Source organism: Cyprinus carpio, chromosome B22 (assembly GCF_018340385.1).
Source record: "Cyprinus carpio isolate SPL01 chromosome B22, ASM1834038v1, whole genome shotgun sequence".
In the NCBI taxonomy this organism is placed as follows: domain Eukaryota; kingdom Metazoa; phylum Chordata; class Actinopteri; order Cypriniformes; family Cyprinidae; genus Cyprinus; species Cyprinus carpio.
Window position 1 is genome coordinate 9,207,058 of NC_056618.1, and position 144,179 is coordinate 9,351,236.

General features: G+C 36.1%; 1 protein-coding gene and 4 long non-coding RNA genes across 13 annotated transcripts; 1 reads left to right on the forward strand and 4 right to left on the reverse strand.

Moving 5' to 3' along the window:
- The first annotated feature begins 10,017 nt into the window (after window positions 1-10,017).
- Window positions 10,018-86,875, forward strand: LOC109052499 (protein NLRC5-like). Of its 9 annotated transcripts, XM_042749985.1 has the most exons (39): window positions 10,018-10,176; window positions 10,565-10,670; window positions 15,600-15,708; window positions 35,148-35,256; window positions 35,722-35,778; window positions 36,078-36,182; window positions 36,616-36,720; window positions 36,889-36,961; window positions 37,078-37,279; window positions 38,351-40,181; window positions 41,482-41,652; window positions 45,145-45,318; window positions 46,121-46,291; window positions 47,134-47,304; window positions 47,701-47,874; window positions 48,367-48,540; window positions 48,690-48,860; window positions 57,296-57,469; window positions 62,196-62,369; window positions 62,520-62,690; window positions 65,055-65,228; window positions 67,889-68,062; window positions 68,230-68,400; window positions 69,768-69,941; window positions 70,151-70,321; window positions 70,564-70,737; window positions 71,110-71,283; window positions 75,065-75,238; window positions 75,332-75,502; window positions 77,038-77,211; window positions 77,724-77,897; window positions 79,240-79,413; window positions 79,950-80,126; window positions 80,217-80,390; window positions 80,875-81,048; window positions 84,206-84,379; window positions 85,158-85,319; window positions 85,592-85,932; window positions 86,268-86,875. In XM_042749985.1, exons 4-39 carry the CDS (start codon window positions 35,183-35,185, stop codon window positions 86,336-86,338), a joined length of 7,524 nt encoding a protein of 2,507 aa, XP_042605919.1. In that variant the 5' UTR covers window positions 10,018-10,176; window positions 10,565-10,670; window positions 15,600-15,708; window positions 35,148-35,182; the 3' UTR covers window positions 86,339-86,875. The 9 variants fall into 9 exon arrangements, with proteins under 9 accessions (XP_042605919.1, XP_042605923.1, XP_042605922.1 ...); XM_042749989.1 differs by lacking the exon at window positions 36,616-36,720 and having other exon boundaries at window positions 10,027-10,176; window positions 10,504-10,670; XM_042749988.1 differs by lacking the exon at window positions 35,722-35,778 and having other exon boundaries at window positions 10,028-10,176; window positions 10,504-10,670.
- Window positions 86,876-90,239: 3,364 nt separating this feature from the next.
- Window positions 90,240-91,511, reverse strand: LOC122141811. The gene is made up of 2 exons (XR_006158124.1): window positions 91,442-91,511; window positions 90,240-91,270 (listed from the first exon to the last, which is right to left on the reverse strand). It is a non-coding gene; the product is annotated as an uncharacterized LOC122141811 (long non-coding RNA).
- Window positions 91,512-99,055: 7,544 nt separating this feature from the next.
- Window positions 99,056-99,608, reverse strand: LOC109112602. Its single transcript, XR_002021622.2, has 3 exons — window positions 99,548-99,608; window positions 99,331-99,429; window positions 99,056-99,185 (listed from the first exon to the last, which is right to left on the reverse strand). It is a non-coding gene; the product is annotated as an uncharacterized LOC109112602 (long non-coding RNA).
- A 21,931-nt stretch (window positions 99,609-121,539) lies between these two features.
- On the reverse strand, window positions 121,540-121,998 carry LOC109110769. The gene is made up of 3 exons (XR_002021283.2): window positions 121,937-121,998; window positions 121,720-121,818; window positions 121,540-121,583 (listed from the first exon to the last, which is right to left on the reverse strand). It is a non-coding gene; the product is annotated as an uncharacterized LOC109110769 (long non-coding RNA).
- Window positions 121,999-138,296: 16,298 nt separating this feature from the next.
- LOC109052494 lies at window positions 138,297-139,159 on the reverse strand. Its single transcript, XR_006158123.1, has 3 exons — window positions 139,098-139,159; window positions 138,884-138,982; window positions 138,297-138,745 (listed from the first exon to the last, which is right to left on the reverse strand). It is a non-coding gene; the product is annotated as an uncharacterized LOC109052494 (long non-coding RNA).
- Window positions 139,160-144,179: the final 5,020 nt, after the last annotated feature.

A 144,179-nucleotide genomic window follows, 5' to 3' on the forward strand; every position in this document is an offset into this window, starting at 1 on the left:
ACTCACAATCTGGAGATAATGAAGCGTTTTTTTTAATGTACTCGCGGTGACGTTGCTTTTACTCGACCATGGTGAGATCTCAATCGTTACAATCTCTATTCCATCGATTTCTGTGCCCTATAGGCCTATGCATCAGGCGCTGTATGGTGGACTAGGTTTGTTGGGATAACGGTTAGCCTAACACTGTCACAGAAATCGATGTTCAGTGAAACACATTTTATCAATAAAAAAACCCCCATGCTCTCGCAGTTGAAACGAGACCAGATCAGTTTAATTTGCGTGAAAATGGTGCCATTTTACATTGGTCATATGACGAAACAAGGAACTTAAGTTGACATTTCATATCATTGCAAAAACTGATTCAATTTAACTTAGAGGTAATGTAAGTCGCATTGGTTAAAAGCTTCTGCCAAATTCATAAAATGTAGACCTATAGGCCTATGTTTCCTACGCGCGAGATTAAGGACTAAAACGTATCAAAACTCGTCACTGGTGTAAACAAATTATGTTATGCATTTTTGTGGGTGCTAGTCATCTTTATATTATTTATTATGAATTTATTCTAAAAATGTAGATGAATTGAATGTTCAAAAAATATGTTTAGGGAAAGGGGGGTGCAAATATGAATATGTAGGCTAGATTTTGTGTTGCGTAAGATCATTCATGAAACTTAAGTATGTTTGTCTGAAAAGCAAATGTGTAAATTGATGTTAATCTGCTGTTTGTTTGCATGTGTGGCATTATGAACCCAGTCATATTTCTCTGATCACAATCTTTATGGTCTGTACACAAATACTATTACAGCACTGCTGTATATATATATATATATATATATATATATATATATATATATATATATTGTTTTTTTTTCTTCAGGTGTGTCTGGTATCAGTGTGCCATTGATTGAGGGAGATTTAGTCACTCTACACACTGGGGTTGAAACAAAGTACCAAGAGGATATTAAATGGTATTTCAGAGGTGTTCTCATTACTCAAATCAGTGGAGATCTCAGTTATATCTGTACAGATGTTCAGTGTAATGAAGGTACTGAGAGATTCAAAGACAGACTGAAGCTGGACAATCAGACTGGATCTCTGACCATCATGAACATCACAAACACAGACTCTGAAGATTATAAACTACAAATCATCATCAGCAGCAGCAGCAGTGAAAAGATCTTCAGTGTTTCTGTCACTGGTGAGTTATTTAATGAGTGTTTATATAAAATGCATGTTTAAAATACAAAATCCTCCAGCTGTTTGTGTTTCAGATGTTCCTGCTGCTCAACAAAAAAAAATTAATAACATAGAATCTTAAACACAAAATAATCACTGAAATCAAAGGAGAACACCCATTTGATTTGATCACATGGTATTTTAAGAACACTCTTATCGCTGAAATCACTGGAGATCAGAGTAAGATCTGTACAGATGATAAGTGTGAAGAGAGATTCAGAGACAGAGACTGAAGCTGGATCATCAGACTGGATCACACAACAGAAACAAAAACCACAGACACTATAAACTACAAACCACAAACAAGCAAAAAGCAAATAGATTCAGCATCTCATAAAAACATTCAGTGTTACTGTCACTGGTGAGTAAATTACTGAGTCATTAAATGCATTTATGCATGAATTAAAAAAAAACAAAACAAACAAACAAAAAAAAAAACCTAACATGTATGTGTTGGGTTTGGGACCGTTGAATGTTTTGAGTCAATATCACTTTGACTAATGTTATTAACATGCAAAATGCATAATATCATCTAGTTTTCCTATGAGTAATGCTGCTTTCTGTTGAGCTGAATGTGCTGTTTTAACTGCCGTTGCTAGAAAGCACCATTAATCAGTTAAAATCAATGTCATACAACTGATGAACAAAGTAGAAACTGAACATGTGGCCAGGTATGGTGTTCCATACTCAGAAATTGTGCTTTGCGTGTAACCCATCCAAGTGCACCAACACACACACACACACCATGAAAATTTGCTGCTCACACACAGAGCAGTAAATATCAGTTAAAGACATTGGTAAATATTGGATTTATGATCATTCACTCTCTAATAATAATGTCTGTCTTTATCTGTTCCAGATCCAGGTCTGTATTCAGCTGCTGTAGCAGGAATTGTTTTTGGTGTTCTGATGGCTGCTGTAGCTGCTGGTGTGTTTTACTATCACCGCAGGAGCCATACACCAGTACCACAAGAATGTAAGTAGTATTACCTATACCTGATTTAACAAGATGCTTATTAGATTTACTGTGCAAAAAAAGAATATATTTTTATATTAGTATTATTATAATTCTAATACTGTTTTTTTTATTTTCGACTGAAACAAGAACGTACACTGTAAGTAGTCATCCATCTATCTTGTATTTAATTTTTAACAGCACAGAAGCAAAAAGAACAGTGGGGCAATGTCAAAACAGTCAAAAACAAATAACTCCTAAATAAATGGAATAACAATTAATATAACAGCACAAAGTGCAACCTTTGTCACAGAGCATTGATGACTAAATCTCAGTTTTGTTTTTGATTTTGGCCAGCGGTTATGGAAACATGAATGTTCCTTTCCTTAATGTGGTGCACTGTCACCCTTTCTATGTAACATCCAAATCAGTCAGTTCAGCTAATGCGACTGTTGTATAGGCTACAGTCTCTATGGCGTTCTTGCACAATACTAAAATTGTATTTGCCTATTACTGACTTTTTTAAACTCACTGTTGTTTGTTGACAGTGAAGCTGCTCTGAAATAATAGGTTACGGGGTTGGGGAGCATTTTGGTGCTACAGCGCATCTCATCTTCATTCGCCAGTTCTTGCATTGAGATGTTACTCCCATTCTTCCTCCAAGACAATTTCTCGAACACATCTGGGGGTTCATTTGGTCACACGTGGTTTGCAATATGATCAGCTGTCCTCCTGACTCGCTGTAGCTCTGTCTTGGGTGTCTTACATTACAGACAGTTCTGTTTATTGCTTTGGCCACATCTGCAATCCTCATGCCTTCTGCAGCAGGTCTATGGCATCTTCACATAGCTGATCAGACAGAGACCCAGAGCATCTTTACACTGGTGTTTTTCGCAGTCGATAGAAAGGTCTCTTTAGTGCTCCAAGTTATTGGAACTCTGACATTAATTTTCTTCTCTGTAAAATGTTATTTTCTTAAGAACCGTTTCACAAATGCATGCAATAATTGTTTGTGTTCATTGAACAAGTTTGAAAAAACATTGTTTAAACACTTTTCAATAAAGATCTTTAAAGCTTAATGATTATCTAAAAAAAAAAAAAAAACAGTGAAAAGGTACTTTTATTTTTGCTGAGTATTTAATTTATTTTGTGTAACTTAAACATCAGAACTCCTTGTTCATTTGACCTTTTGTGACTGTGTTTTTTCTTACAGGAGGATGATGATGGTAACTCACTGCCTGAGCCTTAACATTCATTTGAGGTAGATGGGATGTCCTTAAACTGTTTACTCACAAAGTGATCTGAAGATTTCAGTAGTCAGTACCAATACCAGTACAATTGTCACACATATAGCATACCAATTTAAATGACGTACTTTAAAAATAAAAATAGATTAAATGGTAACATTTAGCATTAAACGGTATATGAGAAATAATGTAAGCAACATGGTAAGAGCATTAGAACAGATCAAATCTGCTAAAGTGATTGAGATGAAAACAGAACAGTTTCATGTCTTTTGCACTACAAGATGTATTAATGCACTGATCTGATTTGACATATCAGTCATTATGTCCAGCCTGTTAATATCTGCACTGATAATTATTTTTTAAACAGGTTGCCCAAACATTCCCCCCAAACTGCGAAATTTTCGTAATAAAAATATAACAAACTTACCAACAGATAAAACAAACCACAAATTTGTGTTTCGTTTCCCATTACATCAAGTTACAATAATATAAGAAGAAAAAGATATGATACTTTTTTGTACTTAATTAAAAATAATAATAATAATAATATTCTACCATTGGCATCAGAAAAGCTCAATTCAAAAAGAAAGCAACTTTATCAGCTGAGAGTTAGATGAAGCAAGCTTGACTAATGTGACTGGACACTAGCTGGAGCTAACACTGTGATTGATTATGTAGCTTTTGTTTATTATTTTACGACTAACATTAACCCTTAATCATCAATCCTTTATACAGGAAAAAACCAGCTTTGAATAGCATAGCTTTTTATATGTACACTAGCCTACACCAGACCTAAACCAGCTTAAACTCTTGTGCATCAATTTAAATTATAGCTGGAAGCAGCAGTTATTGGGGTTCAAGGTCTTTAAGGCCTTTAAATCAATGCATAATAAAGTATTCTGTTTTCTTTAGCAAGCATGTAAACACTTCATCATAGAGAGAAAAGAACATTCACAGCCAACATAGGCAGTTAACTAAGGAAATGTATGTTTTTTTGTTTTTTTTTAACAGTTATTGAGGTTGAGCCAATAATATAGAACTAGTTAGTGAAAGTTGGCTTTTGAAAATAATCTCCAATATTTGATGAACGATTCGATTGACAGCAGCGATCTTAGAGGCAAAGTTGCTCAGAATGAAGAGTTCTGCCACGTGGTCGAAAGTCGTAGGTGTCTGTGAAAAAAAAAAATCCTGTGATGTACAATCCTTTACACAATTCGAGAAACTCGAAGGCTGATGACGGCTTTTCATGATGCAGTAAAATTTTCAAAGGCAGTCTTGGCACCTTGGACAAAGACACTGCATGCCAGTTTTCAAGTCAATTAAAACTAAGGTTAAAGCACCACCAAGTGGCCAGCTGCAGAACAGAATGCGCTCTTACATATCTGTGCAGAGTTTGGTGAAAATATCTCATCAGTCAAGACTTATAGCCATTTTAGTAAAAGTGGCTTCACCCACTTTGAACGTTTTGGTGGCCCTTATCGACCATGAATAGAAATGTAAACTTTATATATATATATAATGATATATATATATATATATATATATATATATATATATATATAATGATTGACAGTCGGACTACAGAGAATTTTTCTGCACCAGTTTGTTTCCGATTGGGCCAAAAACCTCAGACTAGTTCTCCAAAGTAGTTCTTTCAAAAAATTGTACAATCAAATCAGAGACCTGTTTCGTCTGTCTTGAGTCAAGGTAACAAATTTGTGTACCTAGTGTAAAATAGATCTATTAAAGGAGACATATTATGCCCCTTTTTACAATATGTAATATAAGATGTCCTTATAAAATGTCTGTCAAGTTTCAGCTCAAAATACTCCACAGATCATTTATTATAACATTTTGAAAATGCCTATTTTGAGTGGAAGCAGACACTAGCACTTAAAAAGTTGGTGAAACACTTTTATTAGAGAGTCTTTATTATGCTTGTAATTGGATGCATATGATACAGGCTATTTTAAATAACGTTACATTGGCATTAAACCTTTCAAATACTTAATGTGTTGTTTGTCTGGAGGAATGTTACAGCACAATTTCTATATGTTTGTGTGTAATTACTATAATAGCTCTAAAAAAAATTGTTTTAAGTCTTTATATATTTGGTAGATATTTCTTTATATTCATCAGACAACATCTGTGACATTTTATGATATGCTGATTAGTTGTTTTGTTGTTGTTGTTTTTGCATGGTAGACAAATGACAAAACAGGGTCCCGTTCTTTGTACATCGCTAACTCAGTTAGCTGGATTTGATTATTGATTATTTGACATTATCTTGGATTGGTTAGTTTCTTTGAAGCTGACCCTGGAGTTGCTGTCGTAGCAACAGGTCCGTAAGCTTAAACCTGCTCGGGAGCAGGCTTATTTCATGTAAACAGGATTAGATTGCATCTTTTTAAGTAGAACTGATACTTAAAATCTGTCCGCTATGACCGCTACTTTATTAGTAGAGTATCCTACTGATATAGGGACAATAATTTTAAATAATAATCATTTAAAAAATGAATTTAAAGATAATATAATAATGTTGTGTAGTCTTTAATACTATAGACAGCCAGTTTTACTCACTGAAAGATTTATTCATCTGAAAATAATTACATCACAATTGTATTAATGAGTCTTACACACAGATAATGTAGAGTCGTGCATTAATTTGAGTGATGACAGCTATTATGGGAGTGGCTTGATGGAGTGCAGGAGATACAGATAACATGATCTTGAACCTTAAGAAACTTTAATGAATGTTGTCACGTAGCAAATCTGTTCAAATATAAAATTACATTTGAAATATGAATTGCTAATAACTAAATTGAAATCAAAATGTAAAGCCTGTACAAGTCGTGAATATAAATAATTGGGAATCATGTCAAAAAAAAAAAACACACAACATCATCAATCAATTATAACATTTATGTAGTTTGTTCTCTTGTCTGTTTCTTTATAAAAGTCCAGAAATGTATCATGTTTTTCGTCAGGTGTCTTTTTTAATTATATGATGTCATTACATGGCTGTCTTGCCGCCAGCCAATAACTGCGTTGCTGATCGTGGTTTCGAGTATCCATACATAGCCCCCTTTAAACCAACCCATGAACACGCAATTATCTCAGATAACTCAATCGAGCCATACTAATCATCAACAACAGGTCCTTTCGAAGAACCAAATTAGCCAGATCCTGATTAGCGCGATGATATCATCTAGGATGTGACATTAAGCGATGTATGAAGAACGGACCCCAGGTTTTCATGTAATCTTTTTCAATTCTGTTGTGTTCAGCTGTGATTGTCTAGTTTGTTGTTTTGACTGGTTTGCTCTTGTTGTTGTGTCTATCATTTGGTGCTCATTTTCTTTTATCTTCTGTTAATTTTACGTCAGGGAAAAAGTGCCTTGAAGTAAAACCCCACTACACAATCTTTTCTGAAACACAAAACATCCAAGATCTTTGTATGTTTATGTGATAAGCATTATTAAAAACAAGGTCAACTCTATGGAAGATTTTTTTTATTATTTATTAATTATTATTATAACATTTCCTTTCATTACATGATTATTTATATGCTTTTGAATAATAAATGACCCTAACACTTTTGGCAAAGTTACTGTGTGTTGAATAGGAGGAAACAAATAAAGATAGCTGTCTGAAAACATTTAAATAAACCTAATGACTTGATTTGCTGAATTATCACACATGAAGAACCAATCATATTAAACAATACTGTATGTCACCTATTCTAATTTGTTGAGATGGGTGGGTGGGTTTTTGTTAAATGTGAGCCAAAATCATCACAATTAAAAGAACCAAAGACTTAAACTACTTCAGTCTGTGTGCACTGAATTTATTTAACATACAAGTTTCACAATTTGAGTTGAATTACTGAAATAAATGAACTTTTCCACCACATTCTAATTTATCGAGATGCATCTGTATATAATAGATCATGTCACCTTTGTCATGCACTTACTTAACTGTTGTATGCTTTTTGTTGGGTGGGATTTTCTCTGAAACTGGTCTGAGATACTTCTGGTCATGATTAAATCATTTCAAAGGTATTGTCTGGAGTCTGTCTGGTTATTGGTTATCTTCCCTTGTAATGCCTTGCAATGAGAAGTGTTTCTAAACCTGTTGTCCAACAAAAGAGAACATTATTGCATGTTTTTACTTAACAAAAGTTGCATTTTAGAAATAACTCCCTTCTGTAATCTGCAGAAATATATATTCTATACTGCAAAAAGGGCAATGGATCATAAATATACTGCTTAATTATTAAAAAATACCCAAGTTGGTTTTAATAACACAGATGAATTATATTGTCACAGTTGAGTGTTTATTGTCTTGATGTTTCATCATTCAAAAACGTTTCAATCTTTTTACTCTCTTACAGCAATAGCTGGATGCCTTTGTCCATATTATGGGTTTCCTGGAGTGCCATTTCTATTACTTTCAATTACCACGCATATGAGGGTTTTTCAGTTATGAATGAAACATGCTCCGTATGCAATAGAACATCTGTTAGTGAAGTTTCCAGTAATATCAGCTGTCCTAGTTACAAAATATCAATAATGTACCTAGTACATGCAATTTTTCTCCGTAAGCTCAATAAAATCAGTTCATGCATTAAGACTCCACAAGCACAAGAACAAACCAGAACAAAACTAACATGTGAAACATTATTTTTTTCTTCCAGTAGTTCAGTGTCTGATCAAATAACTATTCACTAAAACACAGCAGAGTGGTTAATGTTGTGTGAATCCTCCCACCACAGAGTTTGATCCTTCTAGCTCATACAATTCATTTGCATATACTGTTAGTCTTTGGACCCTTAAGATTTGAAGTGTTCTTATTATGTGATAAAGTATTTGTCTGTGTTAAATGGCTAAAAGAAAATTTAGACATTAGATAGATGCTGATAACATGTTTCTAGCATGATTAGCATGTTTTAACATGATTGGCCTGTCACTAGCATATTGCTAGCATGATTAGCAAATAACTAGCATGTTGCTAGCATGATTAGCATACTACTACCATGTTGCTAGCATGATTAACTTGCATTCAGAAGCTAGTAGCATTCAGAAATTTTAGTCTCATAAGAATAATAATAATAAGAAGCTTAAATTAGCAGATCAGTAGGTTGAGTTTCTCAAGCCAACCTAATAAGAATAATAATAATCACTATAAGTTTAAGTAGCATTTCAGTAAGTTGGCTTTCTCAAGCCAACTTAACGAGAAGCCTAAAAAGCAGATCAATATGTTGGGTTTCTCAAGCCAAAATTATACGATAGACCTATTTTACAAAACGGAGCACTGCAAAAATATTTTTTTAGCCCCAGTCTGCCCCGAATAATTTTATGCATGGCAAAGATAAAAAATTTTTAAAAATTCCAATTTGTTATTAGTTTTATTCAGCTTCACTGGAAAGAAGTATTTAGATTGTAGCCTGTATGGCTGTGCTGAGATATGAGCAAAACATAAAAGTACTTATATCGATCAGGGTGTGTGTGGCCAGACACTTCTATTATGGCACTTTTTAAGAAGAAGAGAATCTGTACAAATGCAATAGGATTTGGGTTTGGTGCTCAGACCTGGGAAGGCGACAAGAGTTGGAATGCAGTTCCATTGTGGAATAATGAATGTGGAATAGCTATTAGAAACAGGAACAGAGCATTTAGGAAAATAAAAACATCTCACTCAGATCTAGATCTAAATAACAGAAAGAAAGCACAAGCTCCAGTCAAGCACCTTTTGAATTGAAAAGAGAAGTTAGTGGAGAGAATTCTGAAATACTATGAAAAAGAGCCATTGCTAGGGCAAAGAAGACTATATGATCTGACTGTTGAACTCAGAACTGTGAAACTGACCTCAGCTGGTAAAAATTAGTTATTGGTTCTGGATATGACTAGTCTATAATATTGTACAGCATTGTAAAAATATATAATATAGACAAATAGAGAATAAATCTTTCTTCCTTCCTTCCTTTCTTTCTGCTCGCTGACAATACTTACATCAAAAAGACTCCCATAATTTTGTAACATCAGCATTTTTGCGCCTTTAAGCACTCTATCAAACTTAAATGACGTAAAAGAAACTGAAAGTGTTCGGAGCGGAGATTCCATTTAATGGCCAGAAGACGTAATGGGGATAGATAGATAGATAGATAGATAGATAGATAGATAGATAGATAGATAGATAGATAGATAGATAGATAGATAGATAGATAGATAGATAGATAGATAGATAGATAGATTATAGATAGGTAGATAGACATCTCATACTTGAGAGCGCCTTTATAAACCTATCAGGATAATGCAATTCAGAGGCACCCAAACATCCCAGTGTTGCAAATCTCATACTTGAGAGCGCCTTTATAAACCTTAACGTCTAGCATTTCAATACAAGCATTTTATGCAACATGGAAAATGTTTAACCCACGTGGCAAGTTACAAAAATAAGGCCAGCCTTGCAGGAAAACCACAGACTTGCGCAACAGTCCCTTAAAGGATGTACTGGTGCCATGTGACGAGTCGTAAAGGCAAGAAACCATTCTGCACATGCTTCGTTACTGGTGCTCATGACCCTTGTACTAGTAAATTTTTTCAATTAATTGTTAGTTAATCCTTTTATAAATGCATTAAGTTTTTATATATATATATATAAAATATCTAGTTTTAATTTAGTCTGTTGTTTTATGATTCAAAATCGAAACCATTCTTTCCAACGGAAGTTAGGCAGGGTAAGTGAACCCAAGCGCTCGGTCAATGATGCTTTTATGTCTTTGTGTAAAAATTAATGTAACAAAAATCAGCTATGATTAAATAGAATGTTTAAGTTCACCTAACACAATAGCCTACATTTATTCAAATACTCAACTATTGTGGACGCATTTGAAATTAGTAGCCTAGAATAAATTGTGAGCATGAGGTCATGATTAAATGATGTATGCAAAAGGACTATGGTTCTTTGGTTCATGAGTAAATGTGAGTGTAATTTCGTGTGAAAATGCAATACAGAAAGTTTAGTTTGATACCAACTCACCATTCATCAATATATTCACCTGCAGTTACACGGTAGAGATTGGGTTCGGATGGCTCCTCTCAAACACGTGCATTGCTGTTGTCCAGGTTGTGCTAACTTGTATTGAGCTGTTTGGAATGGCTGTTCAGCTGCAGTAGGCCTATGTCAGAGGAGCGTGGAAAGGACTCACTGCAGAAGAGTGAGAGAACAAAGGTAAGAGTGACTCTGTTTTCAGATAATCATTTTAAACACTACTGGAGTTTCAAAACTGCAGCCCATTTACTGTAGGCATATTATTCAATATAAAAGCTTTAGAATTGTGTTTCTCAAACTCAGTGTTAGCATTAATCAACATGCACAACTTTGTGGCAGCATCAGCAGAAATCAGCTCAGTAAAAGTAAGATTTTGTGTTGGTTTATAAGCAGTGGTGGTTCTGGCTTGTCTGGTGCCCTGAGCGAACCACCCCTTCTGCAACCTCAAAATGAAATGAATTTTATATAAATTTAGCAAGATGAGTGATAGCTGCAGATACTGTAAAGGGTGAAATTATCTCCATGTGAGAACAAAACGTCAGGAACTCTCACAAACAGATGCCATGCAACAAAACAATAAAACTAATCTGGAGAAGAGATCTCCAAAAAGAGCAGACAACACCACCCCCCTTGCTCATTTATGACCCCCTTCTCCCCCCTGCCCTCTCTGCCTCTCCTTCTCATGCTTTTCCCCCAAAAGGTTTCACTCAAAGTTCAGTAAGAATATGTATATTCCACTTGTCATGTATCTTGTAAATCTGTTGTTTTCCCCCTTCATGTTTAGTATCATTCTAAAGGTCAATGTGCGATTGGTAAAATGGTCTCGATTTCACAGTAGTCACTTTCTTTGTTTCTTGTCTGAGTATATAAGTGATGTGACAAAACACTTCAGCGGGATTCTGTAGTCAGAAAACCCAAACGCAGTGTGTGAGAGTCTCTGGAACTTTGCACTAGAACTCTCGCTGCTGTGTGTGTCTCTCTGCTGTCAGGTATGCGTTTCTTTTTATTTTGAAATGTGTAATTGTGTTAAACACATTATGTTCTGTGAGCATTATAAATGTTCACACTTTATGGTTTGTGTACTACATGTGCACATAGACTAGATAAGTTTATTCTAAAATGATTGCTTTGCTCTAAGTGTTCTTTGAAATACTAATGAAATGCTATGCATTCTAAACCATATGTCTTGTGTAAAATTAGAATAACGGTAACATTGGAATTATTCAGTAATTTAAAGTTACATGTGTGACAATGCTGAGTTTGTTTTCCTCCTACGTGGAACACTTGGCGGTTTCCCATATAGCTGCAGTGATCCATGTACAGGAGCATAGAACTGCCTTGTTGCTACAATGTGATTCACAATTGCATTATCTTTTCAGAATTGGCATCTAGTTTTTTAATGATATAAGTAGCATGAGACATTACCTGGCAAATAAAATGTTTTATTTGTTTTATCCTGAACTCTCCTGAAATCATTATGACTAGTAAATTGTGAGGAGGCTCATGAATGATAGGAGCAGTAGGCACGTCACCGGAGACCTTCTGATTTCTGTCTATCACTGATGTTATCAAGTTGTATGGGAAATTGGGAGACCTGCTCTTGGGCCTAAACAAGACTCAAATGAGAAATTAGGTCCCCAATGAACAAATAATTGAAAGTATGGGATTTCCAGATTAATCAAATATCGAAAATTAATAAACAATTGATATTTGTGATCAGCTTTTGATTAGAAAAACAGTCTAAATTTAATGATCACTTAAAATTAGGGTCAGACTGAACACGGAGTTAAACTGAAATAGAAACTAAAAGTGAACTTTGCAGAAGCGCAAGTAAAAGACTGAACAAGGGAAGCATAAAAGGGCATTAAACCTTCAACCAGGCTGCTGTCCTTTGCTTTTGGGCCGGTGGGTGGATCCTTACTATGGTTGACTTACCGAAGTCAACAGCATTTACAGTAGATTCATTTACACAGACAGTTTAATAAAACTGAAATATAGCATGAATGCATTCACACCACAGAATTACAACAGCATAAATAATGTTATGAGCCTAGTATTTTAAATCAGTTTTTAATATAGAAATGAAATGTTGGGAAAAATGCAACGATGGGCAACCTTTAAATAAGAAATTAAGTCATTCATTCAAGTGATTCGTTCAGATGGCTGATTCATTCAAGAATGAAGCAAGTTCCTATCTTTAAAGGGGTCAAATGACACAATTTTATGTTTCCCTGTAAGGTCTGTTTTGGGTTTTGTTTCTTGTTCATTGTTTTCATGTCTTTTATTTTGTAGTTTGATTTATGCTGTTTGTGTCATGCTTCCCTTGCCCTCATGTATCTCTGACTTGTGTATGTGTCATGTTCTCATTGGTTATTGTCTTGTCATGTGATTATCAGTTCTGTTTGCCCATTGGTTGCTTTAGTCATGTGTCTTGATTCCCATTTTCTTGTCATTTTAACCTCACCCTCATCTACAATAAAACAAACCATGTCTTTACCATTGTCTCTTGTCGTGTATTAATGTTGTAACCTGCTGTTGGTGAGTCTAGTCTGTTTCTGTCAAGTCTGATTCATGCCTCGTGTCAAGTCAACTATACTAAGTCTTTGTTTCTTGTTTGGATTATGTTTGGATGTTTTGGATCTCTCTGTAAATAAACTGCCCTTGGGTTCTCACTACGCTCACCTTCAGTGGACTATCTTTACATTCCCTTTGTCTTTGGAATGTTATAAGCTGTTCCTGCATAATAAGATCCGTAAAGCCGCAATGATTAAAGTCTCAAAAAGAGATATTCTTTCTTAAAGTTAAGATTCATCCACGCCTTTCTAAAATTACTAATTTAAACACGCCCCCACAAATGTACGTCACTGTTTTGGAAGATTTGCATAACATTGCCCAAATGTATAAGCAAAGAAAGATGGCGTAAATTTTATTCTTGTTGTAGTATTGTTGCCACTGCCATGGAAGCTGATATTCCAAATATAGTAAGGGGCGTAACATTTCCGTCACACACTTGTGGTATTTGGCCAATCACATCACACTGGATATCTGGCCAATCAGAGCATGTTGCTTTTCAGTGCTTTTAAGAACAATGAGCTTTGTAAAAATCAACGCATTTCAGAAAGGTGGGGCAGAGAGAAGAAACAGTAATGTACAGTATGTGGAAAATAATGTGTGTTTTTTTTTTTAAACCTTATACCGCGTAAACACATTGCATTACACAAAATAATGTTATTTTTAGCAATGTCATATGACCCCTTTAAAAAAGGTTACTAAATCATTGACTCACCTACTGTAATTAATTCAAAAACGCTGAATCATTCAGTAATGAAACACTACATTGTTTTGCTCCAAGATGTATGTGATCTTTGTTTGGAACTATTTTCATTAACAAAAACTGGAGCAAAAACAGTAATATTGTGTCTAAAAATTCACTTAATGTTAACTAATTGTTTGAACTGTTGTATAAAATCAATTTCAAATTTGCAGTCGTATTGGTTTTCAGGTAAAACTGCACTCTCTTGGTCATGTCATGTTGCTATATCATATGTTATAAATATAAAAATGAATCTGAGTGAGAAAGTACTTCTCCAAGTGCACATTCTGAATCCTGACCAGGTTAAATGACCCACACTGTATTGATGTTCCATGCATATGAGTGGTAAAAACACAATAGCCTATTCCATTTATTTTTTTCTGTTGCAGGCAAAGCTTCACAGTCTTATACCACTTCCTGGTCAGTATTTTGTTTGGTAGGGGTAGTTTTAATTTATATGCTGCTTAAAGTTTGATGACTGGGTTAGCTTACACGTGCATAAGCAATGCCTGTATCAGGAGATTTCTTACTCTTTCAGAGTATGTGTAATAGCGCCCCCTAGCATATAACAGTGAAAACACGGATGACTGGAAAATTCCAATACTTTATTCCAATACCAGAGGCTGTAGTTCTGTGACTGCCTTTTCAGGACTCTGGGTTTTGTGACAGCATCACCTAGCCAATTCTACTCCAGCAGAGGAAATCTGAATTAAACCTGAAACAAAGAGATGCCAAGACACAGTTCTAGCATTGCAAACTCGATATCAAAGCCTGATCATTATCATAATAAAATACAGTCCGCCAAACATGGGAAAAACCACACTGCTCAATTTAAATAGTCCATAGTATCATCTGTACCATTCAGCTTGACAACAATACTGCCGTGATGTTGTGCCAAGACCTCTTTTTTTTTTTTTTTTTTTTTACATAAAAAAAAATAATACAAATAAATCATATAATAAATCATAGTTTGGGATCCAAATTCATAGTGAATATGGAAACATTTGGATTCATGCCATATGAGAGAGGCAATGTGAGCCCAACATTGGTTTCTGTTTCATTTAAAATGAGTTTGATTTGATGTCATTTATATAGTTGGATATATTTGAAACCCTTTCACATGTGAATTTAAAATATTCTAGCTGACCCCCCCAGCAATGTTTCCTCTATTGTTTTTTTCTTGCTGAGCAAAATTTTTATCTATTGGGCGGACATTTCTGCCACCTGAGCAAAAACATTCTATAAACGAGACCTGTACAGCACACAAAGTGTGTAACTTTAATGTGTGATTTATTATTGATTTGACCATTGATGTACTTTGACTAAATGATGTACATTTTAGGTTACCGGAGAAAACATTTTTGTACAGTATAATACAACGCTGGTCAAAAACGTTTGGGATCAGTTTTTTTTAGACATGTTTCTTACGCTCATCAGGGCTGTATGATTTCTGAAGGATCATGTTACACTGAAGACTGGAGTAATGATGCTGTAAATTCAGTGTAAATATGAAACAATGATCAAATGACACACAAATTATTCAAAGACCAATAAAAATATATATATATATATATATATATATATATATATGACTGTAAAAAGATAGCAAACTGGGTTCAGTTTTCCCACTCAAAATTTTAAGCACAGTGTAAATGACTATTCTCTAATGACCTTATATTTTGAGCCACATGTCAGGCTACTTGATTATTCTGCATATACTGTATATTTGTTTGTAATCAACTTTAACGTATATAACTGCTATGTTATTAATCTCAGTATAATATCATCATCTCCAGGTCATAGTGAGCAGCTGACTGTATACAAAAACCCGATGTTTAGCTGCAGTATGTCAGAGGAGCAAGGAAAAGACTCTCCGTCTGAGTTGGGTCTCTCTGACAAACAGAGGTAAGTTTGTTTATTTATTTACTTACATATTATTTATTTTTTCATTCATTCATTTAAATACTTTTAAACTATACATGGTAAACAGGGCTTTATGGACAGTACTTAATAATTAACTAACTAACAGAGTGCTTTTGGTACTATGAATAAATCATTTTATCTGTGCAGTTAACTGATTGAGGCATCAGATGCTACAAATGACTAAAAGTATGGATTTATAAATCTTCAAAAGGTAGCCAGTAGATGATAAACATTTTAAAAATATACTGGTTCTTCCAAGCTTTATAAACGTATTAGCTGTTTATTCTTTTTTTCTGTTTCAGTTGTGTTTGATTAATTAATTTATTTATTACCTTTATAAATATCTACTTTTGGGTTGATTAAATTTGCATGTGGCCTTCCCTTTTATGTAACTCTGCCCTGAACCATTGGATTTGTAACTGTACTCAGCTTAACTTTACTCCTCTCCAACTTAAGATAGAAACAAGCTCAAGGGGCAAAGTAGTTGTAATGCTTTTCATTGGAGCCCTCTTGTGGGCAAAAAGGCTTTTTTCTTCTTCTTCTTCTTCTTGTTTTTGTATGTTTGGGCAACAGGAATAACTAACCAATAATAACCTTTGATTTTTTTGAGAAATGCAACATTTTTATTGTATTTTTATTGATTTATTGTATTTTTATTTGTTTTCATTTCTTCATGTAATTTTTTTCACCTTTATTTATTTATTTTTTACATTTAGGCTATATGTTTTGAATTTATTGTTTGTTTGTTTGTTTGTTTGTGGAGTAATATTTCTATAGCCATGACATTAATAAAGAATGATGCTTATTGCAATCAATGCTGCGGAGACTGGATGCTCTCGGGTTTTTTTTTTTTTTTTTGTCCCGCTCAAAGTATTTCCTCTGCACCTTAGCTCTCCCTTTCTGAACAAATGTGTTAAAAGTAATTTGGCCAGAGTCGATTTAATTTAATGTAATGCGCGTATTTTATTTCCACAAGTCTACTCTCACATTACTCATGTTATATTATATGTAGTCGTAAAGAGAAAACTTATTTTATGTTTATCTTGTTTTATTGTTTTATTGTTTTATAAACTAAATCCAGACTCATTAAAATGATAAAATCCAGACAGAGGGTTATGCAATGCTATATACTAAAGCGATAAAATCACAACTAGATTAAAAAGTTGTCAAGACAAATTTTAGGTTGGCTTGAGAAAGCCTAGCCTGAAAGTTTAAAGCAGCTGTAAAAGCCTGAAGTTTGAAAATTTAGATAGATTAGATAGATGCTGATAACATGTTTCTAGCATGATTATCATGATTTTAACATGATTGGCCTGTTACTAGCATATTGCTGGCATGATTAGCAAGTATCTAGCATGTTGCTAGCAAGATTAGCATGTTGCTAACATTATTAGCATACTACTACCATGTTGCTAGCATGATTACCAAGTAACTTCCGTTCAGAAGCTAGTAGCATTCAGAAATTTTAGTCTCATAAGAATAATAATAAGAAGAAGCTTAAATAGCAGATTTCTCAAGCCAGCCTAATAATAATAATAATACTAATAATACTAATAATAATCACTATAAGTTTAAGTAGCATTTCAGTAAGATGGCTTTCTCAAGCCAACTTAATATGAAGCTTAAATAGCAGATCAGTAGGTTGGTTTTCTCAAGCCAATCTAATTATACAATAGGCCTATTTTACAAACGGAGCACTGTGAAGCACAAACAAATGGAATTTACCTTGTGACTTGTGTGCTGAGACTGCAATACTGTGAGGAGCACTGTTTTGTGAAGTAAACGCATGCATGTTTTCGCATTGATTTCTCAATGATAGTGGAGATGTGGCACTGTGCATCGATTTGGAGGGCATCTGACTTCAGTTGGACAGGTTTGAAAATTCCACTCAGCAGCTCTGCTCTCTGTATGTAGGCCTGTGCATTTAGACCTTTTGTGGTGATGGTTTTCACTAGCTGGAGGAGGTTGTTGAAGTCCTTACCACAAACAATATTTTCAAAGGTAACACTATCGTTGTTTACAAGCAGAGGAACACACACGCATGCATCGTTGTACTCACCATAATGGCGCCTAGAAGACGTGGAGGAGAAGAACTGTTGAAAAAGTCGTTTATTTTGTTTTCTTTGCGCACAAGGTATAATCATAAAATTACAGTTGAAGCACTGATGTCACGTGTCAGAAAGTCCTCGATTTCATCAAAAATAACTTAATGTGGTTTCCAAATATGGAAAAAGGTCTTACAGGTTTGGAACGGACTAGTAGTGGAAAAAAAGGAGGTTTAAGAAAAAGCTCAGAATGGTGGAATAATTTTATGCATGGCAAAAAAAAAAAAACAACTTTTAGTTATTAGTTTTATTCAGCTTGACTCAGAGGAAAAACTTATATCGATCAGGGTGTGTGTATGGCTGTGCTGAGATATGAGCAAAACATAAAAGTACTTATATCGATCAGGGTGTGTGTGGCCAGACACTTCTATTATGGCACTTTTTAAGAAGAAGAGAATCTTTACAAATACAATAGGATTTGGGTTTGGTGCTCAGACCTGGGAAGGCGACAAGAGTTGGAATTCAGTTCCATTGTGGAATAATGAATGTGGAATAGCTGTTAGAAACAGGAACAGAGAATTTAGGAAAATAAAAACATCTCACTCAGATCTAGATCTAAATAACAGAAAGAAAGCACAAGCTCCAGTCAAGAACCTTTAGATTTGATAAGTGAAGTTAGTGGAGAGAATTCTGAAATACTATGAGAAACTTTGAACATAAAAGAGCCATTGCTAGGGCAAAGAAGACTATATGATCTGACTGCTGATGCTCAGAACTGTGACACTGACCTCAGCTGGTGAAAATGAGTTATTGGTTCCATATATGACTAGTCTATAATATTGTACAAAATTGTAAAAATATATAATATAGACAAATAGAGAATAAATCTTTCTTCCTTCTTTCCTTTCTTTCTGCTTGCTAACAATACTTACATCAAAAAGACTGTAACATCTGCATTTATGCGCCTTTAAGCACTCTATCAAACATAAACGACGTAAAAGAAACTGAAAGTGTTGCAGACAAGCAGAGATTCCATTTAATGGCCAGAAGACGTAAATAGAAAAAAAAAAAAAAAAAAAAAAAAAAAAAAAAAAAAAAAAAAAAAAAAAACAGATAGACGGATAGATAGATAGATAGATAGATAGATAGATAGATAGATAGATATACAGTACAGATAGATAGATAGATAGATAGATAGATAGATAGATATACAAACAAACATAATCATCAGGATAATTGATAATTCAGAGGCACCCAAACATCCCAGTCTTGCAAATCTCATACCTGAGAGCGCCTTCAAAAACCTTAACATCTAGCATTTCAATACAAGCATTTTATGCAATATGAGAAACGTTTAACCCACGTGACCAGTTTCAAAGTAGGCCAGCCCCACAGGAAAACCACAGACTTGCGCAGCAGTCTCTTAAAGGATGTACTAGTGCCATGTGACGAGTCGTAAAGGCTAGAAACCATTCTGCACGCGCTTCGTTACTGGTGCTCACGACCCTTGTACTAGTACATTTTTAATTAATTGTTAGTTAATCCTTTTATAAATGCATTAGGTTTTTTTTTGTTTGTTTTTTTTTATATAAAGTCTCTCGTTTTAATTTAGGCTGTTGTTTTATGATGCAAAATCGAAAGCATTCTTTCCAACGGAAGTTAGGCAGGGTAAGTGAACCCAAGCGCTCGGTCAATGATGCTTTTATGTCTTTGTGTGAAAATTAATTTAACAAATATCAGCTATGATTAAATAGAATGTTTCAGTTCACTTAACACAATAGCCTACATTTATTCAAATAGTCAACTATTGTGGGCGCATTTGAAATTTGTAGCCTAGAACAAATTGTGAGCATGAGGTCATGATTGAATGATGTATGCAAAAGGACTATGGTTCTTTGGTCATGAGTAAACGTGAGTGTAATTTTGTTTACTGTAGGCAGATTGTTCATTATAAAAGCTTTAGAATTTTATTTCTCAAACTCACTGTCATCATTAATCAACATGCACAAATTTGTGGCAGCTCAGTAAAAGTCAGATTTTGTGTTGGTTCATAAGCAGTGGCGGTTCTAGCTTGTCTGGTGCCCTGGACGAACCACCCCTTCTGCAACCTCAAAATGAAATTATTTTTACATAAATTTAGCAAAATGAGTGATATCTGCAGATACTGTAAGGGGTGAAATTATCTCCTTGTGAAAACAAAACGTCAGGAACTCTCACAAACAGATGCCATGCAACAAAACAATAAAACTAATCTGGAGAAGAGATCTCCAAAAAGAGCAAACAACACCACCCCCCTTGCTCATTTATGACCCCATTTATCACACACGATTGCTTTGCTGTAAGTTTTCTTTGAAATACTTAGGTAAAAGGTTGTAGATGCTATGCATTCTAGACCATGTGTCGTGTAAAATTAGAATAACTGTAACATTGGAATTATTCAGTAATTTAAAGTTACATGTGTGACAATGCTGAGTTTGTTTTCCTCCTACGTGGAACACTTGGCGGTTTCCCAATATTATCTTTCAGAATTTGGCCATCTAGTTTTTGTAATGATATAAGTAGCATGAGGACATTACTGGCAATAAAATGTTTTAATATGTTTTATCCTGACACTCTCCTGAAATCATTATTGACTAGTAAATTGTGAGGAGGCTCATGAATGATAGGAGCAGTAGGCACGTCACCGGAGACCTTCTGATTTCTGTCTATCACTGATGTTATCAAGTTGTATGGGAAATTGGGGAGAGACTGCTCTTGCGGCCTTATAAACACAGACTCAAATGAGACATTAAGGTCCGTAAATGAACAAATAATTGAAAGTATGGGATTTCCAGATTATCAAATATCGAAATAATAAACAATTGATATTTTTGATCAAGCTTTTGATTAGAAAAAAAACAGTCTAAATTTAATGATCACTTAAAAATTAGGGTCAGATCAGGACGAACACGGAGTTAAAATGAAATAGAGAAACTAAAAAGTGAACTTTGCAGAAGAAGCGCAAGAACAAGACTGACACAAGGAAGCAGCATAAAAGGGCATATTAATTAAACCTTCAACCAGGGCTGCTTGTCCTTTGCTTTTGGGCCGGTGGGTGGATCCTTACTATGGTTCGATCTTACGAAGTCAACTGCACTATGTGGTGTGTACGTAGCTATTCATTTACCACAGGACAGTGTTAAGAAAAATGAACCCCTCGTATCAAGCATGAATGCTATTCACACACAGAATTACCAACAGCATAAATATGTTATGCGTCGGATTCTAGTATGGTTTTAAATAAGTTTTTAATATAGAACTGAAATTGTTGGGAAAAAAAACACAAAAAAACAAAATCAACGATGGGCACCCTTTAAATAAGAAATTTATTAATTCATTTCAAGTGATTTCTTCCGATGGCTGATTCATTCAAGATTGAAGCAAGTTCTATCTTTTAACGGAGGGTCCAAACATGACACAATTTTCTGTTTCCCGTAGGGTCTGTTTGGGGTCTTATGTTCTTCCCTGCATGTTGGTTTCATGTCTGTTTATTTTTTGTTGCGTCTTGTTGTGATTTTTGTGCTTGGACTGGTTCATTTTGCTACTTGCTCCTTTTAGCTCCATCTGTATCTCTTGACTTGTGTCATTTTGGTGGTCATGCTTCTCTCATTTGTGCTTTCTTTTCTTTCCCCCGTCATTTGTGATTATTCTATGTTCTGCATTGCCCAAGTCTGTGTTTGCCTAGTGCATTGTGTCTTTTGTTCCATTGCGTGTGTCTTGTCATGTGACCTCTATATTTGTCTGGTTTAGTTTCTAAAGCTAGCACATGTCTTTCACGACATATTTGTTCCGTGTTGTCTGTTGTTTACGTAATTGTGTGTTGCCAGTGCTTGTGCTCTCGCGTTCTATGTCTCGCACTTTCGTGTGCTTTCACGTTACGTGGGATTCATGCCTCGTCATATGTTCCATAGTTAGTATGCCGTCAAATGTGTTTCCAGGCTCTGTTTGGATTATGCTTGGGATCGCCGCACGCTGCGCTTCTACGTCTGCCTATTATATACCATACCACTGTCACTATATGTTGCAGCGCTATACTCAGCACCCCCACGATCGATGCTCACGCGCGCCATCCACAGCCACGCCTTGGACTATCTACCTCTGACCATCCGTCGCCCTGCTCACTCGCATCCTTTTGCGCCACCACGTTGTATTACCACACGCTTGTTACCGTGACCCTAATAAACACTGCCGCCAGTGCACAAGTAAAGACGAGCATGCATTTTCCTGACGCTCCCTCACAGCATTCTTCACGACCTTGCACTAACACCTGTCCTCTTTACTCCCGCTACTCTGCGCCTTGACACTACCATTGTACTCACCCCACTACGGACGCATCCCCACGCCACTCTTCTTTCATTTCCGTTATCAGATCTTTCTTCGCTCCTCCAAAACATGTCCCACTGTATAAGCAAGAAGAAAGATGGCGTAAATTTTATTCTTGCTGTAGTATTGTTGCCACCGCCAACTGGCCATGGAAGCTGATATTCCCACAAAAAAATATAGTAAGGGGCCCGTAACATTTCCGTCAACACTTGTGGTATTGGCCAATCACATCACCACTGGATCTCTGGCCAATCAGAGGCATGTTGCTTTTCAGTGCTTTTAAGAACAATGAAGCTTTGTAAAAAATCAAACGCATTTCAGAAAGGGGGGCAGCTGAGTAAGAAACAGTAATGTACAGTATTTGTGGAAAATAATGTGTGTGTGGTTTTTTTTAACCCCTTATACCGCGGTAACACATTGCATTACACAAAACATAATGTGATTTTTAACAATGTTCATATTGACCCCTTTAAAAACGCGTTAATAAATCCATTGACTCACCTACGTAATTAATTCAAAAACGCTGATGCCCATTCAGTAATGAAACACACACTACAGTGATTTTGCCCGAAGCATGTATGTTGATCTTTGTTTGGAACTGAGATTTTCATTCTACCCAAAAACTGGAGCAAAAACAGTGATATTGTGTCTAAAAGTCACTTCATGTTAAACTACATTGTTCTGAACTGTTGTATTAAAAATCAATTTCCAAATTTGCAGTCGTATTGGTTTTCAGGTAAAACTGCACCCTCTGGTCCTGTCATGTTGCTATATCATATGTAGGTAAATATAAAAATGTAAATCTGAGGTGAGAAAGTACTTCTCCAAGTGCCCACATTCTGAATCCTGACCAGGTTAAATGACCCACACCGGTATTGATGTTCCATGAAATTTATGAGTGGTAAAAACACAATAGCCTATTCATTTATTTTTTTCTGTTGCAGGCAAAGCATCACAGTCTTATACCCTTCTGGGTCAGTGTTTCTTGGTAGGCGGTAGTTTTAATTTTATATGCTGCGTTAAGTTTGATGACTGGGGTTAGCTTTACACGTGCATGCAGAAGCAATGCCTGTATCAGGAGGATTTCTCTGTCTCTTTCAGATTATGTGTAATAGCGCCCCCTGAGCATTATAACAGTGAAATACACGGATGGGACTGGAAAATTCCAATAAATTATTCCAATTACCAGAGGCTGTAGTTCTGTGACTGCCTTTTCAGGACTCGAGACATGGTTTTGTGACAGCATCCCCTAGCCAATTCAACTCCAGCAGAGGACATCTGAATAATTAAACCTGAAACAAAGACGATTGCCAAAGGACACAGTTCTAGCATTTGCAAACTCGATATCTCAAAAGCCTGATCATTATCATAATAAAAATACAGTCCGCCAAAACATGGGGTAAAACCAACTGCCTCAGTTTAAATAGTTCATAGTATAATCTTACCAGTCAGCGTGACAACCATACTGCACCGTTGATGTTGTGCCAAGACCTTTTTTTTTTTTTTTTTTTTTACATAAAAACTCATATACAAATAAATCATATAACTAAATTATAGTTTGGGAATCCAAATTCATATGTTGAATATGGAAAACAATTGGGATTCATCATGCCATATTATGAGAGAGGCACTGTGAGCCCAACATTTGGTTTATGTTAATTTAAATGAGTTTGATTGAATGTCATTATATAGTGGAATATTGAAACCCTTTCACATGTGAATTTTAAATATTCTGATGACACCCCCCCCCCCCCCCCCTCCCGCCCCCCCCCCCACCCCCCCCCCCCCCCCCCCCCCCCCCCCCCCCACCCCCCCCCCCAGCAAGGTTGTGGGGGCCTCTATGTTGTTTTCTTGCTGAGCAAAACCTCCCTCACCTTTTTGATCTTTTGGTGGCGGACATTTCTGCCACCTGAGCAAAAACATTCTATAAATAGACCTGTACAGCACACAAAGGGGGTAACTTTAAGGTGTGATTTATTATGATTGACCATGATGTTACTTTGGATCTAAATTGAATGGAAATTTTAGGTTTACCGGAGGAGAGAAAACACTTTCTATCTTTTGTTGTATCAGTTCATAATACAACGTCATGGTCAAAAACGTTTGGGACTCAGTTGTCTTTGACCCCCCCCACTCCCCCCATAGTCTGTCCTTACGCCTTAATGCGCATCAGGGACCCTTCTGATAATGATTTCTGAAGGATCACTTTGTTACACTGAACGACTGGTAGTAAATGCAGCTTTATATTCAGTGCTAAATATAAAACGAATGATCAAATGACACACAAATTATTCAAAGACCAATAAAAAATAGATCTCTAGGACTGTTAAAAAAGATAGCAAACGGGGTTTCAGTGTTTGCTTCCCACATCAAAATTTTAGAGCACAGTGTAAATGGAATATTCTCTAATGACCTTATATTTTGAGCCACATGGTTCAGGGCTGCTTGATTATTCTGTCATCTTACTGTATATTTGTTTGTAATCAAACCTTTAATTTATAGAACTGTCTAGGTTTATTAATCTCAGTATAATATCATCATCTCATTTCATAGTGAGCAGCTGACCTTGTATACAAAAACCCGATGTTTTATCTGGCAGCTAATTCAGAGGAGTCAAGGAGAAAGACTCTCGTTGAGGTACTGAGGTGTCTCTCTGACAAACAGAGGTAACGTTTGTTTATTTATTTACTAACATATTTATTTATTTTTTCAATTTCATTCTCTTAAATACGTTTAAAACTATACAATGGTAAAACAGGGCTTTATTGACAGTCAAACTCTTAATAATCTACCTAACTAACATAGTTGCTTGTTTACTATGATAATAAAATCAATTTTTATCTGTTGCAGGGATTACCTGAGTTGAGTGCCACTTAGCAGCTGAAAACAAATGACTAAAATGTAGGAATTTCATAAATCTTTACAAGGTATCCGTAGGTGAGATGACTGAAACAGTTTTAGAATCTTGACAAAAGCAAATCAGTAGCCCGTTGCCAAACTGATACAAAGTTATTCATATCCCTCAGCAGGGATTTTTATTAAAATGTTTTGGTGGGCCTGGGTAATATACACAGTAGTAGAGTATTGTAGCATTCATCAAATAGTTGCCTAAATGTAGTGTATGCCTAGAGAATAAATATTACTATTTTATTTTTTAATCTACAAGTGTGTCTAAAAAGTGTCCTACCACAAGTTTAATGATATGTGTGCCAGTTCTTCTCGTGTCTTGCTGGCCTGTGCCAACCGCCATTGAGCAAAAAAACTCACCTACCAAAATCGGTATTTTTCATGTGAGGTTTTACAATATCAGCGTTATAGCTTTATTTGTCCCCGAATCTGCGTAATATGGTAATACCTGTAGTACCTTTACTCATTGAATAAAACTTAAAAAAACTTTAAAATGAGCTGCCCAATCAATATGTTTGGTGATCAGTTATTCCCCTCATTTTGGAGTTTTCTTTCAGTACGTAAACATCTACTCAGGCAATCACGTAACGGATTACATCACAACTTCCATCATGGAAAAAATAAAGATTAAACATTTTTACATGATCCTGACATACCTCCTCTGTTTTTAGAGTTTTTGATCCCTTCGTCTTTCTGCCTCTTTTATGTCATTAGTGTCGGATCGGGCTCACTTTGTATCCAGCTCTGCGTGTCTGTGAAAGTGACCATTCAATACGGGTGAACCACTGACGATCAAGTGAGCAAAAAAAACAACCCTCTCCCCGGAAGGGTATTTAAAGTGGTTCAGACATTTCTTGTGCGTGTGTTTTCATCTCCTAGACTTGGGAGCGCTCATGTGTGCATCGCCGCTATAAGGTTTATGTCGAGTGAAGTAAAAACGGGGCCAGTTGTCCTTGCTGATGACACCACAGACGGCCTCTCTTGGGGGGGACCGTCCATCTCTAAAAAAGGACGCATTTATTCCCTCTTTCTTCTTTCTGCTCTTATGTCATTAGTGTCAGATCAGGCCACCTTGTATCCAGCTCTGTGTCTGTGAAGAGTGACCAGTCTCAGACGTGAACCACTGTGGACTTCAGTGACAAAAAAACACCATCTCCCGGAAGGTATTCAAGTGTTTCAGATTTTGGTCACACAGACTGTGGTTTTATCAGTGAATACCTTATTATGAAACCTCTTTTTAAAAAGATTTTTTTTTTTATCGCCTCTTTTCTCTTGCTCTTTATGTCATTAGTGTCAGATCAGGCTCCACTTGTATCCAGCTCTGTGTTCTGTGAAGAGTGACCATTCAAGACTGAACCACCTGAACTTCATGACAAAAAAACACCATCTGCCGGAAGGTCTTTCAAGTGTTTCAGATTTTTGGTCACACAGACTGTGTTTATCAGTGAATACTTTATTTGTAAACCCTCTTTTTTTGATCAAAGATTTAGTCCCCTCTTTTTCTGCGCTTCGTGAGGTCATTAGTGTCGAGATCAGCTCACTTTGTAATCGCAGCTCTGTGGTCTGTGAAGAGTGACCAGTTCAAGACGGGTGAACCACTGAACTATCTAGTGACAAAAAAAACAGACCATTATGGATGCCGGCACAAGGTCTGTTCAAGTGTTTTTCGGATTTTTTGGTCACACAGACCATGTGTTTTATCATGTTGAATAGTCATTATGAAACCTTTTTTTTGGTTCAAATATTTCTATAAACTCTGAAATGTTTGTCAAGGTATATTTCTGTAAATATTTTACCTGGACAATGCAGTATTTTGTTCTATTTATACCGAACATTAGATTCAGACTTCCAGGACGCAACAGGAACTCATATAAAATTGTCAAAAGACAATCCTCTTAGGTAGCTTCCAGGTAAGAAAAGTGTTTTAATGTTATAAATCATGTTCTTGAACACCGAACATTTAAGTTAGGAAATAGCTTTGACAAAATATGGTTGTACAATAGAGGTTGGAAATTCAGGTCTTTGTTTGTCAGGAGCTTGAGAGCAAAATACATCAATTTCCTGAAGAAACGAGCTTAGAAAAGTTTAGGAAAATTTACAAAAAGACAACACACAAGGACAGACTTTGTGAAGGACGTTTACAATGAGAATTAAATGTAGTATCAAAGAAGCAGCTCTTGATCTAACACTCTAAAACTTCCTGGAGGGGAACATGAAGCATAATTATGCTGCGTGACCCTCTCAGAAGGGTAATAGAACGGCTCCCTGACCATCCTAGTCATACTATGTATTTTCACTTATACGGTCTCATAAACTGGGCGACCAAAATGGTCATATTTAGTGATCATTATTTTTTTTTCCTGCCTGTGTAACCTAAATTGTTGTCCACTGCAACTGCCCACTCCTAAGTGCCTCTCCTTGCTGCCAGTTTCCTGTTGCATATTTAGAAACATCAAACGGCCAAACAAAACAAAAGCGTTAAAAAAAAACACTGCGCATTCCGCCTGCGCAGTGGTGACTGTTTATCAATTCAGGCAAAAAAAATGAGCCTCCGCGCATACAAAGCTTGTCCTAGCTCAGAACAGGTGGTTCCGCGGGAACCAATGTTGAGCACCACCCATGTTACTGCACAGTGCTGCAGATCCATTTAGAGAACTTTGAATTTTGGCAAAAAAAAATGAATAAGGTTCTAGCGAGATCTAGTTGAGAAGCATTTCAAATTACCTGCACAAACTTCACCTGTTATAAAACATATCAAACAGCGCGGACAGGAGCAAACCATAAGTAGTTTAGGGCTTACTATTACCATTGGTTGTTGTGGCTAGAAATCGGTGATGTTATTACATTTTAATTTCATTGTTGCGTATGCACCTTTGAAAGAGAAAGGGCCTGACTTTGATGTATCAATGACTTTCAATTATTTTCAACACTTTAATGATCTAAAAACTGATGTTAAAAATGTTACTTGTTTGTCACAACACTTATTTAAAAATTTAAAAGACCATAAATTAACTGAACCAGTAAAAGTTTGGCACTTTTTGTGTATGCAAGTGACGACAGTCACAAAGTGCCCTTGAAAAACACAAAATTAGATTTGGCCGTTTAAACAGGTTTCAATTTTGTATCCCTTCCTTTCCCGTCTCGGTTTAGTGCTTACTGTTCAAATTGTGCATTGAAATAAGCTTAATATTATTAGAACGCACTCATTTATTTAATAACAGAGTAATTTTATGATTAAATTATCTTTTTAAATCTGTCCTCTGTTGCCACCGTTGTGTAGAACTTTGCACTGGTTTCACTGCTCCAATTTTATTCTGTATACCTTCTTATGAATGTCTACATTAAAATTGGACTGAAATTTTTTTTTCTGTGTTTAGATGATCGACAGTTTCATTCATCAGCTAAACATGTAGCCTACAAGAAGAGTATCAATGCTTGTTTGAATGTAAATTGCAAAGCAAGGAGACGTCTACACTTTCTAAAAAACTCTACACAGATCTCTATATCACTCAGGGTTTTTAGAATCACCGTTCATATTGAACATGAGGTAATCACGAGAAATTGAAGGTTCTTTTTCTCTAGGCGTCACTGAATCACAAGTATACCTATTTTGAATGCAACACAGATGTTATGAAGCACCTGAACAAGACAAGCAGATCAAACTGTACCTGACAAAAGGAGTATGCTGGGGCATCGGTGAAAATCTCCTCTGTGCGAAGTTTATTCTGGATTTGGCTGAAGGAAAAGTCAAATCAAGCATATCATTTTAATTTTCCTCTTCCATTCAGAGAGATGAACCTAAGGAGAAGAAACACTAATTTTAATGGACACTTCTAACTCAGTTTTTTTCCTGAAGACCAAAGACTTAACCTTACACAAGAGAAATAAATTTCAGTCCGTTTCATCCTTGAATGGCTGACGAATTTGTCTTCACTCTAAACCTTTGGTGGTAAATGTGACATGGGTTTGATATAATTATCACCATCCTCTCTGGATGTTCCTCCTGCGACGAACCTTGTCAAGGGCAATCTGCTTCTGCTGCCTGCTCTCATTCGGGATCACCAACAAGCACCGCAGCTGCCGAAGATTCCTCTGACTGTATTGACCCGCTGACATGAGATACAGGATTCAGTGATTTACAAAAGGTGGAGTACTGTCAAGAAAAAGATTCCACAATGAGAATCAGGCCAAAGACATTATTGATCATGTTAAAAATCCGAAGAGTCTATTTAATTCATGTTCCATCCTCAGTCTTCTCTGGAGTTCAGCGACTGTTTTTCAAACATTTTTAGAGATGAAAATAATCACTGATCTGACAAACAATGAGGCTTTGTGACTCCTCCAAAACACTGCAGGAATCAAACTTGAAGAACACTCCCAAAACTCTGACACAAATGTCACGACACTTCTCCGCTTCAGATCCAGCAGAGCAGGACAAAAGTATGATGAAGAATACACATCATATGTTTCCTGGATAACGATGGGCCGTCCTTTTATTGGGTAAACTGGCATTTCAACAGCTGGAAAACACAACTCTATCTTCAGACACGATCTGGGAAGCCTGTTGTATTGATGCCTCAACAGCTCAGTGTAAATTCATCATGTGTACCCATTCTTTAACGGCGGACAGGGGAATCAATTGTGATACCATGTACTGTTTTTGTTCACATTGAAGCATTCAAGAGTTTTTTGTCGCGGCAGGGCCCTTTATGCACATCTGTTTCTAGACAAAAACAACACAAGTGTATTTGCCTCAAGACTCTACAGAACAGGAAAACAACACATGAAGCCATGAATTGATTTGCTCAGACCGCTGCAGAGTGGACAGGGCACTTGGAGTGTACTGGACACTGACCTTTTCCTTCGTTTCCTTCTCGCTCGTCACCACTCCAGTCCAATCGACGACTCTTACGAGGACTGTGACACGACAAGACTGCAATGACCAAGCTACAAAAATCGTTCGAGTACTCAAGCAGAATTAGAAGATAATCTGCGTCCAGAGAGTCCCATATCTGTTTTAACTGTCCTGAATTAATGAACGACAAACTCTGGTTAAAGAAATTCAGAACATCTTAGCAAGGAAGCTCGCATCTGGTGACCTTTCTCCTGCCTCAGTGGTCTGCTGTGGCTTGTTGGTTGTTGACATCAGAGGAGGAGCTGGAGGAGTTTGAACTTCAGAAATTCAGAAATCAAGAGTGGTCCCTCATTAGACTATCACAGTCATCAGAACCTCAAACAGAGTCTCTTAAGCAGTGTTTAAATAATTTTATCATGGTGTTTGCTTTACTTTGAAACGAAGTTATTTGAACAAGTTTCAAATTGAAACAGTTTGTAATTCGAAACAGTGTTGCGGTGTTGTCTTCATTGCTCTATGAGTGATTATTTTTACATACTTTAAAATTTTTTTCTTATATCCTTATCTTTTCTTCTTTATTTAGATCAGGATAATTTAAGTGTAAAGCTAATCTTATGTCTTGTTTTTATTCAATTTATTTAATTTAATGTTAGTATGTAGGTGTTAGTCATATCTTTTGACTAACAATGCCATTTACGGTTTGTCTATTTTAAAAGTCATCTGAATTGTTTTTTAGTTTTAGTCGAATTTTAAAATTCAACGAAAATATTAATAAACTTTAGTATGGGTAATCTACAGTAGACTAAATATGAATCCAACTCAATCTTATATTCCTGGAGAAAACCTGTTCTAATTATGATAATATAACATATGCTAATAGAAACAGATGTACTGTGTGGGCACATGTATTTATTTATCTTAAAACGAAATAAAAACAATTCTCACATAAGAAACATGACATGTTCTCCTTTTGAAGCAAGACCAATGGTTGTATATGCATTTTTTATAAAAAAAATAATAAAAATACATACAACATTCATCATTCTTTGTTAAGGCTAGTCAAAATGATTCGTCAAGGCAGTGAGTGATTTTCATACCTCGCCTTTTCGTTGTTTAATTACCATTAATTACAACAGATACCACCAATATTTTAAGCTGTTGTCCCTTTAAATCTGAATGCACCCAGACCATTTCCTGATGCCAGTCCAATTTTCACCAGCTGTTTTTTGGATTCACTTAAACATAACCAAGTGTGTTTCGTTCATACTCCCCAAAACTGACAAACTGACATCTTTTTGTGTAGATTTGGCCAGTTCAAGTGCAATAGATGCAAAGAAATGAGAAAGTTATTCATTACTCGTGCACTTGTGCGTTCTTGTGTTTGGCGCTCAGAAATTCGAGACAAAATTGAGTCTCTATCGGCTCGTTCACACTTTCAAAGCTCTTTATCACTATGTCTGTCTCTACGCCCGGACCTTTGACATTTTTTTAATGGTTAATTGAGATGTTCCATAAGTGTAAGCAAACTGTTTCTCACCAGGTAGATCTGCATTACATTTCTGACTGGATCCTTCCTATACTCGTCCCTCCAGACATTGTTATATTGTTGTTTCTTCATTCTGAAATTGTCCATATAGTTTCAATCATATGTTTATCATCAGAGTTTATGTTGAAAATGGATTGTAATACTTATCCTCCTAATTCTGTGACATGATTTATTTCCCTTGCAGACTAAATGATTGTTAACCTAACCAGACAAAAGCTGTCCAGCTCTTGCTACCTACACTTTCTTGGACCAGATCCATCTGAAGAGCTTGACATCCACAATAATAATCTGCAGTTCAGGGTGAAGGAAATCTTGTATTGGACTGACGACGTTAAGTGTGAATTGGAGATACTGAGGTAAGTTGTGAGGCAACAGATGTTTTAGAGGTAAGTTTTACCTCTTTACCATATTGATATTATATTATTTTGGATATAACTAATAACACGCTTAAATTCCTGTTTTTAACCGTTTTCTTTAAAGGAAATAGGGGCCAGTGTGCAAATCCTGGATTTAATATATATAGTATATATATATATTTAATATATATATATATATATATAGATATATATAATAATATATATCTATATATCTATATTTCTTTTTTAATTTGCCTGATTGAACTTTTATTTATCAAGTTGTTTGAAACGCACATTTTCTAAATTAAGCTACCAGCAACCACTAATCAATGATTAAAGTATCCATTAAAACTAGACCACCACATTACAAACCAGACTTGATCAAAAGTCATATGCGTCAGAATGGCATGCACATCGTCTTGATCTAGTAATATACAACTTTCTGTTGCCTACAGTAGGAAATGGCACTTAGCACATTTTGAGCGGATTTCTTGTGAGCAGGACTGCATCAACTCTCTATGGAAGAATTAAGATGGGGACATAATGAGGGGACTTGCACATTCATTGTTACACTTTTTGTCACAAACTTCACCCAATGAGTGCAAACTCTGAATTTGCATGAAATGGACAGCTTGATGAGAAACACAAAACTGACTGAAATTCTTTTTTAAGTATTTGTTTTTGACATTGTTAGACTTAAATCGAAGAATTAAAATTGTATTTGGAATGCCTGTATGTGATATATGAGTTACAGTAAACTGTGAAAGGGATTATAGTTATGGACATGTCCCACACTAGAATCTACATAGATCAGAGATGGGGCTGATTTATCTTTAATTGTAATTTTAATCTTTAGTGATTTAATCATTAGGTTGCCGTCCTAGATCAGTTCTGACTTGGTGTTGAGTCCAGAGCATATCAGTTTAGAGCGAGTTAATGCTTCTGCAAAGGGAAAGTGAAATCTGGTAATCGCCATTTGCTCTTTGAGCGGTCTCTTACATTTGCATGGAACCACGCTTGTGGAACTCTGTTTTCCTCTAAATACTAAGCCTGATTTCTATGTTTCTGCAGCTGCACAAACCTATACCAAATCCTGCCATTATGGATTTAATAATTAGTGCGTTGAAGGCATTTCATCAAATCTTTCTCCAATATAGTGTAACCTCATGATGACCTGATAGACCCTCTGTCATGGATAGTATATATACTTACTGTTCCTGTTGAGAGCATCTGGGCACAGTCCAATTAATGCTTCTGACTAATATACACATAATCTTTCATGTAATGAGAATTAATAGGTGTTTAAAGTTGACCTAAACAAACTTTTTTTTTTTTTTTTTTGCAGCAGCAGCATTTGAAATGCTGCAAAATGCCATACCTTGATGTGGCTCATTCGGTGCTCCTGCTTTCCTTGTATGAAAACTCTGAGCATGCATGCCCTGCCTTGGGCTAAGCCCACACAGAGGCTGTGCTCACAGAACGTGCGGTTCTCATTGCATTCAATTCCTCATCACTTTCTTTGTAGATCACAACCCCGCCCCTTGTGCGCCCCAGTTTTTTTCTTCCTCTCAGGAAGAAAAACATAGGGTTATGGCAAGCAGGTGGCAAGTAGCCAGCGAGCCCCCACCCAATCTCACAGCAATCTTTACATATTTTACGAGATGGCTATAATTCTACAATCGAGACTATGACTCGCTCGTACAATTCATAACTATTTTTTGCAAAATTCATATTAATTATGTAGTAATGACCTACTCCCCCCCCCCTAAATGTAACTCATCGCTGGGCTCTAGACAATCATTCAAAAACTAGTGCGGTCGTACAAGTTTCGTCCAAATTAGCACACCTCTTAAAATGTGTAACAAATGGCCATGGATCCATTAGGCCCCCTTCAGAGACTGCTCCATTCTTTATCCTGAAGTCACAACGGATCGTCTACATGTGGCGCGCACATCTCAGCCTGCATCCACTTTTCAGTCTCGGTCGGCTTCCCTCATTCTGTATGGCACCTGAGAGAAGGGGTTATGAGAAAGCCCCTCCCGCGCGAAGAGGCATGCCATCTTTGCATTCCAGCCCCGGGATTGACTGGTGATTTGCTGTCCACATTTTGAGCCCTGCAGAGTGACATTGGCCGAGCCAATCCACGTCATGATGACTGGAAAATTCCAATACTTTATTTCCAATACCAGAGGCTGTAGTTCTGTGACTGCCTTTCAGGACTCTGGGTTTTGTGACAGCATCACCTAGCCAATTCTACTCCAGCAGAGGAAATCTGAATTAAACCTGAAACACAAAGAGATGCTAAGACACAGTTCTAGCATTGCAAACTCGATATCAAAGCCTGATCATTATCATAATAAAATACAGTCAGCCAAACATGGGAAAAACCACACTGCTCAATTTAAATAGTCCATAGTATAATCTGTACCATTCAGCTTGACAACAATACTGCCGTGATGTTGTGCCAAGACCTTTTTTTTTTTTTTTTTTTTACATAAAAAATCATATACAAATAAATCATATAATAAATTATAGTTTGGGATCCAAATTCATAGTGAATATGGAAACATTTGGATTCATGCCATATGAGAGAGGCAATGTGAGCCCAACATTGGTTTCTGTTTCATTTAAAATGAGTTTGATTTGATGTCATTTATATAGTTGGATATATTTGAAACCCTTTTCACATGTGAATTTAAAATATTCTAGCTGACCCCCCCCCCAGCATGTTTCCTCTATTGTGGTTTTTTTCTTGCTGAGCAAAATTTTTATCTATTGGGTGGACATTTCTGCCACCTGAGCAAAAACATTCTATAAACTAGACCTGTACAGCACACAAAGTGTGTAACTTTAATGTGTGATTTATTATTGATTTGACCATTGATGTACTTTAACTAAATGATGTACATTTTTAGGTTACCGGAGAAAACATTTTTGTACAGTATAATACAACGCTGGTCAAAAACGTTTGGGATCAGTTTTTTTTTTAGACATGTTTCTTACGCTCATCAGGGCTGTATGATTTCTGAAGGATCATGTTACACTGAAGACTGGAGTAATGATGCTGTAAATTCAGTGTAAATATGAAGCAATGATCAAATGACAAACAAATTATTCAAAGACCAATAAAAAAAATATATATATGACTGTAAAAAGATAGCAAACTGGGTTCAGTTTTCCCACTCAAAATTTTAAGCACAGTGTAAATGACTATTCTCTAATGACCTTATATTTTGAGCCACATGTCAGGCTTCTTGATTATTCTGCATATACTGTATAATTGTTTGTAATCAATTTTAATGTATATAACTGCTATGTTATTAATCTCAGTATAATATCATCATCTCCAGGTCATAGTGAGCAGCTGACTGTATACAAAAACCCAATGTTTAGCTGCAGTATGTCAGAGGAGCGAGGAAAAGACTCTCCGTCTGAGATGGGTCTCTCTGACAAACAGAGGTAAGTTTGTTTATTTATTTACTAACATATTATTTATTTTTTCATTCATTCATTTAAATACTTTTAAACTATACATGGTAAACAGGGCTTTATGGACAGTCAAACTTAATAATTAACTAACTAACAGAGTGCTTTTGGTACTATGAATAAATCATTTTATCGGTGCAGTTAACTGATTGAGGCATTAGATACTACAAATGACTAAAAGTATGGATTTATAAATCTTCAAAAGGTAGCCAGTAGATGATAAACATTTTAAATCTGAAAAGCAAAGTAACCATTTACAAACTTATACAAGTTATTCATTCCCTCAGCAGGGATTTTTATTAAATTTTTTGGCCTGGGTAATATAACAGTAGAGATATTGTAGCATTAAAGTGCTAAAGTAGTGTTGTAAAAATATACTATTTTTATTTTTAAATTACAATGTGTTAAAAAGTGTCTAAATTTATGATACGTGTCCAGCTCTGTGTCTGGTGGCATGCCAAACTCCAGTGAGAAAAAAACGTCACCTACCAAAAGGTATTTCATGTGTTTTACAATATAGCGTTATAGCTTTATTTGTCCACAGCGGTAATATGTAATACTGTAGAACTTTACTGAAGAAAACTTAAAATAAATGACTGACCACAATATTTGGTGATCATTATTCACCTCATTTTGGAGTTTCTTTCAGTAAAACATCTACTCAGGCAATCACTAAGAGGCATACATGCAGATTCATCATGGAAAAAATAAAGATTAAACATTTTTAAATGATGCTGAAATACCTCCTCTGTTTTAGAGTTTTATCCCTCTCTTTCTGCTCTTTATGTCATTAGTGTCGGATCAGGCTCACTTGTATCCAGCTCTGTGTCTGTGAAGAGTGACCATTCAAGACGTGAACCACTGGACTTCAGTGACAAAAAAACACCATCTCCCGGAAGGTATTTCAAGTGTTTCAGATTTTTGGTCACACAGACTGTGTTTATCAGTGAATACTTATTATGAAACCTCTTTTTAAAAAATGTCATTAGTTAGATCAGGCCACTCCAGCTCTGTTCTTCTGACTCAAAAAAAACACCATTTAGATGTCACAGACTAGTGTCAGATACATTATGAAACTCACTTTAAAAAAGATATCCAGCTTTTTCTGCTGTTTCTGTGAAAGAGTGTCACCACTTGTATCCAGCTCTGTGACGAAGAGTGACCACACGTGAACCACTGAACTTCAGTGACAAAAAAACACCATCTGCCGGAAGGTATTTCAAGTGTTTCAGATTTTTGGTCACACAGACTGTGTTTATCAGTGAATACTTATTATGAAACCTCTTTTTTAAAAAAGATTTATCCCTCTTTTTCTGCTCTTTATGTCATTAGTGTCAGATCAGGCTCACTTGTATCCAGCTCTGTGTCTGTGAAGAGTGACCATTCAAGACGTGAACCACTGAACTTCAGTGACAAAAAAACACCATATGCCGGAAGGTATTTCAAGTGTTTCGGATTTTTGGTCACACAGACTATGTTTATCAGTGAATACTTATTATGAAACCTTTTTTTTAGGTCAAATATTTCTATAAACTCTGAAATGTTTGTCAGGGTATTTCTGTAATATTTTACCTGGAAATGCAGTATTTTGTTCTATTTATACAGAACATTAGATTCAGACTTCCAGACTCACAGGAACCATAAGAATTTCAAAGACAATCTCTTAGGTATCTTCCAGGTAAGAAAAGTGTTTAATGTTTATAAATATGTTATTGAACACCGAAATTTAATTTAGAAATAGCTTTGACAAAATATGGGTGTACAATAAGGTTGAAATTCAGTCTTTTTTTGCAGGAGCTTGAGAGCAAAATAATCAATTTCCTGAAGAACGAGCTTGAAAAGTTTAGGAAAATATTACAAAAAGACAACACACAAGGGACAGACTTTGTGAAGGACTTTAATGAGAATAAATGTAGTATCAAAGAAGCAGCTCTTGATCTCACACTCTACTTCCTGAGGGAAATGAAGCAAGATTATGCTGCTGACACTCTAGAAGGTAAGAGACTCCTGACCATCTGTCATACAGTATTGTCACTTATAAGGTCTCCAAACTGCGACCAAATGGTCATATTTTGTGATAATTTTTTTTCTGCCTGTGTAACTAAATTTTGTCCACTGCACTGCCCAACTCCTAAGTTCTGCCATTTCTGTTGCATATTAGAAACATCAAACGGCAAACAAAACAAAAGCGTAAAAAACACTACTCATTTCAGCTGCGCAACGTTGACTGTTTATCAATTCAGACCAAAAAATGAGCACAGCGCATACAAACTGGTCCTAGCTCAGAACAGGTTTACTCGGGAACCAATGTTGAGCGACACCAATGTTACTGCACAGTGCTGCAAGATCCAGTGAGAAGCATTTGAATTTTGGCGAAAAAAATTAATAAGGTTTGCTGCGAGATCTAGTGAGAAGCATTCAAATTCTGCACAAAATTCACTGTTATAAACAGATCAAACAGCGCTGACAGAGAAAACCAGAAGTAGTTAGGCTGACTATTACCATGGTGTTGTGGCAGAAATTGTTGAATGTTATTACATATTTAATTCCATTGTTTGTATGACCTTTTGAAAGAGAAAGGGCCTTGACTTTGATGTATCAATGACTTTCAAGTATTTCACACTTTAAAGATCTAAAACTGATGTTAAAAATGTTACTTTGTAGTAAACAAACACTTATTTAAAATTTAAAAAGACAATAAATTACTATAACCAGTAAAAGTTTTGCACTTTTTGTGTATGAAGTAAGAAAAGTCACAAAGTGCCTTGAAAAACACAAAATTAGATTTTGCACGTTTTAACAGGTGTCAATTTTGTATACTTCCCTACTCAGGTTTAGTGCTTTACTGTCAAATGTGCATTGAAATAAGCATGTAATATTATTAGCAACAGCACTCATTTATGTAAAACATTAGTAATTTTATGATTAAATTATCTTTTAAATCTGTCTCTTGTGCCACCTTGTGTAGAACTTGGCACTGGTTTCACTGCTCTCAAATTTTATTCTGTAAACCTGCTTATGAATGTCTTAAAGAAAATGGACTGAATTTTTTTTTTTCTGTGTTTAGATGATCTCATTTTCATTCATCAGCTAAAATGTAGCCTAAAGAAGAAGTATCAATGCGTGTTTGAAGGAATTGCAAAGCAAGGAGACTCTACACTTCTAAAAAACATCTACACAGATCTCTATATCACTCAGGGTTGTAGAGAACAGGTCAATATTGAACATGAGGTAAGACAGATTGAAGTTACTTCCAGGCGTCATGAATCACAAGAGATACCAGTTGAATGCACAAAGATGTTTGAAGCACCTGAACAAGACAAGCAGATCAGAACTGTACTGACAAAAGGAGTTGCTGGCATCGGAAAATCAGTCTCTGTGCAGAAGTTTATTCTGGATTGGGCTGAAGGAAAAGAAAATCAAGATATCAGTTTTATGTTTCCTCTTCCATTCAGAGAGATGAACCTAAAGGAGAAAGAAAAACTAAGTTTAATGGACCTTATAACTCAGTTTTTTCCTGAGACAAAAGGACTTAACCTTACAAGAAGAAATAAATTTAAAGTCCTTTTCATCCTTGATGGACTGGACGAATGTCGTCTTCCTCTAAACTTTGGTGGTAATGTGACATGGGTTGATATATTATCACCATCCTCTCTGGATGTTCTCCTGACGAACCTTGTCAAGGGCAATCTGCTTCCTTCTGCTCTCATCTGGATCACCACCAGACCAGCAGCTGCCAGTAAGATTCCTCTTGACTGTATCGACCGGCTGACAGAGATACGAGGATTCAGTGATATACAAAAGGTGGAGTACTTCAAAAAAAGATTCACAGATGAGAATCAGGCCAAAGAAATTATTGATCATGTTAAAAAATCCAAGAGTCTATTTATCATGTGCCACATCCCAGTCTTCTGCTGGATTTCAGCGACTGTTTTTCAGAACATTTTAGAGGAGAAAAGATCAAATGATCTGACAAACAATGAGGCTTGTGACTCCTCCAAAACACTGCAGGAATCAAACATTGAAGACACTCCCAAAACTCTGACACAAATGTACACACACTTTCTCCGCTTTCAGATCCAGCAGAGCAGACAAAAGTATGATGAAGAATACACATCAGATGTTTCCTGGGATAAAGATGCCGTCCTTTTATTGGGGAAACTGGCATTTCAACAGCTGGAAAAAAACAACCTGATCTTCTATGACACAGATCTGGAAGCCTGTGGTATTGATGCCTCTAAAGCATCAGTGTATTCAGGCATGTGTACCCAGATCTTTAAGGAGGAAAGGGGAATCATTGTTGATACCATGTACTGTTTTGTTCACTTGAGCATTCAAGAGTTTGTCGCAGCCCTTTATGCACATCTGTTTCTAGACAAAAACAACACAAGTGTATTTGCTCAAGACTCTACAGAACAGGAAAACAAAAATGAAGCCATGATTGATTTGCTCAAGACTGCAGTGGACAAGGCACTTGAGAGTGATACTGGACATCTGGACCTTTTCCTTCGTTTCCTTCTCGCTCTGTCACTCCAGTCCAATCGACGACTCTTACGAGGACTGTTGACACAACAAGACTGCAATGACCAAGACTACAAGGAAATAGTTCAGTACATCAAGCAGAAATTAGAAGATAATCTGTCTCCAGAGAGATCCATTAATCTGTTTTACTGTCTGAATGAACTGAACGACCAAACTCTGGTGAAAGAAATTCAGAACCATCTTAGCAAAGGAAGTCTCTCATCTGGTGACCTTTCTCCTGCTCAGTGGTCTGCTTTGGCTTTTGTGTTGTTGACATCAGAGGAGGAGCTGGAGGAGTTTGAACTTCAGAAATTCAAGAAATCAGATGAGTGTCTCATTAGACTATCATCAGTCATCAGAACCTCCAAAAGAGCTCTGTAAGTGTTTAATACATTTTATCATGTTTTGCTTTAATTTGAAAAAGTTAGTTGAAACAGTTTCAAATTGGAAACAGTTTTAATTCGAAACAGTTGCGGTTGTCTTCATTGCTCTATGGTGATTATTTTACATACTTTACATTTTTCTTATATCCTTATCTTTTCTTCTTTATTTATGATTACAGGATAATTTAAGTGTAAAGCTAATTATGTATTGTTTTTATTCATTTATTTAATTTATGTAGTATGTAGTTTTAGTCATAGTCTTTTGACTACAATGCCATTTAGTTTGTCATATTTTAGTCATCTGAATTGTTTTAGTTTTAGTCTAGTTTTATTCAACTAAAATATTATAAGACTTTAGTAGTGTAAATCTACAGTAGACTAAATCTGAATCCAACTCAATATATATTCCTGGAGAAAACCTGTTCTAATTAATGATAATATAACATTATGCAATATAGAAACAGATTTAACTGGTGTGGCACATGTATTTATTTATCTTAAAACGAAATAAAAGCAATTCTCATAAAGAAACATGAACATGGTCTTCTTTTGAAGGAAAGACCAATGGTTGTATATGCATTTTTTATTAAAAAAAGAAATAAAAATACATACAACATTCATCATTCTTTGTTAAGGCTAGTAAAATGATTCAGTCAAGGCAGTGAGTGATTTTCCCTCTGCCTTTTGTTGTTTAATTAACATTAATTACACAGATAACACCAATAATTTAGCTGTTGTCCCTTTAAATCTGAATGCACAGATCCATTTCACTGATGCACATTCCAATATTTCACCAGCTGTTTGGATTCACTTAAGACATAACCAAGTGTGTTTACGTTAATACTCAACAAAACTGACAAACTGACATCTTTTTGTGTATATTTGCCAGTTCAAGTGCAATAAGATGCAAAAGAGAAATTAATTCATTACTCGTGCACTTGTGCCTTCTGTGTTTGCGCTCAGAAATCTAGACAAAATTGAATTCTCTATCGGCTCGTCACACTTCAAATTTATCATATGTCTGCTCTTACGCCCAGACCTTGACATTTTTAATGTTAAATGAGATGTTCCACAAGTGTATGCAAACTTGTGTCTCACCAGGTAGATCAGTGCATTACAGTTCTGACTGGATCTCTTCCTAAATCGTCCCTCCATGACATTGTTATATTGTTTTTATTCATTCATGAAATTGTCAATATATTTTCATCATATGTTTATCATACAGAGTTGTATGTTGAAAAATGTATTGTATACTTTCCTCCTAATTCTGTGACATGATTTATTTCCCTTGCAGACTAAATGATTGTAACTTAACAGACAAAAGCTGTCCAGCTCTTGCTACACTTCTTGGATCAGATACCAGTCTGAAAGAGCTGAACATAAACAATAATAATCTGCAGGATTCAGGAGTGAAGGAAATCTGTAGTGGACTGAAGACGTTAAAGTGTGAATTGGAGATACTGAGGTAAGTTGTGAGGCAACAGATGTTTAGGTATTTTTACTCTTTAAAATATATGATAATTTATTATTTGGATATAACTAAATACACAAGATGAATTTCCTGTTTTACCATTTCCTTTAAGAAATATGGGCAGTGTGCAAATCCTGGATTTATATATATATATATATATATATATATATATATATATATATATATATATATATCGAATATATATATATATATATTATTTTTTTTATTTGCCTGATTGAACTTTAATTATCAAGGTGTTGAAAAGCACATTTTCTAAATTTAAGCTAACAATGATTAAAGATCCATTAAAACTAGACCACACATTACAAACCAGACTTGATCAAAAGTATAATGCTCAGAATGGCATTAGAACAGGCTTGATCTAGTAAGGATACATACTTTCAATGTTGCTACAGGTATGAAATGGGCAATTAGCAACATTTTGAGCTGATTTCTTGTGGAGCAGGACTGCATCAACTCTCTATGTGAAGAATTAAGATGGGGACATAAGAGGGGACTTGCACATCATTGTACACTTTTGTCACAAACTTCACCAAATGAGTGCAAACTCATGAATGTGCAATGAAATGACAGCTTGATGAGAAGCACAAAAACGGACTGAAATCTTTTTAAGTATTTGTTATTTGACATTGTTAGACTTAAATCTAAGACTTAAAATCGTATTTGGAATGCTTGTAATTGTGATTATGAGTACAGTAACTGTAAAGGGATTATAGTTATTGGACATGTCAACACTAGAATCTACATATATAGAGATGGGGCTGATTTTCTTTATTGTAATTTATCGTTTAGTGATTTAATCATTAGTTGCAGTCCTAGATCAGTTCTGACTTGGTGTTGAGTCAGAATTCAGATCAGTGTGTTAGAGCTAGTTAATCTTCTGCAAAAAGGAAAGTGAAATCTGGTAATCGCCATTGCCCTTTTGAGCGGTCTATTACATTGCATGGAACCACGCTTGGGGGAACTCTGTTTTCCTCTAAATACTAAAGCCTGATTTGCTAATGTTTCTGCAGCTGCACAAACCTATAGCCAAAATCTGCCAAATTAGGTGGATTTATAAGTAGGCGTTGAATGCAATTTCATCAAAATCTTTCTCCAATTATAGTGTAACCTCATGATGACCTGATATGACCTCTGTCATGGATAGTATATGATACATTACTGTTCCTGTTGAGAGCATCTGAGGCACAGTCAGAATGTAAATGCTTCTGACTAAAGATACACATAATCTTTCACTATCCGACGAGACTTTTAGAGCATATTTTGCCTGAAAGAGCGTTTTTTTTTTTTTTTTTTTTTTTGCAGCAGCAGCATTTGCTGCAAAATGCCATACCTTGGATGTGGCTCATGCAGGGTGCTCCTGCATTCCTTGTATGAAAACTCTGAGCATGCTGCCTGCTTGGGCAAGCCCACACAGAGGCTGTGCTCACAGAGACGTGCGGTTCTCATTGCATTCTCATCACTTTCTTTGTAGATCACAACCCCGCCCCTTGTGCTCCCCAGTTTTTTCTTCCTCTCAGGAAGAAAAACATAGGAGTTATGGGGCAAAGCAGGTGGCAAGTAGCCAGCGAGCCCCCAACCCGATCTCACAGCAATCTGTACATATTTTACGAGATGGCTAATTCATACAAATTCGTAGACTATGACATCGCTCGTACAAATTCATACGATTTTTGCAAAATTCATATTAATTTGTAGGAATGACCTACTCCCCACCCCTAAATGTACTCATCGCTGGGCTCTAGACAAATCATACAAAAAACTAGTGAGGTCGTCCAAATTCGTCCAAATTAGACACCTCGTAAAATGTGTACAAATTGGCCATGAGATAGCATTAAGGCCCCCATCAGAGACCTGCTCCATTCTTTCCTGGAAGTTCACACTGATCTTTCTACATTGTGGCGCGCACATTCTCAGCCTGCATCCACTTTTCAGTCTCGGCTTCCCTCACTTCTGTAATGGCACTGAGCAGAAGGGGTATGAGAAGCCCCTCCCCTCGAAGAGGCCATGCATCTTTGCATTCCACGGCCCCGGGATGGACTGGTGATGCTGTCCACAATTTCTGAGCCCTGCAGAGTGACATTGGCCATAGCCAATCCACGTCATGAATTTCTTTAATGACTGGCTAGTAGGGTGACCACCTGGCTATAGATCTGTTGCAGGACAGTAGATGTGATTTTGCGGGACACGTGTGAGCCAGATATATTTAATATTGTTATGCTATGCAAATACTGATTTACATCTGATTCATTTTTCTGCTGGTAGATGCCCACTCTCCATAAGGTTGTGCTTCTAGCAACATCAAATTCAGGAGAGAAGATAAGGTTTGAGCACACATATCTAATGTCTGACCGATAGAGAACATGTCCATTTTGTTTGACCACTTATTTACACTGCACACGTCTGTGTCGTGTAATGGCTCTGACATGGCCTCTGGAGCTGATCGCGGCCACTCTAGTCAATGCTTGTGTTTATTCCAGCCATGCCATTTCAGAAGCCTCACAGAAGCAGACCTCCATGCTGCTTCGCTAAAAATAGGTGCATAGTCTATTTTTGATTGATGCTGCGTCCAAACCACACAGTTCAAATACAAAATAAACACCCTGTGCAGACTAAAACACAGCTACAAATCTTTTATTATTGTCACTCATAACTGGACTTTCAAGTGTATGAACTTTTTAGGCTACTGCACAACAAACAAGGACATAGCAATAAACATATTTAAACCAGACAAAACCATTTAGCAAACTTAACCATGGTAGAACCCCAAAAATTGAGAGAAAAAAAAATGAAGAAAAGAAACGTTTTGACAGGCAAATCACGTAGTCTCGCAAATCCAGTTGATCCGCTTCTGAAATGTTCTTGGTGTGAGTTGGCACTGTGTGGAGGATGGAACAAAATACATAACATTGTGGTTACCCTTCTGGCTAGTATTAACACGGTTGGAGCACAAGTCTCCTCAGCCACCTAGGGCTTCTTGGGCTCAGAATTAACTCGCTATAATTAAACAAGAATAGGCTCACCACCGCTGCCAATTTATTAAAATAAACACAATGTTTCAAACCTCAGGTCTTCATCAGAATCAACTCAGCCAAGAGCTGTCTGTCTCCTAGCAGATGAGTCACTTTTCTGGGGACAGTTGTTGACTTTCCCTTAAAGCTTTCCAGAGGATCCTGGGCCTGATGGCAGCCATATCCCCTGTGATATCAATGGGCCTGCTTCACATGCAGGTCAAGCAGTATTGGCTTATAGCCTGTGTCCCTTCCTACACCTGGCATTGACTAAGCGTTTCTGTTGATGTCTAACAAATTAAAGTTCTCTCTGCCTTTTTTTGCCTCTGTAGTTATTTACCAGTTTGTGCAATTAACTTCAATATATTTGTAAAACGACTGAAATCTTATTAACTTTTGGGATTATTCTGGTAATTTTAACAGTGATTATTTCTTTTTTTTCTTTCTGTCCTAGACTTTCAAACTGCAGTATCACTGAAGAAGGTTATACAGCTCTGGCTTCAGCTCTGAAATCAAACCCTTCACACCTGATAGAGCTGGATCTCACAAGAAATAATCCTGGACAATCAGGAGTGAAGCAGCTCACTAATGTGCTACAGAATGGATACTGTAAATTAAAGATACTCAGGTGATAAATTTCTTCAAAAATATCAAATAAGCTACAGATGTTTGAAACTTGTACGATAGGATCGACAGAAAGAGAAATCTGCTGCAGTACAAAATTTTCATTCTTTCAACACAAGTTTTGAGACAAAATGCATAGAATTGCATTAACAATTCTCGAAAATAAACCTCCACTATGGCCCATAAAATTAATATATTAAAAAAATAAAATTGAAAAATGATTTTAATCAGTGGAAGTGCAACAGTCCATATGGTGTGTAAAATGCTGAAAAATATAATGTACGCTTGAACTTAATTTTTAATTTAACGTATAGTCTTACAGTACATAATCTGTGTTCAAATCATTAACTGTAAGATTCTCCAAAGGATGGAGCTACAGTACTGCCCAAAAGTGTAATAATTGCTTTTAACTACCATAAGTTTAATTAAGCCATCACAGTATGAGTAAGATGTTATTTTGGGAATAGGAAAACACTAAACCTGGTTAAGGTATTGAACTGACAAAAGTATTTTTTACATACAGCATACATTTAGCACCATTGTGCTTCAGGGGTCCTGAGTTCAAGTCCTGGCTCTTGGACCTTTCCCAATCTCACCCCCCTCTCTCTCACCCACTTCGCTTCCTGTTGACCTATACTGTCCCATATAAATAAAGGCATAAAACACCATAAATAAATAATTAAAAAGTAAATCTATTTACTGTTTATGTAAAAGATGTTAAACATATTTTATGTTTGTATTTAACAAATTATATGTAATGTATTATATGTATTTCGTTTTATGATGTAATTTATTTTCCCTTGTAGGCTTAATTATTGTAATTTAACAGACCAAAGCTGCTCAGTTCTGGCTAATCTTCTTGGATCAGAAACCAACCTGAAAGAGCTGAACATGAACAATAATAATCTGCAGGATTCAGGGGTGACTTATCTCTGTACTGGACTGAAGAATAAGAAGTGCAAATTAGAGATACTGAGGTAAGTTCTGTGACAACAGACATTGATCTCAACCAAAACTGAAGGTCTGAAATGTTTAAAATATTCCATAAAATCTACTGAAGGTAAACTTTTAATATAATAGTACAGTAAAGGACTAATATGGAATTGCCTATTAAAAATATTGGAAGTATGCAAAGTATCCTTAATTTAACAATTTTATTAGATTTCTTTGCCTAACTGTCATTACCAGTAACTGAAAGAATATACCTTTTTGCAAAAGGCATCACCTATTAATTTGAGCTTTTAATAGCCACTCTAAATGGTCTCAAATGAAATTTGAATAATTCTCACTGACAATAAGTCATATTTTGGTCAAAGCACTGAAAATCACAATTTACATGTTTTAACAGACATTTGCCAGCATAATAATTGCTGATTAACTAGTTTAGTGTTATGTTTGTTATTTTTGCTCTTGAGTTTCAAACTAAGGAAGAAAGGGTAAAAACATTGGCTTGAAAATAACTGAAAAATAATATCATGATCAGATTAATTTAGAATCATCTGCAGTTAGAGCCATATGCATTTAAGCTTTAAATTGATTTGATTTCTTCTTTTTTGAAAAGATCGATAATATTAGAAAGGCGATCAGTACATCCTTAAGTTGTGCAGAGGTCAAACAGATCCAACCAAAATTTCAGAAAGCATTTGGGTCATTAGTCAGTTAAAAATACTAAGGGTTCACTCAAATGTGCCAAAACAGTAGCCACATTTAAATCTAGACTCAATACATAATCTGTTTAGCTGTGCATTTACTGAATGAGCACTGTGCTATATCCAAATTATTGCACTGTATTTTATGTATGGATGTTTATTATTTCCAGGCTCAGTAAGTGTTATCTAACAGAGAAAAGCTGTTCAGATCTTGCTTCAGTTCTCAATTCAGACTCCAGCAGTCTGAAGGATCTAGACCTGAGCAACAACAATCTGCATGATTCAGGAGTGAAGCTGCTCTCTGATGGACTGAAAGAGAAATGTAAACTAGAGAAACTCAGGTGAGTTGATGTCTAAGAAATGAATGGTCTCTGGACCTTTGCTTGCCACCATATTCAGTCATCAGTTTTATTTTTAAAACAGTTTAAATTCATGTGATCAAGTGTTTCTTTTTTTAATGATTAATGTTGTACAGGTCTTTTCTTGAATAACAGATTTTTGAATGTTACATTTTCAATCCTGTTCTAGACTTTCTAACTGTAGTGTAACAGAAGAAGGTTATAAAACCTTGATTTCTGCTAGATTAATGGTCTACTGTCATCAGTTTTTCTTCGAAAATTCATTTGTACATTGAAGACAGTTCACAAGAGGCTTGCTTTTCATGGATTTGTCATCTAGGACACTGTGTAGAATAATTTATTAATCAACTGAATGTTTATTTTTTATTTCTTTTCTAGATTTTCAAACTGCAGTATCACTGAAGAAGGCTATAAAGCTCTGGCTTCAGCTCTGAGATCAAACCCTACACACCTGATAGAGCTGGATCTCACAGGAAATGATCCTGGACTATCAGGAGTGAAGGAGCTTATTGATTTACTACAGGATGGACACTGTAACTCAAAGACCATCAGGTGATAAAATCTCCTTGAAATACACACATATTTTAAAATAAGCATCAGATGTGATATCAGCTGAATAAACAACTAGGGAGATGTGGTCAGATGGACCAATGTACAATTTTAATTTCAAGAAGAGAAATTTACAGCAATTCAAAATTACTGTCACACACACACAAATTGTTTTTGTCCAACACAAGTTTTCATAGAAAACACATGTAATTATACTAGAAAATGTTTATATATAAACAATTTATAGTATAATTACATGTATACATATATGTGAATTGCTCTTAGGACAATGAAACTCCAAAAAGTCATGCTGTCAACACACTGCATTTAGCAAATTATCCACATAACTACTTAAACTTTAAGAAACTGAAGTTATCCAGTTATACTTTTTTTACTTTCCAATTTGTTAATTGAAACCAGAGCCATTAGTCTGAACTGCAAAAAGGGAAATAATATTAGACTGACTAATCTACAATTCTTATCATTTTCTTGTAGGTTTCTGAAATGTCCTGGTGCACAGGAAGTGTGTGAGTATCTCACTGAAGTTCTGGGTGAAAGTCCATTATTACTGAACGAACTGGATCTGAGTGGAGATATATTAGAAGATCTGGATGGGGAGAAGCTTTCTGGTCTTTTGATGGACTCGCATAGCAAGGTGGAAACAATTAAGTGAGTGAACATGATTTTATGCATTATAACTTTTTTATTATTATTATTATCAAAGACCATTAGTCACGTGTGAGCAGATTTGAAGACCTGTTGATCTAATGTGTGTAGAATATGTGCTGAATAACAAATAATGCTGTTTTTGTGTTTAGTGTGAATAATTGTGAACTGACAGAGAAAAGCTGTTCAGTTCTAGCTACTGTTCTCTCCTCCAAAACCATCCTGGAAGAGATGAACCTGAACAACAGCCTTCTGCTGGACTCAGGAGTCAAAGAGATCTGTGAGGGACTGAAGAATCCTGTTTGTGAGCTGAAGATACTCAAGTGAGTACATTTCACCATTGCATTCAAATGTATTTGTATAGCTCTTTTACTATCTACTCAAACATTCCATTCCATATCTGTTTGTCCTGTTGTGGAAAGTAAAGCAAATGTGTGCAAGAATGGAACTTCGATTTACTGTAAAAAACTCCAGTTTAGACAGTGCATCCAGAGAGAGAATAGAGAGAATCACTGATTATATTTTGTTCTATGTGCCTTTAACACAATGTACTACACTGTTTGCCTCTAGTGTAGACAGAGTTTAACCTGCTCTCAACAATGCAACTAGAATAGAAGGTATAACATTTAGATAACAACCACTCTACTGGCTTTGTATCCAGCTAAACACGTACACTTAATCAAAGGACTTGACACCAAGATGTAGTTCAGATGATTTATAAATGAAACAAAATGATTGTATAAATACACTGTTACATGAAAAATGTTGAGTCCAGCTATATATAACATGGGATAATTATGCAGTGTCTTGTTAAGTGCTATCATTAGGATGGAATGACACGGCAAAATAAACATGCACTACCATGTGATGTGCATGCTGTTCTTCAGAACTTGGAAACTGAACAATATGCATTTAAGCAGTAGAATATAAAATGCCCAGTATGGAGAGCAGAAATTCTAAAACAGGCTACAGACTACATAGCCTGATCTGAAGAAAGGAGGTATACTGTATTAATTAGGATGTGGGTCTGTGATAGATTTTTGTTGTCCCATGCTGAACACTTTTTGCCTCCACTTTCCTCACTAGACTATCTGTACTGGCAATAGCCTTCACAATTATCTTCTTTCTCGCCTTTCTTGCTGCCACTGTATTAACTAACATTCCAAGAGGACAGTACATGATACACCAGTGGAGAAGGATTTAGATTTTGGGATAATTTAGGCTTTGCATTCTCTTTGGATATTACAGTGTCACTGGATTCACTGTACTGATTTACAAACTCTTCAGTCCGTTGCCTATAAGACTTTGCTATGGGAGATGGATAGATGAACTGTGATGTGAACTGTTCACTTTTACATCTGTGACAGCAGCTTCAATGACTGCTGCTTCTGCCATTGCAGCTTCCACATCTCTCTCTTTCATGATGTTTTAATGTTGATTCAAGTCAAGCTTTCTTTATTTTAATTTCCATTTCCCTCTTTGCAATTGGGGCTCTTGCCTGTGCAGCTTCTGCTTTTGCTCTTGTTTTAGTTGCTGCTATACTGACCATGGACTTGCTGGAATATACAGAAGGTCGAGATTGACTAACATGTTAGCCTCTATGCTGTAGATGACAATAGCAGTTGAAATCCAGTTTCTGTGATAAACAGCTCTTGTATGAAGCTTACATATATATGTCCCTTATTTTGTCCCTTATTAATGAACTGTTTATTTTTAAAGGGGGCATCAGATGCACATTTATCCTAAGTTGGTATGATTCTTTAGTGTCTTCATGAAATGTCTGCCACATACTTTGGTTAAAATTGCTCAGTATTCATGTAAAACAATACCCTTTTTACCCTGTCAAAAATAGCTCTGTACACAGTCATCCGTTTCGGTGCATGTCCCTTTAAATGCTAATGAGCTCTGCTCACCCCACCCATCTTTTCTGTGGGAGAGGAAAGGCAATTTGCAAAAATCATAAGAAATATAAAGTTTGGAACTTACTTCTTCTGGAGGTGCAGCTGGATCATGAACAGTGGGTACTGTTCCATCCTTGAGTTTGAACTTTTTAACAAAACCTGCTTTGAATTGTCCCTTGTTCAGAAAGCAGTCTGGAGTTAAATAATTAGCGCAACAAATGCATTTAGGTTAGATCGGGAGGCACTTTCCCTTCAAAAACAAATGTTATCCACTGCGACTACAGCAGCTCAGATGTTGGAAGTAAATGACGACTGCTACTCTATGGTCATTATTACCAACAACAAAACACCAAAATTGCTTAGGTGTCCAAACAATGGCGGATTGTTTACAGCTCTCTCAGGGTTTATGCTAAAACGGCAGTGCCCGTCATCAGTTAAGGGAGGCGCCTGTGCAAAGTGACGTCACTTTGCCAAGAATCTGTGAATGGTTTGCTTTGAGAAAGTGATTATGATTTGTGGGGATTTAACGCTTTTATGCACAAGCTATGAGAAAACCCTTCTAATGCACAACATGAGTCTAAAATGATTTCCTATGTTATTTCATGCTTTGCTGGGCATTTCTTTGGTTTTATCTTTCGTAATTAGTTTATTCCAGCATTTAATATTCGCTGATCTACAGTATCTTTTTTTTTTTCCTAAGTTTTGTGTTACTACATCAAGTTTACACACATGGGTCAAAAATTACCTATCTCTGCAAGCATTAAAACAAAAAAATGAAGACATTTTGTTAAAATAATTATTTTAGCACTGAACACCAGCTGATGACTTGACAGCTGGGCAGATCCTGCACCTCTTCCTCTTCGATTGACCCTTCTGTCTGATGTATACCTCTGGCTGAGTGGTGGCTGTGTTTTGTTTTTATCCCACATCTTCCCATTGCTTCTGCAATATGGCTTTGAAGGTACTGTAGGGTGTGCACTCCAAGTGCCTCTTTATATGTGGCATTACAAGACCAGCTCCTTGATGCTGTCATGCATTGGTCACACCAGTCATGTAATCAAGGTGTTGCACAGGGAAGTTGGTGTAGGCCATGGGTTAACAGCATCTGTCCTGGAGAGCCACAGTCCTGCAGAGTTTTGCTTCAACCTTGATAAAAAAAAAACTCACCTGCCAGTCTTTTTCTAGTAACACTTAGACCAAGATTAGCTTGTCCAGCTGTGTTTGATTAGGGTTGGAGATGATATCTGCAGGACTGTTGTTCTCTAGGACCAATATTGGCCATAGGCACTGAGGGTGGTAACATCCAGCGCATTGTACCATAGCACCATGGGCCACCTACAGTAGGTTTTCTTAGCTTAAATGAGTAGGTGCAAACTATTTTTACTCAATTTGTTGGACTGGGTCTGAGTTTCCTCTTAAAAGGATTCATCAGACAAGTCTTCAATGTCATCACAATGTCATCTTTATGGTTTTGCACCCACAACTCCAGATTGGACCTTTGGCACATAGTCTAGGTCAAGTCTAGACTTTGGCACAATTTCAGGCCGGAAAATCTCACATTCATCCAGGCCACACAGAAAAAAAGGGGCCAAAATTGTACTTTTTGTGGTACAACAGCTTGACACTATAGCAGTACTCTTGAAATGTCATCTTTGTACCTTTTTTACCCCAATAAGAAAAAAATAGTACCTTAGAGTACCCTTATGTTACTAATTTGTCGGTGTACCTATTATGCCGGTTTCAAACTGCACGCTTAAGCAGAGCGTATTTTTTCGGCACGCATGTTAACAGATTCGAGTATTTACACCACATGCAGAGGCAGCGCCGCGGAGCAGGAGCAGACCAGAAGCGGCAGTGCTGCGGTCGTTTCGGCGCTGAGTTTATTTTTGATGCGCCGCTTATGCTGAATTCATGCTACAGTGTATTGTTCTTAATCAAAATTGATTAACATAAAAAATAACACATTTCACCATAAAATCATGTAAGTGAGGTGTAAAGTGTTTCAATATCACCATATGAAAAAAAAACAATTAATATCCACTAGATTTTGCCCAAACATCAAAGGCGTGTTAAATTAATAAAACTAGAGGCATTTGTTAACTTTAAGATTACTTTTTATCATGTAAACTACCTATATACAGCATGGTATTTACGTACGTGTGGGACAGAGGGGAGGTGGACATGGTCACATTACAGCAGAGTATGCTGGCCATATCATACATCAAAGCACATTCAAAAAATACTATAGTAATTTATAGTAAATACTATAGTGTTTTTGGACCATACTATAGTAAAGTACTTAAATCAATTTGTTGTGATAATTCTATAGTTGCTGTGGTAATATAATATAATGAGATTAATATAAACAAATGACTTTACCCAATTCTGTAAAAAATTTTTTTACAACTATAGGGTATATTATACTATAATACACTGCAGTTTACTGTAGTAAAAACTAAAGTATACTACAGTATTTAATACAGTTATCAGTTCATTATAATTAATACTACAGTATGCTGTAGCATTCATTAACAAAGTGTTGTAAATACTATAATATATACAGTATAATACACTTATTATAGTATGGTTCAAAAACACTATAGTATTTACTTTAAATGACTATCATATTTATCATTATCGGCTTTGAATGTGCTCGAGCCGTGCGCTCTCTTGTCTGTGTGCCTTGTTCAATTTTTTATTGTAGCGTTCGGACCCTAGCACTCACTTCCCGTACACACTCATTTCCTCGTGTGTGTGGGGCTTCGGACACTCACGCTCCATGTTCTGCTTTTTCATGGGAGTGTGCGGTCTCAAGTTCGCTCAGGCTGTATGCTCTTCTGTCCAGCTTGTGTTTTCGGCTCCTTGCTTTCATGTCATGTCTTGTGCTGTGTAGCACGCAGCTTGTGTTTTTGGCTGGGTGCTTTCATGTTGTCATGTCTTGTGTGAACACGCGGCTTATGAGTATTCTCATTAGCTGCATGTTTGTGACTTGTTTTGTTCAAGCACATGGCTTGTGATTTTTTTTGCTGGCCATGTGCTTGTGCACATGACTTTTGTCTTGTTTGGTTTTTTGTGCCATATACTCTTATCTCAATTGTCTAACCCTGCCAATTTTGTTACTTGATTATTGGTTTATTTGCCCCACCTGAGTTTCCCTTGTTAACCTCCTCATTTGGTCCCTATTTATTAGGCACCTATTGTATCCATTGGTGTTCTTATTCTTCTTCTTCTTCCATTTCTTCCGTTTCTCCTCCATCTCTACCCTTCCACAAAACCCCTTGTGGGAAAGTTATGGCTGGGATCAGCCATAACACTGTAGATAAAGAGTGCACTAAAAGCAAAAGAAATTGCACGATTGAGCAAAGATTGAGCAAAGAAACACGCATCAAAAATTGAGCAAAGAAACACGCGTCCATAACTCAAATAACAGGAAATAGATTGAGCAAAGAAACACGCGTCCATAACTCAAATAACAGGAAATAAATATGGGTGATTTTAGAGCCATGTTGTGCATTAGAAAGGTAGTGACACAAAAACAATTTTTATTCAAAAAGTAAGAAATAAAAAATAACAATATGTGATGATCCAAAACAAGTTAATTGAGGATTTTTATTTATTTATTTGTTTATTTATTTAATTTTGAATGATGAAATACATTTCTTGTAAAGATATAGAAAACAATAAACTCAGTCGGGTCACTTTAGACCCATGTTGTGCATCAAAGGGTTAAAAAAGCACTGGGTGGATTTTTATCATAATAGGGTGGTTGTGTACGCACACTGCCAAGACACATTTAAAGGTGACATAGAATGCAAAAATCACTTTTATAAGGTGTTTGTACAAAGTTGTGTGAAAACAACCAGCCCATAATGGTAAAAACCCACTCACTCATTGTTTTATAATTCCAAAAAATCATAAACAGTCTGTCAACATGAGCAGTTCTAGACTATGACGACATAGTCGGTGAAAGTCCGGCACATTTGTGATGCTCTCTGCCCTATTAGCATATAAACAGCCCTGAGTGAGAAGCTGCGGTCCACCATTACTGTTCTCTTGCTGTAGCTGCTGGAGATACAACTTTCACTTTCACTTAGGTGTCTCCATTTTCAAAGTCCTATACTTTGTGCTAACATTTTACACCGGACTCGACTGCCTCACAAACGAGAGTCAGTCCAGTCCAGTCCTTTGTGGAGTTGTGCAAAAATTGCTTTTGAAAGAGGGATGGATACAAATACTTCGTGCTTAAACGTCCAGACTACAGACAAAGTAAGCATCACACATCATATTTTTTTTTTTCCGAAAGAGCTTTTTGGCTATCTGTATGCTGCCTTCACATGCTGCCAGAATGATTGTTAATAGGAATGTGTTAGTTAAAAATTGCATTTGGAAGCAACATGTAAGGTCAGTAACACTGACACCGCAACACCGGTATGCCCGCAAGCATGAGGTCTTGAAGCTCCGCGCTCTTCTGAGAAGGGAACAGGGTTGCCAGGTTTTCACAACAAGACCCTCCACGGATATGAAAAGCAACCCGCGGCAACAGTGTTAAAGTAGCCCAATTCCGCCACGGACTTGGCAACACTGGAAGGGAGGCAGAAGCAACAGCTCATTTTCATTTAAAGGGGACATGCACATATAGCGTTTTGGCTCATATCCTTAAAGTGGCAATTTCAAGAAGCTATAAACATTTTTTTTTTCTGTGGGGTATTTTGAGATAAAACCTCACATACACACTCTAGGGACATCACAGAACTATTTAAAATACTGTATCAATGCATTCTATGGCACCTTAAAATCCAGTGTCCCCTTTAAGGATTAATATTTTATCGTTTCTTGAATACATTTTCATTTCTGTTCTAGACTGTCTAACTGTAGCATAACAGAGAAAGGTTATAAAGATCTGGCTTCAGCTCTGAGATCAAACCCTTCACACCTTATAGAGCTGGATCTCACAGGAAATGATCCTGGACAATCAGGAGTGAAGGAGCTCACTGATTTACTACAGGATCCAAAAAATAAAAAAAAAACAACTAATTTAAACATAATCAAATAATAAAAAATAAATTATGAAGGTGAATAATTTATAGGATATTATTTCAGTAAAACAACAAGCTGCACAATCTGTTGTAGCATCACAGCTAACTAAATGATTTCTAAACAAAAATCATGTAAAAATGTTCTTCATCGGCACCAACTGCTGATTTATTTATTTATTTTCATTACACAAGATTTATTTGAGGACTGAGTTGAATCCTGCATTATTTTTTCTTCTGCAGGTTTTTGGGTCCTGTTGCAGATGAAGCCTGTCAGTATGTGACTGGAATTCTGGGTGAAAACCCGTTACTTCTGAGCGAGCTGAATCTGCAAAAACGTAAACTAGGAGACACACGAGTGAATCAGATCGCTGCTTTACTGCAGGATAAACACTGTAAACTTAACACATTGACGTGAGTATTTCACAAATTTTTCATGTTTATATTTTGCATCGAAAGTATCTTTAATATATATCATTTCTTTGATATTGTACATTAAATAAGCGGTTACATGAACATTTTACATTTATTAATTTAGTGGACACTTTTATCCAGAGCAACTTACAAATTACAGTAATACAAGCAGAAGCAACTAAGGCTGTTGTTGTTCATTAAAGGTTTTCAGATTTGTACAAACAGTTTTCTTTCTCTACAGGCTGAATAATAACAGGATTTCAGCAGAAGGTTTTGCTACTCTGACTTCAGCATTGAATTCAAATCCTTCAAACCTGATAGAGCTGGATCTGAGTGGGAATAAACTAGGAAATTTAGGAATCTGGCCGCTGTTGAAAAATCCTCAGTGCAGATTGGAGAAACTGAAGTGCGTGTCTTTATTTACATTTCTACATAATATACATTTGTAAATGTCATTTTGGTGAGATTTACTGTCATGACAGACTTTTTGTTGACTACTTACCCTACGTGTCCTTAAATAATGTATGAAAAATAAAAATTCAAATTAAACCGATGTTATCATTAAGGAATTTGTTGCATATATATCATCCATTTATATTAAGTGTATTACTATGTACTTACATTTAAATTAATAATCTGATGTTGTGTATATATGCACTTATTGTGTACAAATACCTGTAATTGCATCCTGTAATTGGTTTCTGTAGTTACAGCTAGAATCAACACTGTTTATCCCAGCCTTTACCCCTTAAACCTAACCATACCACCAAACCTACCCCTAACCTTACCTGTATCCCACCTCCATAGCAGCAAAAGTGTTTTCCAAATCAGCATGGACACAATAGGTACACTGTACCAAACATTTTATTAAGTACATAGTATTTAGAGACACCTACTATAAAGTGAGACCATTGCTTGTCTGTGGGGTGAGATTTTTGTTGAAATTAAAAGAAAGTTTTTTGGATATGTTCCACGCTTTCATGGCAATTTTTTTTTTTTTTATTATTAAACTAAACTGGTATATATTAGTGCTGTCAACTGATTAATCACAATTAATCACATCCAAAATAAAAGTTTTTGTTTACATAATATATGTATATTTACTGTGTATATTTATTTTGTTTATATAAATACATACATATACAGTATATATTTTGAAAATGTTTACATGTATATGCATTTATAGATTTATATTCTTATATTTTATACATATTTTTCTTAAATACATGCATGTGTTTGTATTTATATATACAAAATCAATTTACACAGTATGCACACATATATTATGTAAACATTTTTTTTTTTTTGGATGTGATTAATCGTGATTAATCATTTGACAGCACTAGTATATCAGTTTAGTTTATTTGGCATAGACTACACACTGAACAGTACTTTTTTTTCATATTACAGACTTTCAAACTGCAGTATCAATGAAGAAGGTTATAAAGCTCTGGCTTCAGCTCTGAGATCAAACCCTTCACACCTGATAGAGCTGGATCTCACAAGAAATAATCCTGGACAATCAGGAGTGAAGGAGCTCATTGATTTACTACAGGATGGACACTGTACATTAAAGACCATCAGGTGATGAATGTTTTCAAATATTTCAAAATAAACCATTAATGTGTTTTTAGCTGTGTGAAACTAGGTAGAGGGCTGAAATGTACAAGTGTGGAATTGAATTATACAAATAGTAATTTACTTAATTGTAATTGAAAGTGTATTTCATGGGTCTGACATGAGTTTTGTGATATTATGTTAAAAACATGAATGATTACATAATTGCATATATTATTGATGGATCATTGGGAAAATTCAACTATTGTTATTATTATTATTGTTATTATTATTATTATTATTATTATTATTATTATTATAGCACAGAATATTTAATTCCCTAATATTTCACAAATAATTAGTTTTAAGTGATAACAACAAACACATCTCTGTATTTTCTAGATTACATTTATTCACTTACACATGAAAATTGCATATCGTTATATACAGAAGATGATCTTGTTTAAATGACTCCCGACACAATACAACACATTACATAGATTTTAAAATGGTCTTCACAATGTGAAATGAGACACTTAAACTGTGAAGTGTCTGAGAGTTTCTACACATATAGTGAAATGAATGTACTTGTTCAATTACTAGTTGAAACTTTTCTTGCATCATCATGACACATCTACCCCACTATGTTTATATTTAATACATTATGAAATGACAGTGCTGCAGATGTATGAAACAGAGAATGTGAATATGTGCACACAAGCAGCACAAACACAAACCATTGCAGTACACAGTGAAATTGTTTAAGGATATTTAGGGCCCAAGCCACTAAATTATATATATTTTTTTTCTTTCAAATATAAGGGGGGATTTGGGACCCTTAATGTGCTCAAAATCTACTGACATTATATGGCAAGCGGTTCTGACTTTTATTCCTTCTCAGGATATGAATTCTTGATATCAACAATGACATTTTCACTAGTTAAAATGCTAATTCTTGATATCAGGAATTGGATTTCTGCAGGTAACAATGGCTATTTTTGATATTAGCAATTATATTTCCACTATGAAAACTGTTAATTCTTGATATCAATAGTTCAATTTTCAATACTTAATATGCTAATTCTTGATATCAGGAAGTAAATTTAAATTAGTCAAAACTATATTTCTTGATATCCGTTATTGTATTTTCACTAGTTAAATGTCACCATAGGCTGTCATTCAAATATTTAATTGTTGATATCAAGAATCAGTTTCTTACTAGCTGAAATTCCAAATTCACATATCAGAAATACAATTCTTACTAGTAAAAACCTTTATTTTTTAAACCATTAATCACATGGTTACTAGTGCAAATGACTATTCTTGATATCAACAATTTAATTGCTACTAGGAAAAAAAAAATCATTTTTGATATCAATAATTCAATTATCACTAGTGACAATGTCAGATTCTGATATCATGAATGTGTTACAAAAAAATGTAATTGTTGATAATCAACAATTCAGTTGTTGATTTCAGAAATGCTGATTGTTGATATCAGGAATTACAATTCCACTAGCACTGACACAAATTCTTGATATCAAAAATGACGTCATCACTCATAGAAATATGTTGATGAATTGAAATTACAACTAGTAATAAACATACTTCTTGATATCTGTAACATAATTCTTACATGTTAAAATGTAATTTTCACTAGTAAAAAATTTTTCAGATATCATGAATTCATTTTTGGAAATGTGCATAATTTAATGACGAGTGCCATCCCTTATGAATATTTAAATTCCAGACTAGAATGGATAGACAACAAGGTATAGATCTCAAAAGAGAACAGCAAATTTGATGGATTTCTCATGAAAATAAAACACTATTCTCCTGTATTTTTAATATTTATATTGCTTTCCTATTGACAGAGGCTATTTACACTAACTCCACCTACCAAGGTGTGGTACTGTTAGACAACATTGCAAAAACGTGCACAACAGACAGCAATTACAGTGGCGCAGGTAGTAAAGAACATAGCAGTAATTTTTGACGCAATTGACCCGTGTTCAATTCCGCCTTCTGCTGAACTTGTTTTCTCCCATTTCACATCGCATGTCACATTGTAAAGGCTTTTATTTTCAATAAAAAATGAAGGATATAATCGAAAAGCGAAAAATAACGTGCCTCACAGGTGTTTATTGGTTAAGGATAGGGTTAGGTGTAGGGAGGGCTTTATTGTACCAAAGCGACATATTTAATAAAAATGATAATTTACACTCAATATGTTATTATTGCATACTTTTTTATAAAGTACTACAATACTGAAGTGCAGATATCGGCCACTATTTGCACTGTCTTTTCCCTGGCTCCTCCCTCCGTCTGATTCGCTTTGGCTCCTTCTGTCTCTGTCCTGGCTCCTCCCTCCGTCGTCACCGCCCTGTTTTTTTGCCTACCTTCCTGTCTGCCCTTCACCCCCACCTTGTCCTCAACCCAAACCCCCTCCCACCTTCCTTTGTCGGTCCAGCCTGGGCATGAGATCATGCCTTCGGGGAGGGGGGGAGTACTGTCACAGTTGTGTTCTGTTCCTTGTAGGTGACATGGACATTAAGTTTGTTTTCCCACGTGTTCCCTGACCTAATTTCCGTCTTCCCTTGATTGTGTCATTTGGTTCCCTATTTGTTGGTCACTATGAATTATGTCGACAACCGCCCCACAGTGGACGGCGGTTGTCGGGTTCCTGAGGGGTGCCAAAGGTTCAATTCCTCCTAGGCCATCCCTGATGCCCTCCTGGGATCTCTCTACCATCTCCTCCTATGCGTTGGCGCATGGCACCTCTCTCGTAGATATCTGTAGAGCTGCGGGTTGGGTGACACCGAACACCTTTGTGAGATTTTACAGTCTCCACGTTGAGCCTGTTTCTTCCCATGTGTTGGGTAACAGGTAAGTGGTGGGAAAAGCCAGCCGGTGTCACACTTGCTGCGCCATTCCCCCTCACCTGGGGATGTGAGCGCCTTTTTCTCTCCTCCAGTAAAATTCCCCATTCTGCGAACCCTGGTGGAGTTCCTCCAGCACCCTCGGCAGTCAGACTGGGTGGAGCAGTCTGACGCCAGGCCCACTACTGGTATTAGCTCGCCTGGGTCTCGAGTCAGTCCCTGTACTGGGCTAGGTGTCCATATGGCTTGATTCCCTTAGGGCAATCCCATATGTCTATTCTTCCATGGTAAGGCTTCCCTCACAGTGAACCCATGTCTTCCCTTTGACAGACCATTCAGTCAGTCTCTGCTGGCAGCTGTTCCTCCCTACTCCTAGGTAGGTCCTGCCTCAGAGACCCTTTCTGTATGTATTACTGCCCCAGGCCTGGGTCAGTCATATCAGTATCTCCACGTGATACCTCCATATGGGTAAGATGTGGTCTCTGTAGCACCCTTCTCCGGAAAAGACTTGATTACCCATCGTTACTGAAATGCTGTAACAACAAACAGGAAAGGTGTGATGCACCTTTTATAAAGGTCAAAATCCCTTCTCTTAAGAAATTATTTTCTGTGTTAGGAACAGTGGCATGGCACGGCATCTCCAGCAGCGATGTACTCACCTTTTGGCCCCTTTGGGCGCCGAGGTCAGCGTATTTGTGCTGGAGCTTTGGGAAGGTTACGACCTTTGCATAGCACCTGTCTGACACACTGTGGCTTGTCAACATTTGCTATGTTATAGGGTTGTGATGGGGTTCAGGTTGTAGCGTTTCCATAGACCCCATATGTCGTCATGACATAACTCGTAGTGACAGACAGATAGGAAACGTCTCGGTTAAATACCTAACCCTTGTTCCCTGATGGAGGGAATGGAGATGTTATGTCTCCATGCCACAGCCTCAAACCATCGCTGATTGCCAGGGACAAGTTTTCGGCTCCTCAATGTGAAACCTGATGAATGGATCCACCCGATATATAATGCATGATACGTGTGTCACCAGCCTGCCTGTTTGTGGATTTATCTTTATGTGGATTAATTAAAGATTATTTAACTTCATCTTCCTTATGCATGTTTACTTGACACTGTTACTTTACACTGATATCAAGAATATGCATTTTAACTAATAAAAATTAATAAAAATTGTTGATATCTAGAATTCATATCCTGTGAAGGAATAAAAGTCAAAAACAGCTTGCAAAAGGCATAAGGGGTGGGCAGAAGGTCACATGTGGGAGTCAATGGGGGGGCCCGTGGTTCACCTTTTAATAAGGCCATTTTCGACAAGCTCTGCAGCACACATCATTTAACTTGACATCACCAAAATTCATACACATATAGATCTTATCAGGATGAACAACTTTCATGCTGCCAGTCAGTTCTCCGCCCAACTGGATGTCAGCTATTGTGGTTTGTTTGAAAAACACATGTTCTAAAATTTGATATGCTTGTTTTCATGCGATCACCACCAAACTCAAGACATTGAGAATGCAAAATTGCAAAGGTATTTTTGATCTCAAAGCCCCTAGAAGGTAAAGGGCCCTATTGTTTTCCTACAGATTTTTTTCAACTATCCGGGGCATTCTGGGGCCCATAACATGCTAAAAAAAACTCTTGAAATTTTGCAATCTGCGGCTCGATTATCCTACAGTTTTTCCTGTGAAATTTTGTGAAAAGGATAAAAAATGCTGGTGTTGACTGGCAACACCAAAAAATAAATAAATAAAAATAAAAAAGGTGGGAGAGTTAATATCATTGGTTTCTCATGAAAGCAGCAAAACATTTTAGCATTGATTGTGACATGATTATCTAATCTAAAATTATTTTCTATGTCATTTAGGTTTTTGAAAAGTCCTGCTGCCCAGGAAGCATGTGATCATCTCACTGAAGTTCTGGGTAAAAATCCATTATTATTGAAAGAACTGGATCTGAGTGAAAATAAATTAGGAAAGCCATATTGGGAAGAGCTCTCTGCTCTTTTGATGGACTCTCATAGCAAAGTGGAGAAAATTATGTGAGTTAACATGATCTTTACAGTACATTATAACTTCTGTTTATTTATTATAAAGGACTGTCAGTCACATGTGTGAGCAGATATGAAGATCTAATGTGTGTTAAAATGTGCTGAATAATAAATAGTGCTGTTTTTTTTGTGTGTGTTCAGACTGAATAATTGTAAGCTGAAAGAGAAAAGCTGTTCAGCTCTAGCTTCTGTTCTCTCCTCCAAAACCATCCTGAAAGAGGTGAACCTGAACAACAGCCATCTACCGGACTCGGGAGTCAAAGAGATCTGTGAGGGACTGAAGAATCCTGTGTGTGAACTGAAGATACTCAAGTGAGCATATTTCACCATCCGCTACACTCAGCACCACAGCAATCACTGTAATATTTTATATTTGTTGGACCTGCTCACCTCCAGCAGTGGGAAAATTTAAAAAATATGTTTTTGTTGTTGTTGTTATGTGTGTGTGTGTGTGTGTGTGTGTGTGTGTGTGTGTGTGTGTGTTGTAGTGGTTTTCATTTAATAACTGTGCATAGACATATATTTGCACATATTCACACAGGAAACGAGCCACACAGTAATTAACCCTTACAACAGTTTAATCTCTAAATTTGGTAATGAAAACAAAATAAAGTAGCTATAATATTATTGGTTCACAATTATATTTTTCCAAGGTTAATGATGAAATTTAGAAACACTCAAACCACAGCTCTTTGCAAAAAATCAAGTTCCTTCTTTCTTAAGTATCTTTCTTATACACAACCCAAGCAGATCCGTAAATGAATGGGGGCTTGGGGTACAATTGCCACAAAACAAAACAACAATGGCCCAAAAAATTCAAGGTAATGAGACAAAAATGTCCATGGATAATTAAATAAGTCTATCACGGTTGTCACAGTTAAAGTGAATTGTGAAAATTAATTGTCAATTTCAGCACTGCATTTAAGTTTAGAGTAATTTTTGATAATTAAAAGTGTTACATAGCCTATTGAATAATTTTTAGATGCAGGGTCAGAAATGAACGAGGTCTTGTGGCAAAAATGCCCCCAAAATGAACAAAATTGCCCTATAAAATTAAGATAAAGAGGCAGAAATGCCCCCGCACAATTAAACAATGTATTACAGTTGTTGCAATTAAAATTAAATGTGAAAAGGAATGAAATCAATCAAGGAATCAATTCACAAAATTACATTTAGGTACACACTGTATCAGATTGTTTTTACATGCTGTTTTGTGCAGCGTTGAGCCTTATAACTAATCAAACGCGTTTCTGTTGAACTTAGGAATGCATTGGGAAATCAGAGGCTCATAGATTAGTCAGTGCTTAAAGCACGCCAAACAAAGGTGCTTAGATTAGTCAGTGCTGAAATTGCCAGAGCTATGTGGATTGCCCACGCTCGTGAGTTCCTTCATCATAAACAACACAGTGCAGATACAATGTAAATAAAATATACACTTTTGTAGCTTGTGATTATAACAGGTGTTTTTGCAAAAAATATTTTATATTGATTTCTATATCAATATTAATAATTATTTTTACAATATAAAGTGTAATAATCTCCAATAATGATTTTTGTCATAATATTGCAGACCTATGAGCTTCTGTCATTTAGATACAATTTTAAACAGTTTACTGTTGTTGACAACAGTTAAAAATATTGATTAAAGTAACTGAATAAACTCAAGTATTTAACATTAAAGACAACAAAGTATGGCGATTGTTTATAAAAATTAAGAATGGAAAAATACCCCTGGAAATCAATTCTAGGGGGCAAATTTTGCCCCTTAATGGAAAAGTTAATTTCGGACCCTGCTTAGATGTAAAGTTTTTAGTAGGGATGCACGATAATGGATTTTCACCATGATCCGATATGTAGATTAATTTTCAACTAATTGTGGCCGATAGCCAATGCAAATACATTATAAAATAATTTTTTAATTTTGGTTAGTTTTTAACAAGAACTTTATTTGTTAGAATTAAATAAACAATTATAACGTTATTTTATAATGACAGCACATTGAAGATTTTAAAACAATTATAAATAAACTATATACAGTAGTAATCACTGCGATCAGTTTTACACTTTTTTTTCAGAAAGTTGCAGTTGTAATCTTAACATTTTATTTTATGACTTAGCATTTGTGAATGCTCAAAAGCAAAAGAGTTGTAAAATTCAGAAAATCTTTTAGAGCTCATAATTTGTTTAAAATACGTAACATATTTACACATTAATGAATAAATTAGTATATATATACAGTTATTCAATTTAAGTGTCATGTTTGTGATTTCTTATTTTTTTATTTTGTTCATGTAAAATATAGCTTCTGACCTTTAAATCAAAACATACTCATGATGTTATGGCATCAATTACTGCTTTATATAACCAGAAACACAGTCTAAATATTATTTGTATATTTTGCTTTCACTTTATTAGAAGTAGGCCAACAGTGCTCTAGCTTGTGCTTATTTGAACAATGTTTGGAACGTAGTATTACGAGCACTTCCTGTGTCTGTTTGCCTCTTTAAGATGAATCACTTGATGTATTCTCCAATTGTAAGTCACTTTGGATAAAAACATTTGCTAAATGAATAAATGCAAATGTAAATACATGTTTCACCTTTGAGCAGCATTACTAATTGCAATGTTAATTTTTAACTAAATATTAATTGTAATTCACTGATTTATTTTCTGTAGACTTTCAGACTGCAGTATCAATGAAGAAGGTTATAAAGCTCTGGCTTCAGCTCTGAGATCAAACCCTTCCCACCTGATAGAGCTGGATCTCACAGGAAATGATCCTGGACAATCAGGAGTGAAGGACCTCATTGATTTACTACATGATCCAAACTGTCAACTGAAGACACTGAGGTGAGTGTAATAGTTTGGCTAAAGAAAAATTGGATCACCAAACCTTTCATCTTTCTGTGCCATTTAGACATACTGTACCTATATCAGCATATTAATCCAAATCTTGTGGATAAAAACCTGTTAACCCGCACCTGGACGCGGGCGTACTGAACTCTCCTTGTTTGCACATGTCAATGTTTATGAATAGATTAAATGAAACGGGACAAAATTAATCTTGACAAACTATATATCATTATAAAGGTCTAAGCCTCAAGCATTGACAGATTGCTGTTTTTCAATGGAAAGCTTATAAAGAATGTATTTTCTAAATTTGTGTAAGCAGTACACATCAAAACATGAAGAATCAAAACGCAGTACATACCAGATTCATCGTAATAGCGAGTCATAAACACATCCACAGCTGTAAATCCTGGTTTAGTTAAAAAGGTAAGGGTCCACTGAATGACATCCCAAAGAGCATGTTTAGTCCAACGAAGCAATAACGTTGTAATATGGATGATAACTCCTTTGTTTGCGTTTCAGTTCTTCAGGGACAGTATTGTTTGTGTCCGTTATGGAATAACTCATGCTCAGAAAACTGCGTCTTGGTAGTAAAAAAAAACAGCATGGTTTTGTAGCCTACAATGTCACAAACAGAATAAGACGATCCACACAAAAAAGTGAAAGATAGGCGGAAGATTGTTCATTTGAATTCTGGCGCTCTCTCATGACGGCTCATGACGCGCGCTGTGACGCACCTGTCATCTGATGGAGGCGTAACTTAGCGATCGGCTTTTTCTTTCTGTCTTTATTTTTTTTCATGATTACCATCTGTTTGAGTGCGAATCAGCACACTATTACTGTGTAATCACAGCTATCAGTGTGAACGCTGTCTATATGAATAGAGTGTGATTATTGACTTTATGGCGCGTCTGTATGATTACCATCTCTATAACTGGCCGTCACCACGGGATAATTAACTATATAAGCGGAATTCATTGTAAAATGCTGTATTTCTAGCAATCTCAGGATGTACTGTAATTGGCATACCTAGTTAAATCTTTTTTATTTTTCTTATTTATTTTTTTTACTCAAATTATTCTTATTGTATTTTTCTAGTGCTCAAATAAATCACTTATATGATGTCTAAGATTCTGTCTATTGTTTTATAATTGAAAAACTATGCAGTGGTATGTTTAATGACTATAATAGTTTGTACAACCCTTCAATGCAGTTGGTAAATATTTTTTTTATATATATTTGGGGGGACTAGACTAGACATAGTCTCAGAAAAATGTTTGCAGGTATCTCATTTTTCATGATATCTTCTTCAGATTTGAAATAGAAACTCATGAGACATGTGACTTTCAACCCATTACTTTTCTAGATTGCTCCAGGACTGATTTAATGTATTTTTATATCAAATAATTAAATAAAAAAATCAGTGTAGTACATTTTTTTCAAGGGACTTCAGTGTCTATAACTTTTAATATTTTTGAGCATTATCAACTCTGGTTGATAAAAAGTAAAGCCCAAAGGGCCTTCTTTTCAAAGACACCAAAAGTATGTGTGTAACACACTGAAGTAAGGAACTGTTGCAATTTTAAGTTAGGTAGGGCACTTTCAGCTGTGAGTCCCATAATGGGGGGATCTGGTTAACAGGTTAAAATTAGTGCCGTCAATCAAATAAAAAAATTAATTGCATTAATCACAGTCATGGGCTGTTTATTTATTAATTTATTATTATTATTTGTTTTAATTTAATGTACAAGTAAATATGACCACAGAGAACGTGCACTTTTTATTTTTTATTTATTTATTTTTTTACAAACGAAAATGAAACCATTTAAATGCATGAAATAACTTATTTTACATTCTGGCATTTATATGCCATTGACTTCCGGCCTTTTATATATTTTTTTTTTTTTTTTTATTAACTAATTCTTATCACTATCTGCATGTCTCATCAATGAGTATGCATTGATGGTGAACAAGCTTTTGGGGGTTTTGAGAACCAGAACTGAGTTGACTGAGCAATAAAGCTATAGTGATCCCCTTTATTAAAATACCTGGAGGAGGGGAATAACACACAAATTGTTATATTCACTCAGCATTACTTGATCTACTTCATAAATATCTCAATTACAATTTAATATAAATTAATAGTATTCCATTGTGTTTAATGCACTATAATTTTTTTAGCCAAATACATTTTTGCATTGAAATAATGAAGATTTCTACATGTGCCACCCCAGACTGGTTGCTGGCCCCTCCCTGGCCACCCATATAAAAATATCCTGGCTCCACCTCTGCCATCTGGAAGCTTTTTTATAACTAGCCGTTTAGCACACCAGGCATTGTGTCTTCTGCCATCATATTAAGTAGCATAGCGTTCACTGTAACGTTACCCTTATCACACAACAGTAGATAACAATCCACGCTGCGAAGACAGCAAGAAGTTGTGGTCAAACCTTATCAAAAGAATAACTTGCTGAAAAAAAAAAAATTAATGTGTTAATTTTTAAATTAATCACATGCATTAACACGTTAATTTGATTGCACTTTTTTATGTTCAATTTGGTGTGAAAGAGCCTACAAAGTGTATCAAGATGATCTTCATTATTGTAGAAGGCAGCACTGCGATGTACAGTTATGAAATGTCAGTGTACTTCTTTTTCCAGGTTGTTACAGAATCCTTCTGCAGTTGAAGCCTGTCAGTATGTGACTGAAGTTGTGGGGGAAAACCCGTTACTCCTGAGAGAACTGAATCTGAGTAAACATGAACTAAGAGATGAACAAGTGAATCAGATTGCTGCTCTACTGCAGGATAAACACTGTAAACTCGAGAAGCTGATGTGAGTATTTATTTATTTATTTTTTATTACTGCACATCCATCTTATGTGTATCATATTACTGCAAGTCAACTTGCAGGAACCAGAACACAGCAATTCTCAGTGATCATTAAATATAAGCAACATGCACTGTGTTTGTAAATTCTTCCTCTCATGTTCATCATTTTAGGATGCATGATTGTGGTATAACAGAGAAAAACTGTTCAGCTCTCGCTTCAGTCCTGAGATCAAACACCAGTCTGAAAGAGCTGGACATTAGCAAAAATAATCTGCAAGATTCAGGAGTGAAGAAACTCCAGAATGGGTTAGAAAATACAAACTGCACACTGAAGAAACTCAGGTGAGTTTAATAACCCATTGTTTAACACTAGAACTACCAAGGCAGTCATTTTGACCATTTTTAAATTTTAATATGTAATAACTTTGTTGAAATAAAACGCATATGACTATAATACCTTGACTTTTCCTAAATGTGTGTATATGTTATTATAACATTGTTATTTATTAAAATTACAAAACACATAAGAGTTCTAAGTATTTCTACTTTGAATGGCCAAAGCGGTCAAATCGACCATTCGCATGACAGACGGCGTAAATTTCTGCTTTTGCGACTTTTTCCCATGGTTGAAGATAAACTTCACTGTTGCCTAGCAACTTTTGTTCTAGTTGTTTTTATATTCTATTGCGAAGCTTAAATTCCTGTTCGTAAAAAAGCTGGGTGGACACCTCCAATACAACAACTGCTGACATTCAATCTGCCACGGTTACAGGTAGGCTATGTTTGGCTGGAAGACTATAGCCTGACTGTTATCAATAATAGCCTACTTCAATATTATGTCAAAACAGCCATAATAATAATAATAATAATAATAATAATAATAATGGCTATTTTTATTTTTATGCAGTTTGATGCTATAGCTAATGCATATATGCTAATTTGACCCCACGACAAGACTGATATTGTGAAATAAAACAAACTAATTATTTTTATTCATTAATTTATTTAGCTACAGTGACAATGTTTATTATTACATACTATCATAACATATCCATTTATTCATGGATCACTATTCCAGTGGTGGCTGCATTGAATTTTTTTTTTTTCCAATTCATTTGATCCAAACATTTCCAATAACTCCAGAGCGCTGTAAAGTACAAAAGTAAAAATTAATTGAAAAAAGATGTATGTACTCATTTCCAAAAATCACAACATGTTTTATCTATAGAAATATTCTGCTTCGGTTCATATTTGTTGGCATTTAGACTTTCAAATAGGCAACAACATTTTTACTGCGGTGAAAAACTTTTGCTTTCCTGCTTGCTGGACACAAAGCGAGGCATGCACATTTGGGAGTGGTCTACGTAGCTCTTAATTAAATATTACAAAAAAATCATATTTTTTAGGGTGATGACGGCATAAAAAATGACAACAGACATTCAAAGCTTCATTGTAAAACCTCAAAAGAAGTTTCAAATGTAAATATGATATGACAGAAATGGCATTCAGTTCGATCTAGTATGAACGGTCAGAATGACAGCTATGGCCATTCTAGTGGTTATAGAATTCCGGTAGTTCTAGTGTTAATTGTAGTTAACGTTTTAATTTTTGTTATTTATTTATATTTTTACATTTGTTTTTCATAATACAAATTGTTTTATATATATTAAGCATACATTTTGATTATTATACAACTTTTTTTTCTGTAGGCTTTCAGGCTGCTGTATCACTGAAGAAGGTTATAAAGCTCTAGCTTCAGCTCTGAGTTCAAACCCTTCACACCTGATAGAGCTGGATCTCACAGGAAATGATCCTGGACAATCAGGAGTGAAGGAGCTCAATGATTTACTACAGGATCCAAACTGTCAATTGAAGACACTAAGGTGAGACATGATTAAACAATACAAAATAAGTTACTGTATATGAATGTGAATAATTTATAGAAATATTATTTCAGTAAAACAACAAGCTGCACAATGTGTTGTAGTATCACAGCTGACAAAGTGATTTCTAAACAAAAATAAAGTAAAATGGTTTTCATCAGCACTGACTGCTGTTTTCTTAATTACACAAGGTTTATTCTCTTCTGCAGGTTTTTGGGTCCTGCTGCAGATGAAGCCTGTCAGTATGTGACAGGAATTGTGGATAAAAGCCCGTTACTCCTGAGCGAGCTGAATCTGAGTGAATGTGAACTAGGAGACACACGAGTGAATCAGATCGCTGCTCTACTACATGATAAACACTGTAAACTCAAGAAGCTGACGTGAGTGTTTCACAAAATGTTCATAATTATAATTTGCATTGACATACTTTTAATATATAGCATTTCTTATATACTGTACATTAAATAAGTGGGTAAATTAACATTTTACATTTATTAATTTAATGGACACCTTTATCCAGTGCAACTTACAAATGACAATAATACAAGCAGAAGCAACTAAGGCTGTTGTTGTTCATTAAAGAGGCTTTCAGATTTATACAAACAGTTTTCTTTCTCTACAGGCTGAATAATAACAGGATCTCAGCAGAAGGTTTTGCTACTCTGACTTCAGCATTGAATTCAAATCCTTCAAACTTGATAGAGCTGGATCTGAGTGGGAATAAAGTAGGAAACTCTGGAATTCAGAAGATCTGTCCTCTGTTGAAAAATCCTCAGTGCAGATTGAAGACACTGAAGTGTGTTTTTATTTTCTACATTTCTACATAATATACATTTGTGAATGTCAGTTTGATTAGATTTACTGTCATGACAGACTTTTTTTTTACTACTTACATTATTATCTTAAAATACTGTATGAAATATAAAAATTCTAATTAACCGGATGATATCATTAAGGAATTTGTTGCTTATCTATGGGGTGAGAATTCGGTCAATGTTGAAACAAAAATTTGTAGGGTTTTTTTTTGTGTGTGTTTTCACAGTATTTTGTATGATTAGGTTTTTATTTTTCTTTAAGATTTAAAAAATGACTTCTCACTTTATTCATATCAGTTGTGTTTATTTAGCATAGAACATGAGACACTTAACACATATGTATATACATACAGACTTTCAAGCTGCAGTATCACAGAAGAAGGGTATAAAGCTCTGGCTGTAGCTCTGAGATCAAACACTTCCCACCTGATAGAGCTGGATCTCACAGGAAATGATCCTGGACATTCAGGAGTGAAGGAGCTCACTGATTTACTACAGGAAGGATGCTGTACATTTAAGACCATCAGGTAATAATTACTTTCAAATATTTACAAATAAGCCACTAATGTGTACTGTGTGAAACTAGGTAGAAGGTTAAAATGTGCCAGTATGAAACTGAATGACAGAAAAAGGAATTTACTGAATTGAATTTAAAGAAGTTCTACTCAGTCACACAAGTGTATTTCATGGGTCTGACATGAGTTTTGTGAAACAGTGTAAAAACATGAATGATTACATAGTTTTGATATATTATTGGCTGATCACTGGGAAAATGTAACTTTTCTTCTTCTTCATATTATTATTATTATAAGAATCAAATAGAGACATAATTAGCATTGCTGCTGTTCCAACCAAGCAAAATTAATTTGTTCAACCCAAGCTACAGGCCCCAGCCACCAAGCCGACTTCAAAGAATTAGTGGCGACGAAAGCCTGAAGACCCGGTTCACATCCTTTACACAGACCTTAAGCGCAGGTTGAATGTTGCAGGAGGGAGCGAGGGGGGTTGCAGGGGGACTAGGTAAATGTGTGATTGCAGATCAGAGTCTTCCTGTAGGTCGGTATAAGATGAACCAAACAGTGTTCAGAGAGTCTCAAAGCTGCTTGTGGGACTGAGTAGTGATGAACAACAGGCTAAGCTACCTGTGTCTCAAATGTACAGCAAGTTATCAAAAGTTTAGCTAAGGCAGTAGGAAGTTTAGTAGGTTAGACCAGTGCACATTCTTTCACTGCATGATTTAGTTCATAAAAATGCATTTAGAATGATCACAAAATTCAAGATATGGGGGCAGAAATGTATATATTTATATCATTTCATATAGTTAATCAGTATCAAGAAAGACTGACGTTTTTTCCACCAAAAAGCAGCATGATTACAAATGTAATATTGATTTTATACAGCAGATCAATAAACAAGAATATATTATTAAGACACTTAAGTGTTTTTCGCCAACAGAAATAATTTCAATTTGCATCTCAGAGCAACATGACACTGTTTTGTTCCTGAATTACTGTAATCAACCATTTAAATAATTTGGTTCAGTCGCAATGACTCACTTATTAACAGTGACTTGCAGCAACCTACTGGCAGTTTTAATTCCACATTTAAAGTATATTTTCATTTTTTAAAACAATTTCATATATCAGTATTTACTATTTTATGTTTAAAATATCAAAACAGTTGAATGCATTTGTAACTGCAGGTTACAGTGTGTAAATGCATCTAAATGTTGCACACCCCTAATATATTTAATGTTTTGTTTAGAAAAAATAAAAAAATGAATATGAGAAGTGCCTTTTTTTCCATTTGAGCCCTGGTGTGGCATTTAGTGTGCTGCTTGTATTTTGGCAGTTCACGGGAGAGATTTGATTTGTTAAAATCTCCAAGATTTATTAAAAAAAAAGAGTCTGGGTACCTTAGCTCCATTTCAGTTATTTGTTTGGCCAGCAGTTGCACCGCAGCACTCACACACGGGTCTGGAGGAACAAACACATTCACCAGAATAAGAGGAAAATTCCCTTGGAGAGTAGAAAGGTTTATGAAGATCGCCTCTAAGTTAGAATAGCATACCTTTTTCTGCATTGTTAAATCTGAAAACCAACTTTCATTGATGTAGAAACACAATCCACAGCTGGTAGCCCAGCAGATGAAGCACATTATCTGGAATGGCTGCACTCAGCCAGGTTTCAGTGAAGCACAGTGCAGCAGAGTTTGATAAGTCCTTGTTGGTGCAGGTGAGGAGAAATAGTTATCTGTTTTGCTAAGAAGGGAACGGACATTATATGATGAATGCTTGGGAGCACAGTTCGAAAGCCGCGAGTGCGGAGCTGAACCAGGGTGCAAGCGCGTTTCCCTCTTCTGTGTCTGTACGCTGTAAACAGCTGTACCTCTGACTAGAATGTCCAACAAAACGTCTGAATAATCAAAAACTAGAAAAATGTTCTGGTATGTGTTGCTTAATGTTAAGGAGTATGTCTCTGGTAAAACTTATAGAAGAAAAATGACAAAACACAGAACAAACAACAAAAAAAAAACCATCAGAAGAATTGTGGCACTCAGCATCATGGCTGCCATTTGCCTTGCCATGGAGACTCCATCCCCAGATGGTCTAGCTGATTTGGAGACATTTTAGAGCTGCTCAGGTTCACCTGTTAGGGATGGAGGAACACACGGCATGGAAGTGCTGGCACACAGCTGGCCACGGGGCCTGTGCAGATATGCTTCTCCCCAGTGAGCCTTCTCCCAAGAGGTAGTGGACACCATCACTTCGGCACGAGCACAGTCTATGAGACACGCTTACGCTATGAAGAGGAACCTGTTTGTCAAGTGGTGTTCTTCTCACCGAGAAGACCTCCGGAGATGCCGATCAGAGTTGTGCTTTCCTTTCTGCAGCAGGGGTTGGAGCGAAGGCTGTCTTGCTCTACCCTTAAATTCAACGTTGTGGCTATTTCCGCCAACCACGACCCCTTTGAAGGGAAGTCTGTAGGGATGCATGACCTGGTCAGCAGATTCCTTAGGGGGATGAGAAGGTTGAATCCTCCTCACCCTCCCTCTATACCCTCTATGTCCTGACTCTGGTACTCAGAGCACTACAGAAGGTTCCATTTAAGCCTTTGCAGTCAGTTCCTTTCAATGAAAACTCTACTCTTGGTTGCATTGGTCTCCATCAAAATGGTGGGGGACCTGCATGCATTTTCGGTCAGCGAATCATGCTTAGAGTCTGGACCTGCTGACTCCCAGGTAACCCTGAGGTCCTGGCTCTGTGCCCAAGGTTCTTAGTACCCACTTCAGGTATCAGGTAGTGAACCTGCAATAGCTGCCCCCAGAAGAGGCAGACCCAGACTTAGCTTTGCTCTGTCACATCCGTGCCTTAAGATGGTGTGTGGACTGGACACAAAGCTTCAGGACCTCAGAACAGTTCTTTATCTGTTATGAGGCTGGTAGAATGGGAATGCCGTCTCAAAGCAGAGGACGGTCCACTGGATTGTGGATAGTGGGTGTGCCCTACCAACTCAGGTTGCAAGCTCACTCTACCAGAATTGTTGCCGCCTCCTGGGCACTGGCTTGTGGTGCCCTGCTGACAGATATTTGTAGAGCTGCGGGCTGGGTGACCCCCCCCTATCAAGTTCGCTAGTTTCTATAGCCTTTATGTTAAGTCAGTATCCTCCTGTGTTCTTACTGTAAATGGGTAGAAGCACCGAGAGACCCCCATCTAGTGTCGGATTGCTAAACTGCTAAACTGAGTGTCCGTACTGTAGGCCCTGTCGAGCTCCTTCATTCCCTCAGCAGCCAGACGTGGTGGAGTGTCTGGCACCAGGCCCTCACTCGATGAATCTGTGAGAACCAGAAGAGGGCTGGGTGTCATATTGGTGAAGTGGATCCCATGTGTGTTTTCTTCACAGTATAGCTTGAAGCCTGTGTTTCCCCTGCAGACTTCTCTGCCCTTCCTCAAGAGAGTTACAATCACCTCTAATCTACCATATGTACCTAAACGGTTATCCATATATGTAAATGCTTCTGACACATCCTTCGAGAAGGATGGGGCTTCTGCAACATTCCTGTTCCAAGTAGAATGGGTATATTTTCCCAGTGTTATCCAATTTCACTTAGTGGGTAGTGTTAATATAACAGTGACTGACCTTCCTGCTGCAAGCCCTGGCCGATACCCTAGGCTGAGAATCATCAGTTGTTCTATAATCTCTGAAATTTCATACTGGTGTACCCTTAGACTGGACACATAAGCAAGTTGGGAGCTTCATGAATTGTAACATAATTATCTAATCTAAAATTCTTATCTTCTTCCTGTAGGTATTTGAAAAGTCCTGCTGCAGAGGAAATGTGCCAGTATTTTACTGAAGTTCTGGGTAAAAGTCCATTATTACTGAAAGAACTGGATCTGAGTGAAGATAAATTAGAAGATCTGGATTGGGAGAAGCTCTCTGCTCTTTTAATAGACTCTCATAGCAAAGTGGAGAAAATTTTGTAAGAATAACTTCTCTGTTTATCATTATAAAAGATTATCTGATGTGTGTTGAATATGCGCTGAATGATAAATAATGCTGTTTTTGTGCTTAGGCTGAATAATTGTAAGCTGACACAGAAAAGTTGTTCAGTTCTAGCTACTGTTCTCTCCTCCAAAACCATCCTGAAAGAGATGAGCCTGAACAACAGCCTTCTGCTGGACTCAGGAGTCAAAGAGATCTGTGAGGGACTGAAGAATCCTGTTTGTGAGCTGAAGATACTCAAGTGAGTACATTCCACCATCAGCTACACTCAACACCACAGCAATCAATGGAATATTATATATTTATTGGATCTGCTTACCTCCAGCAGTGAAAAAAATGAAGATTATGTTTTTTGTTGCTGGGTGTGTGTGTGTGTGTGTGTTGTAGTGGTTGTCATTCAATAACTGCATGGACACATATTTGTACATTTTCACACAGAAATCATGAGCCATAATTAACCTCACAACAGTGTTATCTCTAAATACAGAATTTAAATAATAAATAAATAAAATATAAAACTAAATAAAATAGTATTTTGGGAGAAATGGATGAATTCACGTGCTGTAAATCCGAATGACAAGACTCTCTGAACTGCAGCGCGAACAAACATGGCAGTGCCCATCTGATGTTACAGATCACGATCAAGATCATTTAGAAAGGTTTATAAATGACAAAGCACACTCATTAACACATATTTGTGATTTGGAATATCAGATTGTTCATGACGTGGTGTGCAAGTTTATGAATATTTTGAATAAAAAAGGAAAAACGAAATAAAAGTGATCCATCTGTCATACAGTGTTATTGTGACCGAGGTTTGTCACGTGACAAACATGACCCATCGCCATGGAAACAATAAGGGGAAACGTTCTAAAATAATGATCGCCTAAAAAAAAAAGCTCAGTCTGGGGGGACCGCTAGAATTTTTTAAACTCACCATATGCAAAAAATAAAACTCCTTTCTTTTCTAAATTAAATATTTATTTTTTTATTAAATAAGTTTATCACAGTTGTCTCAGTTAAAGTGAAATGTGAAGTTCAGATTAGAGAATTAGCCTAGCTATATTAAAATATATTTTGTATATTTTGAATGTATGTAACTAAACAGTTGGTAGCCCCCATCGACTTACCAATTTTATTATTATTATTATTATTATTATTATTTTTTTTTTTTTAAGTACCCACCTTAAAGTCTCTAAAAAGTATATATTTTCCAAAAAGTTACTGAAGTAAATGTAATGGAGTGGATTGAATGCAGTTTGCTACATACACCTCTAATTATAAAATGAGTTTCTGTGAGAGTGCATACCTCAAGCTATTCACTGATAGCTTCAATGGTGGGAACGTTTTTTGCTCACTTTCTGTATAAAATGTATTCCCAGTTTAAATAATCATTTTGCTTTTCATACTACTAAAACAATCAATGAGAATTTTTTTTTTCTTAAATATATATATATAAAAAAATCAATAAACTAATTAATAAACTATTCTTAGCCAGAATATGATGTGCTCTTTCTCTAAACACTTCATTATCATAATTTTTAATATCAAGAGCAATATTAAACAATAATCATAATAATTTAAATACATTTTTGTAATCATAATATTGCAGCCCTCCCCATTTGAGTTCATGTATTTTAATTATACAATTTATGCAGTCTATTCAAATTATTATTGTGTAAATACATGTGTGCCAGTTTTGAGCAGCATTATTAATTGTAATGTTAATTGTTAACTGTAAATGTTAATTTTAATTCATGAATTAATTTTCTGTAGACTCTCAGATTGCTGTATCACTGAAGAAGGTTATAAAGCTCTGGCTTCAGCTCTGAGATCAAACCCTTCACACCTGATAGAGCTGGATCTCACAGGAAATGATCCTGGACAATCAGGAGTGAAGGAGCTCACTGATTTACAACAGGATCCAAATTGTCAACTGAAGACACTGAGGTGAGACATGATGCAATAATACAAAATAAAATATATGCTAAATATTCATACTAAATATTATTTCAGTAATGCAGTAATCTGCAGTTGTGCTGATGTTCAGTAGTGTGGTATTTGATTTCCATCAAGCCCAGATTCCCAACACTGTATCGCACTACAGCAGATCTATGAATATCCAGGTCTTCACAAATGTGTGCTGTCCAGGAAGATCTTGAGACCATTCAGAATGCCAACTTCATTGTCCATATTTGTACTGAAAATGAAGATCTAATGATCCCATGCCCTACCGCTCCTCTTGACATTTACACTTTCTCACTGTTTCTTACAAATACATATTTGAATGTCAAAAAGACAAAAATGATTATTTTGTGTATTTATTTGTTCAAAATAAAAGTGCTGAAATTAACTAGAGCTTGTCATTAAAAACAATGACAATGAATTTTGTCTTAACATATTTTAAAAGGCAATGGACATTTAGTTCAGACTGAAACTGAATCGTGCATCAACCTTTACAGGTTTTTGAGAAGTTCTGCTGCAGATGAAGCCTGTCAGTATGTGACTGGAATTGTGGGTAAAAACCCACTACTCCTGAGAGAACTGAATCTGAGTGAATGTGAACTAGGAGACATGCGAGTGAATCAGATCGCTGCTTTACTGCAGGATAAACACTGTACACTCAACACTCTGACGTGAGTATTTCACATTATTTTAAAATGCTATATTACTTTTAATAGCAGTGTTACTCTACTTGACAATATTTTCTCATTTGTCTGAACCAGTGGTATGTTTTTCTCTCAACATCACAGTCATAATAATGTGAAGTATTAAAATTAAAGTTATTGTAAAGAGTTTTATTTTTATTTTTATTTTTTTATGAAATTTTGGAAATTGTGCATCCCCAATGTAGATGAGACTTACAGCAATTCAGATAATTATGCTAGATTGTTTTAAAATGTAAATATTATGTGTATGAATTTTCATGTGTAGGACGTTAAAAATGGATCTTTATGAATGGGTCACTGTACAGTTGGCTTACTCGATTCATTTAAAAATTTGGATACATTCAATAAGAAGGCATTGTTGTGTGGTTTTCAGAAAGGCACAACAGTTCTGCTGTGGCTTTGGTTGGAACAACACTGGCAATATTTTGTGTAAAATGTAACACATTTATTAAACTGTTGTATTAAATCAGATTTGCGGATATTTGAGGGAAAAACCACTCTTGCTCTTGTGATATTGCTAAACTACTGTATATACCCATAAAGGGACATTTTTGCCCTGTCTCTTTATTTTAATTCAATTCAATTCACATTTATTGGCATAGCACTTTTCACCACCTTTGCAAAGCAGCTTCACAGAAAATTTCTACACTATATTTAGCAGTTTAACCGTGGTGATGAAGGTGATGTCAATATATTATTTTAGGGTCATATAACATAAATCTCATAGGCTACATCATGTCCTGAATATGTTTGTCAGCAGCTGCATGCAGTGTAAGATGACGTACAGGTCAAGGCCTGGCAGGGTATGGTAAATGTGTTAAAAATTTTAAGTGTATATATATATATATATATATATATATATATATATATATATATATATATATATATATATAAACTGCTTCAATTTAATTCAATAAATCAGCAGCACTTATTGTAATTAAGTTATAGATGGCAATAATAAGCACTTAAATGTGTTTTTTGTAGGGTTTATTATTATTATTATTATTTTTATTATTATTTTTATTATTTTATTATTATTATTATTATTTTTTTTTAATTTTTTTTTTATTTTTTTTGTATTCCACTTCTCTGAAAAAGTGGAATACAAGCAACATATTATTTGTAAAAAGTTATTGCCAAGTATTTATGACAAAATGTTTTTGGTACACGATTTTGATACTGCCTTGTGATTGTTTTGCCAAAAGAACATCGCCTAATAGAGTGAATTATGACAAATATGAGTAAACTATAACTTTACAGAATGATTTTCTGGTGGGCCCAACATTGTCTTTTCTCTTTCTGTCTTCAGGCTGTGTGAATGCAGTATTACAGAGAAACAGTGCCTCATCCTGACTTCAGCTCTAAAATCAAACCCATCACACCTGAGAGAACTGAACCTCAGTGGAAATAAAATAAAGAACACAGGAGTGATGCACATATGTGATCTCCTGAATGATTTCCACTGTAAACTGAAGAGACTAAGGTGAGGAACACTTTATACTCAGTATCTCATGATGAGTATTTTGTGATCTGGTGAAGTAAGGATTATACCACTTTTTCCAGAACGAGACCAATGCTTTCATTATTGGTCACCAAAAATAATGATTACCAATACTTGTATTTTCATTTAATTTGTATTTTTTATTATTTTTATTATTATTATTATTATTATTATTATTTAATAGAAGTTTCCTTCAGTTATTTTCACACTTAATTATGCCTGTTAAAATGTAATGTATGAGCTTCTTTCACTGTTCTTTCTATTGCTCTGTTGTATTTTTTGTCTTTCATTTAATTCATTTCTTTTTTATTTAAGCACAGGAATTAGATTAGGGGTCACCAAACTCAGTATGTCACAGAGCCTTTTAATATAAATGCACAAAAACAGTATCCGGCCCGATACTGATACTGCATCTCTAGTAAAGATGATCTCTCTTCCTTATTTTGTTGATGTAATAAAGTGTTAGCTTCTCATACTTTATTTTATGCTCTCCATCTCTTGATCTTTCCCAATGTTAGGTTAAGATACTGTGATATGACAGTTGAAGGTTGTTCTGCTGTGACTTCAGCTCTGAAATCAAACCCATCACACCTGAGGGAGCTGGACCTAAGCGGGAATAACCTAAAAAACACAAGACAAAAAACACAATTGTATGATGTACTGAAGGATTCACACTGTAAAATGAAGCAAATGAGGTCAGTAACAATCACAAAACAAATAAAATTGTGTTTTGGTATTTGAAAGAAACAGATCATAGTTTGTTTGTCTCATTTCTCCAAATAAAGGTTCACAAGCTGTGACATGAAAGATGAAGATTGTTCTGTTCTGACTTCAGCTCTGAAATCAAACCCATCGTACCTGAGAGAGCTGAACTTAAGTGGGAATGTATTAGGAAAATTAGGAGTAACAAACCTCAAAGATGTACTGATGAACCCGCAATGCAAGCTGGAGAAACTAGAGTTGGTATCATTATGCTGTACATCAGTTACAGTGTGATGCTTTTAACTATTGGACTGATTCAATGTGTATCAGTAGAAAAATAATTAAACTTTGAAGCAAAATTTGTATTTTGTGCAGTAAACCACACTCTAAAAATACTTTACATTGTGATTTGTGTACAATATTTTCTTAATTTTCTGAAATTAACTACATGAAGATAGTAAATTTAAATGTCACTTTTTTTCTCAGTGAACTACAATATTGATTCTATATTTTAAATTACAGATAATTAATTCATTCAATGAGTGTGTCATTTACTTTTAATGAGAATAAAGATGCTCCAGTCTTCTGTTGTAACTAGTATCCTCAAATCCTAGTTAAGTTACCTCCTGTCTTGGTTTATGGTTCTATAATTAGGTTTTCATGTTCTGATGTATTAGTGATTGTATGGCATTTACTCATGATAATTTAAAACATACATTAACTTTTTCTTTCTGTCTACAGTCTGTGCGATTGCAGTATTACAGAGAAACTGTGTCAAATCCTGACTTCAGCTCTGAAATCAAACCCATCACACCTGAGAGAGCTGAACCTCAGTGGGAATCAACTAGGAGACTCTGTTATTGAAAACCTTGGGCTTCTATTAGGAAGTTCACAATGCAAGCTGGAAAAACTACAGTTAGTAACGTTATATTTAACAGCAGTTACTGTGAAATTAAATTTTACTATTAAGTTATTTATTTTAACACAACAGGAGCACAGTATCATCTAGCATTTCCCAATCTGAAGAAAGATTTAAAAGTACTATGAGCTAATGGACTAATGGTTCAGTATGTTTTTCAGTAGAGAGTTTCATACTGTATGCTGAAATCTGACAAGAAATAAGGCAGACAAAAACTTAAAACAAGAATCACAATAGATTTTTTCTGACAGAGTTACAGTTTTCTGCAACACTGATGGTACTTTTAGTCAAAGAGGGGTCATGAAATGCCTGTTCCTGTAGTTTAGCTAATGAAGTTAGCAACATAGGATAACTTAAAATACATGTGATATTGATCATTTTTCATCCTCATTTTAACTCTCTGTCAAAAACACTCCAATTCAAGGGACGTTACTGCTTTCAGAAACAGAAGTAAACATCCATTGCTGTGATAAACTTGATCACACTGGGCCCTATCATACACCCAGCGCAATGCTGCGCCACGCATGACACAAGTGTTTTTTGCTAGTTTCGGCCAGACGCAGTTGTCATTTTCAGGTCCTGCATCACATTGTTTAAATAGCAAATGCATTAACGCCCATTTGTGCACCCATGGGAGTGCCAGTCTGAAAAAGAGATGTGTTCAGGCACATTGCTGATGCGTTTCTATTTTGAGGAAGTGGAATAGACTGCGCTGTTGACCAACTGAAACCTGGTCTGTCCAGAGGGGACAGTGCGATGTCGCAAACAGGTCCACCTGAGCCTGGCAAAAAATTCCACATATCTGCTTCACCACCTTGGGATGAAGCCTCCATTCCCCGGGCCTCGACCCCTGCCTCGAAAGGATGTCTGCTCCCATATTTAGATGCCCAAGATTATGCACTGCTCTCAACGAAAGGAGTTTGTCCTGGGACCACACAAGGATCTGGTGTGCCAGCTTGTACAAGGGGCGTGAACGCAGACCCCCTTGGTGGTTGATGTAAGAGACCACCACTGTGTTGTTGGAGACATGTGAGATGGCAAACGCTCCACAGACCACAGGCAGAGTGGCCACTCATGACCGCAAACCAACCGGGGAGGGATGCATCCATTGCTAGCGTTACGTGGTAATAAGGAACCCTCAGCACCGGGCCCTGAGACAAGAACCAAGGCTTCCTCCACATGTCCAAGGCACATGAGGATCGACTCGATCTGAGCAGGAGACAGCTGTGCCTGCATCGTGGTCAAATCCCACACTATGCCCAGATAAGTGGTCCTCTGTAATGGAGAAAGCACACTTTTCTAGGTGTTTAGTCTTAACATCAGCTCTCTCTTGTGAGCGAGAACAACATCTCAATGCCGAACCGCCAACTGATCTGATTGAGCTAAAATCAACCGAATGTCGGATGTAATTCAGAATGCGGATGCCCTGGACGCAGCCCCCAATCTTCGTTGGATCAATTAAGTACTGGCTATAGAACCCGGATTCTCTGTCCTAAGGAGAGACCACCTCGATGGCCTCCTTCCTCAAGAAAGTGTTCACTTCTTGTTCTAATAACAGAGCCTGCTCGGGGCCCACGAGTGTGGGAAAGACCCCATTGAAAGGCAGCCTTTTTCTACAGTATGCAGGACCCAACAAGATATTTGGTAGTAGCTACTAATTGGTAGTAGCTTCCACACTGCTAAATAGTCAACTAAGGGAACCAGTCTCTCTAATCTCTGAGTCTTTGGTGCCCTGAAGTGTAGGACTGGCAGGAGACAGCCGAATTAGCTGCTCTGGAGACCCCTGAAAGGGGAAGCGAGCCCTTCAGCTCTGCTACGTTTCTGGGTGGAAGAGACTGAGAGAAGCGCTCGCTGGAGACTGCTGCGCCCTTGCCTGTCTCCATTCCCTCCGCCAAATCCAGTTGCAAACCCTACAAATGCAGCCGCAACTCAGTCTCAGCTGAAGTGGGACCCTCACTGCGAGGAACGCTCCTTCCAGGAGCGAAACGAGCATAATGACGTTCGCTGACAATGTGGATAGATGGCCCCCTCGAGAGCCCACTCCACATGCTTCGCCATCAAGCAGACAACGCACAGATAGTGTGTATCCCCACTCGTGATGTAGCGAGGGCAGGGAGGAACACCCAGCCTGAAACGATATCCACTTTCACCCTTACATTTGGTTTTCAACATGCTTTATAACTTGTTTTTCAAACGTACAACATCAAATAAAACTCACAGAATGAAAAGTATGACTGACACAACACAGAGCGCTTGTGGAATGACAGAAAGCTGATGGCGGTTCCACCTCGCATGCTTTTATAGCTTCCTGGTCGCTATGTCACCTGCCTATGATGTCTTGCCCTTCCATTGGACTGATTACACATGTGATTCAGAGTGTGGACATGCTGAAGGTGTTCCCATAGTGTTTTTCGACACTATGGGAAGGGGAACACTTATGTTTGTGTGTGTGTGTTATGCAATTAAATAACCCCAGGTACTCTCTTCAGTGTGGATTATGATGATAGTTTGAGTTGAGAACTCGTGTATAGGTTACATGCATTAATTTTTACAGTACAAATCTCACTAATTATGTCAAAACTCAACCCCTTCTAAAATAATTAAGTTTAAAAAAAGTGTATCAGTAAATGTCTCTTAGAACATAAATATGTTTCAACAATGTTCTCAAACCAATGAAAACAAACAAAAGAACAAACTCTCCCCCAACCGGTGAGGGACGCATCTGTTGCTAGCGTTACGCAGCAACAAGGAGCCCCCAGCACCGGGCCCTGAGACAAGAACAAAGGCTTCCTCCACATGTCCAAGGCATATAGGCATCGCCGCATGACCTTTATCATGCGAACCGGGCTTCCCCTCGGGGAGAACCCCTTGGTCTTGAGCTACAGAAAGCTGTGGCTTTCAATACTAAAAAAACATTTAAAAAGTTCAGCTCTGACATTCAGTTGCAATTCACAAGCATTTTTTGTCCAACTAAATATGTTTTAGACTTGTATTGTAACTAGTATCCTCAAATCCTAGTTATAGATTGGTTTATGGTTCTATAATTAAGGTTCCATGGTCGTATATTAGTGACTTTATTGTGTTTAGTCAGGATGAATTTAACTCACACATGAACTGAACATGGATTATTGTTATTTCTTTCTCTGTCTTTAGTCTGTGTGGATGCAAAATTACAGAGAAACACTGTAACATCCTGACTCCATCCCTGTGTTTAAACCTTTCACACCTGAGAGAGCTGGACCTCAGTCAGAATAAAATAGAAAACAAAGGACTGAAGATCTTGTGTGAAATACTGAATAATTCACGGTGTCAGTTGAAGAGATTGAGGTGAGGAATATTCCCATACAAGAATCACAATGCTTAAAATCACTCTAACACTGTAATTTTAACTAAAGCACTTTTACCCAATATCTCCCATATTTGTGGAAAATAATTCCTCCCAGTGGAGGAATATATATTAAGTTGAAGAAGAATTAATGTGTGTTCCTGCAGACACTTCGACTGTGCCTTATATTTTTTCTCTTTATTATGTATAATTTAATTATTTGTAACTGCCTTTCATCTTTATATTTTAAACCATTTGGTAATGTAGAGCATAGCTTTATACATTTAAAATATTTGGGTCTTTTTATGAATTGGCTGAATTCTATATATTGTGCAATAAGGTGCAGTCACATTATAGTGTACTTTTGCATGGCAAAATTCTGCAGATATTAAAAAAATAAATAAAAAAAATAAATAAAAAATGAACCTTTTCCCAAGAGGCACTTCAATTCTGGAACAATACTTTTATGAAGTGGTCGAGGATACACTGCTTGAATTATAGGCCCGTTCGTTGTAAATATTTTGTGCAGTTTCACCTGATGGATGGCAATTGGATTGGCAGAACAAGGCTCCAGCCAGTTCAGAGTTCACTAAAGCAACTTCTGTTGGTCAATTCTGTTAATTTCCCTGTCAAATCTAAACCCCATGCCACTGGAAATCCATCAGGTGAAATTCCTAATCAAAATGCATCCCCTTTGAGATGACTGTGATTTTTTCCCCCTCCAAATTTAGCTGAGAAAAGCAAACATTATAACAATTATATTTCTTCCTCTCTTTCTAGTCTAAATGACTGTGGCATTACAGATGTTGCACATTTAACTCAGTCTTTGGCCAAGACTAAAGCACTGACATTCTTAAAAGAACTTGATTTGAGTAACAATACCATAAGATACTCGAAAAATCAGCTCATTGATTTACTACAAGACTCAAACTGTAATCTGAGGTGAGTAAACATCCTTATGTTGCAGTCAAACAATTATAAACAGACAAAAATGGAAATGTAATTTATTTTAAATGTTTTATATTGTAAACACAAATATTGTTTGTGTATATGCCAAACAATCTAAAATCGGTAACTAATTTGATAACAGAAAATGTAATGTTTGCTATAGTCTATTACACTCTGTACTCAAATTAGTTGAAATATAGTAACTACAGAAAATTTGTAACTTGTTCCAATGACCACTGTTGTTCTCTTCTGGTTCCTCCTTACAGCCTGGAGAAAGAACATTGGCTCAGCTGGAGCGCTGGTGCAAATATCATTAGTAGTATTGGTGGATGGTTAACTCGTTCAAAAGTTCAAGAGAAACCTTTGAAATCAACAGAACAAGAAAACTCACTATCAGATGAGGAATCCTCTGAAGGTTTTCACTATAGTACTGTTATAAATGCAGCTCAAGAGGAACCTGTGAAATCAACGGAACAAGAAACATCACCGTCAGATGAGGAATCCTCTGAAGGTTTCCACTATAGTACTGTTATAAATGCAGCTCAAGAGGAACCTGTGAAATCAACAGAACAAGAAACATCACCGTCAGATGAGGAATCCTCAGAAGGTTCTTACTATAGAACTGTTATACATGCATATGTGTGATTGTAATTTTGGTGAGATATTGCTAAACAGCAAGCAATATATACAAACAATGGCAAACTAACAGCTACTGCAGCTTAAAATAGCACTGCTTTAACAAATCTAAAGTTATTATAGCTCTTATACATTACGATTTAAAAATTATTACTAATGCATACAGGTGGTAAAGGATAAGACCTTCAAATTAAATAATGCAGCATTAATAGAAACATGCATGTACATGAGTAATGTTGAGTGTTTATTTTGGTTTTGTATTTATCTGGATGGTATTTGAATTTTTTATTTTTTATTTTTTTACAGGTGAAACAGAGAAGGGAGACGAGGCTAGTGAGTGCTCAAATGTGGTGAATTGGCTGGATATAAGTCCATAGGATAAAGCCTTCATCATAACGATGCTTGGATTAATCTCATCCATAATGAAACAATTAAAATATTGCTAATAATGACTGTGACTGTAATTTAGCACTTCAATATATCAAATGATATAAACTGAAAATGTTAAGTGAAAATATTGTGGGCTACATGTGCAGAGATTCAAATCAGTAGTATACACTGAAAAAAGGTCCTTTGAATTTACTTAATTTTATTGTGTACATCAGCCCCACATGATCAGAATGTGGTCAACTGACATACAGTAATTGTGTTCTTTTTCTCAGCTTGATTTCTTAATGATAGTATTAAAGTATTAAGCAACCTAACTTGCTTTAAGTAAACTCCATCCAAATGTAGTGTAGACATGTTCACATGTGTGTGATTGTAATTACAAAATATTAAATGATGACAATGTGCAAAAAGCTTAATATGAACAGATCTAAACAAAGCAATGTCATAATGCTGTTGATTAAGCTTAACTTGTACTGAATATTCCTTTAATAAAACAACAGGACAAATGATCTCTACTCACCATAGACGGAAACACTGAATTATTTTAATATCAGTTTCAGTCCATTTATCTCTAGTTGATAAACTACAGCATGTTGAGTTGTGATGTTTGTGATGGTCACAGATCCAGTTTGATCGTTCAGCTTCAGTCTGTCTCTTAATCTCTCATCAAAAACATCATCATACGTGTGGAAGATTTGCTTCTCTTTTTTAATTTTAGCTATGATAGAGTTTTCAGCTTCAGATTTCCACAGTATGTAGTCATCTTCATGTATTTGAGTAACATCAGTGTATAAAGTGACAAAATCTCCCTCCATCACTGACACTGAATCACCAAACACACCTGGAGAATATAAACTGATTTTACACAGATTAAGGCTCCCAGTGGTTTACAAAGCCTGAAATCAGCTGTAGTTTTTTATCTAAAGGTAAATTAAAAAAACATTCAGAATTACAGCAAATAAAAGGAGAGATATACAAATAATAGATTAATGATGTAATTACAACACGAAAAGCTGAATTATTCTGGATATTATCAACACCTTGATGTTTAAGAATATGGTACATTTAGATAAGTAAATAAAATGGGGTTCCTGCACGTTTTCATGAAATAATTCTAAGTAGAAGCAATCTCCATTATCTTCCATGACTTTAACATCTGTGAGGAATGTTACACAGAGCCAAAAATATATATTTATAACTTACCAGTCTGGCGCCGGAACAAACAAACATGCAAAACATCATCTTCATTTGTTCAGTGAAAAGTCTGATCTAAGAAGAGTATCTGCTAATAACACTCAAGCTGTTGTGGTTTGTAAATCCTCCCATGATAGCTTATAACCCTATTTGTGGCTCAGATACACAGCTCGTCATGAATCATATATGGTTACAATTAAATGGCTCTTATTAAGATTTAAAAATTTAAATTAGCCTGTGTTTTACTCATCTTCAAAGCATCCTAGGTGTATGTGACTTTCTTCTTTCAGACGAATCCAATTGGAGTTATATTAATAGTTTTAACCCCTCCAAGCCTTTCAATGGGGGTAAGCGGGTGTTTGTTGTCAACAGTTCAGAAGACGTGAAATAAAGTGCGCACATCCATAATAAAACGTATGTGTCTTTGTCAAAGGTGTCGAGATTGTCTTTGAGGACATTTGCAATGAAGGCCAGGTTAACAGAAGCCCATCAGAACAAAAATTACTGGGTCTCATTGACCCATAGACCCATATAAGAATATAAAAATAAATAAACAAATCAGCCTCTCTCTCTCTCTCTCTCTCTCTCTCTCTCTCTCTCTCTCTCTCTTTGTTCTTTTTTTTTTCAGGTGCATTATTGTATGTTATGTGTTTTTTATTTTTTTTTTATTTTTTTTTTTTACACATGCACAGGATATTCATAACATATGGGCTCCTCATTCTAAACAACCTTGCTTCTAAAAGCACTGCTGTCAGTCAAAACGTTAATTAAATGTTTTTGATTATGTGAGAAATATTCTTGTGCAAACTAATCAGTGTTTTTTTTGCTCATCCTCAATAAAACCACTGCAGTAAAATTCCCTGGACTGTCTAGGTCAATAATTATATAAAAAAGTTGAAATTGATCCTTTGAAAATGGGTGTGGCCTAGTGCACACAATAGCCTGCCATTCTTCAATGAAAACTGATAACTTTGCAACTCTATGTGACTACATGCTACATCTGATTCTAAAGAAGCATGCAACATTTTACAGAGATCGGACCACAGGTGGCACTTTAACTTCTATAAAAGTGAAAATGCTATATTTTAAAGCTAAATTTGATTGCTGAAATTTGTTTTTGTGTGTCTAATTTACATAGAACTTCACGAAATTTGCTGAGCACATGCGACATGATAATATGAAGCATGCAAACTTTTATGGAGATTGGACCATGGGTGGCGCTATAACTTAAAAACCTTTTTATTTAATAGTATATGTTTTTGTTTATTTGTGTGTTGTGTGTGTATTATGTATATATAGATAGGGCCCCAGTCCTATATTTTGCCCGGGGGCCCCCATATCACTAAAACAACACCAATCCATATCCAGAGGATAGGGCCCCAGTCCTATATTTTGCCCGGGGGCCCCCATATCACTAAATCCACCCCTGGTCATAGTCAGAACACTAGAAGAATATTAATCTCTTTCCTGTTGAGGTCACAGAACTGATGCTGTTTCAATACTGTTCTTCAAAAACACAACAGATGGCGCCATTTATCAGTTCAATCAATATCATACAACTGATCAGTGCAGAAAGGTGTAAATATCAAAGGATTCAAATAATCAGTTTCAAGGTAGCCATCTACTGTAACTATGTAAAGTAACACTGTTTGTATGTACTATATATAAAAGGGTGTGAATAGGTGACGGGTTGTTTTGTACACAATTTTTAAACGTTACTGATAGTTGGGTAAAATACCCTGATATGTACAGTATAAAGTCACCTAAACAAATATATTTACAACAATTCTGCAAATCTGTCTGTGTGTGTGTGTGTGTGTGTGTGTGTGTGTGTGTGTGTGTGACCCTGGACCACAAAACCAGTCTTAAGGCGCTGGGGTATATTTGTAGCAATAGCCAAAAATGCATTGTATGGGTCAGAATTATTGATTTTTATTTTATGCCCAAAATCATTAGGATATTAAGTAAAGATCATGTTCCATGAAGATATTTTGTACATTTTTAAATATATTAAAACTTAATTAAAACTTATCTTAATTAAAAAATAAAAAATACCCTTATGACTGGTTTTGTGATCCTGGGTCACACACACACACACACACACACACACACACACACACACACACACACACACACACACACAGTGTGATATACACAACGTCCTCTAGCTCCTGATGTTTTCAAATCATAGAGACGCCCATGTGCCCAAAGCTTCACATGTGAAGTCTTATTTTGAACACTAGACGGCGCTCTATACTCCAGTTATATACACTTTCTATTAAACACCTGCTGTAAGATTTAACAGTTATGTGGGGGAAATGCCTATATTGATAACAATTCGTTTGTAGTATTACAGCAGATGTTTCAACAGTGACAGATTTATTATTATTATTATTATTATTATTATTATTATTATTATTATTATTATTATCAGCATCTAAATTAAATAATTGATTTATTTATTTATTTTGCTGCTCTTAATATGGAGTTTTAATATAGAGTGATCAGTTATGTGATATTTAAGGCTCAGGAGTTACGCTTCACACTAACGAAGACAAAACATTTTAAGGTCCAGCTATAATATTTATTGCTATACCAATAAACATTTCAAGCTCATGCACTCCAGGCAAATTTCTCTTGCAGTAAAATGGGCCATTCATGATTTATCATAAATTACGTTTCGCAACAATTCAACACATTTTAAAATATTTATTTATTCCTTGTTAACTGTACTCACAAACAACACAGGAACTGTTTCATATTTAGTGTTTACACAGGAGCCCTGCCATGCTAAAAGGTGGTCAACCTTGAATCAAGCTGGTTAGCATTGTTTAGTTAGTTTCTCCTCAAAACCGATGAAAACCAAATACATCAAACATAAATTATACATTGTAAATCATGCATTGCGTGATTTCCTTAAAAGACCCAGACACTGGCAGAAGAAGAAAAAAAAAAAAACAGGATATGACATTTATAAGAATAGTTCTGCTTAGAAAGAAGTGTTGAGCTGGAAATAACTTCTGAAACTAGCACTACTTAGTTGCAGGATCACTGCATGATTATATAAGATCATGATGCATTTGTGCATGTGATATTTTCATGTACTAATATGAACAGTGATACCACTGCTTGTTTTGAAACCATTTTGTCAAACAGCAGAATTGATGAGTTCAGTATTATATAGTAAAGTGGTTTCTCTTTAGAGCAGAAGTCGATGCTTTCAGGTAAGCAAGAATGGAAAAAAGCCCTTCAACCACAAGCTATTGACACAGATGCACTTCTCACACCTCATATACACTCACGAACAGACATCAAACATTCTCATGCACAAGCTGTTTGTCTATCAGCAGATCAAACCACATTTTCTATAGAGATGTAAATAATCGATACCACAACGGGGTCTCCATTTCTTTTGATGAGTATAGTTTGCATCTACAGTTTGCACATTTAACTTTAAGAGTGAACAATGAAAATGCTTCTTTGGGCTGTAAGAGTTACATAATTCATTAAAGCTCATTGTATTTCAAGGTTGAGTCTTTTGAAGTTTTAGGAGACCAGATGCAATGTGGTGATCTCAAAGCCTAACCGTTGACTCAGAATCTGTGGTCATTTCTGGAGGTTTCTAGTGAAAATGATCACAAGCTACTTGTTCTAAGAACAACATTGACGTCTGATCACCTCATCGTTATTGGTGCATAATCCACATGACTGTCCTCTTTAACTTCCTGTAAAAAATGCATAACACAAGATATAATAATAACAATAAATGTGATGTACCGAGATTATATAGTTTTAAAAATACAGAGTATTTCTTTTTTTTTTAATGATTAAAATGGACTGACTCTCTGCTGAAATTTTACAAATACACTCAACAAATGAACAATGAAATGTCTTACCGACTCCTCTGTGTTTGTTCTGTTGAATGCCAGCTCAGTGTAAGTGACCTTTTCTGCAGAAGTCTCCACTGTTTCAACAATAATATGCTTTAAACAACTAAACTAAATCCTACACTACTAGATATGTTTCTAAACAACAATTGTAGTTATGTAGGGTTTTCAAACTTAAGGCAATAAATATTTAATACCACAGTTTTAAAAATGGCATAAACAAATTTAATTTGCCATTCGGCCTGTTGAAAAATATTTGTCATATTTTTCACCGTATACAAAACGTTTATAAAATATCACTACATTTAGAGAGACATTCTTTACACATAAATTAAACCCAGTTGGGATGTTTAACAAAAGTGAAGTAATTTACATTCTTTGTATATAATCAGCATTTAAACTCAGCTAGCATAATAAAAGTCATCATTCATATAGATAATAATTTGATCACCAGCTGCATCTTTACATCTGTAAGGTTATTTTAATTATTATTATTATTCAATTTAAAATGTAAAATAATTTTTTTTTGCATTTGTAGTGTTGATGCAGACTGAGAAATGCAGATTTCTGCGAGACTCCGAGTGAGACGACTAAAGAGCGACGTTCAGTATCATTACATACAAAGAGACACACATTTTGATATGAGTGTGATCTACAAAAATAGTCAAAAACAATATTAGATTGGTTTCATATACAGGATGTTAACTAAAAAACTGTGAGATTCATTTTAATTAAATGATAAAATAGGCCTATGGGTTTACTAAAATTTGGAGCTTATTTTCAATTTAGTATTTTTTATTTTATTTTTTAATATATATATTATTGTTTAGAAGCAGTAGGAAACACTTGCCTTCTTGATCAGTTTTTCTACGTTTCCTGTAGATCCAGAATATCACAACTGCAGCAACAATCAACAGAGATCCAGCAGAGATCAGCAATATCAGAGAGACTGAGCCTGGGGGACCTAAAGGAGAGTGAAAGAGAGACATTAATGTAAGTGATTGAAATCAGTCTGATCTACAACAGAAGATCAGATCAGATCAGTAAATAAACATATATATATATATATCAGTTTTGCTTTACCTGAACATGGCTGACAGTGCTGAGTGATGTCCAGATGTGTGGTCTGGTTGCTGATGTGATTGTTGATCACACAGCTGTAGCTGTTGTTATCCTGATATTCCACCTCCAGAGGTAGAGAGAGACTGATGCTGAGATCAGACACACTGATGCTGGACAATAAACTGTTTCCTTTGTACCAGGAGAGAGTCACATGACCCACATTCACCACTGAACACACCAATGAACAATTCTGCTGTGATGATGATGATGATGATGATGATGATGATGATGAAAAAGAAGAGCATTGTGAAGAATTACTGCTGATGACAGGAACAGGAAGACGAGCTGGAAACATGAGAGAATAAGAGGAATATGAACACAACAATCAGTCTGCTTTCTGTGTTGTGAATTCTAGTGAATCTGTGTAAAAATGTTTGTGTTAAGTGAGTGTTTAGCATGTCGATGGTCACTGAATGTGTCTGTCTTTTCAAACTATACAATGATGTAACACATGAAATACAATATGTGCCTGTTTGGATAAATTATGTCCAGGCGTAGACAACATCCGTAACTGAACAAGCTAATCAGTGTCTTGAGGATTATGAAGACTAGGCAGGTGAGTTTTTAATTTTTTTTCATTGTTGGATCTAAATTCTTCTGGAGAATGGCTCTCAAGGACCAGTTGCCCACCCCTGATCTCTGCTCACCATAGACAGAAACACTGAATGTTTTTGATGATTTTTTCGCTCCACTTATCTCAAGTTGATAATCTCCAGCGTGTACAGTTGTGATGTTTGTGATGGTCAGAGATACAGTTTGATTGTCCAGCTTCAGTCTGTCTCTGAATCTCCCATCAGGACCATCAAATGTGGAGAATATTTCCTTCTTTTTCTTTATTTTAGCTATTTGAGACTTTTCAGCTCCAAATTTCCACAGTATATCGTTGTCCTCATGTATTTCAGTAACACCAATGTGTAAAGTAACAGAATCTCCTTCCGTCACTGACAATGACTCACTAAACACACCTGAAAAAATAAAATAAAATAAATAAATAAATAATAATAATAATAATAATAAAATTAAAAAACACACACATTGTAGACAGATTAGGGCCTCTGATGGTTTACAAACAGACAGATGTGTGAGGGTCACACCTTTAGGGTGAGTTACACCAATAAGGCTTCAATTAAATGCATTATCTTATAGCTGTATATCTCTGCTATACTGACATTTCTTTGACACAAATAAAAATAAATGTCTAAAATATCAACTACCATTACAGAAAGACTGTTAGATCAGACAGATAAAACACTGCCAACAAAAAAAACAAATATAACCAGTATTAATAGGTTCAAAGTTGATTTATCTTAAATGTAAAGGAACATTGGGATCAAAATGATGGTTACAGCCAAATAGGAAAAACATTGGATCCTAAGCTGATAACTATCTTTAAATGTTAAAGGAACATAGTCATGCAAGTTTTCTGGTAACACAATGTAATAATATTATTATTAAAGTTTTCTTAAAAGTCAAATGCAACAGATTTTTTTAAAAAAATCCATGAGCTTAATCCTTAAAACAAATAATACATTCTTAATCTTTCAATTTGTGTTACAGGCTATTGTGGCAAATTAAAAGCACAAGGTTTTAATTCCAGATATTTTTGCAAACAGGTTTCCAAAAATTGCAACAACTTTTGCAGTCATGCAAATTCCTTGATGAGTTTAAAGTAGTAGGGTCAAAGTTAAGTTAAGTTAAGTTGAGATCAAAATGATGGTTACAATGTAAGTCTGGATATTTGAAAATTTAAAGTCTGACGCAACAGATTTATAAACTAAACCTTGATTTAAGCTTAATCCTTAAACACATTCTTAATCTTAAACTTTCATTACATAAACATTAGATATACCAAAATGAAAGCACAGGTTTAATTGTGCCAGCTATTTTTGATACAGTTTGTAAATAAATAAGAATTATTAGTATGACCTTTCTAGACCTGGAAATTTTAATTAAAAATTATGAACAGAGACTAAAGTTAGTAAACTACACTGAGAGCAGTAGAGCAGTATGGCTGCAGTAGATGAAAATAATATTTGAACAGTAGCAGCACCTTTTATAACTCTGCAATAGGAAAAAGATATAAGTTTGTTTTTATAACTTACCAATCTGACGGCACCAGCACAAACAGAACAAAACAAACATGTGCAACATTTTCTGCAGTTGTTCAGTGTCTGATCTAATAAAACTACCTGCTAAACCAACTGCAGAACTGTAAATGTGTGAATCCTCCCACGACAGAGTTTGAACCTCCCAGTTCACATGCTGCATTTGCAAGATAAATTTTTACAGTTCATCTGGCTGTTATTAAAATGTAATAACTGTTCTTAATGGGCAAACATTCTTTATTTTTGTCATTTAACTTGCTTTCTGCAAGGTGCACTCTTAAAAAAAAAATAGTACAAAAGCTAAAGCTGTTTATTTTTGCAAAATACAATTTGGTCGAGGAAAGCATTGGAAAACATTTATTTGTACTTTTCTCAGTAAAATAAAGATACTGCCACATCACAGTACCAGGTTTTTAAATCCACCTACTCAAACAAAAACAAACAGCCTCCGATCTACATAGAATAAAGCCGACTGCCACATCACAGTACCAGGTTTTTAAGTTCAGCTTCTGAGTCAAACTGAAACCTGCTGCGGTCGCTGCTCTACAGACATGTGGTTTCACCTGCAGGGTGGACAAACATCTTGTTGATGAGAAAGGCTATTTATTTCACATGTGTTTAGTTTGTAGGTGAATAGTTTATTCCTGTCCTGCTACTATGAGCAGCTTTTTAAGACTCACTAATCTACTGAAAAAGGCCAAGATGAGCAACTGCTTGACACTGACAGAGAAACAATAACAAAAATTATCATATCTAACTTTCTTTCTTTCTTTATGGAGGTTTAGACCAAGGTGGGATCAGAGGAATGAAGGACCAGAGTGGAGGCAGAGGAATGAAGAAGCATTGGAGCCAGTGGGGTGACGGGCCCAAGTACAGCCGCAGGCCTGGAGGTCCACCTTGTAGCTGAAAGCTGGAGATGAAGAGACAAATATATAGCCTAGGCTAAATGAAAAAGTAGAGTCTATCGAAAATATGACATTCATTAAATTGCACAAGATTATCCATTAGGCTCATATTATTTAGTTATTCACTGCATTTTCCATTGTAAAATGGTAAAACTGTTTAAAACCTACATTAAATCAAAGCAGTAGCCTAAATGAAAACGTGTGCTTTGAATCAATATTAAAGCATAATTGAGATTATCTCTGTTACCTTCACATGCACATCAAAGTGACACAATTTTCACATTACATATTATGTCACATGACTTTTAAATTCAGCCGTTGCATTGGGCTGAGATGTTGTTTTATCTGTTGGTATTCAAAACCCACTAGATGGCGCCACTATAGTGAATGAAAGTAATGACAACAGATGGGTGTAAATATGAGTCAAAGACATTGGTAAAACCAATCTTCTGTCAATCTATAATAATAATAATAATAATAATAATAATAATAATTTCATATATTTATCAATACAGCTTCAGGTCTGTCTTTAAGTCTTGTGGAAGTAACGTGTTGTTTTTCTGCTTGTATTACCATCACCACAATAACCAAATTATAGACAAACCCGATTCCAAAAAAGTTGGGACACTGTACAAAAAGTAAAAAAAGTAAAAAAGGAGTAAAAAAGGAATGGAATAATTTACAAATCTCATAAACTTATATTTTATTCACAATAGAATATAGATAACATATCAAAATTTGAAAGTTAGACATTTTGAAATGTCATGCCAAATATTGGCTCATTTTGGATTTCACGAGAGCTACACATTCCAAAAAAGTTGGGACAGGTAGCAATAAGAGGCCGGAAAAGTTAAATGTACATATAAGGAACAGCTGGAGGACCAGTTTGCAAACTTATTAGGTCAATTGGCAACATGACTGGGTATAAAAAGAGCCTCTCAGAGTGGCAGAGTCTCTCAGAAGTCAAGATGGGCAGAGGATCACCAATTCCCCCAATGCTGCGGCGAAAAATAGTGGAGCAATATCAGAGTTCAATATCAAGGAGTTTCTCAGAGAAAAATTGCAAAGAGTTTGAAGTCATCATCATCTACAGTGCATAATATCATCCAAAGATTCAGAGAATCTGGAACAATCTCTGTGCGTAAGGATTAAGGCCAGAAAACCATACTGGATGCCCGTGATCTTCAGGTCCTTAGACGGCACTGCATCACATACAGGAATGCAACTGTAATGGAAATCACAACATGGGCTCAGGAATACTTCCAGAAAACATTGTCGGTGAACACAATCCACCGTGCCATTCGCCGTTGCAAGCTAAAACTCTATAGGTCAAAAAAGAATCCATATCTAAACATGATCCAGAAGCGCAGGTGTTTTCTCTGGGCCAAGGCCCATTTAAAATGGACTGTGGCAAAGTGGAAAACTGTTCTGTGGTCAGACGAATCAAAATTTGAAGTTCTTTTTGGAAAACTGGGACGCCATGTCATCCGACTAAAGAGGATAAGGACAACCCAAGTTGTTATCAGCGCTCAGTTCAAAAGCCTGTATCTCTGATGGTATGGGGTTGCATGAGTACGTGTGGCATGGGCAGCTTACTCATCTGGAAAAGGACCATCAATCCTGAAAGGTACATCCAAGTTCTAGAACAACATATGCTCCCAGCAGTCCAGATCTTTCACCCATGAAGACCTTGCATTTTCCAACATGACAATGCCAGACCACATACTGCATCAATTACAACATCATGGCTGCCTAGAAGAAGGATCCGGGTACTGAAATAAACATCCTCCACACCATATCTTTCACCCATAGAAAACATTTGGCGCATCATAAAGAGGAAGATGCGACAAAGAAGACCTAAGACAGTTGAGCAGCTACTGTAGAAGCCTGTATTAGACAAGAATGGGACAACATTCCTATTCCTAAACTTGAGCAACTTGTCTCCTCAGTCCCCAGACGTTTGCAGACTGTTATAAAAAGAAGAGGGGATGCCACACATGGCCTTGTCCAAACTTTTTTGAGATGTGTTGCTGCCATGAAATTTAAAATCAACTTATTTTTCCCTTAAAATGATACATTTTCTCAGTTTAAACATTTGATATGTCATCTATGTTGTATTGTGAATAAAATATTGCAATTTGAAACTTCCACATCATTGCTTTCTGTTTTTATTCACAATTTTGTACGGTGTGGAAATGTAATTGTCGAAAATAACAATCACAACACGCTGCTGACCCCTGCTGGTCTGAACAATTTAAAAAGGTGTGGAAATGTATTTGTCGAAAATTTGAATCACAACACGCTGCTGACCCCTGCTGGTCTGAACAGTGGAAATGCAGTGAAAACCCAAACATGCATAAAAACACCCAGGCTACTGCAAACCACTTGCAAATGATTTCTTAAAGCTGTGATATATTAAATGCAAATAACAAATAATCTAATACCATTAAATATAAAGTGTCTTCCATGTGTTATTTTATTAAATTGTAGGACTTGTTTTGTTTGTTTAAATGAGAGCTTGGGTAATCAGACCAATAGGTGACTACAGCTCTGAACTACAGCTCTTCCTTTTTATTATAAAAATGTTTAATTAAATCCCTAGAAATTTGTAAAACTGGTCTGAGATTAGGCAAAAACCATAATTAGACGCTGGCTCATGGGTTCTCAGAGATCATCGCTCCCTAGCGGCGAACCACTAAAATTTCGAAACTGTTATGACGTGACGTAAATCACGTGTCTGATTGCGCGCTCCGCGTCACTGGAAAGATGTCGAACCTTCATAAAGCAAGAAGCATCTATTTATAGCCTACTGTGTCGGGTAAAAGTAGCGCTATTATTAGAAATATGTTATTTTCCTCTTTCGGCACCAGAGAGCGATGATGTTGTGCTGGATTTGCCAAATATCCATCAGCGCTTTTCGTCTGTGAAACACTGTATGCAATCGATATTTTTTTTTTTTTTTTTTTTATGTATTTATTAACAGAGAACAGTAAAGGTTGATATCAGTATTTAATAGACTAGAAAATTTAGATGAGCCTCTGAATGCTATTCTATTTGCGGACCACTAAATTAAACATCAGCAAAAATTCAAGTGGATGTGCAAAAAATAAACAAAGAAATAAATAAAAAATAAATAAATAAATAAATAAGAAAGCCATTCTGGCAGAGAATAAATGTAATCTAAAGAGGTGTGAGTCAGGACCTGCAGAGCTGTAACATTTATTTTTTCCAGTAGATTCTGTATTTGATCATCGCTTTGTGGGGATATTTCCATATACATGTTCATTCTTTGTTTTCTGCAAAGAAATATATAGTCAATCAAGAGCAACCATTTGAAAACATTGAAAAAATTATAATCTTCACTCAGACTGAATATGCAGGCTTTACAATAACTTATTAATAAAGCTTCTGTAAAATAATTTCAAAAAAAAAAGAAAAAAAAGCTTTGAAATATAATTTAAAAGAGATCATGCAATGCAGGAACATCAATTTTTAAGAACTATACTGTACAAACGAGTAACAGACTAACTGACTGCAACAACTACCTGTAACTTCTTACCTTTTTTCGAGATGATGATTTAAACAGTCCTGAATGAGTCCTGTCTTTCCTTTTTGTCTGACCTGCATTAACAATGAAACAACACATACATGTTAAAACAACCAAGCTGTCAATATTATAATGAAATTTGTGCCTTATAAATAGATATATATTTCATCATATTCATTAATTTTATGATCTCCTGAGCTTTTTTAATTGTTTTTTTACATTTCCTGCAGATGCAGAAGATCCCGACTGCAGCTATAATCAACAGAGATCCAGCAGCAGCAGAGATCAGCACTATCAGAGATACAGAGACTGGAGGAACTGATGAAGAGCAAAAGAGAGACAGTCATGAGTGTAAGTGATTGAATCAGTCTGATCTACAACTGAAGACAGAGATCAGATCATTAAATAAACACACATTATATCAGCTCTGCTGTACCTGAACATGTGTGACAGAGTTGAGTGATGTCCAGATGTGTGGTCTGGTTGCTGATGTGATTGTTGATCACACAGCTGTAGGTGTTTTTATCCTGATATTCCACCTCCAGAGGTAGAGAGAGACTGATGCTGAGATCAGACACACTGATGCTGGACAATAAACTGTTTCCTTTGTACCAGGAGAGAGTCACATGACCCACATTCACCACTGAACACAACAATGAACAATTCTGTTGTGATGAAGATGATGATGATGATGATGAAGAACAGTTTGAAAAGTTACTGCTGATGACAGGAACAGACAGACGAGCTGAAAACATGAGAGAATAAAGAAATAATATTAATAAATCTAATCAACAATCCTATTTACAGCCCTTATTTTTAGAGGGTTTCTATCATTTTAAACAACAAAATTACTAAGGGTCAAAGACATTTAGGTGTCCACATTAAAATAAATACACAGAAATGATTATATACATATACATAGAAAGGACTTTGAATCCAAGTAAATGTCTACACTGATGTTTCAAATACATTTAGGAAAACAAAATGTGGTGGAAATAATGAACGGAGGAGGGGAGACCCCCTTGAAATCACTGTCCAGGGGGCACATAAATCTAAACAAAGGGGCATTTCAGCATTGGCGATTAATAGGGGGAAGGGCCTCAAAACCCCGGTCAGTTTGAGCTTTTAACAGATTTGGAAGTTGGGGTGGCTTAGTGACCTTTCTGTCGCCTCACAGCAAGAAGGTCCCTGGTTCGAGCCAGAACACCTTTCTGAGTGGAGTTTGCATGTTCTCCCCATGTCTGCATCAGTTGCAGATCAGTAGTGGATATTATTGGGCTTTTAAAGTCTGAATGATGCCCCTCCAGGCGTTAGTTTGCTGCCAGCGAAAGATGAGAGGAGTGCAAAAATAAAACCCCGCCCTCAATATTCTGTTTCAGTTGGAAATAGAGTGGGGGAACTATGACGTCAGATCCCGGAGGAGTAATTTGCCAAGGGTTCCTTCAAGATTTTCCTATGGGGTTTTCTTTATATATGGGTTTTTATTTATATATATACAGTACATATACATTTATATATATATACACAACACTATACTGAAATAAATTGGTCAGCAATTTACGTTTCACGCAGACTTTAAGGAGTGGTGAAAGTGTACTGCTTTAAATGAACGGAACGGCACACAATGAATGTTTTATTAAAATGAAATCTGAAACTAAGATTTGATTCATCACACTTCTACTGCTAGCGCAAATTGCAAGTTAAACTGTTTTCAAATACATCACCATGAGGAGATGCATGATATAATTTGGCCAGTTACATCTAGTAGGCAGCCATTGCTATAGTTTTAACATTTTTATGAAGACATGAATGATAAGGATATCTGCGATTCACTTGAAAAGTAAATTGTTTGCGTCTTCAAGATTGATCACGATATGAAATCATCAGACTGTCCATCCTTAATCAATGTCACAAATGCTGTTGCTGGAGCTAAACTTGTACTGACTATTTCTTTAATAAAACAAGCTATATACATGAATGTTTGGACTACTCACCATAGACAGAAACACTGAATGTTTTTGATGATTTTTTTGCTCCACTTATCTCTAGTTGATAATGTCCAGCATGTTGAGTTGTGATGTTTGTGATGGTCAGAGATCCAGTTTGATTGTCCAGCTTCAGTCTGTCTCTGAATCTCTCATCAGGACCATCATATGTGGAGAAGATTTGCTTCTTTTTCTTTATTTTAGCTATTAGAGACTTTCTAGCAAATTTCCACAGTATATTGTTGTCCTCATGTATTTCAGTAACACCAGAGTGTAAAGTAACAGAGTCTCCTTCCGTCACTGACAATGACTCACCAAACACACCTGAAAAAATAAAACAGATTTGAGGTTTCTGATGGTTAACAAAGCCTGAAATCAGCTATTGTTTGTGACTAATTGTAAATAAAACATTCAGAACAGCCACTGAAACACAAAAGGAATTGAAATGTGATATAGAAACATTATATTAACTATATCTACTAGCTAGAGCACAAAAAAAAATGTATGAAGCTGCATAGTCAATTTCAACATCAAGAGTTGAATTCATCTGCATATTTTCATCAAACATGCCACATTAAAAACAGGACATTTATATCACTAAATAATTTATACTAAATAATTAATAAAACACTACAGAAGTATTTGTAAACTAATGCTTAGAGAGGTTTTGCATTTGTAAGGTCTTGAAATTTATATTAACATATAAGCAAACAAGATTAAGTCTGACAATGTATGACATGCTTCGATCATCAGTGAATCGCCAACAGTGCTGGTATCACCAACCAAACAAAGACATACCCTCAATCCCCATCAAACACAAAACAAGCCTCACGCAAGAAAGACAAACCTCACGCAAGAGAGATAGAACCCTTATCCTGACACAATCACGTTCTCAGGATCCTGGTATCAGCTTTGGCAATTCCCAATTCCCAGCCACCTAGGGCAAGAAATCTCCTGAAGACAACAATATTTGCCAGAGAAAAAAATCAAAATCCTTCTACCAAGTAAAAACAACCACAACCATAACTGCAAAAAACTGTAAAATACTGTCAAAAAATCTAAAAACATTGCTGTAAATTGAATGATCCATGCTGGGTCCCAAGTAAAGCAACATAATTACTCAAGAACTCAGGGTACGTTTTGGGAACATATAGCACAGGACACAATTTGAGGTCTGATCATCCTGCAGCAGGCCACCCTTGTGGAGGGTTGAAACACCCAACGCTGCAAGGGTACACTACTGATGTACTGATGTGGCTTGTGCCATCTTGTTCTGAAATGGCACCCTGACCAAGATTTATGTGATATACGATTCTGGAAATAACTACCATCTGATTGTCTACCACTCCTAACAACAAGGTAAATCTAGAAAAAGTGCCACCTAGTGGCAGAAGAGACAGCTTCTGACATCTAATTCTGTGTTTTTATTCTGTTTAAAGTATGGTTCCTGTAGTGGTAACCATGGTATAGTAAACAAACACTGCATTTAAACTGTGGTTACTGTAGTAAAAAAATTGGTAATTTTTTTCTGACAGATTTATTAACAACTACAAAAAATTAAAACCTTAATTTAAAACTTTTTTTCTGACAGATTTATTAACAACTTCAAAACATTATACAAACAATTTATAAACAAGATTAAACACAAAAGTTTAAATACATATATATTCACTATTTATTTATTTATTTATTTATGTTTTTGAGAAAAGTCACTTCTGCTCACCCAGGCTGATTAAAAATACAATAACAGACAATAACAACAGTGATATGTTAAATACTATTACAATTTAAATTAATTATATATCAAAATAAAAATATAATAAAATTAAATCTTCAGCATCACAAGATCATTCATAAACCACACATGATAATACACAAACCATATTTTTTTTTTATTTATATAGCGCTTTAAAACAAAAAGATTGCGTCAAAGCAACTGAACAAACATTAATTAGGAAAACAGTGTGTCAAATAATACAAAATGACAGTTAAAGGCAGTTCATCATTGAATTCAGTGATGTCATCATGCAGCTCAGTTCAGTTTAAATGGGTATCTGTGCAATAATTTGCAATCAAGTCAACGATATCACTGTAAATGAAGTGTCCCCAACTAAGCAAGCCAGAGGCGACAGCGGCAAGGAACCAAAACTCTATCAGTGACAGAATGGAGAAAAAAACCTTGTGAGAAACCAGGCTCAGTTTGGGGTCCAGTTCTCCTCTGACCAGACGAAACCAGCAGTTCAATTCCAGGCTGCAGCAAAGTCAGGTTTGTGCAGAAGAATCATCTGTTTCCTGTGGTCTTGTCCCGGTGGTCGTCTGAGACAAGGTCATTACAGGGGATTTGTATCAGGGGCACTAGTCCTGGTCTCCACTGTCTTTCAGGGCTGTAGAGGTCCCTTCTAGGTGCTGATCCACCATCTGGGCTGGATACATACTGGATCCGGGTGACTGCAGTGACCATCTGACTTGGATACAGACTGGATCTGGTGGCTACGGTGACCTCTGAATATGAGAGAAACAGACTAATATGAGCGTAGATGCCATTCTCCTAACGATGTAGCAAGTACATCGGGTGTTATGGGAAGTGTTCCCGGTTCCGGTTTACCTAATTAATGCAGCCTAAAAATCCTTTAACGGATTTGGATATTAGAAGTGTATTAGTATGTTATGTGTAAGCCAGGTTAAAGAGATGGGTCTTTAATCTAGATTTAAACTGCAAGAGTGTGTGTCTGCCTCCCCGACAATGTTAGGTAGGTTATTCCAGAGTTTGGGTGCTAAATAGGAGAAGGATCTCCTGCCCGCTGTTGACTTTTGATATTCTAGGTATTATCAAATTGCCAGAGTTTTGAGAACGGAGCGGACGGTGGAGGACTATAATGTAACAAGAGCTCGTTCAAATACTGAGGTGCTAAACCATTCAGGGCTTTATAAGTAATAAGCAAGATTTTAAAATCTATACAATGTTTGATAGGGAGCCAGTGCAGTGTTGACAGGACCGGGCTAATATGATCATACTTCCTGGTTCTAGTAAGAACTCTAGCTGCTGCATTTTGGACTAACTGGAATTTGTTTACTAAGCGTGCAGAACAACCACCCAATAGAGCATTACAATAGTCTAACCTTGAGGTCATAAACGCAGGGATTAACATTTCTGCATTTGACATTGAGAGCATCGGCCGTAATTTAGATATATTTTTGAGATGGATGCAGTTTTACAAATGCTAGAAACGTGGCTTTCTAAGGAAAGATTGCTATCAAATAGCACACCTAGGTTCCTAACTGATGACGAAGAATTGACAGAGCAGCCATCAAGGCTTAGACAGCGTTCTAGGTCATTACATGCAGAGCTTTTAGGCCCCTATAATTAAACCTCTGTTTTTTCAGAATTTTAGCAGTAAGAAATTACTCGTCATCCAGTTTTTTTTTTATATCAACTATGCATTCCGTTAGTTTTTCAATTGGTATGTTTCGCCAGGCCGCGATGAAATATAGAGCTGAGTATCATCAGCATAACAGTGAAAGCTAAGACCGTGTTTCCTGATGATATCTCCCAAGGGTAACGTGTAAAGTGTGAAGAGTAACGGCCCCTAGTACTGAGCCTTGCGGTACTCCATACTGCACTTGTGAACGATATGATACCTCTTCATTCACTGCTACGAATTGATGGCTGGTCATATAAGTACGATTTAAACCATGCTAATGCACTTCCATTAATGCCAACAAGTGTGTTCTAGTCTATGCAAAAAAATAGTGTGGTCAATAGTGTATAGAACGTGAACGCAGCACTAAGATCCAATAGCACTAATAGAGAGATACACCATGATCAGATGATAAGAGCAGGTCATTTGTAACTCTAAGGAGAGCAGTCTCAGTACTATGATACGGTCTAAATCCTGACTGGAAATCCTCACAGATGCCATTTTTCTCTAAGAAGGAATATAATTGTGAGGATACTACCAATCAATTCTAATATGCTGGTTTGATGCTCAGGAAACAGCTGTTCTGATTAATATTTTTATTTATTTATTTATTTATTTATTGATTGTGAAAACTGTGATATTATATATATTATACCCCCACCCCCCATATATATATATATATATATATATATATATATATAAATTTTTTTGGAAACACTGTAAAAGCCTTTACTTTCACTTTTTATACATTCTGAATTATGTGCTAAAGAAATAATATTGCTGGTTAAAAAACACCCAAGGTTCGATATTTTTATAGGTGCAAAACAATAGAGCCACCCACCATTACAACACACTGCATTTAGAGTGGGGGGTGTAAACCTTTCCACAGGATGGCTGGGGTAAATTGCTCATACTTTGTCTAGAAATGTAAATATTTCATGTACTGTTGCTTCCAAAGGTCAGGAATAAAAAATAAGAACTTTAAACAAAATAACCAATCAGTTTCCACAGATTGACTTAAACAAACAGAAAAAAAAAATAAATTAATTCCATCCATCTTACACTTTGACAATCATCCTGTTCAAAAGTTTACACCACAGGGGCCTCATTTATAAAATGTTGTGCAGAAACCATCCTAAAATTTATCTTACGATCATCTATCAAATATGCGAATGCTTGATTCACAGAATGAATGTATGCACAGAAAACACGCCTTGCTTTCAGATGTGAAATCTATGAATTACTAATGATCTTGAACTTGTGCGCAAATGAATGGTTTCAGCACTCTGTCTCGTAAATGAATCCTAATTAATGTCATTAACATGTGGAAGATCAGTCATCATCCAAATTCTTTCATTTAGAACAGCGAGCTTGTACTAAGTTCTAAGCACTTTTCCACATCAAAGAAATATGAGTGCTGGCGTGGATTTAAGTATGATCATTTGATCATCTAGGTAACAGCATGCATATCAGGTACAAAAATCAAATGTATGGAAACATTTGACCCAATTCTTTGGTTTAAATTCAGTTATCAGATGTTCAAATGAGGTCTGGATGTCAAGTATGTACTGAATCAAAAAACAAAATCTCATGATCTCTCTTTATTATTGTTATTATCATTATTATTATTATATATTTTTTTTTGATCAGAGATTTATAATGCAAGATAATGTGCTAAGTTTTCGAAATGCCCCCCAGTCATACAATCCTAGAATTGGGCCTTGCATGAGATTTGAAGGTGGCATAATGGAGAATACACAATTTTTCATCCATTTCCGTTATTTTTAACATCTATCTCTCAGGGTCTAGGATAGAGAGAGGACTCAGATGCAGAGTGGTGAAAAAGGAAAATCTTTATTCTCGCCACAAAACACAAAATAACTTCAACAATGGTTAAATGCTACGAACAGAGATTCCAGAGCTGGCCAGCACACAGTGGACCACTTGAGCTCCAGGATCTCCATACTACGAGTCCTTAAACACAAGAGAAACAGAGGGTCAGACACTGATGCTTTCATTAAAACACAAAGCATGAGAAAGGACAAAATCTACTCATGACGACGGACAGAAAGGCAGAGACATATAAGGGAGTGGAGGAATGAGTGACAGGTGGGGGAGAGTCATCTCATGATCTGCACATCCCCGCCGCAACATCAGTGCTGATTGCCCAGACCACGAGTTACCGAACTTGACAGGACAACAAAGACTGCAGGGGAAGCTGAGAGGACACCCTGCACCGTGACAGTACCCCGCCACCTCAGGGATGCCTCCTGGCATCCCCGGAGGACTTACCATGATGTTGTTGAAACTGATCGATGAGAGCACGATCAAGAATATCACGAGCCGGAATCCAGCATCTCTCCTCCGGACCATAACCCTACCAGTCTACCAGATATTGTTGACCTCCACCCCTACACCTCACATCAATGCGCTGCCGCACAGTATAGGCTGTCAACCCCTCATTGAGCCTGGGAGGTGGAGGGGTGGAGGTCAGGGGCAAATTTGGGTCACAGTTTACGTGAGGGCAGTCTGAATTTAATGTCCTTAGAAGACAACCAGTCTCTCTGACCACACACATAAAGTCGGGGTTTGTACAGTGACGGTCTGTCGATGCCTTGTTCCTCTCGTCAGTCCAAGTGAGGTCTTCTCTGGCGATCGTCCATGTACAGAGGCATCTCTGAATAAAAACATGTGCGGAAGGAACAACAGCATCGTATTCTTGAGAGGGCATTGATGGTGGCTGGTAGCCTAAACAGCACTGGAAGGGAGATAAACCTGTAGACGAGGCCGAGAGGGAGTTATGCGTGTACTCGACCATGGTTAACCTGGAACTCCAAGGTGAAGGTTTAGCAGACGCCACACAGTGCAGAACGCTCTCCAAATCCTGGTTGGCACACTCGGCCTGACCATTAGTCTGCAGGTGATATCCGGAGGATAGGCTCGCAGTCACTCACAGCTTTTGACAGAAATCTGTCCAAAACTTAGACACAAACTGGGGACCCCTGTCAGAAACCACGTTCACCGGGAGGCCATGAATACGGAAAACATGATCTAAGACAATCGTCGCTGTCTCCCTCACTGAAGGCAATTTGGGGAGGGGAATAAAATGGGCTGCCTTTGAGAACCTGTCCACCAAAGTAAGAACTACTATCTTGCCAGTAGATGGAGGCAAGTCAGTAACAAAGTCCATCGCTATGTGTGACCAGGGCCCCGAAGAGACCGACAATGGCTGGAGTGGCACTGCTGGGGGTCAATTGGATCCCTTACCCGCAGCACAAATCAGACAGGTAGACACAAACCGTTGAGCATTGCTAGAATGCTAGTTCCACCCCCAGGTTACCGCCACCACAACCCGTTTGGGATGCAGAATAGCCTCGGGGAGGATGGGACTAGCCTCAGCCTCAAAGACCCGTGACAGCATGTTAGGTTTACCATTCTTAGAGCCTGGGCGATAAGAAATGGTAAACCTGAAACGCCCAAAAAATAATGCCCAGTGAGCCTGCCTGGAATTTATTGGTGGTGCAGATGTACTCTAGATTTTTATGATCAGTCCAAATGATAAATGGAAGCTCCGCTTCCTCTAACCAGTGAGTAGTTAAAATAGGAGCTGAAATAAATTGACTCTTTAAGTTCTCAAACGCAGTTTGGGCCTGCAATGACCAACAGAATCGTTTTCTTGTGGAGGTGAGATCCATCAGAGGAAGGGCAATCTGGCTAAAATTCCGAATGAACCGCCTGTAAAAATGGTCAAACACCAGATATGTTGCCATACTGGAATCCATGAAGTCGCCCTCTTCTCCAGAGTCAATTAACATGGAAACTTGGAAGACAGCTCCCCGAAATGTAATGAAGCCTGAAACTCTGAAGGACCACCAGATGGCAGTCGAGTGGTAGTGACGTTCACCATGCACTCTCCCTTGCATGATAAACGTCGCCCCGCAACAGGGCATGCCGCTACAACATGGCCCGCCTCACTGCAGTAGAGACACAGCTGATTGGCCAGGCGATGGCGTCGCTCCCCTATGGTCAGCCGTGCTCTCTCGACTTGAATAGGCTCCTGCTCCAGGAGGATGAGGTGTTGAGCGTGTCACATGCTGCTACTTGCTCAGCACCAGTGATGTGCTCGTAGGGAATCCCCCCTCTTCGGTCCTGGGAATGGAGAGCAATCCGGTCCTCGACCCGAATGGCTAGGTCGATCAGCCCATCCAAGCCAGAAGGCAGCTCAAGAGAATAGATCTCGTCCTTCACATGCTCAGCCAGGCTGTGGAGGAAGTGATACCAGAGTGCATTCTCATTTCAGCCACAGGATGCGGTGAGCATGCAGAACTCAATGTAGTAACAGAACACGGACTGCTCTCCCTGCTGATGCAGCGACAAGGCTCGTGCCGTCTCAATTCCTTGTGCCGAACGATCAAAAACCTTGCACAGCTAGAATTCTTCCTGCTGCCGACCCAGAAGAGAGCCCTGCTGCTTTATCCTCGCCACAAAACAGAAAATAACATAAACAATAGTTAAATGCTGCTCCGGTGAACAGAGATTCCAGAGCTGGCCGGCACACTGTGGACAACTAGAGCTGCCGGATATCCATACTACAAGTCCTTAAGCATGAAAGAAACAGAGGGTCAGACACTAATGCTTCAATCTACTCACAACGATGTACAGGAATGCAGAATAATCTACTCACGACGACAGACAGAAAGGCAGAGACATATAAAGATGTGAGGGAATGAGTGACAGGCGGGGGAGAGTCAGTTGTGATCTGCACACCCACGCCGCGAGATCAGCGCTGATTGCCCAGACCATGATCTACCAAACATGACAGGACAACAAAGGCCGCAGGGGAAGCCTAAGAGGGCACCCTGCACCGTGACACTATCAAAGAATGCAACTGACATTAAGCCAAATATATAGGTATAAATATACAGGTATTACCAATCAGACTCCACCAGCACGAACAGAACAAAACAAACACGAGAAACATTTTCTTCAACTATTCAGTGAGAAGTGTGCAATAAGTTAATAACATCTGCCATCTCACAATTGTGACATCTTCTTAGCTCATTTTCAGAGTCAAACTGAAACCTGCTGTGGTCGGTTTTCTTGAGGGATGAAGAAGAGTGTGTGTTCTTGTACATGCGTGTTTAATCTGCAGGTGAAGGGTCTTCTTCCTGTCCTGCTTTTATTTAACCTCAGAGTTGATTGCTTCACAAAACAGATATACAGTGCAATAAGAAACAATTAATAAACAGTCAAATCAGTGTAAGCGGTTAAACTAGACTCTTACCTATCACGTGTCGGTGACAGCATTCACAGATCGACAGCTCAACAATTTGCTAAATAACATACCAGACTCTTTGTTGCCTACTACTGTAGCTTTAAGCGGTTTTGATAAAATATTGGGTTCAAACCCATTAGGGCATTTTTAGGGCCATGATGTTGTGCCTCTTTTGAGCACAATGTGAAAACGACAAGAGCTGACGTGTAGAACATGACACAAAAACCAGCACGACAGATGCTCAAAAATGGCCCGACATCGCAGCCCTAAAAATAATGGTAAGCAAGTGCTGCTTTGGTTATAGTTTGTATATCTGCAGTCCTAGTTTCAGTTCCCCTTTTTGAATGAATAATATTCACTATTGATATCTGCTGATATAGACTGTTATTTCCTTATATGCAGGTGCATGCTTGTTGACAGTAACCTGGGGTGTATTCCAGAAAGCACGGTTAACCTACCGTCAGCTACACCCTGAACTTTTGGTTGATTAACCCCAAACCTTGCTTACTCAAGGTATGTGCTTCCAAAAACGCTTCCGGGAGTAATTTCATTCAACTCAGAGTTATATTCCTGATTAAGAGTCAAGACATTCTCAACAGAGCGATGAATCGACGAGTCACTATGGACACGGACGCTAAGAAAAAGCACACATGCTGTGTATATGTATATGCTTAGTGCATATAGCCACCTAATTGATTTTCTTTCTGTTTAATCTTTAATCCTTGAGAATATGAATGATATTGTTTGTTTCATGCTAATTGAAGCTAATGCTGAATTTATCCGCTTGCTTATCCTCAAACATACCCGGGTATCACATAACCTGCTTTTTGAAATATCCACCTGTAGTCCTTATGGTGTTTCCAAGCAATGCTTTTTGGCAGAGATGTAGCTGACACAAAGCAACAATACGGTCACCGCTAGTTCTCTGACGTCGACTTAGTGTGTCACAGACGTTAAACAACAACATTCATAAATAAGTAAAACAAAACTGAGTAAATAAATAGCAACATGTACTCAATTACTGTGTGTACACAAATGCTTGGTCTGAACTTTTACACAGCTTTCCACACAGCTGGCTATCATTCATTTTTTTCTAATCAGTTGTGTCACTTTTCACTCTGTTTTAGGGTATGGACACATCAAACCGATGCCAAAAAAACTAACATTAATAAAAAAGCAGACTGTGGCATTGCCTGACACATCAACAACTGCGTCAGGGCAAAAACTAAAACTAAAAATTGCACTAGAACACACTGGATAGACTACCACTGACGACCAACTAGCGTGTATGCTCTGCGCTTTGGTGAGAAAATAAAACTCCCATACCAGCAAGTGGCAGTAGTCTGTTTTCAGCATTTAAACAGTGAAACTGGGATAACTAGAACTGTGGATAAACAAAGTAAGCAGTGCTTTTTTCAGTCTTGCTGATGCAAGTTGCAAATGACACTGGCATTGTCAGCTCTTGGTCTTCTTCCTATGGGTTTAGAAAGAAAGAAATGGAAAGAATGACAACAAGTATCTGAGTGTTCCCTCTTTACTCCATCTTTGGTTTGCTTTCGTCAGTTCAACATGCTGAAAAAATGCTGATGGCATCTGATTAGGATCAACAGTGCCGAACACACCAAAAAAACAATACTGACTGACACTCAAAAGCATCCAAAAGCATGGTCGTTTTATCATAATACTAAATGTAATAGACTAAATGTAAAAATAACTTAATATAATAACACGTTCACTTTGACATGCTCTTGACCTGAAAGTCTAAATGCAGTGACTTTTGTCTTGCAATTACAGTATGTAAATGAAGTTGAATGTATTTTCAAACGTAAGGGATCAGTCATTGTCTTGTTATGGCTAAATTCCCACTGGCTTGGCCTGCTACAGTAGCCATGCCCCAAACTCATACTATTGGTTATGCAAAGTGATTGACAGATCTGTGTGGACACTCTCAATGGTGCTCTATGTTAACACATTCGGGGGAGATAAACCCATGAATGGCACAGTAGTCAGTGAACAATAAACTATCTTTAGTTTATTTGCTTCCGGCTTTGCTACCGCTCGGACATTCTCGCTCCCTATTTCTGTACTTTTCTCTGATTTTTCTAAGATTTGTACTTCAACAGATCAGCACAGTGCTCAAACAATAACCGACGAGAGAAGTCTCAATTCGACTGGTTCTTCTGACATTTGCCGCTGGCTCTGATGTCTCTTTTGTGGTTAAGCATAAAATATAATTCCTCCGTTGTTGTTTCGGATTATGCCTCTGCTTGCTACATCGTAATCACGTCACTACTAGAGCAAATTCAATTCTCGCCGCAGGATGTCTATTCGACTTAACATGTAAATCACTCGTGATTAACGCTTCATTTGCGTCTGGTTTGAACGCACCATTAGAGTTTGACTGTTTTGCTATTGCAAGGGATTTTAATACATAGATAATGCAGAAAAGAAAGAAAGAAAAAAAAAATATATAACTCTTTAAAACCCTTTTGACCTGATTCAGGCACCTGAGCAAAATTTCAACTGTTGTTGCAAAGAGTCTGGATACTTATGTAAATGTGATATTTCAGTTTATATATATATATATATATATATATATATACATTTACAGACATTTCTAAAATTCTGTTTTCACTTTGTCATTATGAGGTATGAAAAAAATGAATTAAAACAGATGTAGTATCAGGCTGCAACATAACTAAATTGAAAAAAATGAAGGGGGTCTAAATACTGAATGCACTGTATATTTATAATATCAATTAATGGAGTAATATGGCATAATTTATGAAAAAATGACAGATAACCAGTGCCAAATTAAGAAAACATTGTATCCTGGAGCTTAACAACCCTGAGGGGTTCTTCATAGTAATTCGACAGTGTATATTAATGCAATAATAATAATTCTTATTATTACAAATGTCTATTTTAAACAAGCACATAATACACTGGATTTGCATACTAAATTTTCAAGGCTATTTAATATATATATAAAAAAAACATTAGAGTAATGTATTAACAGTAAATGTATTAATTCCAGATATGAACTCAAAGCAAACAGGTTTCCAAAAATAGCAACAACTTTTGCAGTAATGCGACTTCATTGAGGAGTTTAAAGTAGTAGGGTCAAAGATAATTTATCTTAAATGTAAATGAACATTTTGATCAAAATGATGGTTTTAATGCAAGTCTGCATATTTCAAAGTTTCAAATTTATTACCTAAACCTTGATTTAATCTTAGTCCTGGTGCAACACATCATAAATTTAACTTAATCTTTAATTTGTTAATTAATGTTATCTTCTGAAAAGAAAATCAATCTATAAAGTTACATCATTTATTGCAGATCAAAATCAAAGCAAATTAATAATTCTGCATAATATTTTCCATTCAGTTTAAAAATAAATGAAATTTATTTTTATGACCTTTCTAGACCTGGAAATTTCAATTTAAAATTATGAACAGACACTAAAGTTAATAGATTTCACAATATTCATGATACAGAGAGCAGTAGATGAAAATAATCTTTGAACAGTAGCAGCACCTTTTATAACTCTAAATTGGGGAATATTAAGCCTTAAAAAAATTTTTATAACTTACCAATCTGGCGGCACCAGCACAAACAGAACAAAACAAACATGTGCAACATTTTCAGCAGTTGTTCAGTGTCTGATCTAATAAAACTACCTGCTAAACCAACTGCAGAACTGTAAAGGTGTGAATCCTCCCACGAGTTTGAACCTCCTATAGTGTGAACTATAGTTCACACGCTGGATTTGCATGATATATTTTTACAGTTCATCTGGCTGTTATCAAATTTTAATGGGCAAACATTCTTTATTTTTATCATTTATCTTGAATTGCTTCTTATTTACCCCCTAAGGGTGGATATTAGTATTGTAGTGAAAACTATAAAGGCTGTAAATGGGGTGGCACACTTTAAAAAAGTATCATATTTACCCTCTAAGGGTGGATATTAATATTGTAGCGGTACATATAAGTACCTAAAGGGTACATATTACTAATTTAAAGGTACCGTCCCAATAACAGTTTATGTGCCTTTCCTGAGTGTGTAGCTGTCTGATTCGTAGTAGTGAATGAAGAGGTATCATATCATATCAATCACAAGTGCAGTATGGAGTACCGCAAGTCTCTGTACTAATGCAATTAATCTTCACGCTTTACATGTTACCCTTGGGAGATATCATCAGGAAATGCGGTGTTAGCTTTCACCTGATGATTCAGCCATTTTGTAAAACGGCCTATGCTCTCAATGTCAAATGCAGAAATGTTAATCCATGCGTTTATGACCTCAAGGTTAGATTATTGTATTGCTTTACTGGTGGTAGTTCTGCACGCTTAGTAAACAAACTCCAGTTAGTCCAAAATGCAGCAGCTAGAGTTCTGACTAGAACAGTGCCCCTGGCAGTGCCCCCCCAAATGACTTACTGTGCCCCCCTAAATGTAATGCACAGGACAATTACGCAAACTTGCATCAAGGGGCGGTCACACTGCACTTTTCGTTCCATTGACTTCCATTCATACGCATGCGAATGCGTCAGACCGCAAACGCAAGCTCATGCGAAAAATTTCGGATTTCGCTGCGTTCCAAAGTTCAAGTTTGGTGACTCTGACCTGCGAATTCGCATCACTTGAAGACGTGGGTACCATTAAAAAATAGATACGTCACTGCGTGACCTCTATGTACAGAAATTCAAAAATTAGGGAAGCGCTAATTTTAGCCATAGCGCAGCATCCTATTTTACGTAACACATCTTTAAAAGATTATTAAAAAAAGCTGCTGCATGGTTCGCAGTGTCAATGGAAACAGGAACAGATGGTACATTTGAATGAGGACACATTTTATAATTTTTCATTGCTTAGTGTGTATGTATTTATATAGAGAGAAAGACGCCATCGCAAAAGACACAGTATACAAGCACATTAATCCATGTTGTGATAACTGAGGAGAGACCTGCTCCCACCCATATTCGCAGCGGTGTCCGAAAAAATTTTGCACGTTCAAGATTTAGTGTGACTACCTCTTTTGATATTTAACGTCTGATATATGTCATCGATTGAGATCATTGTGATTGTGATGTTGTTTCAGCAGAACTTAGCTCACAGGAACAGTAATCACTATAACGGTAACATTAGAAATGCATAACACATTACCTTCAGAAATGATTCAGACAATTCATTATTCAACGCATTATTACACAGAACATAATTTTAAAATATAATTATATTCCTAAATGACTGTTAAAACATCCAAAAACAGCACCCAAACCTTGCAAAGACCTACCTCATTAATTATTCAAATACAACAGCCAATGGCAAGTCTCCAGCAGCAGACCTTTCAATATGTTATTTTTGTGTTAGTAGTTTTATTTATTCAAATTACAATATGCAGTTTGTGTGTAAGTATATGTGTATATATATATATATATAAATCATGCAATTCATTTAGCTAAGCATACAGTATTGTTTATGCGTAATTCCTTTGCGCAGCTGAGCTGCGCATTGCATGCGATCTCAGAATAAATTTTTGGCGGTTTTGTAAACAAAAGCTACAGTATGAATATAAGAAAGTGGTTTAAAGATTCGTCGGTGACAAAGACGACTTTGACCAACACAAACGTGTGTGGAGACGACTCTGGAGCTAATGAGATGGTAGGATTGGAGAATTTGTCTAATGAGACACAAGTTCACAGCGTAGACAGAGCAGCGGGTGTAATTATGAATGGGCTACTACTACTAGTGATGACGTGATTGCCGTCGCTGTGGCTGTGACTGGGCCAAAGCTGCAGGCCATTGATGATCTTGGAAATGAAGGACCGAAAATGTTTATGAAGTGTAGAGTCATAAATCAAATTGGTTTTGGTGTAGTTTTAGGTTTGACTTGTAATGATATACGTTACGTTGATTGTTCATGTTACTTAAGAAAGCCACTAGATGGCACTGTGTTGTGTATGTGACGAACAATGCAGATTAACAAAAAAATATAGGCTACTAGCTAAATTTGGAAATGTTAAGAGACAATACACAGAGACATTGAGCTCATATGGTGAAGTATTTTATTTGAATAATTGAACAAAACAAGACTATTGTGGTCTATTTTAGTTATAGCCTAATATGGGTTGTTGTTATAGTCTGTCTCAGATCATTAAAAAAGTGTGCCCCCCTATGAAAATTAAATGCCCCCCCATTTGGTTTGTTCTGGCGACGGCCCTATCAAACATTGTATAGATTTTTTTTTAAATTTTCCTTATTACTTATAAAGCCCTGAATGGTTTAGCACCTCAGTATTTGAACGAGCTCTTGTTACATTATAGTCCTCCACGTCCGCTGCATTCTCAAAACTCTGGCAATTTGATAATCAAGGCCTAATGGTTAGAGAATTGGACTTGTAACCACATTATCACAGGTTCGAGTCTCGATGCTAGTAGGAGTTGGGGGGGGGGGGGGGGGGGGGTTTGGGGGATTTTTTTTTTTGGGGGGGTTGCACTGCTGAACTACTTGACTTCCACCTTCAATACCCATGGCTGAAGTGCCCTTGAGCAAGGCACTGAACCCCCAGTTGCTCCCCGGGCGCAGGATATAGCTGCCCACTGCTCCGGGTGTGTGTTCATGTCTCAAATCCAAACCACCAAGTTAAAGAGTATTTTTAATGTAGTGTTCTTCCCCTAGAAACAAGTATTTTAATCAAAATACAAACAATTTAGTTTTTTTTTCCCCCTTGAAAACAAGACTAAATATCTTAACTCATTTGGCTTATCTAGTAAAAGTATCTTGATTTAAGAATTGTAAGATATTTTGACTAGAAACCAGACAAATGTCATGACTTTCACGTCACTTTCTTAAAGCCTTCTGCCACCTCACAGTACCAGGTTTTTAAGTTCATCTTCTGAGTCAAACTGAAACCTGCTGTGGTCGCTGCTCTACACATATGTGGTTTCATCTGCTGGGTGGACAAACATCTTGTAGATGAGAAAGGGTATTTATTTCACATGTGTTTAGTTTGTAGGTGAATAGTTTCCTCCTGTCCTGCTACTATGCTACTGCTACTATTAAGACTCAATAAATACTGCAAAAACTCAAGATGAGCAACTGCTTGACACTGACGAAGAAACAATAACAACATTATCATATCTAACTTTCTTTCTTTATGATGGAGTCTTGGGCTCTGTTAGACAAGGTGGGATCAGAGGAATGAAGGACCAGAGCCCAAGTACAGCCGCAGGACTGGAGGTCCACCTTGTAGCTGAAGCTCGAGGGATCACAGAGCCATGATGGAGTCTTGGGCTCTGTTAGATGGGATCTCATCCTCAGGAATATCGGATTCTGTGTATTGACCAGATTCCGTCAGAAGACATCTGTTGGTATTCATGCATATATCCAAAAACTGTCAGTAGAGGTTTGTTTGATAGCCTATCCAAAATTGTATTTTGTCTTGTACCCAAACTACTCTTCTATCAACCTGAGGAAGCCAAGGAAGAGCAGAAAGATGGAGATGAAGAGATGATTATATATATATGACAAAGTAGAGTCTACTGAAAACATGACGTTCATTAAATTGCACAAGATTATCCATTAGACTCATATAATTTAGTAATTCACAGTATTTTCCTTTGAGAAATGGTAAAGCTGTTTAAAATCAAAGCAGTAGCCTAAAATAAAAAGTGAGATTAGAATCAATATTTAAACATAACTGAGTTCATTTCTGTAACCTTCACATGCACATGAAAGTGACACAATTTTCACATTACATATTATGTCACGTGACTTTTAAAATCAGCTGCTGTGTTGGGCCGTGATGCTGTTTTATTGATATTTAAAACCCACTAGATGGCGCCACTATAGTGAATGAAAATGATGACGACAGATGGGTGTAAATATGAGACAAAGATATTGGTAAAACCCATTATCTGTCAATCTATAATAATAATAATAATATTATTATTATATATATATATATATATATATATGCACATTTTTAATTACATTTTACATTTTTTTACATTAATAATAATAATAATAATAATAATTTAATGTATTTATCAATACAGCTTCAGGTCTGTCTTTAACTCTTATTGAAGTAACGTGTTGTTTTTTTTTTTTTTTTTTTTTTTTTTGCTGGTGTGATTACCATCTCCACAATAACCAGGGGTCTCATTTATAAAACTCTCTGTAGATTTCATCCTAAAAGTGTACGTATGCACAAAAGCTAGATTTTGCATATGCACAAAAGTTTTCAGATTTTTAAAACAATGCATACACCAGAACCTGTGGAAAAATCCATTTTTAAATCCCAGTCAGGGGAAGATTGTGCATTCGTGCTTCTCCACCCCGACTCCTCCCCGAAATCCATATATATGCACCTTACAACGCCTAGTTTTACTATGAATAACCTCATCTGCATATCATTTCTATGCATATTCCCATCCATGTGACACCATATTTAACACTGTTTAAGGTGCAAGACATTAAGGAAATATGAGATATGGACTATAAATGCTATTTTTGCCATTCACAATCGTTATCACTAAAAAATTTCCTTGTTATGTTTAAGCATAAATATATAAAAAATAAAACTCCCTAAAAACAAAACTGTTTAAAATAGTTCTCAGCTAAATATTTTAGAATATAGTTGGTCTCATTCTTTTCCACTGGCCAAATAGTATTTCAATTGTTTTCATTCAAATCAAATTTAATTTATGCAGTTATGCTGATAAGGTGAACATCTTTTAGTTATTTTTAGCCTATATTTATTGCAGTATAAATAGAATTCCCTGACTCGGCCAGTCACTGACAAAGTAGCCTATTTTAAAAAGAAAAAAAGTTGTATTCAGATACAGTGGCATTTTTCATAATGTTGTAGAGATGACTTCACACAACACCTCAGTGCAGCTGCGGTTGTACAGTAAGCTATTATCACTGGACCCTATCCAAACCGGACAATGGACCGTTGGACCGTTGGACCGCTGAATCCAGCAGTGTCCCACCATAATATCGAAGTAAGTGCACATCATTGATCATCGTTCTCACTAAAATATTGTTGCATAGCATGAGATCTGCAGTTTAGTTTAAAGATGAATTATTGTGCATCTATAGCACTCCTCGCTGTCATTAAACAGCATACCACAGGAAAAGTGATCAAGCGCATCCATGTCTAAATTCATATAATTTTTGTTAAACTTCTGCGTAATGGCTGTATGTATTTGCAGTGCTTATCTCCATTAATGAGAGTGGAATATTTAATGTAAATGTGTATAATGAAATAAAAATAGATTTTAAAACCATTCCTTAATTCATTACTTTTCTCACGCCAGAAAAAAAGAGTGCGTATGCATGGTCTAGAATGTCCGTAAGATGCGTACATATTTACGCTAAGTTTATAAAGTTATAAATCCCGATATGTGCGTACAAAATTGCGTACGCAATTTCTATGCCTATTTTGTGCCTACACAACGTTTATAAATGAGACCTCAGGTTATATACATTAAGTACAAAACAGCTAGTTCAAAGATTTAGTGTGCGAAAAAAATCTTTGAAAGGTGTGGAAATGTATTTGTCGAAAGCAGTGTTGGGGGTAACGCATTACTAAGGCGAGTTATGTAATCAGATTACTTTTTTTTTTCAAGTAACCAGTAAAGTAACGCATTACTTTTTAATTTACAAGTAAATAGCTGACTTACTTTTTCAAAAAAGTAATGCCAGTTACTTTGTTTTCCCATTTATTGACTGACAAGACTCCTGTCCCCATAATAGGAGAAATCGGAAGTAGTGAAGTACATTGGCTTAGTATTCATCAAAATGAATTAAAATAAAAACACCTAGGGCAAGTTCAAGCTCTAACTGGTGCACAATGTTTTGCTATACGGTTTCCGGTTTGAACGTTTCCTGGAAATGGTGTGCAACGGGGTTTGAGATACATTTTCTCTTGTTTGGTGGGTGTGTCAAAAATGTCAGCCCAATCAGCAGCAACATAAACCCTTTATGAAAAAGACTTAACCTTCAAGTCTCAAGCAAGTCTAAGTCCATTTTTTTGTGAGAATCAAGTCAAGCAAGTCAAGTCAAGTCATAGCTTGAGGCAAGCAAGTCACTGTCAAGTCATATGAATGTTTGATGATTTAATTGAATTTATATATTAAAATAACTCAAAACCACAGTAGTTATTGACTATGGGTTTTATTTGCAACAACTTAAAACTGCAATATGCATTTCTACTCAAAAGGTGTCCAGCTGAGGAAAAAAAAAAAAAAAATACAAAAAAAATCTAAAAAAAAAAAAAAAAAAAAAAAAAAAAAAAAAATTAAAACTACAGTACATTGCCTAAAATGTAATTGTAACTGAAATTATAGCTTATATCATAAAGCTGTAATGTATTAAATGCAAATAACAAATCATCTAATACCATTAAATATCTATCTATACATAGATATAGTCTTCCGTGTGTTATTTTATTAAACTGTAGGACTTGTTTCGTTTGTTTTAATGAGAGCTTGGGTAATCAGACTAATAGGTGACTACAGCTCTGAACTACAGCTCTTGCTTTTTATTATAAAAATGTGTCATTAATTAAATGCCAAGAAATTTATAAAACTGGTCTGAGATCAGGTACAAACCTTAAATAGACACTGACTCATGGCCTATCACCCCATATTTATTATTTATTTATTTTTCTAATACAGAAGAGACATTTTTTTTCTATTTCATTCGTTATTTTTGAAACTTGTCATAATAAAACATGTTGAGTAACCTCTGAGAATCTGAGTATCTCATTGCCGGGCAGAGTGCAGAGTGTGGTTGTCGGTAATCAAAATATGGTCACCCTACTCATGGGTTCTCAGAGATCATCGCTAGCGGGGAACCACTGAAATTTCGAAACTGTTATGACGTGACGTAAATCACGTGTCTGATTGCGCGCTCCGCGTCACTGGAAAGGTATAGAGGCTTCATAAAGCAAGAAGCATCTATTTATAGCGCGCTGTCTGGGGTAAAAGTAGCGCTATTATTAGAAATATGTTATTTTCCTCTTTCGACATCAGAGAGCGATGATGTGATTGTGCTGGATTTGACAAAATATCCAGCAACGCTTATCGTGTGTGAAACACTGTAGGCCTAATATGCAATTGATATTACTATTATTTATTTATTTATTTATTAACAGATAACAGCATTTTAAGCTAGGAAAAAAAAAAAAAAAAAAAAACCTTTTAGTTGAGTTTTTGAATGCTATTATATTGGTGGACCACTAAATTTAACAGCAGCAAAAATTCAAGGCATAACAATACAAACAAAGAGTGGGTGTGAAAAACAAACAAACAAACAAACAACAACAACAAAAAAACCTTCTGGCAGAGAATAAATGTATTTTGTCAGGACCTGCAGAGCTGTATCTGATCATCGCTTTGGGACAATATTTCCATACACATGCTCATTCTTTGATTTCTGAAATCAAAAAAAAAAGGAAAAATGTACAGTAAATCAAGAGCAGCTATTTAAAAACATTTTACAAATTATAATAGAATTTTGCTTCAGATTCATTCAGACTTAATATGCAGGCTATACAAGACCTTACTAAAGCTTCCGTAAAATAATTTCATAAAAATGTCTACTCAAAAAAAAAAAAAAAAAAAAAAAAAAAAAAAAACCTTTAAAATATAATTGAAAATTTGAAAGTAGCATCAATTAATAAGAACTATAACGTACAAACGAGTAACAGACTAACTGACTGCAACAACTTATTGTTTAAACAGTCCTGAATGAGTCCTGTCTTTCCTTTTTGTCTGACCTGCATTAACAATGAAACAACACATACATGTTAAAACTACCAAGCTGTCAATATTATAATGAAATTTGTGCCTTATAAATAGATAAATATTTCATCATATTCAATAATTGTATGATATCCTAGGCTATTTTTTTACATTTCCTGCAGATGCAGAAGATCCCGACTGCAGCTATAATCAACAGAGATCCAGCAGCAGCAGAGATCAGCACTATCAGAGATACAGAGACTGGAGGAACTGATGAAGAGCAAAAGAGAGACAGTCATGAGTGTAAGTGATTGAATCAGTCTGATCTACAACAGAATACAGAGATCAGATCAGTAAATAAACACACATTATACCAGTGCTGCTGTACCTGAACATGTGTGACAGAGTTGAGTGATGTCCAGATGTGTTGTCTGGTTGCTGATGGGATTGTTGATCACACAGCTGTAGCTGTTTTTATCCTGATATTCCACCTCCAGAGGTAGAGAGAGACTGATGCTGAGATCAGACACACTGATGCTGGACAATAAACTGTTTCCTTTGTACCAGGAGAGAGTCACATGACCCACATTCACCACTGAACACAACAATGAACAATTCAGCTGTGATGATGATGACGATGATGACGAAGATGATGATGATGAACATTGTGAAGAGTTACTGCTGATGACAGGAACAGGAAGACGAGCTGAAAACATGAGAGAGTAAAGAAAAATATTGATAAATCTAAACAACAATCCTATTTCCAGCTCTTATTTTTAGAGGGTTTATATCATCTCAAACAACAAAATTACTAAGTGTCAAAGACATTTAAGTGTCCACATCAAAAGTGATTTTAAGCACATTAAATCTAAGTAAAGTGTCTACGCTGATGTTTCAAATATATTTTAAGAAAACAAAATGTGGTTGAAATAATCTGTGGGGAAGGGGAGACCCCGTAGGTTGAAATCAGGGGCGCCTAGATCGTACCAAAGGGGCATTTCAGCATCAGCAATTAATGGGGCAGGGGCTCAAGACCCCCGGTTAATATGGGCTTTTAGCCAATTTGGATGTTATTGGACTTTAATGTCAGCATGAAATCAAAATGTACAATATTTATTTTGTTAGCACACACTGCTAGTCTTAAAGTGAACGAATAATCCATGAATGGTAAAGTAAAAAATAAAAAACAAAAAAAAATTGTTTGTCTAGGTAATCTTTAATTAAAATCTGATCATTTGTTTCTGCTCTGAAATGGCATTCCTTCTCTGATGAAGTCAGTTTGATGGCTTGGGCAGAATATGGTTAACCAGGCCCCTCCAGCGGTTAGTTTGCTGCGAGCGAAAGATGAGAGGAGGAGCGCAGAAATTAAACCCCGCCCTCTACTCAATATTCTGTTTCTGTTGGAAATAAAGTGGGGGAACTATGGCATCAGAACCTGGAGGAGTAATTCGCCACGGGTTCCTTCGAGATTTTCCTGTGGGGTTTTATAATGTGTTGTTTTGTTGTTGTTGTTGTTTTTCCCAATTAATGAGTAGAATTAAGCCTGTGGTAAACATAACTTTTACGATTAACGTTTACGTTTTGTTGTGCAATGTAAATTACACACATCCATGCCCAAAATACAAATTTTGAAGCATTTATGTTCATTTTTGAAAACGTTTGTGTGAGCTGTGTGTGTGCAGTTTACATTGTAGAACAAAATGTAAAAGTATTGTCAAGTTATGTTTACCACAGACTTTATTTTATTCATAAATTCATTAATCATTAATCATAAATCATAAATTATTGATGTCTTCAAGATCGATCATGATATGAAATCATCAGACTGTCCATCCTTTATTAACATTACGTCACAAATGCTGTTGATGGAGCTAAACTTGTACTGAATATTTATTTATATATTTAATATTTTCGCTCCACTTATCTCTAGTTGATAAACACTGAATGTTTGGACTACTCACCATAGACAAAAAGACTGAAAGTTTTTGATGATTTTTTTGCTCCACTCATCTCTAGTTGATAATGTCCAGCATGTTGAGTTGTGATGTTTGTGATGGTCAGAGATCCAGTTTGATTGTCCCATCAGGACCATCATATGTGGAGAAGATTTGTTTCTTTTTCTTTATTTTAGCTAGTTGAGATTTTCCAGCTTCAAATTTCCACAGTATATCGTCATCCTCATGTATTTCAGTAACACCTGTCCCTCATGTATTTTCAGTAAACACCAGAGTTGTAAAGTAACAGAGTCTCCTTCCTTCACTGACAATGACTCACAAAACACACCTGATAAATAAAACAGATTTGAGGTTTCTGATGGTTAACAAAGCCTGAAATCAGCTGTTGTTTGTGACTAATTGTAAATAAAACATTCAGAACAGCCGCAGATATGCAAAATGAATTCAAAGGTGATAAAACTTTATTAATATAATGTTTGTTTAATGTTATCTACCAGCTAGAGTACAAAAAATGTATGAAGCTACAAAGTCAATTTCAACATCAAAAGCTGATTTCACCTGCATAATTTCAACAGCCTGACCTTCTTAAATATGGGACATTTAGATCAGGAGATGTGTTTGACTAATGAATTTATATTACTTTAGTACTTAGTTACTACAGAAGTATTTGTAAACTAATACATATATAAGGTCACAATCTATAAACTATCCCATACCACAACTATTCTCAAATATTATAAAGTCCATAAACATCACCTAGCTCATATTTGATCACTTCTCAGAGCGTCTCAGGTTTGTAATTGTATTGCTTCCAGCCTGTAAATATGTGGAAATATTATAAACTCTATAAACAGGATATTATTAGAAGATAATCCAAAATATTGAATTGAGGGTGGGGGATTGTATGGATGTATCGCTGAAGGGAACTGTCTGTCTTCAGAAAAGCTTTGATGACATTTTCTTTTCTTCTTTTGTATAAAAGCTATTAAAGCAGCATTGCTTTGTTTACAGTGGTAAGCAAGGGATTGTTGTATGAAGTTAATGTATGTGTAATGGATGTGGTGGGAAGTTGTGGAGAGGAGAAAGTTCAGCTAGTGGGGGCTATGGGAAATGCAAGCAAACAAGTTTAGGTCTGACAATGTATGACATGCTTCCATCATCAATGAATCGCCAACAGTGGTACTTCGAGGATCCAGCCTATGCTCTCTGCCCAACTCCAGCAACTCTCAAACAATCATGACAGTCTGCAATACTAGCCTCACACAACAGAGATACACCCGGAGACACAATCAGGTCCTCAAGATCCTGGTATCAGCTTTGGAGTGTAGCATGACCAATTCCCAGCCACCTAGGGCAAGCAATCACCCGAAGACAACAATATTTGTCAGAGAAGGGCAGGAAACACACAAAAATACTTCTACCAAGTCAGAATCAGGACAACCAGCCAAACCCATTAATATAAAGTGCAAACAGACAATCTCCAACAGCCAAAAATTTAACTGTCAGCCAAATGATCCATGCTGGGCCCCATGTAAAGCAACATGAATCACTCAAGAAAAATCGTCAACTACAGACTAGAGAGTTTGATTCAGTTTTGGGGGAAGTCGTGGCCTAGTGGTTAGAGAGTTTGATTCCTAACCCTAAGGTTATGGGTTCGAGTCTCAGGCTGGCCCCACCACGACTGAGGTGCCCTTGAGCAAGGCACCGAACCCCAACTGCTCCCCGGGTGCCGCGGCATAAATGGCTGCCCACTGCTCCGGGAGTCTTCACAGTGTGTGTGTGTTCACTGTTGTGTGTGTGCACTTTGGATGGGTTAAATGCAGAGCACGAATTCTGAGTATGGGTCACCATACTTGGCTGTATGTCACGTCACTTTTTTTTTTTTTTTTTGGGGGGGGGGGGGTGTATAGCACATGACACAAGCTGAGGTCTGATCATCCTGCAGTGGTCCACCCTTGTGGGGGGTTGAAACACCCAACAATACATGGGTACACTACTGATGATGTGGCTTGTGCTTTTTTGATCTGAAATGGCGCCCTGACCAAGATTTATCTCACATACGATTCTGAAAATCCCTACCAGTTGACTGTCTGCCACTCCTAGCAACAAGGTAAAAAAAGTTGAGAAAGTGCCACCTAGTGGCAGAAGAGACAGCTTCTAACATCCAGTCCTGTGTTTTTATTCTATGTTTAAAATATGGTTCCTGTAGTGGTAACACATAGTATAGTAAACAAATACTACAGTTAAACTGTGGTTATTGTAGTAAAACCATGGTTAATTTTTGTAAAGGGCTGCCAGAGATGGGCTGTTGTACATCTAAAGGTAAAACTTTTGCACATTTTTTTTTCTGACAGCTTTATTAACAACTACAAAACATTACATGGTCCATTTGAACTATAACAATCAATTTAAATACATTTATTTGCACAAACCAAACTATTTATAATGAACATTATACAAAAGTTTGAGGTTGGAAAGATTTATTTTTTTGAAAGGAGTCACTTCTGCTCACCCAGGCTGATTAAAAATACAATAACAACAGTGATATTGTTAAATATAATTACAATTTAAATTAGGCTTTTTTTCTCTCTCTCTCTATGTGAATATATGTTAAAATGCCTTTTTCAGCATCAATACTCAAGTCTTTAGTGTCACATGATCCTTCAGAAATCATTTTAATATGCTTATTTGATTCTCAGGAAACAGTTGTCCTGCTTAATTTTTTTCTTTGTGAAAACTGTGATATTTTTTATATTATATATTTATCTCCCCCGCCTCCCTCCCCCCAGAATTATTTAGTTAAAACAAAGAGTTTTTTTATTTATTTTTTTTGGTAACAATGTAAAAGCCTTTGCTGTCACTTTTGATACATTCTGAAGTATGTGCTAAAGAAATAATATTGCTGGTTAGGATCGATATTTTTATAAGTGCAGAACAATCGATCGGCCCACCCCTACAACACACTGCATTTAGAGTTGGGGGTGTAAACTTTTCCACAAGATGGTCGGGGTAAATTGCTCATACTTTGTCTAGAAATGTAAATATTTATACTGTTGCTTCCGAAGTTCAGTACTAAAAAATAAGAACTTTAAACAAAATAACCAGTTTCCACAGATTAAATTGTGTAAAAAGTCAGAAAAATTGTATTAATTCCCGCTATCTCCTCATTTTTTAAATTTTGAGCAGAAACCATCCTAAAATTGATCTTATGATCATCTCTCAGATATGCGAATGTGTGATTCATAGAATGAACGTATGCTCAGAAAACACGCGAATGCCTCTCTTTCAGATGTGAAATCTATGAATTGCTAATGATCTTTATCTTGTGTGCAAATGAATGGTTTCAGCTCTCTGCCTTGTAAACGACTCCTAATTAATCCAACAAAAACAAAAAAAAACAAACCAATAAAAAACAAACAAAAAAAAACAATATATATATATATGAAATATAAATAACTTACCATTCAAACGCCACCAGCACAAACAAAACAAAACAAACGCTTGAAAAATTTTCTTCAATTATTCAGTGAGAAGTCTGCAATAAGTTAATAATGTCTGCCATCTCACAATTGTGACATCTTCTCAGCTCATTTTCAGAGTCAAACTGAAACCTGCTGTGGTCGGATTTCTTGAGGGATTTAGAAGAGTGTGCGTTTAATCTGTAGGTGAAGGATCTTCTCACAGTTGATTCCTTCACAAAACAGATATACAGTGCAATAAGAAACAATTAATAAACAGTCAAATCGGTGTAAGCAGTTAAACTAGACTCTTACCTATCACGTGTCATTGACAGCATTCAAAGATTGACAGCTCAACAATATGCTAAATAATATACCAGATTTTTTGTTGGCTGCTACTGTAGCTTTAGGTGGTTTTGATAAAACATTGGGTTCAAACCCATTAGGGCATTTTTAGGGCCGTGATGATGTGTCTGTTTTGAGCACAATGTGAAAACGACAAGAGCTGACGTGGAACATGCCACAAAAACCAGCACGACAGATGCTCAAAAATGGCCCGACATCGCAGCCCTAAAAATAATGGTAAGCAAGTGCTGCTATGGTTACTGTTTGTATATCTGCAGTCCTAGTTTCAGTTCCCCTTTTTGAATGAAGAATATTGACTATTGATATCTGCTGATATAGACTGTTATTTCCTTATATGCAGGTGCATGCTTGTTGACAGTAACCTGGGGTGTATTCCAGAAAGCACAGTTAACTTACCGTCAGCTAAACCCTGAACTTTTGGTTGATTAACCCCAAACCTTGCTTACTTGAGGTATGTGGTTCCAAAAATGCATCCGGGAGTAAGTTCTTTCAACTCATACTGTAGTTATGTTCCTGATTAAGACTCAAGACATTCTCAACAGAGCGATGAATCGACAAGTCACTATGGAAATGGATGCTAAGAAAAACGGCATGCTGTTTCTTTCTTCTTCTTTTGTTCAATGATCGTTTACATGCTTGGTGCATATCACCACCTAACTGATGGTTGTGCAATCTTTTTTTGTTTGTTTGTTTAATCTTTAATCCTTGAGAATATGAATTATATTGTTTGTTTGATGCTAATTATTGCTAATGATGAGATTTACCGATCGCTTATCCTCAAACATACCCGGGTATGTCACATAACCTGCTTTTTGGAATACCCACCTGTAGTCCTTAATGTGTTTTCAAGCAATGCTTTTTGGCTGAGATGTAGCTGACACAAAGCAACAACATGGTCACCACTTGTTCTTTGACGTCGACTTGGTGTGTCACGGACTATAAACAACCACATTCATAAATAAGTTAAAAAAAAAAAATCCTGAGTAAATAAATAGCAACATGTACTCAATTATGTACACAAACGCTTTGTCTGAACTCTTACACAGCTTTCCACGCAGCTGGCTATCATTCCTTTTTTGAATCAGTTGTGTCACATTTCACTCTGTTTTGGGGTATGGACACACCAAACCAATGCCAAGAAACTAGCATTAATACAAAAGCAGACTGTGGCATTGCCTGACACATCATCTGCGTCAGGGCAAAAACTAAAACCACCACAACAAAACACATAAAATACAACAGACGACCAACTACCATCTATTATCCTCACCACTTTGATAAAAAAAAAAAACCATAACACCAGCAGGCAGCAGTATTCTTTCTTCTGCAAAAAAATCAAACAAACCAGGAGAACTAGAACTGTGGATATACAAAGTAAGCAGTGCTTTTTTCAGTCTTGTCTGCTGAGTTGCAAATGGCACTGGCATTGTCAGCCCTTGATCTTCTTCCTATGGTTTTATAAAGAAAGAAATGGATAGAATGACAACAAGTTTCTGAGCATTCCCACTTTACTCCGTCTTTGGTTTGCTTTCGTCAGTTTTTTTTTTTGTTTTTTTTGTTTTGCTTTTTTTTCTTGCGCTCATTTGCAAAACTTAATATCCAATCTGAGTTCTCTTTTCTTGCCGACGATTCGACATGATGAAAAAACGCTGGCGGCATCTGACTAGAATCAACAGTGCAGAACACACCAAAAAAAACAATGCTGACTGACACTCAAAACACCCTTGTTACTCATTTTATTGTAATGCTAAATGTAAAAATTACTAAATTTAACACCACATTCACTTTGACATGTTCTTGACCTGAAGGTCTAAATGCAGTGACTTTTGTCTTGCAATTATGTAAATGAAGTTGAATGTATTTTCTAATGTAAGGACGTCATTGTCTTATAATGATATCTACTTCTCCCTCCATTATCCTTCAGTAGTGTGTGCCAAACTACTCAACCTGTATGGCAGACACACACCTGGACGGAGTATGAGTGACAACAGGACTTCATATCAGCTTCCGAGTCATCATGTGGTTGACACATCCCCACAAGCACACCGATAACACCACGCAGTCACAACAAGCACTGCTCGTGGACAACGTCACAGTTGTGCCCTACCCACAGAGCTCATCACAGACAGACTGTGACGTATCAGAACAGCTCCAAGACTCAGCACCAAGGACGACTTTCTGGTAAACAGCCATGGAAGCCAGGACAACATATTCAGCAACTAATATTGCTGTTAAAACAAAATGCATTGCCATCAAGTTAGCATTTTTAAACATTCGCTCACTAAAAAATAAATCATTTCTAATCACTGACTTAAACACAAACAACCTGGATTTTATGTTTCTAAATGAAACATGGCTAGAAGACAGCTGCAGTGCAACAGTCATCAATGAAACAACCCCTCCTAACTTTAATTTTATAAGTGTCTGCAGGACTGTTCGGAGACGTGAAGATGTAGCTTCTCTATTTAAAGATGTCTATCAATGCAAGCAAGTTTCATTTGGTCAGTACTTGTCTTTTGAATATCTAGGTATTGTGTTGAAAGGTACGCCACGCATTCTGTTTATCATTATTTACAGGCCTCCAAAATATTCTCCAGCCTTTGTTGAAGAGTTCGCAGAAATGCTATTAATGATTTCTTCAGAGTTTGACTGTTTTGCTATTGCAGGGGATGATTTTATTATTCACATAGATAATGCAGAAAAAAAGAAAGAAAAAAAATTATAACTGTTTTAAACCCTTTTGACACGGTTCAGCATGTGCATGGACCCACACACAAAGGTTTAACATTTAATCTATTGTTATTAAGGTTGTAGCACTTGGATCTGATCACTTCTGTATTTTCTTTGATATATTGATCTCTGCTACCACTGAATCTAGATCTGTCTCTGTCAGAAGGAGATGTATTAACGAAAACACTAGTGTGCTATTTATGGAGGCTAAATTTCTAACACCCAAGCATTTCTGCAGACTCTGTTGATCTTCTCCTTGATTCCTTTAACTCAAAAGTTAAACATGTTATTGATGACATTGCTCCTGTGAAAGTCAGCAAGAAGACTGGCAGACAGAAATCAGCTTGAAGAAAAACAACAGCAGTACAGAGTATGAAAAGACAATGCTGAAAATCTGAGTGGATGTGGCAGAAGACGAAACTTGAAATGCACTATAGCATCTATAAAGACAGTCTTCATGCTTTTAATGTGAAACTAGCCACAGCTAGACAGACTTTCTTCTCAAACCTTATAAACAGTAACTTAAACAACACTTGCACTCTTTTTGCTACTGCTGAGAGACCCAAAACCCCCCAAGTCAGATTCCCAGTGACATGCTCTCTAGACAAATGCAATGAGTTTGCTTCCTTCTTTTCTGAGAATTTCAATAATATCAGGAAGGCGATAAGCACATCCCCAAGTTATGCAGAGGTCAGACAGATTCGACAGCAATATCAAACAGAAAATAGTATGTCTGCTTTTGAAGAAACTGATAGCAAAATTTTGGAAGAAATGATACAGCACATTAAATTGTCAGCCTTCTATCTTCTAGCCTCACTTCTTTCTGGGACTTTTCCAAACTCCCTGAAAACTGCAGTTGTTAAACCCCTTCTGAAAAAGAGCAATCTTGATAACACCATATTGAGCAAGTCTTCCTTTTAATAAAATATTCATTTTATAGGCAAGATTATTGAAAATGTAGTCTTTAATCAGCTGAACAAATACTTAAACTCAAATGGATACCTGGACAATTTTCAATCTGGTTTCCGACCGCATCACAGCAGACAGCGCTCATTAAGATAATAAATGTTATTCGCTTAAATTCTGATTCTGGCAAAATATCAGTGTTGGTACTACTAGATCTCAGAGATGTGTTTGACACTGTCGATCATAACATAACATTCAGAGACTGGTAATCAAAGTGAATTCAGGTCATACTTAGAAGGGAGAGGTTATTATGTGAGTATAGGAAAGCATAAGTCTTAGTGGACATCCATGACATGCGGAGTCCCACAAGGCTCAATTCTGGCACCGCTCTTGTTTAGCCTGTATATGCTCCCACAAAGTCAAATAATTAGAAATAGCCAAATTGCCTATCACAGCTATGCTGATGATACCCGATTTACCTAGTCTTAACGCCAAATGACTACAGCCCCATTTGATTCCCTCTGCAAATGAATTGATGAAATGAACAGTTAGATGTGCCAGAACTTTCTTCAGTTAAACAAGGAAAAACCTGAAGTCATTGCATTTGGAAACAAAGATGAAGTTCTCAAGGTGAATGCATACCTTGACTCTACGGGTCTAACAACTACAAATTAAGTCAGGAATCTTGGTGTGATTCTGTGAAATAGCCCCCAGATGTACTAAAACATTAGTCACATTAAAATGCAGACTCAAAACTCAACTATTTAGCTGTGCATTTATTGAATGAGCACTGTGCAAAGTCCGAACTGATTGCACTATATTTTATATCATCAACTTTAATGATGATTTTTAAATTCACTACAAATTTTAAATCAGTTTCAAAGATTTTAAATTCTGTTTTATTGTTTTATTGATTATCATTATTTTTATTATCATTTTATTTTATTTTAGGTAAAGCACTTTGAATTACCATTGTGTATGATATGTGCTATATATATATATATATAATTATATATATATATATATATATATATATATATTAAAAAAAAAAAAAAAAAAAAAAAAAAAAAAACTTGCCTTGCCTTAAAATGCATTGTCAGCCATGAGGCCTTTTATTGAGAGGTGTGTGCCTTTCTTAATTTAAATTTATCACAGATTTAAAACATCCAAGAATTAAAAAAAACATATAGAAACAGCTCAGCAATGATCAAGAGAAATGGGAGGCACCTGAGCAAAATTGCAAGTCTAAAATTTCTGTTTTCACTTTGTCATTATGAGGTACGGAGTGTAGACTAATGAGAAAAATAAATGAATTAATAATACAAATAATACATTGGATTTGCATACTAAATTTTCAAGGCTATTTAATATATAAAAAACATTAATGCATTAATTCCAGATATGAACTCAAAGCAAACAGGTTTCCAAAAATAGCAACAACTTTTGCAGTCATGTGACTTCATTGATGAGTTTAAAGATAATTTATCTTAAATGTAAATGAACATTGTGATCAAAATGATGGTTTAAATGCAAGTCTGCATATTTCAGTTTCAACGTTATTAACTAAACCTTGATTTAAGCTTAGTCCTTCTGGTGCAACACATCATAAATTTAACTTAATCTTTAATTTGTTTTAAAGTTATCTTCTGAAAAAGAAAATCGATGTATAAAGTTATCATTTATTGCAGAATAAAAGCACAGTTTTAATTGTGCTGGATAATTTCGATACAGTTTATAAATAAATGAGATTTATTTTCATGAACTTTAGACCTGGAAATTTCAATGTAAAACTATGAACAGAGACTAAAGTTAGTAGATTTCACAATATTCATGATACAGAGAGCAGTAGATGAAAAAAAAACTTTCAACAGTAGCAGCACCTTTTATAACTCTTAATTGGGGAAAATTAAGCCTTAAAAATGTTTTATAACTTACCAATCTGGAAGCACCAGCACAAACAGAACAAAACAAGCATGTGCAACATTTTCTGCAGTTGTTCAGTGTCTGAGCTAATAAAACTACCTGCTAAACCAACAGCAGAACTGTAAATGTGTGAATCCTCCCACGACAGAGTTTGAACCTCCTATAGTTCACACGCTGCATTTGCATGATATAATTTTACAGTTCATCTGGCTGTTATTAAAACTTAATGACTGTTCTTAATGGGCAAACATTCTTTATTTTTGTCATTTAACTTGCTTTCTGTAAGGTGCACTCTTAAAAAAAAAAAAAAAAAACTACAAAAAGGCTGTAACTGGGGCGGCACACTTTCAAAAAAGTATATTAATAACCCCCTAAGGGTGGATATTAGTATTAAAGAAAAATAATAGGTATAGGTCCCAATAACAGTTTACGTGCCTTTCCTGAGAGTGTAGCTGTCTGATTGTGTTAAATTATTAAAGAAAATTGTGTTAAATGTTGATGAACATTTAATGGTCTCAATTTTGCAGCCATCAAAATCAATTTTTTTTTTTTTTTTTTAAATACAATTTGGTCAATGAAAGCATTGGAAAACATTAATTAACAAATAATTTTTAAAGCCTACTGATTTTTAAATTATATATTTATACTAATCTTGGTGAATGGAAAAAAACAAACAAACAAACAAAGTACATAGAATAAAGCCGACTGCAAAGTGCATAGGCTGTGGCAGCTGTGGCCTAATGGTTAGAGAGTTGGACTTGTAACCACAAGGTTGCAGGTTCAAGTCTCAATGCTGGCAGGAGGGTGGGGAGTGAATAAACAGTGCTCTCTTCCACCATCAATACCTATGGCTGAAGTGCCCTTGAGCAATGCACTGAACCCCCAGTTGCTCAACCATATACAGTAGCTGTCCACTGCTCTGGGTGTGTGTTCACAGTCTGTATATTTCTCACTGCTGTGTGTGTGCACTTGGTTGGGTTAAACGCGGAGGCACCAATTCTGAGTATGGGTTAACATACTTGGGCAAATGTCATGACTTTCCCTTCACTTTCATAAATTCATCTGCCTCCTCCTCAAGTACCAGGTTTTTAAGTTCAGCTTCAGAGTCAAACTGAAACCTGTTGTGGTCGCTGCTCTACAGACATGTGGTTTCATCTGCTTCAGGCAGAGGAATGTAGAAGCATTGGAGCCAGTGGGGTGACGGGCCCAAGTACAGCCGCAGCTGAAGCTTGAGGGATCACAGAGCCATGATGGAGTCTTGGGCTCTGTTAGATGGAATCTCATCCTCAGGAATATTGGATTCTGTGTGTTGACCAGATTCCGTCAGAAGACATCTGTTGATATTCATGCATACAGTATATCCAAAAATTGTCAGTAGAGGTTTATTTGATAGCCTATCCAAAATTGTATTTTGTCTGGTACCCAAACTATCAACCTGAGGAAGCCAAGGAAGAGCAGAAAGATGGAGATGAAGAGATGATTATATATATGAAAAAGTAGAGTCTATTGAAAATATGATGCTCATTAAATTGCACAAGATTATCCATTAGACTCATATAATTTAGTAATTCACAGTATTTTCCTTTGAGAAATGGTAAAGCTGTTTAAAATCAAAGCAGTAGCCTTAAATAAAAAGTGAGCTTAGAATCAATATTAAAACCAAAAAAACATCAAACAAAACACCATCACATCCACAACAAAAACACACAATTTACAAACCACAAAAAAAAAAAAATAACCTGTTATATCAGCTGATGATAAAAACACACCAGCTGTTTTATCTGTTGATATTTAAAACCCACTAGATGGCGCCACTATAGTGAATGAAAATGATGACGACAGATGGGTGTAAATATGAGACAAAGATATTGGTAAAACCGATTATCTGTCAATCTATAAATAATAATAATAATAAAATTAATATATATATATATATATATATATATATATATATATATATATATATATATATATATATATATACATACATTTTTTAATTACATTTAAATTTTTTTAACGTGTTTTTTTTACATTAATAATAATAATAATAATTTAATGTATTTATCAATACAGCTTCAGGTCTGTCTTTAACTCTTATTGAAGTAACGTGTTGTTGTTTTTTTTTTTTTTTGCTGGTGTGATTTACCATCTCCACAATAACCAGGGGTCTCATTTATAAAACTCTCAGTAGATTTCATCCTAAAAGTGTACGTATGCACAAAAGCAAGATTTTGCATACGCACAAAAGTTTTCAGATTTATAAAACAATGCATACACCAGAACCTGCGGAAAAATCCATTTTTAAATCCCAATCAGGGGAAGATTGTGCATTCGTGCTTCTCCACCCCGACTCCTCCCCGAAATCACTATATATGGACCTTGCAACGACTAGTTTTACTATGAATAACCTCATCTGCATATCATTTCTATCCATATTCCAAACCATGTGACAAATTGCCATTTTCTTCAAGTTGTATTCAGATACAGTGGCATTTTTCATAATGTTGTAGAGATGACTTCACACAACACCTCCGTGCAGCTGCGGTTGTACAGTAAGCTATTATCACTGGACCTATCCAATCCGGACAATGGACCGTTGGACCGTTGGACCGCTGAATCCAGCAGTGTCCACCATAATATCGAAGTAAGTGCACATCATTGATCATCGTTCTCACTAAAATATTGTCGCATAGCATGAGATCTGCAGTTTAGTTTAAAGATGAATTATTGTGCATCTATAGCACTCCTCGCTGTCATTAAAACAGCATACCACAGGAAAAGAGATCAACCACATCCAAATCCAAATAAATATAATTAAACTTCTGCGTAATGGCTTTATTGTATTTGCTTATCTAGTGCTTATCTCCATTAATGAAAGTGGAATATTGAATGTAAATGTGTATAATGAAATGAAAATAGATTTTAAAACCATTCCTTACTTCATTACTTTTCTTCACGCCAGAAAAAAAAGAGTGCGTACGCATGGTCTAGAATGTCCGTAAGATGCGTACATATTTACGCTAAGTTTATAAAGTTATAAATCCCGATATGTGCGTACAAAATTGCAGGTTATAAACATTCAGTACAAATCATCTGAATTAAAGATTTAGTGTGCGAAACGAATCCTTGGAAGGTGTGGAAATGTAATTGTCGAAAAAGATTTAAATTTAAAAACCAAAACTCTGAATCACAACAAACTTAATCACAAAAAGCAGTGTTGGAGGTAATGCATTGCTAGTAAGGCGAGTTATGTAATCAGATTACTTTTTTTTTTCAAGTAACCAGTAAAGTAACGCATTACTTTTTAATTTACAAGTAAATAGCTGAGTTACTTTTTCAAAAAATAATGCCAGTTACTTTGTTTTCCCATTTATTGACTGACAAGACTCCTGTCCCCATAATAGGAGAAATCGGAAGTAGGGAAGTACAGAGGCTTAGTATTCATCAAAATCTATGAATTCCAAGCAAGTTCAAGCTCTAACTGATGCACAATGTTTTGCTATACGGTTTCCGGTTTGAACGTTTCCTGGAAATGGTAAGACATTAAAAAAAACAACCAAAAAAAAAAAAAAAGTTCAAGACACAAAAATGTCAGCCCAATCAGCAGCAACATAAACCCTTTATGAAAAAGACTTTATTTGCATGTTTATTTACATTACAGGCAAAATATCTGAAATAATAAGTACACAAGTATAGATTTGGAAGTCTGTCTAAATATCATTTAGTAATTGCAATGTCTCCTGGTCCATCCTTTCCTTAGGAAGGTGTACTAGACACTGATTAATAATGTAACATAAAAATACTATACATATTTATATATTTTGCTATTGTATTGTGGATATACTCTTTCAAAAACTTGTCAAGCAAGTCAAGTCAAGTCATAGCTTGAGGCAAGCAAGTCACTGTCAAGTCATATGAATGTTTGATGATTTAATTGAATTTATATATTAAAATAACTCAAAACCACAGTAGTTATGGACTATGGGTTTTATTTGCAACAACAACAACAAACAAAAAAAAAACTGCAATATGCATTTCTACTCAAAAGGTGTCCAGCTGAGGACTGCTGATGAGTTGTTATTACAAAAAAAAAAAAAAAAAATATATATATATATATAAATAAAAATAAAACTACATTGCCTAAAATGTAATTGCAACTGAAATTATAGCTTATATCATAAAGCTGTAATATATTAAATGCAAATAACAAATCATCTAATACCATTAAATATCTATCTATCTATCTATCTATCTATCTATCTATCTATCTATATATATATATATATACACATACATATATATAGATAGATAGATAGATAGATAGATAGATAGTCTTCCGTGTGTTATTTTATTAAATTGTAGGACTTGTTTCGTTTGTTTTAATGAGAGCTTGGGTAATCAGACCAATAGGTGACTACAGCTCTAAACTACAGCTCTTGCTTTTTATTATAAAAATGTGTCATTAATTAAATGCCTAGAAATTTATAAAACTGGTCTGAGATCAGGTAAAAAACTTAAATAGACACTGACTCATCGCCCATCACCCCATATTTATTATTTATTTATTTTTCTAATACAGAAGAGAGTTTTTTTTTTTTCTATCATTATTTCATTCGTTATTTTTGAAACTTGTCATAAAACATGTTGAGTAACCCCTGAGAAGCCTATCTGAATTTGTGTCTTTGGTTATAGATAGTATTTTGTAATATAACAATTTTCTATCCATACGAGGATGCATAATATAAATGTATTAAAATTATAAGGCATCTTTGAGTACACTTCGAGTATCATTTGAGTATCTCATTACCGGGCAGAGACCAGACTTTAGAATTCTGAAATCAAAACAAAAACACCCAAACCATTATTACCCAAACATAACCTATCCCAAGAAAATAACCACACAAAATAAGAAACATTGCTGATGTGACGTGTCTGATTGCGCGCTCTGCGTCACTGGAAAGATGTCGACCTTCTTAAAGCAAGAAGCATCTATTTATAGCGTGCTGTGTCGGGTAAAAGTAGCGCTATTATTAGAGATGTGTTATTTTCCTCTTTCGACATCAGAGAGCGATGATGTGATTTTGCTGGATTTGCCAAAATATCCAGCAGCCCTTATCTTATACAAACTGTATGCAATCGATATTAATATTATTATTATTATTATTATTATTATTAACAGAGAGCAGTAAAGGGTGGAATCAGTATTTAATAGGCATGCAAGTTTCATGCATGTTAAGATAGAAAATAAAAAAAAATTAGTTGAGTTTCTGAATGCTATTCTATTTGTAAACCACTAAATTAAACAGCAGCAAAAATTCAAGACATAACAATGAGATTGGATGTGTTTTTGAATGATGTAACAATGACGAAAATCAAAACAACGCACGACTGGTAGAGATTAAATGTAACCTAAACAGGTGGAGTCAGGACATTTATTTTATTCCAGTAGATTCTGTATTTGATCATCGCTTTGGGGAGATATTTTCATACACATGTTCATCCTTTGATTTCTGCAAGGAAAAATATACATTAAATCAAGAGCAACCGTTTAACACCATTTAAAAAGTTATAATAGAATTTTGCTTCAGATTCACTCCGAGTGAATATGCAGGCTATACAAGACCTTACTAAAGCTTCTGTAAAATAATTTCATAAAAATGTCTACTCAAAAAAAAATAAAAATAAAAAAAAGCTTTGAAATATAATTCAAAATTTGAAAGTAGCATCAATTAATAAGAACTATACTGTACAAACGAGTAACAGACTAACTGACTGCAACAACTACTTGTAACTTCTTACCTTTTTTCGATGATGATTTAAACAGTCCTGAATGAGTCCTGTCTTTCCTTTTTGTCTGACCTGCATTAACAATGAAACAACACACACGTGTTAAAACAACCCAGCTGTCAATATTATAATGGAATTTGTGCCTTATAAATAGATAAATATTTCATCATATTCATTAATTTTATGATCTCCTGAGCTATTTTTTTTTACATTTCCTGCAGATGCAGAAGATCCCGACTGCAGCTATAATCAGCAGAGATCCAGCAGCAGCAGAGATCAGCACTATCAGAGATACAGAGACTGGAGGAACTGATGAAGAGCAAAAGAGAGACAGTCATGAGTGTAAGTGATTGAATCAGTCTGATCTACAACTGAAGACAGAGATCAGCTCAGTAAATAAACACATATATCAGCTCTGCTGTACCTGAACATGTGTGACAGTGCTGAGTGATGTCCAGATGTTGAGTCTGGTTGCTGATGGGATTGTTGAGCACACAGCTGTAGCTGTTTTTATCCTGATATTCCACCTCCAGAGGTAGAGAGAGACTGATGCTGAGATCAGACACACTGATGCTGGACAATAAAAACTGTTTCCTTTGTACCAGGAGAGAGTCTCACTAACAACAACCACCAAACAAAACAACAAACAACAATTCTCCTATGAAGATGAGGATGATGATGATGATAAAGAACATTGTGAAGAGTTACTGCTGATGACAGGAACAGACAGACAAGCTGAAAACATGAGAGAATAAAGAAAAATATTGATAAATCTAAACAACGATCTTATTTCCAGCTCTTATTTTTAGAGGGTTTATATCATCTCAAACAATAAAATTACTAAGGGTCAAAGACATTTAGGTGTCCACATTAAAATAAATACACAAAAGTGATTATATATACATTGAAAGGACATTGAATCTAAGTAAAGTGTCTACACTGATGTTTCAGGAAAAAAAAAATGTGGGTGAAATAATGTGTGGGGGAGGGGAGACCCCCTAGGTTGAAATCGGGGGCGCCTAGATCGGACCAAAGGTTTGGTTCTCTTAGCCGATTTGGATGTTCCTTCAAGTTTTCCAAGGGGTTTTATAATGTGTTTTTTTTTTTATTATTATTATTATTTATGAGTAAAATAAAGCCTGTGGTAAACATAACTTGAAAAATACTTTTTATGTTTTGTTGTACAATGTAACTTATATCCATACCCAAAATAAAAATGTTGAAACAGTTATGTTCATTTTTGAAAACGTATGTTTGGGCTCTGAGTGTGTGCAGTTTACATTTTAGAACAAAACGTAAAAATATTGTCATGTTATGTTTACCACAGGCTTTATTTTATTCATAAATTGACTGTACATCCTTAAAGGGGTCATATGATGCTGAAGATCAGTATTTTGTGTGTTTGGTGTAACAGAATATGTTGACATGCTTTAATGTTCAAAAAACACAATATTTTTCAAATACTGTACATTACTGTAGGTCCTCTATGCCCTGCCTCTCTTAAACAGTCCCTCCTTCCGAAAAGCGCAGTCTGCTCTGATTGGCCAGCTGACCCAGTGCATTGTGATTGGCCAAACACCGCAAGCACTCGTCGGAAATGTAGCAGCCCTTTCCATAATCGCAACCTTCATCTTTCAAATTAAATGTGAAGACAATTAATAATGTCCTTAGTTTTAGCATCAGTTCAAGTCTGAAAGAGGAACAGTCGCATGACAGACACAGTGATGAAGATCGTATGTGCTCGTATGCAGTACACAAGCCACAACAGTTAAGACAGCTGTCTCCACTGTGTGACACTGTCTCTTTCTCACGTGCATACACACACACACACACACACACACACACACACACACCACATGCAAAACTCCACATTTGAACAGTCAAAAGCAAATATTTAAATTAATAACAAAGCATACTTTCAGTTGCTGATTCAGAAGTAGCAAAGTCAGAATTACCTCCTCACCTAGGTTCACGAAACGGTCGTCCATAAAACGTGTTGCTGTTCTGTTGTAAGTAATCTTAAAGCTTCCTAAATGCATCTACTTTCGGAAGGCCAAATAAAGTGCCTTTGCTTTCTCCTAGATACACACAGCATCTCCCTGACATGACTGCTTCAACACTAACTGCGGTTACTGAAACCACGCCTTCCTTCTTATGTGAACATTTGAGCAGCATTACGCAAATATTTCCACATAGTGACTGTTTTAGGGGGGCGTGGCAGAGTCTTAACTTTGATAAAGAATATCTCTTTGGATTTGAGACTTTAGTCTTTGCAACTTTACAGATCTTCTTCATATGACCCCTTTGACCATATGACATTACGTCACAAATGCTGTTAATGGAGCTAAACTTGTACTGACTATTTCTTTAATAAAACATGCTATATTTGTGAATGTTTGGACTACTCACCATAGACAGAAACACTGAATGTTTTTGATGATTTTTTCGCTCCACTTATCTCTAGTTGTGTGATGGTCAGAGATCCAGTTTTATTGTCCAGCTTCAGTCTGTCTCTGAATGTCCCATCAGGACCATTATATGTGGACAAGGTTTGCTTTCTGATTTGAGCAATGCGGAAAGATTTGCTTCTTTTTCTTTATTTTAGCTATGAGAGACTTTTCAGCTCCAAATTTCCACAGTATATCGTCGTCCTCATGTATTTCAGTAACACCAATGTGTAAAGTAACAGAGTCTCCTTCTGTCACTGACAATGACTCACAAAACACACCTGATAAATAAAACAGATTTGAGGTTTCTGATGGTTAACAAAGCCTGAAATCAGCTGTTGTTTGTGACTAATTGTAAATAAAACATTCAGAAGAGCCACTGATACACAAAAGGAATTGAACGGTGATATACATATATTATATTAATGGAGTTTTAACGTTATCTACTAGCTAGAGCACAAAAAAAATGCAAATTAAACTTCAAAGACAATCAAAATATCAAAAAGTTGACTTCACCTGCATAATCCCAACAGCTTATCCTTCTTAACTATGACATTTAGATTTAGGACATTTAGGACATTTAGATCAGGAGATGTGTTTGAATTTATATTACTTTAGTACTTAGTATTTTCTACAGAAGACGTTGTGCATTTGTAAGATCGTATATATATATATATGATCCATGCTGGGCCCCAAGTAAAGTAACATAAATCACTTAAGAACTCGGCCAACTGCAGACTTTATCAACAGGGTAAGTTTTGGAAACGTATAGCACAGGACACAAGCTAAGGTCTGATCATCCTGCAGTGGGCCACCCTTGTGAAGGGTGTACTGTATGTAGAAAGGTTAAAAAACCAACGATGTAAGGGTACACTACTGATGATGTGGTTTGTGCACTATTAACCTGAAATGGCACCCTGACCAAGATTTATCTCACATACAATTATGAAAATCCCTACCAGCTGATTGTCTACCACTCCTAACAACAAGGTAAATCTCAAAAAAGTGCCACATACTGGCAGAAGAGACAGCTTCTAACATTGTACATTTGACGGTATGTGAATATATGTTAAAATGCATCATTTCAGCATCATTACTCAAGTCTTCAGTGTCACATGATCCTTCAGAAATCATTGTAATATGTTCATTTGATGCTCAGGAAACAGTTGTCCTGCTTAATATTTTTGTGAAAACTGTGATATTGTGATATTATTTCTAGTTCTATTATATATTTATAATAGAATTCTTTAGTTAAAAATAATAACTTTTTTTGTAACAATGTAAAAGCCTTTGCTGTCACTATTGATACATTCTGAAGTATGTGCTGAAGTATGTACTGCTTGTTCAGAAAACCCACACTAGGATCAATATTTTGGAGGTGCAGATCAATAGATCCGCCCACCCCTACAGCACACTGCATTTAGAGTCAGGGGGTGTAAACTTTTCCACAGGATGGTCGGGGTAAATTGCTCATACTTTGTCTAGAAATGTAAATATTTCATATATTCTGAAGGGCAGTACTAAAAAATAAAAAAAAATTTATATAATGAAAACAACCATCAGTTCCCACAGATTAAATTGTGTGAAAAGTCTGAAAAAAGATAATAATCTCTGCCATCTCACGTTGTGTCAATCATCCTGTTCAAAAGTTCACAACCCCAGGGGCCTCATTTATATAATGTGTGTGCAGAAACCATCCTAAATTTATCTTACGATCATCTCTCATATATGTTCTAAATGTGTGATTCACAGAATGAATGTATGCACAGTAAATGCACGTATGTCTCTCTTTCAGATGTGATATCTATGAATCGCTACTGATTCTTGAACTTGTGCGCACAACAGAATGGTTTCAGCTCTGTGCTCCGTAAATGACTCTTTATTAATGTCATTAACATGTAAAAGATAACAGTCATCATCCAAATTCTTTCATTTAGAACAGTGAGCTGCAAGAACAGCTCACATTTTCAAAAACCCCCAGTACTCGAAAAAAAGAAAAAGTGTGTACGTCTGCTCAGTCAAAGACAGTTTTTACAAATATGAGTTGCTGGCGGATTGGATTAAGCACACACACACACACTCTTAGATCGAATCTGAGCATATGCACACTTTATAAATGAGGCCCCAGAGCTCTTAATGTTATGTGTTGTCTTGAGTGTCAGTGAATGTTTGCAGATTTTGATCATCAAGGTAACAGCATGCATATCAAGTACAAGAATCAAACGTATGGAAACATCTGACCCAGTTCCTTGGGTTAAATTCAGTTATCAGATGTTCAAATGAGGTCTGGATGTCAAGTAAGCACTGATTAAAAAAACTAAAAAAAACAAAAGCTTATGATCTCTCTTTATTATTATTATTTTTAAATCAAATATTTATTGCAAGATAATGTGCTAAGTTTTCAAAAAGCCCCCCAGTTGTGCAATTCTAGAATTGGGCTATGCATAAGATTTGAAGGTGGCAAAATGGAGAATGCACAATTTTCCATTAATTTCTGTGATTTTTAAGATCTATCAAAGAATGCCACTGACATTAAGCCAAAAAAATATATATATTTATAACTTACCAATCAGACGCCACCAGCACATACAGAACAAAACAAATATGTGAAACATTTTCTTCAGTTGTTCAGTGAGAAGGGTTGAATAAGTTAATAATGTCTGCCGATTGTGACATCTTCTCAGCTCCTTTTCAGAGTCAAACTGAAACCTGCTGTGGTCGGTTTTGTTGAGAGATGAAGAGTGTGTGTTCTTGTACATGCATGTTTAATCTGTAGGTGAAGGGTCTTCTTCCTGTCCTGCTTTTATTTAACCTCACAGTTGATTCTGTCAAAAAACAGAATTACAGTGCAATAAGAAACAATTAATAAACAGTCAAATTGTTGTAAACTGTTAAACTAGACTCTTACCTGTCAGGCGTCGCTGATAGCATGCACAGATCGACAGCTTAACAAAATGCAAAATAATACCAGACTTTTTGTTGGCTGCTACTGTAGCTTTCAGCAGTTTTGATAAAGCATTCGGTTCAAACACATTAGGCCATTTTTAGGGCCGTGATGT

Bases quoted from the DNA above. Each gene is read 5' to 3' on its own strand.
- LOC109052499 (XM_042749985.1), top strand. From the start codon at position 35,183: ATGTTTAGCTGCAGTATGTCAGAGGAGCGAGGAAAAGACTCTCCGTCT. The intron at 62,691-65,054 runs GTGAGCATATTT...TATTTTCTGTAG, and splicing joins TGTGAACTGAAGATACTCAA to ACTTTCAGACTGCAGTATCA. The intron at 79,414-79,949 runs GTGAGGAACACT...TCCCAATGTTAG, and splicing joins TGTAAACTGAAGAGACTAAG to GTTAAGATACTGTGATATGA.